Raw genomic sequence first — 138,022 nt, forward strand, 5'->3', positions numbered from 1 at the left:
TGGGACAAGCGGGTTCAGCAAGCAGGCCAGCAGATGGGCTCTGCTAAGAGAAACAGTAAAGCCCCGAAAATGCAGGGTATTCTATTCTGTTAGAAGAGCAGCTAAGCTGGACGAGGGTGACAATGTCACATGACCCCCCAGCTGGGGCCATGACTGGAGCAGCCCACAGCTTCTGGCATGAATAATGAGGGTCCAATCTGCCATTCTCAGTGTGCAGAACCACTTGCAACGATTCATGGGGGGCTGTAGAAAGGGCTTTGGGATACATCTTTATTTTCCTGAAACAGGTCTGACACTACAGACTTAATAGAGTGTGCTTTGTGACAATATTCAATATATTATAACTTAAATTGTAAATAATTATTTAAATAATCAATTAAATTGTTCTTAAAATCTTAAACAAAATCATAGTGGCAAAATAAAAGTACAGCAATGCTATGCACATCTTAACCACAGACAGGCTGTAAATCCCTAGTGCTTCATTGTGTCCTCAGCATAATCCAAAAGGATAATTAATCACTTAAGCCTCTGCAAGCTTCGGAAGGTGTTTCAGTTTATTTTCCCCAAAGGGCCGAAGCTGCCACAGCTATGTAACGGTGTCAGCAGGGGTCATTTTCCGGCTGTTTGGGAGACTTCTCCTTCCATCCGAACATCACTGTTCGTGTCTCTGTAGTGATGAGACAAAGGGTTAAGTTATAAACGCAAACGGAGCGCTGACAGCAGCACCCACAGAGAGCCCGGCCCGGCTGGGAAGCACCTCGGCGCTCGGGTCCATACGAAGCACATCGCGTCCTGATAAACGCAGCACAACTTGACGTAAATTAAATCATAACTCGAGTGAAAAAGGGGGAGCAAAGTGGCAGGTGTAGCAGGCCTGCCGGCGGAGTAAGAGCTGCGCGTTAATCTGTCCTTGTAGGTATGTCACAAAAAATTTCAAAGTTGTTGGATTTTTACAAAAATAGCACCAGAAGAAAGACCTTTCCAATGATACCAAGAACTTTTCTGTGATGAATGGCAAGAAAGTTATAGGATATTTTGTAACGCCAATTAAGGCTTATTAACGTCCACTTAGTAACAGGTAAAACAATGGAGAACCATACTTGACTTTGTGACCCGTTTATGGTGTTCAGAAAAATGAGCATAACTTATCAGATTTTAATAAACTAGGTATCATTAGAAAGCTTATTCCTTGCCTAACAGTCTCAGATACACTGAAAATAAAACAAATAATTATTTAATTTATTCGTCTGTCAATTAATACTCACCGGAGAATGTATGTAGTGAATAATACAAAGAATGTCTTTTCAAAGAGTCCGCAGCATCAAATTAAAAAGTACTTTGTGTTATCATTATAATCCATTCAATAATAATAGATTTGAAAAGCATTGTCCATAGTAAAGTATCAAAAGGTACAGGTAAATATGCAGTATGTGCCCGTAAAGAACTGTCGGATCTCCGGGAGTTGAAGAAAAGAAGTCTTTGAGATGCTGCCTTGCTATGCCAGCCCGTGCTGGTTGTGGAGGATTACGTTCTCTTCATGTTAAAGGTAACTGAAAAGACAATATGCAACTATTTCTAGCCTTTCCAAGCCATTCAAAATTATCAATCTGTGTTACAAAAGCAAGCGATGGGTATCTACTCCATTTTATTACAAGAATATATATTCATAAACACATATAACCTCATTTAAAAGCCTTCACATCATTTTAAAGCTGTAAATTCCATGCTGAAAATCATGCTATTTTCGGCTCTTGCTGCACTGTTCACCACAAAACATGGCCGGCTCTCGCGGCGGATCCAAAAAAGTGAACTGCTGATCGATACATTTTGCTCAAAATACGCCTAAATACAATAAACTAACTAAGAAATATAATTATCATAGTTAGAAGAATAATTCTGCTTACCTTTATTGTCCCAACGAAGGTTTTAACGAGTGAAATTTTCGGTAAGATCGGGAGGAAAGTCAGATTACCGTGTTTTGAATGGAAATCCCCGGATGAAGGTGTGTTTTACGTTATCAGAACGAAAAAGGCAAAAACTATTGGGATACCCTGGTGCTCTGGGGAATGGCGACCAAATTGAAAACAAGGCTGCCTGCCAAAGCCCCTGTGGCGCAGAACTGGTGATAGTGACATACCTAGTCCTTGGGGGCCGTTTTAATGAGGATGTAGAGAAGCAGCCCTCTTCGGCGTGTTTAGCGCTACAGCTCCGAGATTCGGGAGGATGCGAGCGGCAGCCGGAGCGTTTACCGTGAAATCAGACACATGAAGGGGGCTGCCCGCTCAGCAGCTCCGGCGCGCCGCGGCGGCCGCGGGCGGGACTGACCGACGGGCGCGCGTGCCCCCCCACGGTATGCAGAAGCGCGGCCCCCAGCTCGCGGCGCGACAAACAGCCCCCCTGTGATCAATTTTTAATGCCGCGGCTGTTACCTTTGAGAGGCGTCCAGGCTTCGCAGCGGCGGTAGCTGCTGGTGCTGATTAGCGCTGACTCCTCACAAAACAAAGTGTTGAGCTTCGTGTAGTTGAAGCACTCCGGCCCAGCCCGCTTTACGAGCGGCACGAGAATGTCACGCAACCCCCATCTCCACCCCAATCCGGGTCTTGCAGGTGTTCTGGGTAGCCTGTCGAGCTGTAACCGGTTTGATGTTGCGTTGTGTAAATTCACTGCACCGCAACTCAATGCTCCCAATCGGGCTGGTTTTATTCTGTGGAAAAGATGAATACTTCAAAAACACAGCACCGTTTGGTTCGCTTACGCGGGCATTTCCAAACTGAGAAAAACGTAAAGCAATAACAATTGTAAATCAATTACAATATAAATATGTACCTGTGAAAAAGATGAATACTTCAAAAACACAGCACTGTTTGGTTCTGGAAATACAAAAACACTCGCTTTATCGCACCTCACAAAACTTTGTTCATACATAAACTCATCCAGGTACATATACTTTAATAACAAAATTGTCGGTAAAAGTAAATAATTTTCTAAAAAGAGAGAGACAATTATAAGCACGACCTACAGCTCACGCGGGCATTTCCAAACTGTGGAAAGCGTCACGTGCGTCAATCTCTTAAAGGCAACCGCCAAATCAATTTTAAAGTTACAGAACACAAAACCAAAACGCACACACACCCATAGCTGACACAGTGTGTTGGGGAAAGCGCCGAAGCTTTGACCCCTGCAATACCTATGTGGAGAAAGCGTACTGGCTTCTCACTCCACACTTTGCACTTCTAGGACTCAGGAATAATAATAATAATAATGAGACAGCACACTTCTAATCTTTTACTTGCGCAAGGGTGCCCACTCACTTAGATGCAACAGACAATATCTGCGCCTCAGTTCAGTGTCACACAGGGCAGTCCCTTGGCTTCTTTATTTATACAGGAGGGGAGTGGTTACAATGGGGAGTATCCTAAAGCTATACTGCTGTTTGTGCTTCTTGCGAAGGGGTTAAAACACAGGACCTTGCATTCCTCAGAGTGGGCCCCCTCGATGTATCGACAGAGTCTATTTCCACTCCCAGGGTGATTGTTCCTTTTTCACAATCTTACAGAGTTACAGAAGATGTCCTGTTCTAACAGGTCTCTACGTCAAAGTTGATAAACTATTTGCCTACATTCACACAATTAATATGATAAGAAATTTACATTTTCATTCTAACAGTCCCTCCTGTTTATCATGTTAATTAAGAGACAGTGACTTCTGCAAAAGGAGCAACTCGAGCTTCGGGAGCAGTCCACGCCTTTGAGGGTTTCGGACTGTCCGTCATAGTGAGTTACGCTTCCTCCCAATCGTCATCCTTTTCTTCTTCTTCCATGTTCTGAGTGAGGGACAATAACATATGCTCTCGCACTCGAAATGCCGAGTTGAGTGCAGAATTAATCAACATCCTGAGACATGGTATTACAGTGATGAAACAACAGAAAAATAAAATGAAAAATAGCAGCAACGGTACACATATCTTCATCAAAATCGACCACCAGGCCCCGGAAGTGAGCCAAGACATCCAGGAGAACCCTTGGTCTCGGACCTCTCCGGCCATCACCACCTGGAGGTCTTTTAGCTTCTGTAAAGCAGTAGTCATGTTGGAAGAATGCACATTATCAGGGATATATGTACAACAAGTTTGGTTTAGGAGGACGCACACTCCTCCTTGTGCAGCTGTCAGGAGATCTAGCGCCATCCTATTCTGAATTACCATTTGTCGGGTTGCATCCAGTTCTGCATTCTGTTGCTGATCTATTGTTATAGAGGCATTCATGAATAATCCCAGGCGGTAGGTGAGGGTCTCTACGCGGAGTAGGAGTTTACCTACCCCTAAACTTGGGAACAGGGAGAGAAGAACTTTCTGCCCAGTCGACCACAATTTCTGATCGCTTGGTACGTCAGTGCCCCAGATACTATCGTGTGGTTTTACATTGTTATTGGTGTTACGCTTATATCTTTTAGCCTGCTGCTCGGTCTTTACAATGTAGGTGTGATCTGTAACAAATATGGGTGCGCAGACACCGCACCACCCAGGGGGCAGCACAAAATAAGCATGACTTCCACATAACCAGGCTATTCCATCCACCCACCAGGTGCCATTGGTGGGGCCCCATGCTAGGCAGGGGGATCCTGCTGGTGCAGACACATACGTTTTTTTTTACAATTTGTCGTGTCGCCTAGCCATTGGCTACCGTTTTCCTGTTTGAAACAGATGGAATGTTGTTTTCCAGGGCCCCCTGCCATATATACACTAAAAGGCCCACTCTGCATCCTTTTCATGATGTCAGGCCAGAATCTGTGTATGCATGACCCATTAACATACCCTGGCTCGTCAAGCCCTAGGCTCGTCCTGTCTTGCTTTACTATGGTAACATTGGCTCCATTAACCTCGGCTCGACCGGCCGGAAGGGAGAAGGCAAAAGAGATATCTGACCGCCACCCGCTCCCCCCGATTGCTGCCGCACACCTGGATTGTGACTCATTCATTCTCGTGCCGTGTAGGGTCGGGCCCTCACTATGGTGTGGCATAACAGAACAAACATAACAGTTAGACAGATTTCTCTCCTTAACAGCATCATACACATATCGGTACCAGTAATTCCGTAGAAATGGATGCTCGTCATCCCCTTTCATTCGAGTGAGGTGGACTCCATCCGGGTTCCATCTCTTTACCTCCTTGACTTCTCCGTCATCGACAAACTGCAGTATTAGTATCACCATTAGGAAAAAGAGCCCTCCAAACAGTCCCTTAGCCCACCATGGGCACCCTGTCAGAGCCATCCTAAAGGAGTGCAGTTCAGCTGATTTCTTCACCGGGTTGAGACAACGAAAACCTATTGTACTTCGTGCCTTTGTAGCGGACTTCCACTGCTACTCCGCGGGTGAGGCGTCTGGCAAGGGCTTTATGAGCTTACAGTGACTTTTGTGGATCCAGGAGGGTCTCTCTGCGATCTTTAATGCAGTAGGCGTTGTGAGGAGTACTTGGTATGGTCCGTCCCACCGGGGCGTAGTCCAATTTTTCCGCTGCAGGGTTTTGACCAGCACCCAATCTCCAGGTTTCACAGAATCCTGTAACACAGACACAGATGCTTCTGGCAGGTTATTAGGGTGTTGAGCGTTCTGTTTAGCTATCAGCTGGCTCATCCAGTCTGCGAGCGTGTTTTCTTGCTCCACCTTCCCTACATCAGTGGTTTCCCCTAGCAACGGGAAGGGTCTCCCGTATACTATTTCAAACGGGGTCAACCCTTCGGCAGTAGGCGTAACACGCATCCATAATTTCACTACGGATAGGCAATCGGGCCATGTCCTGCCTGTTTCCTCCATTGTTTTCCTTAGTCTGTTTTTTATCGTTCCGTTCGTTCGCTCCACTAGCCCTGCGCTCTGCGGGTGGTATGCGCAGTGATTCTTCAATGTGAATCCTAACGCTTGTGAGCATAGGTCCAGTACCTTATTCACAAAGTGTGACCCATTATCTGATCGTATTAATTCAGGGATGCCGTACGTTGGGAAATACTGCCCTACCAGGCATTTGGCAACTGTAACGGCATCACAATGTTTCACGGGGTATATTTCTACCCACTTTGAAAACGTGTCTATCACTACGAGACAGTATTTTACTCCTTGTGACCACGTTAATTCTATAAAATCCATATGTACAGCTTGGAATGGATGTTTCGGAGTGGGGAACTGGCCTCGCTTGGGTCTCATGTTCCCTTGTGCATTATGTTTACAGCAAATCATGCACGCTCTGCAATAGTTTTTTGCAAAATCAGAAAAATTTATTGTGTAAAAGTGTTGTTGTATTATATGTACCATCCCTCCTGTTGAGACATGGGTTTTCCCATGGCTCACTAAAGCTGCCGTTTTATACAGACTTCGCGGAAGGACTGGCTTTCCGTCTACTTCATACACATTATCTTTTTCCTGTGCTCCCCTGCTAGTCCATCTCTGTTTTTCTGCCTTTGGGGCATTCTGCTGCGCGTCTCGTAGTACATTAGTTTCTATGAGGAAGAGCCCATCGCTCTCTTCGAGCGGTGCGCTTTGGGCTGCTTTCTTAGCCGTTTGATCAGCGAAAGCATTCCCTTTCGCTTCCTCAGTTTCATTGGTCTGATGCGCTTTGCATTTGCAGAGTGCTAGTAGTTTTGGTTTCTGCACGACTTCTAACAGTCTTAGTAGTAATGCCGAATGAGTTAATGTGGTCCCTTGGGACGTCTTAAATCCTCTCGTTTTCCAGACTGCTGCGTGGTGATGTACTGCTGCGAATACATACTGACTGTCTGTATATATTGTAATCTCTTTTCCTTCATATATTTCACAAGCTCTGATAACAGCGTACAATTCTGCCGCTTGTGCTGAACAGGTAGGTGGCAGTGCTTTTGCTTCTATCACCTCTTGTCTAGTCACCACTGCATATCCTACTCTGTTCTTCCCATACTGATCTTTAGAGGCGGATCCATCTACAAATAAAATCGTAGTTTCCGCTATGGGCGTCTGTGAGATGTCAGCTCGTGGTTTTGTTTGCTCTTCTATTTTAGTTCCGCATGAGTGTGCTTCCCCTTCTATTTCAGAAGGTAGAAGGGTGCTAGGATTTAGCGGTCCGCATCTCTCTAAGGTTACATTAGGTTGTGAGAGCAGTAGTGAAACTAAGGTTAAATGTCTTGTGTGAGTCAAGAAGGGTAGTGGCGTCTGGAGCAATATCAGTGACACGGCATGTGGCACTTTCAGGGTCAAAGGGTGACATAGCACCAGTTCTGCAGATATTTTCACTGCTTCAGCGGCCGCTGCACATGCCTGCAGACAGCCTGGGAATCCAGCTGCTACTGCGTCTAATTTTTTAGAATAGAACGCCAGTGGTCGGTGCTTTGCTCCAAAAGGTTGTGTGAGTACAGCCTTCATATACCCCTCTTGAGCATCGACACATAAGGTGAAAGGTAGCTCATAATTAGGTAAAGCTAAAACCACATCTGTTTGCAACATGCTTTTTAGCTTCAGGAATGCCCCATCCCCCTCGGGGGTCCAGCTTATCTGATCTTTTAGTGTCATCTCCTTCCCGTATATTAACTCCTGCAGAGGTCGTGTCAGGGCAGCGTAATCTGGCAACCATTCTCTGCAGTAATTACACAGTCCGAGGAAGGACATCATTTGCTGCTTTGTTCTTGGTTTAGGTGCATCCTTGATGGCTTGTTTACGAGTCTCTAAAAGTGCCTTCCCTTCTCCAGTGAGATAATGGCCTAGATAGATTACCTTTTCCTGGCAATATTGTAGCTTCTCCTTCGAAGCCTTGTGTCCCGTTTTGTACAAATGCTGGAGTACAGCCAAGGTCGTCTGCCGACAATGTTCCTCAGTATCGGCTGCGACTAGGATATCGTCCACATACAACAATACTTGGCTGTGTTCCAGCACTGGGCACGTTTGCATAGAGAAGCGGAGGGCCATTGTATACACATGTGGGCTTTCAGAAAAGCCTTGTGGTAATCTAGTGTAAATATATTTTTTCCCTTTGTAGGTGAACCCGAATAAATGTTGCGAGTCTTCATGTAGCGGCACTGAGAAAAAGGCATTGCTCAAATCTATCACTGAGAACCACTTCTTATCTCCTGTGAGGGAGTTAAGCAGTAAATGTGGATTGGGCACATCTGGTGCCGCATGCTGAACTATGTTATTTATTGGCCTTAAATCTTGCACCATCCTCCACCTCCCCGTTTGACCTTTCTGCACTGGGAATATGGGGGTGTTGCAAGTAGCCTCAGGTGCCTCTCTCAAGATTCCTGACCTCAACATGTCCTGTATCACCGGTGCTATTCCGGCTTCGGCTTCGGGTTTTAATGGATATTGTCTCACTATCGGTTCTTGTTGTGTTCGTATTTTTACCTTATATGGTGGGAAGTCTTTTACTAGCCCTACATCAGTGGGGGAGGAAGACCACAGCCCTTCAGGTATTACTGACAGCTCTGGGCTTTCAACCGTAGCTATCAATCAGGCTGAGTCGTCCATGTGTGTGACAGTGGTCACCGGCACTCGCCATCCCAAAGGAAATCTCCATATATTTTGGGTTTTGTTATAACTCCACTCTGTCCCTGGCTGCGTCGTATATTTAAGTTTTGGGTGTGATGCGCAGCTCACAAACTGTCCCAAATCTTCCCATTTGTGCGTGTTTCCCTTAGATAGAGAAATGTGTGCTGTCTTCTAGAAACAATTTCCATTGCCTATTAGTTAGGGTGACGGATGCTGCTGCTAGCCCATTTACTGTGTCCACATACAGATATGGGACCGTAATGCAATTATCAGTTTGTGCATGAAACATGGCGTCATATGCTGGGTCTGGCCCTGGTACTGTTTTGTACCTCATTGTGACGTGCAGCGCATCACTTAGCATATATTGCGTTTGTGGTGCTTTCTGCTGTTGTCTTGTTTTTCTCAACATTTCTCTAGTTTGGTTCGTGTCTCCTAAGTCTAGGGACCAGTAATAGGTTGGGGTGTTATGTCCTTGTAACACATAAACATCCTCCTCTATTATGGCCTTCATTCCATTTGCTGTTGGAACTACGCTTATCCCTAGCGCTTGCATTATATCTCTCCCCATCAGATTTACGGGGCAAGCTGGGCTTATGAGCACTTGTGCTTCGCATTCCTTTCTGGTCTGGACATCTGTTATCAGCAGGGGGTTGGTAAGTTTATGGCTATCTGTTTGGCCTCCTGCTGTTTTCATATTCACTGTAGCCATTGAGAAGGTAGTTTTAGGAGGTGCTGTTGTCAGCACCGTCCTGCAGGCTCCAGTGTCACACAAACACTCATAAGTTTCCCCGTTTATAGACAATTGTCTGCTTGGTAATTCACACCATTGTTTTGACACTAACAGTTGTTGCACTTCTAGCAGGTCTACTTCCTCTTCTTCCTCTATTCGCACTGTTTTAACTCTACAGCGCCTCAGAGTCACGGGGGAACATTCCTCTGTTTCAGTGTTTGAAATAGAGTCCCCCGTGACTGGGAGTCATTGGGGTGGCTCACCAGAGGTGGACCTTCTATCGGGATTGATTGTGGGGTCCCTATTTTGTTTTAGTCTGCAATCCCTTGCCATGTGTCCTATCTTCCCACAATTCCAGCAGTCTATTACTCCTGGTTGGCCCCTCCCAAAACCTCCCCTGCCTCTTCCTCTGTTTCTTCCCCTGAAACCACCTCGACCTCTTCCTTGGGCCTGTGCATATGCTACGATCTGGTCTTCCTGACTATAAAATGATGCGTCAGGTTTTGTTTTCTGAGCTTTCTGAGCATGTTGTGCATATTCTACGGCTTGCTGCACAGTTCCTGTATTTTGGTGGACCCAGTATTTATCTATGTAGCGCTTCAGTTCGGGCCTTAAGCCGTTTAGGAATGCCCTCTTTAGCTGCTGCTGATATACTCCATTTTCGTCGTCCCCAGGAGGGATTCCTGAATTTGTTTTAAACAGAGGTCGTAACCTATCTAGGAAATCCTCTGCTTCTTCACTTTCTTTCTGTTTACACTGTGCTATTTTCCCATAATCAGCTCGTCTTGTGAATACAGCATCTAACCTTTGTCTCAGCTGATATAATGCTTGCTGCAAAGCCTGAGAATCGTGGGGTAGAGGTTGATCATCTCCTCCGTGGCCTGTGAAATCACCAGCCACGCGGCCCCACTTATGGTTTAGGACTTGTCTGAAACAGCGGAACAGCTCTCTTCCATTTAAATGGAAACTGATTTGTAATTCTGTCATTGCTGTCCAGAACTCAGGTACACCATCCTCTACGGGAGGAATGCCTTTTAGGGCCGCAGCTCTATCTTCTGCGGTCCATGGGCGATAGACTAAGATTGTGGCTGGTGGATGTCCAGCTCCATCTATAAGGGCTATCCTTAAATTTGCCACTTCTACCATTAGTGCAAGGAAGTCTATTTCATCATCTGACTCATCCCTATTATCCTCCCTGTGCCATCTAGTCTTTTGGTTCGCAGGATTCAATCGTGGTTGCAACTGTGGATCTGCTGCTCTGGTTTCATACCGTCTCGATTTTGCCCCTCCCGCACCCTGGGCCAGGGCTTGCGGGGGTTCTGGTTCATTATGATACGGTGGGGGCGGTTGAGGTGCTAGCTGCATACCCACTGCCGGTATGTGTGGGGGAGCTGTGGGCTGCGTTTCCTCATCTAGGTTAACGAGTGCCGCCTGTATCTTTTCTTTCTTGCTTTCTTGTTTATTTTTCCGGACTATGTCCCGGAGTCTGCTTTGTTCTAACCATGCTTCAGACAGCGTATATTCTCGTTTTTTCTGTATTTTATCCTTTCCATTACAGCACCCAGACATCATTTCTAACTTTAATTCTGTCTGTAATTTTAGGACGTCTTCTGTTTTTAGGTTCCCTGAGAACCCATGCTTTTTACGCCATTTCTGATTGCTCACTACTCCTGCTCCCTCCTTATATCTTTCCATAAATTTCTCATCTCCCGTAAATTGTACTTTGCTCTGACTCTGTCCCATTTTTCTCTACAAAAAAACAACAACCCCTAGGTGCAAGTCCCTGGCATGAGACCTCAGGAGGACACTGACACGGCCTTCTACTGTCTCCTATGGAGACAGCGGTATCAGTTTTCAGGGATGAAACCCGTCCTTTCTCCCTTGGTCACCAGTATGTTGTTGCACCCAGGCCAGACGTGCAGACCTTCTACTAGTCTCTTAATACACGTCTGTTCTCATTCACGCTGCAGCGTCGTGCTTCTCACCTGATCCTTCGCGAAGTGCTTCTAGTTCTTGTCCGGAGGCCCGTCAGACGTCGGCCCAGCCGTCGGGAACGGTCCTAACCACCGGCCTGCAGGCGAATTCACGTCGCAGGTCTTTCACTCACTCTCTAGAGCGAGACTGTCGACAGCTTTCGGTGTTGTTCAGCGGCGGACTGGTCGGCGTCTTTCGGGTTCCTCTCGGATCCGGCTCGAAGGACCAACTTATATGTTGGGGAAAGCGCCGAAGCTTTGACCCCTGCAATACCTATGTGGAGAAAGCGTACTGGCTTCTCACTCCACACTTTGCACTTCTAGGACTCAGGAATAATAATAATAATGAGACAGCACACTTCTAATCTTTTACTTGCGCAAGGGTGCCCACTCACTTAGATGCAACAGACAATATCTGCGCCTCAGTTCAGTGTCACACAGGGCAGTCCCTTGGCTTCTTTATTTATACAGGAGGGGAGTGGTTACAATGGGGAGTATCCTAAAGCTATACTGCTGTTTGTGCTTCTTGCGAAGGGGTTAAAACACAGGACCTTGCATTCCTCAGAGTGGGCCCCCTCGATGTATCGACAGAGTCTATTTCCACTCCCAGGGTGATTGTTCCTTTTTCACAATCTTACAGAGTTACAGAAGATGTCCTGTTCTAACAGGTCTCTACGTCAAAGTTGATAAACTATTTGCCTACATTCACACAATTAATATGATAAGAAATTTACATTTTCATTCTAACACAGTGGCAAGTGGAAATTTATTAACCACGTTACAGAGCCCGGATTCGGGCCAGAATGGAGGCACTGGGACTGAACCTGATACGTGCTGGTGTTACGCCCTCTGCCAGGTGGCGGTGCATTTACGGCTGTGTCCGGGGGAACCAATTACAATTGCAAAACCAATTGTAATTGCAATTCTTACATTCGGCCAGGAGATGGCAGCAAGAAAATAGAAAAAAAAATTCCCACGGTTATTAAGATAATTCACAACGTAAATTTATTGTGTATCTGTGTGTGTTTCACTACACTTTGGGGACAATTTTATCAAATGTGATCTATGCAAACCCACACACACAGTGCCCAGTTACAGCGCGCACACACACCCATACACAAACACACACACTGTATTAATGAGAGAGAACTACCTGTATCTACCATTGCCAAAAACTGCTGCCCCCCTGATGGTGATTGGTAATGTGAGCGCTTTGGAAGTAATGGGCACCCTTCCTTGCATCTGTAAGGTGTTTTTATGGCTAACCTTACTAGAAGTTCGTTTATGTTGTTGGTCAGCTCTTGGGTGGTTGAACTGATTATGATAGCGTTTGACGTCCTGCCAATCCCATTCAATCAGTGTTCCCACTCTCACTAACTCTTGCACAGTTTTAACAGTGCCTCTCAGTAGGCTTGTCAGATGGGGATTACAATTACACAGAATAGCATGTACCACATCCTTCTCTGTCATGTCATTCTTCCATCGCAGACACAGTGCCCTGTACTGGAAAGCAAAGTTCCGTAACTTTGCTTTGCATTTTCCAAATGGTCTCTTGGGGCCCTTGTTTTCTCTCATGGATTCTTCTCTCTGCTTCTGCTTCATAATCTTCGGAAAGAAAAGATCTTAGGAAAGCATCCTTAAATTGACTCCATGTTCCAATGGCTCTTCTCTCTCCCAACCACCAATCTTTAGCAGTAACTGACAGAACAGATGACATTGTAGCTAGTACTTCCACATCACTCATTGGTCTAACAGCTAAAAATTCTTCACACCTCTCAATATATGCCACTGGATCTTCATCTGATTCCTGGCCAAAATGTGGAGACTCAATCTTAATGGGCATTTTAAAATGATGTCCTTGGCAGCCAGATGGATGGGAATGACAAAAAGACGGGGAAACCTGGACAGGTGTAGAAGATGGCGGAACACGTGTCTGTATTAAAGCCTTCAATTGTCCATCTCTCCTCTGTAAACAATCCATAATTGACTGACCTAGCTCTTACATCTGTAAGTCCACAAGTTGTTTTACTCTACCTCCGTACTCAATCTGTACTCAGATCTTTCTTCCATTGCCTTTGCCTTGTCCTCCACTCCATACCTGGCAAGCGTCTAGAGGAGTTCGAAAAGTGCTGAAGTCAGAGTTGATTTTCTCCACCAACGATTCCACTACCTGCAACCAGGTTAACATCTCCTGCAACTGCTCTGGAGAAAAAGGGGCAAGAGGTGCTTTTCCCTTAGGAGGCAGTTGAGCATGCTCCCCTGATCCCTCACCCTCTTCTTCAGACACATAAAGATTACTTAAAGATTGGATAATATCCTGCAAAGGTTCTTGTCGAGTCACAAATGGACCAGCTGTGAAGTCTGGGTCATGGAACTCATCCCGTGTCTCTAACACAGATAAATGTAAGGTAATCCATGCAGGGAGCAGAAATATAAAGTATAGATATTTTATGGGTTCCACTGAAATAAAGGTAGCTGATTACGAGAAAGATCGCGGTGTGTATGTTGATGCTTCCATGTCCCACTCTCGCCAGTGTGGGGAAGCAATAAAGGCCAATAGGATGTTGGGTTATATATCTAGGTGTGTGGAGATTAAGTCAAGGGAGGTGATGTTACATTTATATAATTCCTTGGTAAGACCCCACCTAGAATATTGTGTGCAGGTTTGGTCACCATACCTTAAGAAGGACATTGCTGCCTTAGAAATGGTGCAATGGAGGGCTACGAGAATGATTCCTAATCTTAGAGGAATGTCTTATGAGGAGAGGTTAGCTGAGCTGAATCTGTTCAGCCTCGAGCAAAGGAGACTAAGGGGGGACATGATCCAGGTCTATAAGATTCTAACGGGTCTGGATGCTGTTCAGCCAAATGGCTACTTAGTTTAAATACTAGAACTCGTGGCCATAGGTGGAAATTAGCAGGAGATCATTTTAAACTGAATTTCAGAAAACACTTCTTTACACAGCATGTAGCTAGAGTATGGAATAGTCTTCCTGCTAATGTAGTGCAAGCTAAAACCCTGGGTTCCTTTAAATCAGAGCTAGATAAGAGTTTAACAACTCTCGAGCTATTAGTTAAGTTCTCCCCAAACGAGCTTGATGGGCCGAATGGCCTCCTCTCTTTTGTAAATTTCTTATGTTCTTTCTTATGTTCTACTTCAGGGCTGCTGCTAGTCATGGCAACACCACTACTAATGCAAGATACAATGAATTGTTAAACCCTGGTCCCTGTTCAGGCACCACTTATGTAACACTGCTGATTCCTGCCTCAGAACCAACCTATTACACACTATACGTAGGGAGGGACATTTCAGGGTGGCATAACAGTGCCCTGCTACACACACACACACACACACACACAAACACAGACACACACAGCCCCCGGTTAGAGCTCACACAAACAGGTGGGTGTTACCTACCTCCTACCTATCAAAAGGTAGCTAATTAAAACATCCAATGCAGTTTGTACAGATTATATAATTGCAGTTACTGAATAGTGTGAGACCTGCGATGGACTGACATCCCACCCAGGCTGAGCCCTGCCTTCTGCCCTCTGCTGCCTGGGACAGACTGCAGGGTTCCCGACACCCTGTAGCGGAAAAGCAGCAATGGAGGGTGGAGACACTGAGTGACTGCAGTCTGCCTGTCATCTTATGAGTTTGTATAAATTTTTCATTTCAAAACATTTTAGTTTTTTTTTTTCCCCTCATTGCAAAACTTTAGCTTGACCACGAGATGGCAGCAAGAAAATAGAAAAATAATATTTCCAAGGTTATTACGATAATTCACATGGTAAATTTATTGTGTATGTGTTTGCCTTGTGCCATGTTAAATGATATTACTTAATGTGTGTTTGATTAGTTCCCTATACAGCACTGTCCTGAGCCTGGCGTCTAGCTTTCCTTCTCTGTATTCTCTCTTCCTCTTCATTAACGGTCCTGAGCGTTATACTGCAAAGTGGGTTTGCTCAAAATACTTACGAATTTTCCATGCTGTCGATCATAGCTCAGTTCTGCATAGAGTATATTACCTCGGTCATTTACACTGCACATCTAGCCTGCTCAGAGTGGGTTCTATTAGTTAAGTTCTCCCCAAACGAGCTTGATGGGCCGAATGGCCTCCTCTCATTTGTAAATTTCTTATATAACCTTTCTATAAACTTTTGACCTGGTATGTTCTACAGGCAGGAACACCAAGGTACCCGATGACAGCAACTGTCCAACGACTCCAACACAAAAGTAGATTTCATGCACATTACTGTGCCTCAAATGATTCAATTTCAGTAAAAAAAAAATAAAAAATGTTCATGTTTTGCAAACCTGTAAACGGCCTGAGGACACAAACCTATGTGAAGTAGTCAAGTGATGCGAGGCGAGGTAGGGGGGTTTAATAAAAAATTAAAAAAAGGCCCAAGATTAACAAAATTTTATTACAATAAAATTTTACAACCATTCAGAAATAATTCACAAGCCATTTCAAGCCTGTAACGAGCAAAGCTAAATGAGGTGAGTATGTGTTTCAAGGTTACAGCACGGAGAACGGTGTTCAGCAGCCCAAACCAGGTTGGGGACACGGAATCGCTATTTCTGGGGAACCGCGCTCACGTTTACCTGGATAACGGCCGGGCCGACGCCTTCAGAAACATCACGAATTACTTACTACACTTTATCTCTTTAAAAAAAAAAAGAGGAAAAAAAACAACAATGGAAAAAAAACACGGGGAAGCGATTCATATATAAAAACTGACTGTGCTTGTTGAAATAAAAACCAGTAAGCAAAACGAGACCTGATGCGTGATTCCATGTTTCTATCCCGATGAAGTGGACTGATGAACAAGTCGTTACTGTCTGGCAATTAAAAAACACAAGCCTAGGGGATTGGGAAAGAAAAAAAAAAAGTTGGAGGTCTCCAAACCTAAGTCTCAGTATCGCCCTCCCTGAGACATTACAGGGGGGTGCATGGTCATAGGTGGTCTTGGTGGTCCTCCCTGATAAGGGGGGACCATCGGGGGGCCCTGTCCATATGGGGGCATCCCACCTGGCATATAACCCGGTAGTCCTTGTGGTGGAGCCCCATACTGACCTGCAACAAAGAGGGCGAAATGTCACATAGCATCATTCCGGCCTGGCACTGACTATAAAAAGCAGGGGGCAGAGAGAAGGATGGCGATGACGTACCGTGGATTGGGGGCCTCATTCCGGGCTGCTGCGGGGGCATCATGGCCCCCATCGGCGGGGCTGCCATGTGTGCCGGGCCCGGCCTAGGGATGTTACGTTGGTACCTAGGCAGCTGGGCCCGCATCTCCTCCTACCGGGGACAGAACCAAAAACAGACAGATGCTGAGATACTAGCAGGATCGCAAAGTGAAATACTGGAAGACTGGAGGGATTGGGGGGGGGGGGGGGGGCGGTGAATGAAACATCAGGATTATTCACTAGGCAACTGACATTACAGGTACATTACTTACGGTTAAAGCGTAAAATGTAAGGCGAATAAGGCCGTGTGAAACTTACCAGTGAGATATCCTCATCAGGGTGGATCAACTTACTGGTTGCACTCGTGGTAGTGAGGGTGGCAGGCTTACTTGTCACAGTGGCTGGCGGCTTGGACACTGTGCTACCAGCATTAGCGGCCGAGGGGCTGGACTGCGAGTACGCCGGGAAGGTGGCTTTCGGCGGGTCGGCGGACGCCGCGACTGCGCCCGTGCCCAGGGGCTTGAAGTCTGTGCCGACCGGGGCCGACGCCGCCTGCTGCGCCTGAGAAGGGGGAGGGGCACAGGATGAGCCAGCCAATGGACTTTCAGGCACCCGAATGCCGCTCCTGAGAAGGACGGCGCCCTTGCACTGCCACAGTGACGCACACTAATCTGTATATCTGGGGCTACTCTGTACGGGCGAATTTTGAAGGTGGTTTGAGTCACTCCCTACAGGATAACAGTGTGAAAACGACAAGGGAAAAGTACGCAGATGCACCAGGTGATATAGACGCCACATAACGGCTTCTGTTTACGGCACTGTGTTTCCTACGGGAAAACCTGCTACGCGACAGAATGGCGACATTTGCGCATCACAGGCTCGTGCCACTAGGGGAGCTCTTGCTCGGTTCACAAAACTGAGCTTCCCGCCTTCTTAGGCTGTGCAGGGGAGACGCTGTCTTAGCAGGTGCTGACAGACAGTAGCTGGAACGCGAGACCCTTCGTGCAGCGCGAACAGTCTCAGCCCGACCGACTGGCGCGTGCCGACCACACGCAACGGGGGCGAGGGATCCATATCATCCCCAAAGGCTTCGTGACTCATATGCCAAGAAACTATCCTGACGCCAAGTGGGCAACCAGCACCTCTGTCTGAACAACAAAACTATCAAACATGTTCAGACACTGTCACACAAAACAGACATAATCTGCACCCCAGGCAACCGAGTCAACGCGAGTGCGAGGGCACGTTCAGGGAGCACAAGCTCATATTACATACCTGTACTTGTCCTGCACTGGGGAACAGCGGCTTTGTGACAGCAGGTGGGGCCGTTGTTGTCGTGACTACAGGCCCAGCAGGCCTACTGAGCATGCCCTGAGCTGTGACAGGGGGCCCGGGGGCCATATGGCGATTCGCTGCCCTGTGGTCCATGGGAGGCGGCATACCTGAGTGGGGAGAAGAGGCCACATGAAGAGAGAGAACTACAAACATGGAGATCTAACAGGCTGAGTGAGAACAGGCAGGACTCACCTGGCGGCATGCCTGGCATCATCGTGGGCATCCCAGGTCCATGGTGCATCAGGCCACCCATATGCATCATCCTTAAGATTCAGAAAGACCAAACTATTTAATACACCAGCAGGAAAAAGGCACGCAGCCTGTGCATACCACAGCAGAAGACCTACCCGGGGGGCATGCCTGGCATTACAGGGGGCATTCCTGGCATCATGGGCGGCACGCCTGGCATCAGGGGGGGCATAGCTGCACAGAAAGCAGGGCAAGAGGGTTATTTAGCCATTTTTACAGGCACATATAGGAAGAATGAAGCGATAGATGATGCCGTACCCGTGTAACCCCCGGGGTGCATGCCCGGGGCGCCGTGGACAGGGGACACCCCCGGCTGGGTCATTGGCGGTATGTAGCTGGGTTGGGGCTGTGTGACGGGCGTCTGGAATGAGGGCCCAGGCTCGTCATCCTCATAATCGTCCGAGTCGTCCTGGTTGTTCTGTTTCTTCTTCTGACTCTCCGCTGCAAAACAGGGCACAGCATCCTTTTAAAAGGAGAGCTCCAACACGGACGGCAGGGGGTCACCGTCCAGCCCCTGATCTGGAGTCAGCCCTGTCAGGGGACACTTGTGGAATCGCAGGTACCTTGAGTTTTTTGTTCCAGCACACGCCTTCGCTCATCCATATCCTTCTCTGGAATTCCTTCCATGCCATAGATCTCCAGTTCGATGTCAGTCCTCCCCGGTATTGCATTAGGGACCCCGTCTATGGTTTCCTTATGGACCTGTGTACCGGCACACATGATCAGTCTCACAATATCAGCAGGAAAAACAACAAGCCACAACGCGGAGTTACCGTACCTGCATACAGTGGATGGCTAAACCAGGTCCCGTATATAGCTTCTTGTGGCATATGTGACATTTGAAATGCTTTGCCTTTTGGTGTTGGATAAGAATCTTCTCATCGTCGAAATCCCGGTTGCAGTACCTTATTGTTCCAAATTAAGGTCAAAAATATGCGCGTATAAAATCATACTGTATACTTACACGCCACGTGACTGCGATGATCGCTTTAACTATAACCTGATATAGTAAGACGGGCTGCTGAAATGCACCTAGTGCTCCGAACATACAGCGCCTATAATTTGTAGGACGAAATTGCGTGATACACCGGAAACATTAGATCTTTCGTTTCATATAAACATCTTACTCAAAACGGTTGACGGTAAACACGAAAACTACATGTACCACAGTTTAAAAAAATGCGTGAAGACTATAGTTAACGCCTAGTTAAGACAATTAATCAGCTAGCTCATCGCTATCTCATACAATGGAAGGAATCGTGTACTCCATTTGCTGAACGACTTATAAATGCATAGGGTACAAGTACACAAGAAGCTGTCGAAATTCCCTTTAAATTTTAGTACCCCTAAACAAATACCTATGCAATTTAGCCACCTCGCTGTCCGCATAAGGCGCCTATCTGGCCTAACAAACAGTATCTACTAAACATAGTACAGCAATGCGAGCTATACCCAGCTTCTATACAAAGGATACCAGCACCACGGCTTCATCTGCTTCTTCTTTTTGCGTCCCATGCTTTTTAATTATCGCTCTTTAAGAGAGGAGAAACAGGAAGATATAAATATAAAAACGAGTCGACCACTGCAGAAGATGGCGTATAGTTAACTGGAAGCTAATAACACAACGGATGCCGGGCTTACCCACAATGCACTCCGCGCAAGAGGGCGTCACGCATGTGCAGAACCAAAGGCGATTTTTTTTTTTCCTTAAATGTGTTTCTCATATGACAAATACATTTAAGACAACTATACACAAGCACGTGTGTGTTGAGAATAATAATAATAATAATAATAATAATAATAATAATAATAAATAATAATAATAATATAAATCAAGTTAAATACCTACATCGCATGTAAAACTAGTGACGAGTTTCCTACGCTGTTTATAAGTACTAGAACATGTTATCATAATTATTATTAAAATACTGTGTGCTCTACTGAGTCTGTTCTGGATCCATTGAACGCCTTGCACTATGATTTGAAAGTCTGTAAATTATCAGGAATCAATGTAAGATAAGGTGTGTTGAACACGGATGTTTTAAGAGACGGACCACAGCGGGCACAGATGATCATACGTCGCCAGTTAACGTCTCTGAAGAGTAACTACAATACAGTAATAATTTATTCACTGACATAAAAATGTTTACTTCGCAGACGTCTTCTTTTCAAGACTCAATTGACGTGGAAGAAAAGGAAACGGATTTTGACAATGAAGAAATATCACAACAAATAAACTGTTATTATGCCGTCTATTTTTATGAAACCACAAGGTATCGACAATTTTTATTTTACTATACGATAACGGAACCACTTGCATTAATTGCAGCTGAATATAAACATGTTTGACAAGTTAGAAATATTATGAATGATTCATTCAAAGAGGTGCTATTGTCACTAATGACGGAAATATTACTCATCCATCGGTGTCGATACGGTCTTTGGTTATTAGCTGGAAATGTAAACTTTCTGTTCAGCAATTGCATCCGTGCGATGTGGCTTTTAAAAAGTAGCTCTCAAATCTGCTCTTTTGATCCGGGCGTTTCGTTCGAATTGAATACGAAGTTACTGGAGTATGGGAACGTTTTACTAGCAAATGACCCATATAATTAAATTTACGTGAAATGTGCCGTTTAGATCGGAGTCGGCAGAGGAGAACGAGACTAAGAGCCACCGAAGGACAGAGTCTACGGCGAGCCAGGATGACGGCAGGTAGAGATCGATGATCGCAGTTATCGGTCCATTATGTGCATTACGACAATCACTAGTAATCATACTGTGCACGAGCGTCACTAGAGATTTATGAAAAGGGGGCAAAGCCTTTACTATGGGGTCTTATCATAATGAAGACGAACGAGAACACGCTATTGAAACTAATAAGTGTACATTTATTGGGGGGGGGGGGGGTTGCCCTGTTCCCCACACTGTCAAAAACAATCATTTGTCACAGGGGTTGTACCCCTCATGGGTCTGGTAATTGTAACTTAGGTATAGATAAATTAGATAAATGTACCTTTTAAGGTACAGAAATGGACTCAGGAATATTTTTGTACCATTGGGGGGACATTAGTGTTGTTTGTACCTTGGGGAACAAAATTGTACTAGGGCTCAACACTTTTGCTGACAGTACAATGCACGAGCAAAAATGTTGTAATATATTATCGGTGTAAGTTCCGAGATTATGACTATTATTTATGTATGCCCCGTTTGACTTGCTGAATTTGCCCTTGTTCATGCACCCGCCCCTCCCCCGCCGGCTCCGGCCACCCCAGTCTCTCCCTTGTGGATACCAGTTTGCCTTCAGAAGCTGAGCCTGAGCTACGCAGCTATATCTCCAGGCGGCTGAGCAAGGGCGCCCTCCTCGGAGGCATGGGCAACATCGCCACGGTGGAACTCAGGTGACGTCATAACACCTGATGCAGTGTCGCTTTAGCTCGGAATATCATCTCTGAGAGCCCTGCTCAGACAGCAGTAGAGCAGTTCTCTCTGAGACTTGAGCAGGCGGGTTTTGTACAAAGGGTGTTTTTTCTGTGGGGCGGGTTTCAGTGTGCCGGAGGAGGCGGTGGGCTGTTACTGCTGCCTACTGGAGAAAGGCGAGGGGCAGGACGGCGACGGCTACGTGGTCTGCTTGCTGGGGGGGTGCGAGAGGGGCCTTAATTTATATCCTTTCTCAGAGTGACAGCTTTGGACGTACGAAACAGAACCGATGGTCAGTAGGTCTATAGCAGCTTGTACATTGAAATCGCAGACGGCTGTAGGCGGAACGTTGATGGTAAACTGAGGTTCTGCTGGTACTTCCTGTGACCTTAACTGAGTGCACATTCAGACTGGAGCTGGACAAGTATGTGCAAGGGCTACAAAGCTGCCTGTGCCCTGAGGTAGGTGCTCCGGTGTCCCGGAAGGTCAAAACACAGTGGTCTACCATGGAGATCTTGTCTCCTTTTTAAAGATTGATGCACCACAGCCTTGTGAACAATGTCATTCTCCACACCCTAAAAAAAATGATAGTAACCCTACACTGATAGCATACACAGTGTCTCAGAGCTGTACAGCTGTGCCATCATAAGGGATTCGTGTCACCAGATCTCACGTCAATTTCCCAGCTGCAGAATCTGGAGACGGAGATCAGGCCCTACCTAAGCCGCTGGTACGAAGAGTCCGTCATGCACATTTACAGGGTGGTGCAGCTGATGCAGGGGGACGTGGCCTATCTGCTCCATGCCGTGAGTGACCTTTGACCTCGTCGGCCCGCATGCAGCACGTAGAGCCAATCAGGAAGCGGCAGACTGGCCTCCACATTCTATGACATTACATGGTTAATTTCCTGTTGCCCGCCTTTCTGTCATCTGTTGTTAATCTGCTAAATGAACAGTAGTCTGCTGTCACTTGTCACATATCAAGTGAGTACCCAGGCAGGCTGTCACTGTCCCTGCGATCGTGAGGGGAGCTGCTGTCAGACAGCGCGCACGTCCCACTAGGTGCAGTGTGGCGCATAACAGGCCTGGCCTGGGTCTCTCAATGTTGAAGGCACTGAGTCACACAAACGTGGATGTCATCGGCGCGGACGAGAGAACCAAGGCGGACATCACCAGGTGAGCGGAGATGCCGCCGTCTCTCACACACACGTTTCGATCCATATCTTTGTGGGGACTTGTCCATTCATTTCTATGGGCAAAACCCTAATCCCAGCTATGACGACCTTAACCATAAGCAACCAAACAAAATAAAAGACTTTCGACAATTTAAGTTTTCAATCGCAGATATGAAATTGAGGTTATACTTGTGAGGAAGGAAAAATGTCCCCACAAGGTAAAAAGTTACAAAAACAAACACGGGGAAATACGGTCCCCACAATGTAATAATTACAAACACACACACACACAGGGTTCATGTTCCAATTTTTTAAAGGCCCCTGTTGTGCCCCATGAATAGCAGTGTCCGCATACAACTATGAGACAGCAGGGGGAGCCAGAGACCTATAAATGTGTTTACGAGTCCATGTGAAATTATAGGGGTAGGAAAGCTTCAGTATCCCCCCCCCCAACCCAACCCCCACTGCAGGTTCATCAAGGCGGCCAGTCTGCAGGGCCTGGCCCCAGAAGAGGCCAGCACAGCCTCCCTCTGCAAGTCCGCCCCGGGGGACCTGCAGTCCAACCTGCTGGTAGACTGCTCCCGCACCCCCCTGCTTTTCACCAACGCAGGTGAGCCCGCCCCCCCCCCCCGATCGCTGCTCACGTCGCCAGCCCGCGTCTCTAAGCACCCGTCTGACCAGCCACTCATTTCCTCCGCAGTCAGCAACCGCTTCTGCGACGACTGGATCCAGGCGTTCCTGAATGCGGCGGAGCGTAGCAACCCCTTCCTGCTGAGACAGATCCTGGAGAACTTCAAGCTGAAGGTGCGTGTCGGCCGGCCGGCCGCCCGCAGCCTCACTGGGTAGACTGGTGCGGCGGGTACAGCTGCACGTTCACGTGCCGGAGAAGGAGTCTCATGTTGCGTCAGAAGCCTCAATTCATTATTCAGAGTCAATTCATAATTCATTTGAATAGATGGCATCACGTGGTTGGAAACCAACCTGCAAGACTCCCAGCTAAACATATCTAAGCAGTGAACATATCTAAGGAGATTTTACACGTTTGCCGTGAGCCCACAGCCTGAGAGTTCGATACCCCCCTCCCTCCACGCCCCTGCTTGATGCACTGTCGCCACCTGCAGGCCATCCAGGACATGAACAACCTGAAGCGATTCATCCGTCAGGCTGAGATGAGCCACTACGCCCTGTTCCGCTGCTGCCTGTTCCTGCAGGCCTGCGGCAACGGGGACGTGCTGCTGCGCAACGCACGTGCCGAGCACAGCGGCCTGCCCGAGGCCTGCGACATCATCCGCGTGCTGGAGGAGTTCCTGAGCGAGCAGGCACAGGGCGCCCCCTACTGAGCGGCCAGGGGAAGCACGTTTTATGGGCACATCCCAGCACCAGGGAACTGCTGCAATCTCCTCAATATCTCAGTAAAATATGTATTATATTTATTTGTGTATTTAAAGTCGTCAAAGAGATTGCCGTGTGTGTAATCTAAATTAATCTGACACTGACAAGATGGTGACTCTCACTACTGCATGTAACCGTGTTCCGCAGCAGAAAGACAGGCAGCCCAGGTGTCTCTTGCTCTTGGTAAAAACGCTTCTGCACAGACAGGTTGGCCCAGTCCACCAGAAACTGGAACATTCTGTCGCTAAGCGCCAGTTTTCACAACGTTCCATTTTACTGCAGTTTGCTAAATCGCATATAGAGACTGATCACGTGGTGCTGGGCATTAGTTCCTCAGGGGAGCATCATTCTGATTTTTATTATTAACTTTCTTAGTTTTGTGTGCAAAATAAATGTGACAACACAACCTTTCATATGTAAAATATCTGTATTGTAGCAAATCGTCCCTCAATATGAAATCTATAGACAAAGTTATATTGTACTTGAAACACACATCTAATGTGATCCCTGTGGCAGGGATTCCTTGGCTTGCTTGTATTCAGTTTTGATTTATCTTTGTATGTAAATGTCACACACGCCCTGTACAGATTTGTGTCACGCTGTGCAGATTTGGCTGTGAAATGCTTGTTCTTTATTTACAGGAAATCCCGTGCACTACAGTTTTCTTTCTGAAGGAATAATGAAGCTGTTGTATATTATAGTAGCAGGAACCATATAAAAACCTACAGTTTCGCGATTACTGAAAGGTTCACGTTTACAGCATTTATTTTGGCATGATTTGTTTTCCCTGTGGTGATTTAATTCACACGTGGCTCTCCTCCGCCAGCGAGAAATGTTTAGACGTGAAGTCCTGTGACAAGTTCCCGAAGGCGGGGGGGAGCAGAGCCCCCAGCGTGACGGACGAGCCTCAAATTGAGGGAATTCCCCAGCCCCCGCTGTGCCCTCTGCACCTCCTCTGCTTCCTGTTAGTTTCTGTCGCCTTGTCAGTCATGAAGGAACAGTAATAAAAACAAACCATCCGTCTCTGGTCTTGTTACATTCTTCAAACCAATACAATTATTTTAAATGTGTCACTGTACACCATGGAGAGGATATATGCAAAGTCCCAGAGAACTGCAACCCTAGCGCTCAAAAAGAAAGATAATATGTCTTGCAGCATAAGAAACACACCCAAATAAAGTAGTTAAAAATAAAAATATTACAGCCAATAACTAATATTTCAGATCATCAACATAGATCAGTAAAGGTTTTATGGGGTATTAAATGGTGCTGATTCCCCTGTAATTCAGCCCCATAATTATTTGGACACATTAAGTAAAACCTTGAAGGTTATACTCTGATAGAACTGAAGCACTGGATTATTCTCATTCAGGGTCTGAGCTGATCTGCTATTCCCCCAGTCCTCCCCACCCTTGTCTGACCACAGTGTCCCCTTCCTGCCAGTCAGGAATCTGAATATCTTCTTCTGTCCCCAACCACCTGATCGTACAGAAAGGTGTCATGTGGTGACCTTTCCTCGTCACAGATGTCATCTGCAACAAAAGCCATATCCAGTAGGTACAGGTCAGTCTTCCAAGGATGTAGGGTTTTTAAATTGCCTGCCATTGGCTCATGGGAGTTTTAGTTACACAAATATGTCCCGATGGCAGAATGAAAAGTGAAAAATAACCAATCAGATTGTAGAGGAGGAGGGCCCAACCAATTAGATATCTTGGTCCCGCCGCCTTTACAGTCTGACTGGTTATCTCTCTGAACCAATCCTTTTCCATTCTGTCCTCAGAACCTTTTTGTGTAAGTAAAACTCCCATGAGGCTGATATTGTTTACAGCCAAAAGCAGTTTACAAGCAGTTTTATCTGCTTCCAAGCAGGTTAAGTTGTCTGCTAACATACACTTTGCAGTTGTATCTGTTCGTCATTTTTCTAGGAGTGGGAAGAACGTCACATGAGTGTCATGTACAGGAGAGTATGTTTTCTCTACATCTTACCAAGGCTCTGTGCAGACATGGTCCACAGCAGAGGTTTTGGGACGTCGTAAATGCCCTCTGTGGATTGTAGGCATCGTAAAGTTGGTACAAAAAGAGAAAAACAAAATAAGAGGAAAAGGTCAGTGTATAAGCTGGCCTGAGGGTAGCGACTGCATTTTTGTTATCGTCTCAAAAAGAAACCAGCAGTCTGTTCAGGCCACGGTTATTATCGTTATCGAAAAGTATAAGAACACATGTTCATAGAAACAAGATAGAAAAACAAGAAATTACAACTAAATGCAAACTAAATATTGCCTCCAACCTTAACTGAAATAAAATACAAATACTTTCCATTACTGTTTTAAATGTAAAGTAATGATTTGTTTCTTTAGTTACCATTAATAATGCCAGGAACCCAATTCCTTCGCTGTATCTGCCTGTTTTCATCTACATACCAGTCAAAAGTTTCTGCACACACTGAGATTTTCTACATTTGCATGTACCTCACTTCACATTTACTAAAAATACACTCAATATTCTTTGCTGACAAATAAATTTACAGTATGTTCACCATTTGAGTACCTTTATTAGCAAGAAAATGTCATTTTGTTGATTAATCATAAGAAAATAAGAAATTTACAAACGAGAGGAGGCCATTCGGCCCATCAAGCTCGTTTGGGAAGAACTTAACTAATAGCTCAGACTTGTTAAAATCTTATCTAGCTCTGATTTAAAGGAACCCAGGGTTTTAGCTTCCGCTACACTAGCAGGAAGACTATTCCATACTCTAACTACACGCTGTGTAAAGAAGTGCTTCCTCAAATTCGTTTTAAAATGTTCTCCCGCTAATTTCCACCTATGGCCACGAGTTCTAACCTTTGACTTGTAGTGTAGGATTGTCTAAAGATCAGACACTTTAAACAGCCATACAAGAAATAAAAAAAAAACTGGAACTGAAGTATATAAAAATAAATAGAAATACATATTTTTAATTAATAAAACCGCACTGAAAACTAATTAAACTAAAACTCCACTCAGCAGCCCCCTGCTGTGAAAGCTGCTCCTGTCTGAACGGGGAGCCAGCCTGCATGTTGTCAGAAGTCCCACCTGACCAGAAGTTGTTCACCTTCCTGTAAGATACTGGGACGTCATAGATGGCTTCTGCCTCCTCGTCCTCCCTGGCGGTGACAGCATTGCCCTTTGTGTCTGCAGAGAAACCACACGCCAGCTCGGTGAGCTCGTACAAATACAAGTCGAGGAAAAAGTACACAAGGAGGTTTATCAGGATGTACCCGTTCACTGTCTTTTGAAAACATATTTTTTACATTTTAGTACATTTCAGTAGTCCTAGGTAACTAGGGTGATATTAACATTAGTGACACATGGATGATTATAGGAGTCTGACCAACAGAGTCTAGCTAGTAAGAGAAGTTTTGGTAGCAGTGTAGTAAGCGAAAAGTAAAAACAGAGGTGGAGTTGCACTCTGGCAAGGTGCAATTTGGACATGAGGAGGCGGAGCTGGTCTCTATATTTACACCCTCTTAATGTTTAAACCCTGCGGCAAGCATTTAGACACTCCTGCCCTGTGACACAATGTGGAGAATTAAGGAGAGATCGCACGAGAGAGCCCCCGGCAGAGAGTGGAGGTCATAAGCATATACCTGCTCTGTGTAACGGCGTGTCGTAGTTGCTTTCTACTGCCTCTTCATAGTCCGGCTTACAGTAAGTGCTTTCGTAGACACCTGAAGATGAAGATAGCCCTGTAAATGCCCAGCATGTACCAAGTACCACACACTTTGGAGAGACTCTGCAGCCAGCCCTGGACTGTCCTCTGTATTTTTCCAGATGTGCTTGCAAACTACTGTCATTCATGTCGTGAAATGATTAAACCTGCCAGGATTTTTCTCCACCTAAAAACAGGTCCAATTTTGCCCAGCATCACTGCTGCGATCTACACACACAGAATCTGTAAAAGGCTCAAGCATCTTCTAATTCTGCTGTCGACCAGCTTAATTTCTCAGTATTAGCAGGATTTGCAAAGTAGTATGTTAATTAAAGAAAGATTTATCCACCTGTTTATCATTAACATTAGTGACACATGGATGACTATAGGAGTCTGACCAATCAGGACACAGCAAGACCTCAGCACTTAAGCGAAATCCAGAGGCTTTATATTGAAACAGTAGTTTACAAATCCTGTCCTACCTCAAAGTGTCCTCTCTGACCTGGACCATACGGTCACCCAAACATAATGCAAATAAACCTTAAACATGCATCAAAACGGCACATCACTACAGGCAAAGTTCTTGATTTTTAATTAGTAATGTCCCTATGAAAATTCATTATAATATCAGGCTATTCATGGATTGCTTCTTATACACATCTTACCTCTAACAGAGTCTTACACCCTTCTTACACCCAGAAGTAAGAGAAGTTTTGGTAGCAGTACAGTAAGCGAGAAAGGAGGTCATAAGCATATACCTGCTCTGCGTAACGGCGTGTCGTAGTTGCTTTCTACTGCCTCTTCATAGTCCGGCTTACAGTAAGTGCTTTCGTAGACACCTGAAGATGAAGATAGCCCTGTAAATGCCCAGCCTGTACCAAGTACCACACACTTTGGAGAGATTCTGCAGCCAGCCCTGGACTGTCCTCTGTATTTTTCCAGATGTGCTTGCAAACTACTGTCATTCATGTCGTGAAATGATTAAACCTGCCAGGATTTTTCTCCACCTAAAAACAGGTCCAATTTCGCCAAGCATCACTGCTGCCATCTACACACACAGAATCTGTAAAAGGCTCAAGCATCTTCTAATTCTGCTGTCGACCAGCTTAATTTCTCAGTATTTAGCTGAAATCTATGTCATACTCTGCTTACTTGTCCCCGGTGCTACAGTTTCATAATAAGAATTGTTTCGGTCACATGATCGTCCTCCTTCCTCTTGGCCACAGAATTCCAGCTTGTTGTTATGGTACATCACTTCTGATTCTGGGGGCAACATGTGGAGTTAGAAGGACAAATAATTTTTTTTATAAAATTAGTGTACAGTTCTCCCCCGGATAGAGTTGAAAGTATAACTAATTAAGAAAACGGATGTGTTCTTCGTACCCAGTGTGTGTCTTTTGCTGGTTCCCGTCGAGTCCCAATGTCCAAAAGTGGAGTGACTGTCCATTAGCTGTCCTGTACTGTGACGAGAGTTTGTAGTAGCGCTCCGGGGGGGCCGTTTTACCTCTCCCCCTCCCCACCTAAGGAGCAACACTATATGGTAACAGGTTCTTACAGCATTACATACACCACTTACAGCATTACATACACCACTTACAGCATTACATACACCACTTACAGCATTACATACACCACTTACAGCATTTTGACACTGATTAAGCCAAGTCATCAGCTTAACAAATCGCTGGGTTGGCAGAGAGCTAAAAATTTCATATCACATTTTTAATGTGTTTTGTCCAAGCAAATGGGTTTTATCCAGTTCAAAAAGCAGTCAGCCTATTCCAGGAGCAATTGGGGTTAAGAGCCTTGCTCAAGGGCCCAACAGTGAAATCACTCTACTAACTATGGGATTTGAACCAGCGACTTTCTGATCATAAGCACGGCCTCCTAACCCGCCGAGCCACTTATTTCATAAGCTACTAAATTAGCAAATCTTTAAATTTACAGCTTATAAAGCAGAGCACCAGGTAGAAACATATGACTGGAAAGCTGCCCACGAATGGGACTCAAACCTATAACCTCACTCCAAAGAGATGGTGAAAGCAAGGCTGGGTTACCGGGCGAAAGCTGGGTCTGGGGAGCAATAGGGTGAAAGCTGTATGGCCCTCCACAGACGGTCCATCCAGCACTGCCTCAAGTACGCCGAGTCGGCCGCCTGCATCCGGGGAACAAGCACTGGTCACACCTGGTCACCCAGCCACACGAGGGCTGCTCTGAGCAAACGACCTCGCCTTTTCTTCAGAGCAACTCACAGTACAGTGACAGCAGAACCTTCAACTTCATTATGGCCAATAGGCATCCAAACAACACAATCGTTCGTCAGAAACCACTGAAACGTGACCACAGACGTACAGGAAATTCTACATAACGCCCGTCGACCTTCACTTGGCCGTATATGAGCCCCTGTGCTCCTTCAAACAATTACTACAGTCAAACGGCTCTACTCCCAGTTCCTTGTGGGGTATTAGAAAAAAGCAACAGTACGAAACAAAGAATATCATTCATTAGTGGAAGAGAAAATATTTCAAGGATGGTCCACATCCTCAAAGCACATCACAGTCTGTGTTAGTCAGCGTCAGTGCGCGGCTGAGGGGGGTCTCACCAGCAGTTTCTTCTTCCCGTTTTTCAAGCTGATTTCAAAAACATAATGCTTGTTATCATTCCTGTCTATCTCACGCACAGATTTCACCTGAGGTCAACAAAAATATGACTTTCAGCATAAACATCAGGGCATGTCTACAAGGCCTATAGGAAGATAGCCTATACTTTCATACATATTTTTAAATATTAATATATTAACATGAAATACACAGTCATAAAGTCAGCTCCCAATAATAGAGCCTTGAATTTCATATAGTAGATTTGGAGAAAAAAACATTTCAAAGGGTGACTCACTCCACACAAGTCATACCGGCCCTTGAGATGTGTCTAAAAAGACAGAGGAAATAGTTGAGAATCAGACACTGAGTAGAATTTTACATTCAGATCTTCTATTCAAAGTCAACAGTGCTGCAGGTATTTTAGAGACAGGCGGTTTTCAGTTCACTTAGTGAATTTATGAGACTGCTTTGGCTTTTGCTGGAACCCTGTCTTGTATAAATGACTGTAACGCCTTTGCATCCCAGTTATGAGAAACAAATCTACTGAAGGAAGTATCCGCACTAGGGATGGGGCCGGTGCCACACACATCTCGACGCATTGCCGGCGATCCCACACGTTACATATGAAACGACTGTTAATATGATACGATATGATTCACCCCTATTGTAAGGCCGTGCGAATCGATGCGAATTGATTTGACACAATTTAATTCAGTGCCACATGATGCGACGCAAAAGAATGTGATGTTATGCAAGTCAACATGGGGCAGATCATTTGACAGCGGTAGAGAACTGGAGATGAGACAGAAACAGTTTCGAGAGGGACAAACGATCTAAATATACAGTAAAACTGTCAATTAATTATTGGGCACATTTTAAATAATAAAGGGTCTCTACTAATAATTACATGGTAATGAATCAGATGTTACCGATGCAAATATGTTCGAAAAGACGCGTCCTGTGTTCATCCCAATTGTGTCCAATGCACACTTATTTAATTGCGGCAATCATATCGTGAACTTGTATGCACCGATGTGAATCTGTGAGTCTTATCATCCCTAATCTGGACAATCTGACACATTCAGACTCCAATAGAACTACTTACGGAATACTCATTCTTCTTCGTATAGAAGCTGAGACACGTGCTCTCCAGGCGAAACAAGTATGTAACCCACTTCAGCTTCTAAAGACAAGGAAAAACTTTTGCATTAGGGTTACAAGGAGGTTGGTCAGCAACAGTTAGCTCACATTTGTAGCACAGTAGGGTCAGGGTCCAGTCGGCTTTTTGGGGGCTTTCTGGACAGATGCAGGTGACTAAGGAGCAGGAAGAGTGGAATGGGGAACGTCCAGCACAAACTGGAATCTGACTTTGGCCAGAGTCCCATAACTAATCCCTGAGGACAGGAAAGCACTTGGTCCCTGAGACAGCAGGACAATTTCAACTTTCAGATGTTTTAAAGAAAAACTGACATGAGGAGGACCCCCCCCCCCGCAAATTTTTTAAGTGAAAGATTTTTTTGTAACACTTTACTTGCGGGGGCACAAATAAGGTAGCAAACTGCCCTTACTTAATGTACATAAATTAACCACAAACTACGTGTTAGGTACTGGTCCCATGTTCATTCATCATTAATTAATCATTCATAACACTTCATAAATTTCATGCATCAACTGTATTTGTTCATGATTTGTACTTCAACAGTAACCGAGTTAAGTTACTTGTGTCCCCTCAAGTGTCACCAGATATTTTTTTTTTATTAACAAAAAAAGACTCACCATCTTATCCCTTCTCTTCCTCAAAAAGCCCTCAAACAGCAGCTCGTGATCCCCAGTCGACATTTCCAGATCGGCCTCCCCCAACTGTCCGCACTGGATGCCGGCTGTCCGCACTGGATGCCGGCGTGCCCCCCATCCCCGTTTTGAGGTGTGACACTTCTCCTTTCTCGCTGACGACGCCTCCAAACAGTCACTGTTCAGCCTTATCCAGAAGTCTCACTTCCTACATCCAGCACCTTCAATCATCTGCATCATTCCTTCCAGATAACTTGCTCTCACCTACAATCACGTTCGTGTGCCACGGAGAGCAGGACACACACAAAGTCTGGAAGGAATTAAGAGACTAATTCCGGGCTCAAAGTTTCTAAGACCACAGTACACAAGAAGAAGGTGAAGCAGGAGATATGGGCAATAACTAATAACCAGGCAGGTAAAGGGCAGAAGGAACTATCTAATGCCAGAGATGACCGTCAACTTATCCGGCAGCGTCTCATAAATCAGAGGATGACCTGAAGTGACCTCCAAAAATAAAGAAGCAGGACTGAAGACCAATAAAGCCCTTCACTAATGAGAAGCCAGGAAGAGCCAGGCTGGAATTCACAAAAAAAATGTGTTTTACATAGGTGTATACCCATAGATTGGGTGATGAGTGAAACTGAAATTTTTTCTATTTTTCCAGAGCTGGGGGTGTGTGCGTGTATATATATCCCATTTGAACAAATGCTAAATAAGTCGTACAAACTTAAGGGATAATATCAGGTGTATATATAGCAGAGCTGACAGCAACCATTAATTAAAATCTGTTTTGGGAACCGATGACTGCAGAACCGCCATGAACCCATGAGCTTAAGTTCTCAGTGAGGGAACGCTGTTCAGTCCAGGACATATTTCGTTCTGCGTTCCCACAGCCCAGACTGGCGGCATAAATCGGCAAATGATATTCGAGTGAGACTCATGGGCAGGTGTACAGAATGTGAGCCAAGACTCCCAAACCAAAGGAACACCTGGGCTATGCAATGACACACACCAGGGAAAGGTGCACTTAGGAGAGCAGCCAAAACTTGTGACAGGAGTGAAAATGTCACCGCGAAACAAACAAAAAAAAAAAAAGCACAGGATTCATGACAGCACACACTCATTTATTGTACTGCTGCAACAATACAAAGTGATAAAAAGGCCCAAAGACTGCGGGCACACAGTGTGTGGTGGCGACTGACATTAAACGCAGAAAAACACCAAAACGGAGGCTGGACATCAGCAAACATGGCGAACGTCCAGCGTTAGGGCTATGGGGGGGGTCACTCGCTCGAGGAACTGGGGCCGTGCTGGTAACACGGGTGACTGGTTCAGGCCCACAGCTCAGAGCAGTAGTATGATGATGCCAATACTGCCCCCCCCCATGTAGGGAGGGAGGAGTCACAGGCAAGCGGAAAAAGCAAATGTAACGACCACCTGATGTTAAAGCCAGACGGCTGGCCAGGAAAAATATATACATATTAATACCTGAAATGTCTTCATACAAGTCAAATAAATAAGGTTAAATTAAAACTGATAACAGGATGTTACTTCAAAATTTAAATTAAAAAAGCCAAAAGAAAATACATTCTGGATATGAAAAAGAAAAAAATACTGACAAGTGACTATGGCTTTGGTTAAACAGTTCCTCACGAGAGCCGCTCTTCAAAAATCAGCCACCGTCTGTCCTACTTCCAAATCATAGCGCCATTAATCTGTACACTTATATACACACTCGCATTCGGCTGACTAAGGTTAGACTTCCTGTGTGGGACACAGGAAGGACATGGGCACCTTACAGCGAACATCAAACGGACAAACGGCTCCATCACACCTCTCCCCCCCCCCCCCCCCCTCCGGAACGGGGGGTTGCCATGAAAATGCAGCCAGCGCCCAAGGGCAAAATTCAACTACTAGACCACAGCCGCAGGCAGGTATGTCCAATTCACATATATGTGTGTGTGTGTGTTATAGAGTTACGTATGCATGGTATTTAATTAAGTAAAAACATCATATGGCAGGATTGCGTCTGGGCGGTCATCGATGTTTAAGTAGAGCCTTGTAGACGGCGAATCCGAAGACGGCGAAAACGGTGGCACCCAGGCTGGCCCTCAGCCAGAAGGTGGAACTCTTCATCTCGGCTTGGGTCACATGCCTGCAGGGGAAAAGGTTAAAGGGGAAGTTACACCCGACTGTGGCACCACACCAATGAAGGGAGGGGCGGCGGCAGCCAGCATGTGAGGTCTGACAAGCATAACGAAGGGGCCGTGCATTTTAAGCAGCCTACCAACGTATTAGCAAACCGGAACCCAGGTTCTAGTATGTTAATCAACAGAATACACATCAAAAAAATATAATCAATAAAATATAACCAACGAAATATGATTACACTTCTTATTTTTGGTCTCTCTGGAAAGCTCTCCGAACTGTCCAGAGCATCAATTTTTAGTTTTACAAACTCACGTCAGGCATTTAACGGAAATATTTCCAAAGCATAACAACAGTAACACCTTCCTCAATGAAGACGCCCAACAATCCAAATAATGTTAGCTGTACTCGCGTTTGTATTGATTGCTGTAAGAGGAAATGACGTCTACCTTTGATGTGTAGATAAACATTAAGGAAATTATTATATTCAGATACATTTTTTCATTTTTAGAACAAGCATTAGGGAAACTAAAATAAGCATGACACATCAATATTACAAAATTGTTTTTTTTTAATAGAGAGATCACCTATACCCTCGTTGGATCTACCTATACCATCAAGCCCCCCCATTCTCTCTCGCTCATGGTTTTACCCTCATATAATGGCAGACGTGCCGAGGCTGGGGGGGGGGGGGAAATCTCATTCTGCAGTGGTGGAATCTGCCAAGGAAACTGATGGTTCTTTGATTTGCTTACAAGTTGCACACATACCAAAAACAGTGCATGTAATTCACCTTCACAAACAAATGGCTGAATCCCCTAAATCCGACTCTAATCCGACTCCTGACTTATGAAGCCCGGCTGCGAGACCGGCAGACCGAGCGTGTCAGGACATCCGAACCCCGCCACACCCGGGTCCGACACCAAGCTTCCCGCTGGCCAATGACATTCCCCACAACCAGCTGTTATCCATATGAGAGCATTCAGAAGAGACCAATTAAACACCGAAGAATCAGTTACTGATACAAGGCGACACGCAGGGGTTAGACAGCGCGCTGCACCCACCAGTCCCGCCCTCGCAGACCCCACCCACAGTTACCTGGACACAAAGGGGTCCACAGACGACTCCATGTAGATGGACTCCTCTACATGGACAACGGGGTGAACCTGCTGCGTGAGGCTGGACTCCTGATCAGCCAGCAGAAAGGCACCTAGCTCGTCCAGACAGGGTCTCAACCTTACACACGTGCGGGTACACGTGCACACACACACACACACACACACACACACACACACACACAGGGCGGTTCAGCAGCCACGCTCACCTGGGTGACCCACTCCAACCCAGCGAGCGACACACACCACACTGCAAGCTCAAGAAGTCTGCATCCGTGATTATCATCATTGATCATCATCATCATCATCATCATCATCATCATGGCAGAGACACACAATCTGAGCCAGGCACGGAAGACCGAACCTGGGAGGTTTCCCCACTTAAGGGGGAGAGCAGCATCCCAGATCGAACCCGAGTCCTTGGTTTAGCAGCATGCATTCCAAAATAGCGCTACCCCCCCTCCCAAAAAAGCATTTAAGTAGCTCAGACTTCGGGGTTAATGGATCCAGGGTCAGAGGAAGTCTTAAAACGGGACATTCCCTGGTTGGCCGCTGAATGTGCACCACGCTCACCAAAACCACAGCTTCAGTTTCACACCACCCACACTAGTTGTATACTGGTTTCGAAGTGACACAATCCCAGCTTTGTATTCCTGTAGATATCCCCTGTCTGTGACCCTCCCAAACCCTTGAGAAAATAAAAACCAGTATGCTAAAACCAATCAGTCAAAGTTTAACCGTGATATTAGCATTAGATCCAATCTCACAAACACTGCTCCCCCCCCCCCCAAAAAAAAAAAAAAAACTTTAAAAGCTTATCAAAAGCGCAATCCATCCGCAGCCCAACTTCTCGTCAAGCCACATTGCAAGGTCTGCCGACATTACAGCAGTAATTTAGACCCAAATGTAGAAGAACCACTTACACTTGAGGTTTTTTACTCAAAGAAAACTGTGGTTTTCAAAGCGGGAATGCACCATGCAGGCAGGGAAGGTACCGGAGAACAGAGGGGCGCTTAACGTGGGGAATGTTACTACAGGCATGGGGTTTAAAAATCAGCAGCACAATGTTAAAGGCAAAGGAGAGCGTAGAACCCTAATCAGCAGGAGGCAAAAACATGCATCAGTAAGAGAGACAAAGCCATCCAGAGATAAGAAAATGAAGACCTACAAGGGAAAGAAAAAAAAATGAAATGAGTACAGAATGAAAGAGCGCAGCAGACAGACAGACAAACTGTTCTTTGTTTGGCCTGTTTAGCTGTGTTAAGCAGAGGAGGGGCTTTTAAAAAACACACACACACACGGAGCGGAGCCCAGGAAGGGGAACGGCGATGTGGAAAGCCCCCAGTAATTCCCCCGGCCTGAAAAAAGGCCCCCTCCCACAGGTTGGTGCTTTAGACAGGCGAATCCACCCACACACACACACAGCTTAGCTGGAAGCACAGGAAACACAAACTAATGACACCTGCAAACAAACACCGACGTTTCATACCAAGGGGGGGCGGGTCAGCCAGACATCTAGGGGTGCACAAACATGTATGAGGTTTACAGTGATAAATGCGACCAACGTCACATATTGACACACTGCATATCCACTTCACCATACTTAGTCAAGATCATAATTACACCATAGCACCAGATATGCCTCTTTATAAAGAAGATGATTCACGTCAGTTCAAAATAAACATGCGAATAGCCGTCATTCCCGGAAAACGGAACGTTAAAATGGAAAAGACATCTGCAGTCACTGCGTCTCTCTAACGCCATCCAAACTTCACTGCAGTCACTGCGTCTCTCTAATACCATCCGAATTTCACTGTAGTCACTGCGTCTCTCTAATACCATCCGAACTTCACTGCAGTCACTGCGTCTCTCTAATACCATCCGAACTTCACTGCAGTCACATGTTCACCCTCCTGAGCCACAGTGATGCAGTGTTAAAGGGTTTGAGGAACTGACTTGACAGCAGCAGTTCTGCAAAAGGGCCAGCAAGGGGCAGAGAAGCAAATAGTTTGGACCAAAAATAATAATAATAATAATAATAATAATAATAATAATAATAAAAACTAAACAACGGGAACTGCAAGAAACGGGATAGAGGCAAGTGCATCTACATATTAAAAAAAAACCCTATATTCATAAATACCGGTCTTAGAATTTGCCAGCTTTTTTTGTCAATAATCCTTCCGAATGAGAAATTTACTCAAAGTCCCCTGGTGGATATGCAGTGCGAAGCTGTCAGGTGACACTGAGCAGGACATGTTAAGAGGTTAGGCATGTGTTAGACGGCCTTCTCGGGGCGTGAGGGCACCCAGAGGCAGAGAGAGAGTGGACCTGTTCGTCACTGCGCTGTAGAGTGTGCTCTTTACACGCTGCAGCATCTCTGAGCGCAGCAGCTTCTGACAGATGCAAAACGTGCACCTGTTACAGCTGCACATGCAGCTTAACTGGCCGTGGCTGCGGAGACACAGAGGAAGAGGTGGTCAGGGCTGCCTGCGGTGCGGTGCGGCACGGGCCGAAGACAGGGGTGACGAGACCCTCGCAGTGCGGACACACCCTGCCATAATCTACACATGGCTTTAACGGATCCCACAAAATTCAGTGATTACAGACCATAACTCTTATTATTTTCCTTTGTTATTAACCTCTAAAACAGCGGCTGCATGCTAGACAGAAAGGAAGTGATGTAATGAGCAGCAGGCTATACAAAGAGGAAGTGATGTAATGAGCAGCAGGAAACGCATCATTCGGTACAGCTGGCCTTGCGTCGGGCTCCAACGCGCTGCAGTTGCGGGGGTTGGGGAACCGTTTTGGGGGACGCTGGAGCCCTGCCGTGGGGGAGGGGGCTGACGGCGGAGGGCACACTCACGGGTACATGGCCTTGGTGGTGAGCTTGGTATAGATGTCGCGGCTGGGCGCTTCGGCCGTGTTGCAGGTGAAGCGCTGGGGGGCGGGCAGCTTGTGCTTCCTGCAGAAGTCCAGCGGAGACAGGCTGTACTGCTGCCGCACCTCCGGCAGGTCGGCCTTGGCCCCCACCAGCAGGCACGGCGTCCGGCTGTCCATGAAGTGATTCTGCGGGAGCGGAGGAGCCCTTATCATCTGGGAGTCCCGTGGACTAGGGTGGGAAACTCTACTCATACTATGTATTCATACTAAGGCGAAGAAACATATGACTGACACAAGTGAGGTCCATAAAGAATTTCTACAATACCGATTACATAACTGCACTATATGAATTCATTCGTGCATTACAGTACACAGGCAGACATAACTATATTTATAATGTATACATATAAATCACAGAATAGATCACCTCTGTCGTGCTGGAGAAAAGCAGCTGGTGAATGACTGAATGTAAATGTGATCTTAAGCGGGACGGGGGGGGGGCAGTTATGGCGGAGCAAGCGGCACCTTGTAGAGCCTCGCGCAGAACTCGAAGGAGCGGGGATTGCTGACGTCGTAGAGCAGGCACACGACATCACAGGAGAGGTCGGTCTCAGACAGGAAGTCGGTGTCCGGAAGGACCTCGTGCAGCTGAGATGAAGGGTGAAGGATGAAGGCGGGAGAGGGGTCAGGGGGGGTATTTGGGCACGTGTCTAGGAACACTATGTCCTTTGTGTGGGGGGGGGGGGGGGCAGGCAGAGCAACCCCCTTCACAAATGCATTTTAATAATTTAATGTGATTTAACATGAAATATGTACTATATAGATAAAAATATTGTGACACCTGGCCATTACACCTACAGGAACTTCTATGACATCACATTCTAAATCCATAGGCATCAGTATGGAGCTGGTCCATACAGCTATAACAGCTGCCACTCTTCTGTGAAGGCTTTCCACAAGATTTTGGAGTGTATCTGTGGGAATTTTTGCCCATTCATCCAGAAGAGCATTTGTGAGGTCAGGTACTGATGTTAGACGTGAAGGTCTGGCTTGTAATCTCAGTTCTAGTTCGTCGCAAAGATCTTTGATTGGGTTGAGGTCAGGGCTGTGTGTGGGCCAGTCAAGTTCTTCCACACCAAACTTACCCAACCATGTCTTTATGGACCTTGCTTTGTGCACTGGGGCACAGTCATGCTGGAACAGAAAAGGGCCTTCCCCAAACTGTTACCTCAAAGTTGGAAACATAGGATTGTCCAAAATGTCTTGGTATGCTGAAGCATTAAGAGTTCACTGGAACTAAGGAGCCCAGCCCAACCCCAGAAAAACAACCCCATACCATTATCCCTCCTCCACCAAACTTTACAGTTGGCACAATGCAGTCAGGCAGGTAACATTCTCCTGGCGTCCGACACACCAAGACTCGTCCATCAGACGTGTGTGCACGATTTATCACTCCGTAGAACATGTTTCCACTGCTCCAGAGTCCCGTACCTAAACGCTTCCACTGTGCAACATTATTATTTACAGCTGATCGTGGAATATCTAGCAGGGAAGAAATTTCACAAACTGACTTTTTGTAAAGGTGGCAAACTGTACTGTAGCTCTTCAGAACGACCCATTCTTTCACAAATGTGTGTAAACCTGATTGCAGGCCTAGGTGCTTGATTTTATACACCTGTGGCAATGAGTCAATGAAACACCTGAATTCGGTTATTGAGATATTGTCCCAATACTTTTGTCCATGTAATAAGACTGCGTATTGTTCTTTTAATATGGCACTGACTGAAAAGCCAATGCAACAGTTCTCTGTCTTAGATGCATGGATTTCATGAGTCACCAATCAGCTCCATGTCTTTCTGACATGACGTCATATGCACTATTGCCCAGTGGCACTTAATACCCCCAGGCTGGCCCTGCCAGGGAGGACGGCTCACACTCACCAGTAAATACTTCTCCTGGCCGTACACGTAAGCCGTGCTGATGGCATAGTACGATTTGTGCTCGTGCCTTATCATCTTCTGACGCTGAAAGACAATGCATTTAAATGTATATTAAACACTGGCTTCACTCCCCATAACTCTGAAACCCACGATACCCCCCCCCCCCAACCCCAGAGTTTGGTTATTTAAAGCTCCGATGCAAAGCCCCCCCATTCTGTGGTATTTTAAAACAGTTTCTCAGCTCGCAGGTAGGGGCACCTCGAAACTGCCTAGCCAGCGACGCGAGGTGTGTGGACCGGGCCGGGCCGCGATCAGGACGTGGTGGTGAGCTCTCACCATGAGGTTCCTGCCCAGAAAGCCCTGCAGGAAGCCGCTTTTGCCGCTGCCCCGGGCCCCAAACACGTTGCAGAGGAAGACGTTGCGTTGGGTCTGCTTCTTCTGCAGGTCGATGCGTTTGTTACGCGTGACTGTGGTTATGGGGGAGGGAGGGGGGGATGAGTTCTGAAGCTCTGGTATGAAGAGGCAACAGCGCACAGACGCCCACACACACACAAATGGAAATAAAAACAGAGAGAGGGAGGTAAACTCACTCACACACACACATCTTTGTGGGGACCAGCCATTCATTTCTATGGGGAAAAACCATAATCAACAATGACAACCTTAACCTCTACCCAACCCTAACTTTAACCATAAGTAATCAAACCACAGACTGGCATTTTTAGCTTTTAAAAAGTAGTCTCATTTGTGAGGTCCAAAATATGTCCTCACAGGGACCAAATGTCTTCACAATGTAACATATACATGACTCCCCACACAGACAGACACACAGCCCTCTATGTCACCTGTGAGGGCAGCAGCCTGGGACTCTTGCTCACAGAGGATCGGGTAACCAAGATAGCCCAGGTACTCCAGGCATCGCTGCACATCCAGGTAGGTGGTTAACCTGCCAGTGGTCAGAGATCAGGTGAATCACCTAAAAGCCACCTAAAGAGCACCCTCTTGAGTACAGACCGAATAAGGCCTCCGCACTCACGTCCACTGTGACAGGTATCCCTGGTAGGTGATCCAGCCCTGCTCGTTGGTGCACACTGTGTTGTTGACGTCGGGGCCCCAGGGCATGTAGGGGAAGACGGAGAACAGGTCCTTCAGCTCGTCGGGAGACAGGGCACAATCCCGGTCCTGGACGATAGCAGAGGCTTCAGAGTGGCTCGAACCGGGAGCCACCATTCAGAGGGAGGGGTTTCCCAGGAGTTGACCAGAAGAGTAACTCCATAAGACAGGCAACCTCTTACCTCCTAAGAACACGGCACCCAGCAAAAGAATTTTTTACACATAAACCAAAAAAAAAAAAAAAAAAAAAAACTGACTCAGACTCATTTAGCAAGTAAAGCAACCTGCTATCAAAAATGACCTGGAGGAGACTGAGTCCTGGCTGCACTGACGACAAGACACGCACGGCGCCCCCTGCAGGCGGAGCCCCGGGGCTCACCTTGTCATGCTTGTCAAACACACTCTGGAGGAACAGGTAAGCGTTGTGGTTCAGCTCCGTGGTGCAATCCGGGGGGATTTTCAACCTAGGAGCAGCGAAATGGCACCGTGAACCCGCGTATGAAGCGGAAAATCCAACCAGCTAACGGGAATTTCTCAAGATAGATCATACGGAGACCAAATACAGCATCTCATTTAAAATTACAGCATCTTCCTTGGAAATAATGCAGCAACTGTTTAAAAACGTGTTTTAAATGTATTTACCAAGAACATTAAATCACAGCCCAAAACAAAAACTTTTCTTAATTCACAAATCCAACACCTTAACAACTAGGCCCCCTGGTGGTGACACTCGTGTGATTTCCCACAAGCAAACCTCATCTGACGATCATTTATAGAGCATCTGAAATTCCAAAAATTCCCTCTTTTCTTGGGTTTCACTGTTTGTACACTGCTTCCATAACCATTCAGATACAACCAGCCACTTACAGTAGATAAGGAGGGTTTGTGGGAGACGACAACTAACCGGTGTGAGGGATGTACTCACGGTGGAAAGAGGTACTCCTGTGTGAGCTCGAGGTCATCATCATAACCGAACCTCCGCAGCACGGTCCACGTGGTCTCATGCCGGCCCCTCTGGATGAAGAGGGTGTGCAGAAAGTGGAAACCTACCAAGGAAGCAATTATGACTACATCATATGAGTACGGTCACCCATGTTGGCCACGCCCATATATGGAAAGCCACACCCACCAAAAAGTGGGCCACTCCCACATGTAAAAACCACACCTACTCCACAAACTGCACACACCCATAAATGGAAGCCATACAGCCCTGGCCACACAGCTTGAACAGGATGAACCATGAATTCCAGCAGGTCAGTTCTGGTCCTGGACAACTGAAGCTTATTCAAGTCTATATTAAGCACCTCAGGCTCCATTGCTGATAGTAAAGGCTTGTTTAGTTCAAACATGAAGCTGCCCAGTATGGAATGGAATGGAAAGGACCCCCCCCCCACCCTACACCCGAGTCTCCCCCCAGCTCACCCTTCAGCGTGAGTCCATTGTCTTGCACCCCGTCTGCCATGTTCCGCCTCACAACATTCTTCACATCCTCCAGAGCCTGAGGAGCTAGCGGGGTGTTGAAGCACGTTCGCTGCACAGACACAAGAACCGTCACGAGTGCCAGGTCACCAACACGTGGGAAATACTGCTATATATTCATTTGCATCCAAACACGAAGACTGCGGACGCCTGTGAGTGTAACACGTGTCAAGCGTGAGTGTCGAGCTCCTACCTGGAAGAAGTTGAGCTCGAGGTCACTGAGGAGGCCATCGTTGTCCATGTCGGACACTTTGAAGATGCGAGTCAGGGCTTTCACACATGCTGCCTTCATCTGAGGAAAAACAACAGCGCCTTCAGACCAGGTCAGCAGTAAAACGCCGCAGAACAGCAGAGTGCTGTAGGGCACCGATGTACCTCCTTCTCCTCCGGACAGTACAGGGGTCCTGTCGGGTGCAGGACTGCCTTCTGAGCATAGTAAAACAACTCGGAAATGTTCTTCAGGGTTTTCGCAGAACACTGAAAAATAAAAACCACATGCACACTGGTGCTTTAACAGTTCATTTCTGCAACAAAATCGACAGCAGGGATCTTATATTAGTTGGGTTTCTTAAAACTGGCTACAATAAATCTTACTTTTATACAACAAATCAACAACAGATCTTAAGATTTACCTGATCTTGTTTTAGAATGTCATTAACAGCAGAGTTAGAAACAAATGAAGGTTCAGTGTCTATCGTAAACGGTGGAGAGTAGAGGTCGACCGATATATAGGGCTGATATTTGGCTTTTTTTTAATGCATCAGCATCGGCCGATATCTGAGTGCTGTACGCCGTTTTACAGACAGGCACGTCTGCGGGCAGCCCAGTGTTATTGTTGCTGTGGAACACATGACCCATACTGCCTTGTGCAAGACCCCAGCCAGAAGAGTCCTGGGAGAAAACGGTAAGGCTTAAATTCTGATCTTTCAAAAGACCTATTTATTAAAATGGTTTGCTATGAAATGTTGCTTTAAAAGAAAACGTGAACACTTTTGAAAGAGAACGCGAATTACGCTGTCGGGAACTGGCGTAATGATAATGAGCCTTCAACCAACTGTAGCCTACAGGTAACATTAAGGATCATTGATTCTGACAGAGTTAGTTTTGTGCGCTTGTTGGTGGCTCACACACGGTTTTTTAATCGTTAAAAATCATTTTAATTAAACATAAAAATCAGAAATGAGGAGTTTGCTGCTATATTGTGCACTAAAAGATTCTGATGCTGCTATTTTTATTGTTTATAAGTTTTTGTTTACAAGTTGTATTGTGTTTTTGTTAAGTTTATATTTTAAATTTACACAAGTCAGTATTCAATAAATGCCAAGTTGAGAAATTCTGTGTATTGTTTGCTATTATTAGTGTTATATTTTACCATGCAAATAGAGGGGAAAACGTCCAATTATCGGCCAAATAAAAAATCTGCAGCATATATCGGCATCGGATATTGAAAATCCCATATCGGTCGACCTCCAGCGGAGAGCGACTGGGCTGGACAGGCTCTGGGCATCGGGCCTCACCTCCACACACGTCTCGATCTCGCTGTACTGATTCATGATGGGCAGGATGGTGTCCATGCTGCTGTGCTCCACCAGGTCCGACTTGTTCCCCACCAGGATTAGGGGCACCCTGTCCCACCACATCCCGGCCCAGACACACACAATCCCAATATAAACGAGCAGCAGACAGCCAGGCCCCTAAAGCACCTCACAGCTCGAGATCCGCACAGGTGCTCTGCTCACACTCACTAGAGGCGGGTCCACGACCCCTCACCACAACAGTACGATGTCAGGCAGGGGGGCCGTCTCCCCTCACCTACCTGCTATCTTTGTCTGTTCGGTCCGCAATGAGGGGAATCCAGTGACTGGTGACCTGCAGGACAAAACACAGAAAAACAAAAAAAAATATGCACAATCGTTACACTTTAAACTACTGACAAACCTAGGAAGCTGTACAACACCGATTGCATGAGACAAGTGCACAATTCCATGCTGCAAATGAATTATTAATCATTATTCATAAAGGCCCACCGGCTCACTTGGGACACCCTGGACTCACCCTCTCAATGGACTTCTTGTTATTGACAGCGTACACTATGCATATTACATTGGCCTGCAAAATGAGAACACATTCAACCATCTTGCAGTTCAATGGGAAAACACCAGTATATGTGATTTTATCCTATAAAAAAAACTCACCTTTGATATTTCCTGGAATAACTGTTCATCTGACTGTTCTGCTTCTATTCATGCAGGAGAGAGTGAAAGTAATATTAAAAGCCAATTCTACCAGCTTGATTCTCAGCCCCCTCTCTCTGGGGCTATCAGACGAGGCTCGCGTACCTGAATAGTCCACTATATGTGTAGGGACTCTCTCCGGGGTGACGTCAGCGGGAATCGTGATCTCTTCGGCTCGCGGAGGAACCTGCTCCACAGTCACAAAACGCGGCTATAATTAGACATTTTAAAAGCCATCAAAACAGCTGTCAAGGCCAGAAACGCTAGGAAACACAGGGGAATGAATCCTAATTCCATAATTACATAAACTTAAACAGTCCATGTTTCTACTAGTCAAGCATTGCCGGTTAATAATTGAAGCCAGCTATAACGGTAATACTGTGCAGCTGGAAGACATGCAAGAGGATGCGGTACCTCATCAGGAAACTCCTCGCTGACCAGGGACATGATCAAAGATGTCTTGCCCACTTTGGCTGTGAAGAACAGTGTGTACTTGAATACAATGCGTAACGTGATTACCAGATCGTTTAAATTTTGCTGTGTAGTTCTCGCAGATTTTAAGGTTTAAATAGAGCCTGCGTCTAGATTTAAGCACTTCTAAATAACTGTTCTGTACAACTGCTAAACGTTTGATAACATTGCAACCATGGATATTGCATTTCCACGCTAAGCAATTAATGGACCTCAAATATATTGCTAGTGAACTATTTAGGACACCAGATTCTCACCATCTTAAAGACTAAAATAGTATTAATAGACAAGTGCCAGAAAGGCAAAACACGGAACAGACAATTTAGCCCTGAGCCCAGGGACACGAAACCGGGCCCAGACGGGTGCAATGTGTGCGACAGAGGCAAAGGACGCTAAGATGACAGAATCACGGCCACTCTAAGTGTGATTTACAGCACCACGCTATTACAGGGAGAAGCAATACCGACGTCAAAAATTAACAACAGAAAATGGCTGAAGAACTTCTCATTTATAAAACACTATAGCAAATCAAAGACAGCGTTTTATTACTACTCCAAAATATGCAGTACATAAATGATATACAAATATATGAATCCCACCCAGTAGTTTAACTACGAATATACTGCAATATATATTGCTTCACTAAGCTGTTGTAAAAGAGAAAACAATTTACAAATGCACAATGGACTAACGCAATGTCAGTATTGCTTTACTGTGCAGTTACAATGCCTTTCCTAAATGCAGTAATGCAGAAACCATCTATTCTCATACTGCATGACACCTGATTAACTATAAGTACTTACGTTCCCCCACTAGTAATATCCGGACGTCCTTCCTCATTATGTCAGCGGTTATGTATTAAAGGATTTGTAAAATATCGTGAAATCTTGGCACATTAAAGGTGATCCGCGCCGTTCATTGGGTCTGTCACACTGACCCCCGTTCTATCAGGCCCTGCGCTATTCACTTCCAAGCGCTTATGAAGGGATCGCCCTGTAGGACAAAACGGACATGGTCTCCTCCGTTCTTCTCTATTCCTTAAATTGCTTTCTTTCACAGAATGCACACATAAAATCACTTGCGATACATGCATCTGACGGTTTCTGACTAAATTCTCCCTTGCAGCACGTATAACTGCCAAAGCATGTTAATTTTTACGACATTCTCGTTTCAGTCTAAGAAACCCCCGCCTCCCCTTGCTGACCTTCGACATACCGGCATCTACGGCTCCCTCGGAAGGACAAACTTGTGAAACCGCAGCATGGGAAACGCGAATTGTCAAAAAAAAAAACACAGTTGACGTAAAATATTTGGAATCCATTATTTAAATATCAAGTGCAGAATTAAAGGTGTATTTCTATAAATGTATGAATGTATCAATTCATTTCTAAGAATGTATTTCTATGAGAGGGGATAACATGGTAGACCTTGTTTACACAAACATTCAGCATGCATACAAGGCTGCACACGTCCCCCACCTCGGACAATCAGACCACATCTCCATACTGAGCCTACAGGCCCATCAACAAGCAGATCAGACCAGCACTGAGAGAGGTGAGAACGTGGCCACAGGGGGCCACATCTGCCCTTCAGGACTGTTTCAACTGCACAGACTGGGATATGTTCAGAGAAGCTGCCACCTACGAACACAAACTGGACTCAACCTCAGTTACCAGCTACACCAGCAAGTGCATTGAGGATGTCACTGTCTCCAAGACTGTCTTCATCCGTGCAAACCACTGCATTGAGGATGTCACTGTCTCCAAGACTGTCTTCATCCGTGCAAACCACTGCATTGAGGATGTCACTGTCTCCAAGACTGTCTTCATCCGTGCAAACCACTGCATTGAGGATGTCACTGTCTCCAAGACTGTCTTCATCCGTGCAAACCACAAACCCTGGTTCTCTGCAAAGCTACACACACTCAGGGAGGCTTGTCTCGGACCATCAAAGAGGCAAAGCGGGTGCATGCAGAGAGGATCATCACACTTCACAAGTTCAAAGGACACATGGCGCATGTGGCAGGGCATTCAGACCATCACAGGCTACAAGCCAACGCGTGTGGCGTGCGGCAGTGAGTCCTCCGTGCCAGATGAACTGAATGACTTTGCACGTTTTGAGGCAGAGAACATGGAACCAGCAAGGAAGATGACTCCCTCCCCCAAAGATCAGGTACTTCAGCTTTTTACAGCGGATGTCAGGATGACCCTCTGCAGAGTGAACCCGCGAACGGCTGCAGGGCCTGACAACAGCTTGCAGACATCTTCAATGCATCACTGCGCTCAGCCGCGGTACCAGCTTGCCTCAAAACCACCGAAATCATCCCGGTGCCAAAGAAGTTTGCAGATGACACAACAGTAGTAGGTCTCATCACCAATAACGATGAGTCTGCGTACAGAAAGGAGGTAAAACACCTGGTGGACTGGTGAGAAAATAACAACCTATCTCTTAATATTCAGAAGACTAAAGAGATGGTTGTTAACTTCAGGAAGAGTCTGGCGAGCCCACACCCCCACTGCACATCAACGATTCCACTGTCGAAATAGTCCGCAGTGTGAAGGTCCTGGGTGTGCACATGGCAGACGACCTTTCCTGGAACCCGAACACCACCATCGCAGAGAGAGCCCAACAACGTCTTCACTTCATTCGAAAGCTGAAGAAGGCCAGCCTCCCTCCTCCCATCCTCACGTCATTCTACCAGGGGACCATCGAGAGTGTCCTCTGCTGCTACGTCACTGCCTGGTATGGAAACTGCACCGCCGCTGAAAAGACGTCCCTGCAGTGGACAGTGAGGACAGCAGAGAGCGTCATCGGGGTCCCTCTCCCTGCCATCTCCCACCTGTACCAAAAGCACATCATCCGTCGTGCGAACAGCACAGTGAAGGACACTTTCCACCCCTCACATGCACTGTTCTCTCTTCTGCCGTCTGGTAGACGGTTCCGCAGCATCAGAACTGTAACTGCCAGACACTGCAGGAGCTTCTTTCCTCAAGCAGTCAGAGCTCTCAACGCACTGCCACCAAAGGAACGTTAAACCCACAACACAAACATTACAAACTAGACTTTCATACACTGCCAAATTTGCACATGTAATAACTGGCACGTCTTTGTCTTGTCAAAAATATCCTGCCATACTTGAATCTGGTATTTAAAAACTACCTGCACACTTAACTCGAATAACTGCACATGACCACTTTGTACTGTCTCTGTCAAGTTTACTGTACATAGATAGATAGAACTAGTTTCTGTTCTTAAAAATTTACTTAGATTTATTTATGTGAAATTTCTGTTTTAAATTTTTTATCTTTATAGTGTACCATGGGGGACCAGTGTGAAACGACCCTGTATACTGTGTATATTGTTGTATTGACAATAAACCAAATCTTAATCTTAATTTATCATATGATAACTGTCTGTTCCTTTATTAGCAGTGTATTTTCCAAACAGGTTGGCTCAGTAGATAATAATGTTGTTTCACACTTAAAATGCAGAGCTGTCAAATGCCACCAGCACTCAGTACAGGGTTGCCAGCTCTCCCGCATCTGGCCTGATACTCACGCTTTCAGACTCTCACACTCACACAAGAAGTCTTACTGCAAATCTATATTATTCCATTATAAACATAAAACTGGCTGCATCAAAACCATTGGGGTAGTTTGCAAATTCAACAGACTATCTACAAGGTAATAAAACTGCTACATACATGTGAATTCGTGTGCATGTGTGTGCAGACATGTTTAGAATTAAAAATCTCACTCCAGGAAGCTGATCGAAGTTTGCAACCCTGCATCCATCCATTTTCCAAACCTGCTTATCCAGCACCGGACACAAGACACCCTAAATGGGATCCCAGTCCATCACAAACCATCCCACGTACGTTTCTTTACATTCTTTCCAATTATTCTCATAAAAATTATCAAAATCCCAAAAACTGATCTCTCAATAATTGATTTTTACGTACGAATGTGAGAACGTAAAATTTCAAAGAAACAAAAGAGTATACGGGTCTAAACATGGATTAGATACAGTTCAGTCACAGTTCATAGTTCTCTGCCAGATGAGCTTTGATGTGGTCAAAAAACCGTATCCCTCCGCCATCTGCTAAGACTCCTCACTTCTTTGTTCTGACTACTAGAACAGTATCCCTACTCCCTTCTGGTATATCTAGGTCTTCATAATTAATTGCCAAAACATAACATACACTCACCTAAAGGATTATTAGGAACACCATACTAATACGGTGTTTGACCCCCTTTCGCCTTCAGAACTGCCTTAATTCTACGTGGCATTGATTCAACAAGGTGCTGAAAGCATTCTTTAGAAATGTTGGCCCATATTGATAGGATAGCATCTTGCAGTTGATGGAGATTTGTGGGATGCACATCCAGGGCACGAAGCTCCCGTTCCACCACATCCCAAAGATGCTCTATTGGGTTGAGATCTGGTGACTGTGGGGGCCATTTTAGTACAGTGAACTCATTGTCATGTTCAAGAAACCAATTTGAAATGATTCGAGCTTTGTGACATGGTGCATTATCCTGCTGGAAGTAGCCATCAGAGGATGGGTACATGGTGGTCATAAAGGGATGGACATGGTCAGAAACAATGCTCAGGTAGGCCGTGGCATTTAAACGATGCCCTATTGGCACTAAGGGGCCTAAAGTGTGCCAAGAAAACATCCCCCACACCATTACACCACCACCACCAGCCTGCACAGTGGTAACAAGGCATGATGGATCCATGTTCTCATTCTGTTTACGCCAAATTCTGACTCTACCATTTGAATGTCTCAACAGAAATCGAGACTCATCAGACCAGGCAACATTTTTACAGTCTTCAACTGTCCAATTTTGGTGAGCTTGTGCAGATTGTAGCCTCTTTTTCCTATTTGTAGTGGAGATGAGTGGTACCCGGTGGGGTCTTCTGCTGTTGTAGCCCATCCGCCTTAAGGTTGTGCGTGTTGTGGCTTCACAAATGCTTTGCTGCATACCTCGGTTGTAACGAGTGGTTATTTCAGTCAAAGTTGCTCTTCTATAAGCTTGAATCAGTCGGCCCATTCTCCTCTGACCTCTAGCATCAACAAGGCATTTTCGCCCACAGGACTGCTGCATACTGGATGTTTTTCCCTTTGCACACCATTCTTTGTAAACCCTAGAAATGGTTGTGCGTGAAAATCCCAGTAATTGAGCAGATTGTGAAATACTCAGACCGGCCCGTCTGGCACCAACAACCATGCCACACTCAAAATTGCTTAAATCACCTTTCTTTCCCATTCTGACATTCAGTTTGGAGTTCAGGAGATTGTCTTGACCAGGACCACACCTCTAAATGCATTGAAGCAACTGCCATGTGATTGGTTGATTAGATAATTGCATTAATGAGAAATTGAACAGGTGTTCCTAATAATCCTTTAGGTGAGTGTATTTGGAAAGCATTAACTTAAGTAGAAAAACATTTATCAGTGTATAAAATTCCCATATAACAAAATTTATTTGACAACAATAATGGTTACAACACATACATAAAGTCATAAAGGCAGTCAAATGCAGCGTGTTATTAAATGATCCATTTCAAAACGAATGGCAATCAGAAACGAGCATCCCGTTTAAGGATGACTGAAGGCGAGTACATCTGTCCAGTAGGCAGAATCCAGGTCAGGATGGCCGCTGGCAGAATGTTTGAACCTGAGTGTTTGGACCGAAAGCTGCCGGTCGTTATTCTCCCCCTGCTGGACAGTGCTGTGACTGACCGGAAACGCTCTTGAAAGGGGACGTCAGTCATCTCCTCCGTCGCAGGTTGGCTTCAGCTGCAAGAACAGAGCTCAGCATACCAGACGTATTCTTTAGGAGTCATAGGCTGTGTGTGTGTGTGTGTGGGTTTGAATAGATCACATTTGGGGACCAAAATGTCCCCAAAGTATGGTAAAACCTGAAACTTCCCTACTTTTGGGGACATTTTTCAGGTCCTCATTTGGATAACCTCAATTTCATGAAAATCTGTGAATGCAATCAAAAAAGTAAAAATGTTTTTCTTGTATTTTGTTTGTTTACTTATGGTTAAGGTTAGCGATGGGTAGAGGTTAAGGCTGTCGTGATTGAGATTAGGGTTTTTCCCAAAGAAATGAATGGAAGGTCCCCATTTAGTTAGGCATGCCAACATGTATGTGTGTATGTGTGTGTATGTGTGTGTGTGTGTGGGGGTTTGCATAGATCACATTTGAGGACCAAATTGTCCCCAAAGTGTAGTAAAACCTGAAATTTCCCTACTTTTGGGAACATCTTTTGAGGTCCCCATCTGGATAACCTCAGTTTTATTAAAATCTGTGAAAGCAATCAAAAAAGTAAAAATGCCAAAAGTCTTGTATTTTGGTTGGTTACTTATGGTTAAAGATAGGGATGGGTAGAGGTTAAGGCTGTCGTGATTGGGATTAGGGTTTTTCCCATATAAATGAATGGACGGTCCCCACTTAGATAGGAAGACCAACTTATGGCGCTTTTAAGGCGCTTTTCCTCTGCACCAGGTACTGTACTTTTGGTACATCAAGGTGTTGATTTTCCACTGCCATAAAAACTGGTACCAGCGCTGAATGACATCACAACGTGAGATGGGGTATTTTGTACTGAATTTTAAAAATGGCTGTAGTATATTATAGGGCTGGGCAATGTGGGATATTAAACCCAAACATCACGTGTTACGCACATGCAATTCTTACATCATAAGTTCCGCGATCGTCAGCTGGGATGACATCTGGCTTCTTCATACTGTCCGGTCCAATTCACAAACATTCTAGCATATGTTTAAAAAAATCAGTTTAAAGTTTACTGCCACTGCTTTCACATGAGCTCTGTGTGAGCCAATCATAATCATTTTCATCCTCCCTAAATGATTCCTAGATGGCTTTGTGAGAAATGCATTTATTTTGAAATCCTTTTTTGTTTTATAAATATCCCAATATTTGTTGCAACAAAATCACATTGAGATATTTATTTTTTCCCCAATATCATGCAGCCATAGTATATTATAGCAAATACTTTTTTTAATTTCTTGTCATGCCATCTACATATCATTAAAGCTTGAGTCCACACATCCATTATTACTACTGTTTGTTTACTTATCAGTTTTCTTTGAGTTCGTAACTACGCTTTTTCCGTATAGCAGATGTATTTTGTGATTGCAAGGAAGGTTATTTGCATGACTAATCAACAATAAACACATTTCCAAGTCCCACCCCAGAGTACTGAAAGAGTATTCCCTTCTGCTTTGGTACTTTTGGTACTGGTACTCGTCCAGAAATCAATGGAAAAGAGAAAGTATCAAATTTTTAGTAACAAAAGTACGGTACCTTGTGCAGTAGAAAAGCAACCTTACACTCGATTATTTAGGCGACACTTTATCCAAGCAATGTACAGTTGAGAAAACAAGGTTAAGTCAGTCCCTGCAGCATTTGAGCTTAAGGGCTTTGCTCAAAGGGCCAACAGTGAAATACCTCTGGTGACCGTGTAACAATGCATTATCTAATAACTTGACAATGTAACAAACTGAATGATGATGATGATAATAATAGGCTAATATTTCAGTATAAAATTATAATGTAGTCTATAAATTTGTAACATGTGATAGAGTTAATACATAATGCGGCACTATTACATAATGCGTTGTTACAGACCCTGAGATTTGAACCAGCAACCATCTGATCACAGGCACAGAGCCCTAACCTACAGAGCCACACACCAGCCTGAGAGGGGTTCTTACTCGCGTAATCCTGCGGCAGCATGGGCTTGGAGATGATGACCTTCAGCGCCTCTAGCCACTCGCCCTGCTCCCGCTCCCGCTCGCACATGAACACGAACTGCCGGTCCGGCGTTTCCATGGTCACCCCAAACTTCCACCGGTTCCCCCGGGTTCCCCTGGGTGCTATTTTTGCTGCTGAGTAACCAAGGGTCTCGGGGCCTATGAACACAGCCCCCAGCTCCACTGCATCCTTCATGACACAGAGACATACCCCAGAATAACGTTAAGACCATTTTTAATCTTTCAGTTGAACTTTCAGTTTGCGAGAACTACAATTGCCACAAGTAGCAACTTTGTGGATCTTTTCAAGAAACCCAAAGTACTTTAAAACAGTGTTTGCCAACCCGGTCCTTGGGGATTCCCAGACAGTCCATATTTTCGCTCCCTCCCAACTCCCTACCGGCAGGAAACTGGGAAGGAGCAAAAATGTGGAATGGCTGGAGGTCCCCCAGGACCGGATTGGGAAACACTGCTGTACCGGAATTAAAACATGGAAACAGAACCTGATTGAGGTAAAAATTTACATCTAAAGCATTAATCTTCATCTAAGCAAAATCTTTAATCAATGTCTTTGATCTCACCAGCTTTGTTTTAAAATAGAGCAGCTTTCTCTCCTGTCCATCCAGGATGAACCACCGTTTCCTGAAGGTTTCTCGTTGCTGCCCAAGAAAGCAGGTGAAACATTTGAAGTTTGCCCTCAAACACATGCTGTCACCAGAGCTCTCCATTAAGTAAACCACTAATTATATCAGAAGCTACCAGCCGTGAAGCCGAGAGCAGGTACCACGGTTTCAAGCACATGGTCATACAAGGACGCCATTAAGATGACGTGCTGAGGGCCGCTTACCATGGGACCCGTCTTTTCCATGTATCCTTCTTTCAAGTAATTCCTAGTTATCCTGGGACTTAACTGAGGAATTAGGGCGAAGAAACGGAAGAAATCGATAAGGAAAAAAGTGCAGGGATCAAGAGCAAACGCATAACAGATAGAGACAGAACTGCTCATTATACTGAAGTGTATTTCTACTCTCAAAATTCCGTGAACTGCTCATTATACTGAAGTGTATTTCTGCTTGATTAAGGCAGCATTGAAAAGTTTTTTTAAAAAAAGAACGTCATGCTTGCACTCCGAGATCCATGCTAGGACAGGAAGTCTATATAGAGAATTATTTTTAAAGAGAAAAGTCTGTGACACCACAGGAGTTTTCACATTAGCGCGCAGCTATTTTTGCATTGCCGATATCATATATAAAACACTCTTAGTGAATCTACGATTTTAGCCGATAGGCTCTGGCCCTGGGCTCTTGACGTCACTCTAGAAGACCAGGAATCGTCTCTCACCTCACTGTCGTTGGCCATGGGGAATGCTGTCTTCAGGTAGGCAAATCGGGCAGCTCGAATGGCATTAAACCAATTTACGATCTCCTATAGGAAAGAAGCATTTATCTGGTACGCTTTCCATCTCAAGTGTCATACTTCTGAAGATGACTGAAAACAGAACCCATCCATGTTGACAGGACAGCATAGACATACCCATTCCACAACAACTTAAGTGTATTTCTTACCTAGTCCCCTTGCATCGGGACACCAAACATGGGAAACACTTCTACTACAAATCCGTAATTAGAGGAGTCTCTGTACATTTCCGCTCACCTGGCCGCTGTCGTGGTACACAAACAGGTTTTGAGACCGCTGCGCATCCTGGAACATGATCTGGAGTCCGTTCTGGTGTCCGATCTTCTCAGGTTGAAAGGTAGCATTCAGGCTTTTAATTGAAATTATTGCCCTGGGTAGCTAATGGAGAGAATCAGCTGGAAAAGCAGTTCTGCATCTCCATGCGCACACATCTGGCTGGAGTGATACTCACATCATCTTTGGTGTAGTACTTCAGGGTAAAGTCAGAGTCAGAAAGTGTGAACTTTCTTTTCAAGAACTGTCCATTGTCCTTGGCTTTCTTCCACAGTCTGCCTTCATAGAACCCTACAGCAACATAGATCAGTGGAAGATGAGTCTGTTTTAATGATATATGAAGAACCTGGTCTCATTAACTCGTTCAGGCAAAGAAGAGAGTATGGAGATACAAACCAGGTATTAGAAACTCCAGTTTTTAAGACCTATAAACAGATGATTTTAAATTCTGACAATTAGAAAGTAAGATAAAAACACTATGAGAGCCTGTATTCCTCCATGTTCCTTTGATAAGGTCTTGAATTGAAGATTCGGCAAAGTGTTCCAGAGGAGAGACAAACCACAGCGCCTGAGGCCGAAGGAGCCCCCCAGCTTACCTGAGGAGTAGATTTCTTGGCGGTGGCGGTTGTCCCCGGTGAATTCCTGCCTCTCGTACTTGGCTTTTATCCACTGATCCCTCAAAACGCTGGAATGAATTGAAAGACAGCGACTTAGCCTTTTCGTTTCCACCTTCCCTAAGTGGCACATCTGACAGTACATTCACTGCTTCACAACACCGGGTTTATGTTTGCTTGACTGTGGAAGCACCACCCTGAACGAGAGCACGTCAGCCGACGCCAACGATGCACAGAAAATACCTGCTATGTGTCCTTTGCTTGCTCATCAATGACAGTTTCTGTCGAGCTACACAAAAGCTAAATTTAAAATTATGCAGTCATGCTTCCTTCCTCTGAATTTGCAAAAATGCTGGATAATCGTTTTGCAGCTTCTCCAAACAAATCTGCCAATATATACTATAAATTCAATTCAATTCAATTTTATTTATATAGCACTTTTAACAACAGTCATTGTCACAAAGCACTTTACATTTAACCGGCCCGAACCCCCACCAAGCACTGAGGCAGGAAGAAACCTTGAGAGGAACCTAGACTCAGAAGGGGACCCCATCCTCCTCTGGGCGACCGGGGAACATGAAATTGTATTGACATTGACATTAATTCCAGTCCATATAATCCCAGTTGGTTTCATGTAATTATCTCCAAGGAGTCCAGGTGAGGGTTCAGACGGTGTAATTTCAGCTGGGGATCACTGGGCTCTTTATCAGCAACATACTAATCCTGAGTAAGGCCTCCCTTTGCAATCAAGATGCTGGAAACATTCCTTTGAGATTCTGGTCCATGATGTCATGATTGCATCACGCAATTTCTGCAAATTTGTCAGCTGCACATCCATAATATAGGATACAGATCCAGTGACTGGGAAGGCCACCAAAGTCAAGCTGGGCAATATAATAATAATAAATAATAATAATAATAACAGCAACAACAACACTTCATCAACCTCCGTGGGGAAATTCCCTTTTCGCCTACCCCATCTTGCTCTCCATCACACAGACACACATGTAGGTGAGAGTAGGCTTGACAGCGAAGGGCAGCCACCGGCAGTGGTGCCCACGGAGCCGGGGGTTAGGGGCCGGGCTCCAAGGCCCACAGATGTGACTATTGTGCTGAGTCGGGGCTCAAACCGGCGACCTTCTGATCACAGGCCCACAGGCTTAACCACCCTCAACACTTATTTTTCACTAGGTTTATCCACGATATCTTCTTTTTTAAAAGATTCCCAGTGTCTGATGGGCTTTCTTCACTGACACCGAAGTTTCCTCCGAGCATCAAGAGTCATAGTCACAGAGTCACCTGAACTTTCCACCTCTGCTGAATAAGTTTAACTCTACATAAAAGGGTTGCTGGCAAGCCCTTGGATGACACACCAAACCTAAACATGTATCTGCATAAAATGGATAAAACCACAAGTACATTTTCTGCTTGATCTCCGTTACTCAAAATGTGTTACTTCGGAAAATAATTAACATACAAAACACACAGGTATCTTCATTAGGCAAAGAAATACACATCCAGTACATTCATTTCTGCTTCAATCGGAGCGGGACAGGATGCAAAAGAGAACGAGATTGCCAAAAACGACCCCTGTTTGAAACGGTGCTCTTAGGTGGTACCTACGCACTGTCTTTCTGCTGAGGACGGTAGTAGAACGGTGGCACATCTCTCTCATAGAATATCTTGGCCGCCTCGTTCCCATTGGTCTTCATGAACTACAAACACGTAGAAATCAACACCAGTGCCGTTTAATGCCTTCATTGGATATGCACATCCTAACAAAACGTGTCTCATCTGGGAGCTTTCGGCGCAGGACATTTACTTAATTTTGCACGTTGTGCAGCGGCGCATATCGAAGAGCTTGCAGGAAGCGAATTCTGGGGTTAAACAAACTTCCACCCAAACAGAGGATGTTAAAAATAAAACAAAAGCACAGAGAGAAATAGCACTAAACTGCAGGGTGTCGACAAAACAGTTTTAAACATGTGCTCAGGATCACACAAACCACACGCAGCAGGTGGAAACTGCGTCCAAATAGCGGCACCCACACAGCACGACGTGACCTGCGTGCAGCATAATGTACCTTCACCATTTCATCATCCCAGAAATCCAGTCGAATGGACTTGACGCGGTTCATGCTGGTCAGGCTTCGGTGGAAGCCAGAACAGTCCAGACACACAAAGACGCCCAGACTACAAGATGCCCAGTCTGGATCTTTTGTGAACAGGAAAATAATATTTAGCACCAGGAATGTAAAATGTGCTTCACAGGCTAAGCAGAATGTACAAAATATCCCCTGAACAGTCCAAACTGTGTAACTATAGCCTTTTTAACATTAAACAATGGGTATAATTTGTCTCACTGTCACATCGTTCGATTTGTCTTAGCGTCTCTTTAATGAACATCTTATTAGCATAAGACCCCGTACGGCCATAATACCCAGTAACTCAGAACCGTGGCTGATCCATCAGCCAGTCAGATTCTGAAGCACTGACTTGTTCTTGCCAGTGAAACTGTTCACTGAATTTTGAGTTATGAGTGCATCAATGAACAGGAAAAAATAGAAAACCAACTGAAATATTGAGAAACAGCACTTTATGGAAAATGTTGTAGCCTGTATTTCTGATACAGAGGCAGGTAAATATAACCAACCCATTTTTTTTTTTTAAATCAAAACTGTCCTGTGTTACCTGAACACACCTTCTGGACGTGAGTATTTAAAATAGCAGCAATGATAACGGTAATCATCTATTAAATAAAAAAACAAGCACACAATTTATTACAAATAAACTGCCATTCTTTGGGTGGTCAGTTTCCCTGCGCCCTCATATCGTCGTAAGCACTGTACTCACCTGGGGCTCCGCAGTCGGCACATGTGTTGTTACCAGGCAGTTGGACCAAATCCATAAGAATTTTCTTGTTTCGGTCTTGAATTGACATACTTCGTGTTGTTAACAAATTTTAAATACAGGTTCCGAAGCATTTAAAAAGATCCGATCAGCGCCTGTTTTATCTACATGCCAACAGTCAGATCAGTTCCTGTCGCTGGATTCTTACTTCTCCCAGTGACCCTGACAAACTGGGCGTGCGATGGCTGCTGTGCTGGGAGTTTCTTGCGAAGGGGTGCTATAATGAACCTTCGTTTCAGTTCGTTAGGCGATTTTGCAAGAGAGGGAAACGAGAAAGTAACTTAGCCTGCAGTAAGCTGCTCCGGCCACTGAACCGGCCGCTGACTTCGGGCACTTTGCTCGCAGTCAGAAAATCCATAACGACATAAAACAGCACAGACTGACAATCTTCTTTTCAAATAAGTAAAACCGCTGATTTATTGTTTTAATTCGGAGGACACGTATCACGGCTGCTCCGTATAGACATTTAAAATCGTTTATCCCCCGTAGATTACTACCGGTTAGTCGCACTAACCTGAATTCACCGTTGCTGATGACTGAGACCTGGTGCCACCTGCACGGTAGCTGAGGTGCATGTATTGTTTCCTATTCTTTTTTGTGAGAACACGGCGTGTAACATGCACAACTGCAGTAACTATCGCAAGATGTTTGCGCAAATGCTTGAGAGCGATTGAATGAAACCGCATCCCGCAAACTCTTGCATATTATTCTATTTTAGATTGCATTTGTCAGAGGCTTCTAGAGGGCGAGGCACCTGCAATATATACAACTGAAGCGTCGCCGTGGCCAAACTTAACAGTGGGTCCTCGCTTAAAATAAAGCAACAAGTCTAACCGCATCTCTCTCCTCCCCCAACTTTTACACACTAGATATATATGTAGTACTTCTACCGTCATTTAGCATACTGCAAAGCAATGCATAGTTGCTCAGTCTGCCATATTACATCATTCACAGCTATCTGCCCTAACTGCAAGATTAGCACAACCTAAAAAATACTTAGGTCAGGGTAGACAAATATGGGCTGCAGGACCCACACACAGGCAAATTTATTTTGATGAAATGTAGTAACAATTAACAATTGCCGTATTTTAGTGTAATGACTGGCCAACAGACTATCGCCCAAACCGAGGCGGCCCCGCGCGCGGTATGAATCGTAAGCATCACCGAAGCTCCTTTCGGATGCATCCCGAGAAAATTTCATCATTAAATTGTATTAAAAAAAAAAAAAAAAAAACCCACTGGTGCTTACCTGAACTTGGCCGCTAGAGGCCACTGGTACCTGATTACTGACGGTTACATATCCCCCAGCATTCTTCTCTCCTCCAGGTAGCCAAAATTGAATTTTGACAAAATACTAAGCGGAGATTTAAGTATCAAAAGCTAGAACCAACGTGTGTCCCTGGGTAAACATTATTCATTATCATTGCTCTCATAGAAAACAAACTCCAATCGCTGATGTCTGTAAAAAACGAAAAAAAAATATTTTATTTTAAATAGAAAAACATTTTCTATGACTCTTATCACAAAATTCACAAGTTTTAACAAGCTGGTTGTACAACGTTGGTTCATGAATTCCAGACTTCCGCCCTCTTCTTTCTGTGAGTCGTCACACTGTGTGCAAATAGTCTTTTCCAAAGCAGGAAGAAGCAGTCAGCTTGCTTAACAAAAAAAAATAAAAAATCAGGAGCAAGTTCAGCAAATTTCATATGCCCTACTTTTCCCCAAACCGATCTACCATAGTCTTATATATGTGCACAGCTACAGCAAATTAAAGCGAGTTGTGGACAAAAAAAAGCAACTTCTGTAATTTTATCCATTTGTGATGCAAATCAACAAGAACCAAAAAAATCAGATTAAAATGGGAAATATCCCCCTTTGGTCTGAAAACAAATATGCCTTTTTTAAAACATACTTCATAAATGCATGATTCTGGCAGATGCAGCCTTAAAAAAAAAAAAAAAAAAAAAAGAAAAAAAAAGTCTTCCTCCTGACAATTTCTGTGGTGAGCAGGAATTTCACAATTCCACAATACACATACCATATATACTATACAAGTTCAAATAAAGTCCGGCGGATTAATCTGGAGGATTTCCAAAACGGGGAGCGGCTTCACACTCTCTTCCTCTTCAAACGCGGGACAGAGAGGACAGCAGGTCAGATGTTCGCTGAATGGTGTGGATGTGACGGACCGAAGAGACGCAGGGGGTTAGGGGGACTCAGCGCTCGACACTTTAAAGGCCAAGTCATGCCCCTAACTCAGCAATAGTAGTAAGTACACAAAAACACATAACACATCGCCATGGGACAAAACCAAAAGAAAACTGTAAACATTTGCATGAGTAATACATGTTCCTGCATGCAGCAGAACACTGACCGAGGTTCTGTTTCCTGTTTAGTGTACGCAGTATATATATATATACCCTGTAAATCACAGTGGATAGACCACCATCCTTGCATATAGCTCAGTAACAGGCCCAGTCCTGCATCACAGAGTTTGTCCTCTAGGGCTGCTGTGCTTGGCTGGGCTTTACTGATCCGACATTGCTGAGAAGTTGGAACGCGGGGTTGGCCTGTCGGTGGCCTCCATAAAGGGCTGTTTCAGAACGGCACCAAAGTGAAGAGGAAAGAGTTTTCATGTTTCCAGAATGCATCAGACTACCCATAAAGGGTAATGTCTGAATTTGTTTCGAATCAAAATATATTAATAGTCTTCCCAAAAAAAGGTATATATATAAAACAGGACAAGTGCTAAAATATGATGGACTGTCATGGTTAACATGAGGTCAGACTTTGAGCTGGACACCCCCCCCCACAATGCTCAAGCTCAAGGTGCAGTAATGATGACTGTTGCCATAGCAACAGTTGAAAGGCAGGACCAAAAAAAAAAAAGATGTGTTGGCGTGTTGGTTAGTGTATGGGCACCGAAACCACTAGACTCCTGTTCATTCAGACTCGTCCCACATGCGTCCATCTGAGTGCCTGCTCGGAATGTAGGCTGCACCTCTCCGTCTTTAAGACTCCCGCTGACTCCGGCCAATCCCTCCACATGGCCCACCGCTGCCCATAACAGCCTGGTAGGGCCGCTTAGAGTTTCTGCCGCTTGGCGAGTTTGGAGTCGTCCGCGCCAGGCGAGCGGCCGCCGTTCTCCGCGGGCAGCGCAGCGGCCTCCTCCTCCTTGGAGTCCGGCGGCTCCTCCCCCTCCGCAGGACCCCTGGCCCTCGAGCCACACTCTGGCTGCATCTCCTGCAGCTGCACCATGGCCTTGTCTATGGTCACCACGCTGATCAGGTTGAAGTCGTGCATGCTGACCAGGTGCAGCAGGAAGTTGCGACAGAGGTTCTTCTCCACGATGTAGGAGCCGCACTTCTCCACGAAGAGCAGGCAGGCCTGGTTCATCTGATTGTCGGCTATGAAACTGCAGGGACACGCCAAACAGCACCGTCAGTCGCAGGGTCACGCGACACGGTCTGTACAGGCAACCCACCAAAACCACCAAGAACACATCAAGACTGCCAATTATAAAACACTGAGTTAGTCATTAAACCCTTCTAAGGACTATTTTGGAATATCAAACGGTTTTCTAAAAATAAGTAGCAAATTAGTCACCTACCCATGCTTCATCACGTGTAAATTCCAAAGCTTCATCACCTCCTTCTCACCCTCGTTGACGTCTGTAAACTCATCTATTTGCTGTGGGCGAGGATACGACAACCTTACTTTAAAGAAGCCTCCCCACAATCCCGTGAGACACCTCTGAGGCAGCAGTAGAGGTTACGTTCTCCGGGTAGCCAACACCAGAACGACGCGGCTGACAGATGACGTGAGCCGAGATCATCACCACCATCGACATGGCGAAATGGCACGATCAGGAGCAGGCCTGGCCTGTGCAGGGCCGCCGCAGCGCCAGCAGGGGGCATCTCGGACTCACCGTGATGGTCTTCTCTCGCAGCCACTCGGGGTCACGCTCGTCCTCGCTGTCCACCTCCATCTCCTGGGGCCGAAGAGGCATGCAGCTGTCGCTGTGGAAGTACAGCCGGTTGTGGCCGCTGATGTAGGTGCGCTGCTGTTCCAGCTCTCCGTCCTCCGACTCCAGGAACTCAGACAGGCTGGGCTTAGTGCGTTTTGGCCTTGGGGGGGAGACGGGACCCCACAGATTAGACTCCTATAGTTTACATTCACTATGCTGGGGCATTAACCTAGACAAACCATTTTTCACCAGCCATTCATGCAGAAATAAAGTCAACTCAAGCCAAATCTCTGCTTAAAGGGGCAGTTCACCCGAAAACTGAAAAGAGATGTGAGGTAAAGGTAGCTGATTATGAGAAAGATCTCGGTATGTTGATGCTTCCATGTCTATGTCCGGTCTTAGAAGAATGTCTTATGAGGAGAGGTTAGCTGAGCTGAATTGGTTCAGCCGAGCAAAGGAGACTAAGGGGGGACATGATCCAGGTATGTAAGATTCTTACAGGTCTGGATGCTGTTCAGCCAAATAGTTACTTTAATATTAGTTCAAATACAAGAACTCGTGGCCAGAGGTGGAAATTAGCAGTAGAACATTTTTAACTGGATGTGAGAAAGCACTTCTTTACACAGTGTGTAGTTAGAGTATGGAATAGTCCTCCTGCTAGCCTAACCATCTAGGCTGTTCTGCTTGGAGTTGCCTACTTTTGGAGATACCGACCTTAGAAATGTCGGGCTTCCCTCGATTGGAATGGGACCGACAGCAATCTCTCTTAAATAACTGGGTCATGATTTCTGTTAAGATAATCCACAGACTTTGGTAGAAGAAAATAGTTCCTACATTCAACTGGTCACTACAAACTCCACACGCCAATCGTATCTCTGCGCCGAAGATAGCTCCAGGGTGATCGTATCTTCAGCGCAGTTACACTACAACCCCTCTAAAACATACCTTTTTTCACTTTTCTGTGGACTGCACCTTTAAGGACATAGCTGCCAGCTCCCTAACGCACATCTCTAATGTTGAACTCCACGGACACCACTAGGGGGTGTGGTAGAAAAATTATAAATCAAGGAGGCCCACCTGCACACCAGCACGTGCGTCACCGGCGTTCGCTTGACGGGTCCGTTGCGGCTGAAGGCGAAGCCGGGCTGGCTGTGGATGTCCTGAGGGTTACCCACGTAGGAGCCGTCATAGCACTCGTTTATGGACACGTCTATCCGGGCTCCTTTGGGGTGAGGCTGCGGGGGGGGGGGGGGACAGGGCCATCAGTGACACTCGAATTGGGACAGCGACCTTCCAAACTCTGCCCCCAAGGAGCCAGGTTTAAAGTGGTCAACCACAGACTCGGGGTAGACCGCAGGGATGGGCGATACCACTGATTTTCTTTCCAATCTGATTCAATCCGATACCAAGGTTAGCATTGCCCATACTGATTCTGATACTGAAACTAAGTGCCGGCCAAACCACTGGCTGTCAAAACGGGGGGTGCCGGCAGGTCCACTGTTCCATTCCCCTAGTCACTAGTGTTGGAACCCCTGATAAGTTTTCCCCTTCCTCTCCCTTTATGGGCTGTCCTGCCTGGTGGTAGTTCATGTCCTGCTCCCTATAAAAACATTTAAATGTACAGCCCAGAGATGTGCCCGCCAAGCAAAATTAATGTCACCGCTAATGGATGAAGACTTCACGACACTTGCAGACAATGAGGACAAGATTCCGGAATTTTCACCACAGACCATAACCACACCTCCTGGCATCTGAACTCTCAAAGCCCCTCACCTCAGTAAAATCTGGTTCCTATTGCATTAGATCACCCATCCACACACAGCCCAGATGGACGCCCCCCCAAAGAGGCAGGCACAGCCCTCAGCCAGTCCCCCCAGGCTGAAGCCCCAAAGAGGCTCACTCACCACATAGTTGAAGATGAAGCGGCTGTGAGACAATTTGAGGTGCTTGAGGAGGCTGTAGAGCTTGCGGCAGTTCAACGTGCACCAAGGGCAGTGCAGGTCGTCCCGGGCCTCTGTTTGCTGCCTGGTGTTGTTGTTGTACAGGAACTGAAGAGGGACATTTTAAAAATAAAGAAAAAAGCCAAAGGCACAAGTGAGAAAGACCTACGTAGGAGTCTATTGTGCCACCAACACAAGATGTCATCATCACGCAGAAAACCACAGAGTGGAAAGTCATAACTGAAATAACATTACAGCATGACATTACAAAATAAAAAGAAGTGTAAGATGGTCATACCCGTGGAAAGTTTAACGATGTAAAGTCTGCCGGTTACATGGGATTCAAACACAAGCATCGCAGTCACCAAATGGCAGAGTCACCAAATGGCAGAGTCACCAAATGGCAGAGTCACCAAATGGCAGAGTCACCAAATGGCAGAGTCACCAAATGGCAGAGTCACCAAATGCTCCTCACCTGATAAAAAATGCGAAGCTTCTGTCGAGGTTCAAGTATAATCTGCTCTTTTTTTGTCTGGACATCTGTGCCAACAGAATCTTTAACAGCTGTAAGAAAGCAGAGCGAAAAAGGACTTCAGCAAACCATGTGACCCTCCCTCGATTTCAGACGTCCCACATGCCGATTACCGGCGAGGCCGCTGGAGCACAGGGCTGCAGACGCCGTTCACGGCCGTCTCGTGCCATCGGGAGACCTTAGGGACAAGTGACTAACGCTCAAGCCAAAGAGAGGTTCCAGATGCTAAGATCAGGATCAGACCTCAGGAGGAGCCCTGCTTAGTACTCGAGTGAGTGAGGACAGATGTATAAACGTGTAGTGTAAATGCAAGCTGTTCTGACTGGAGAACGTTTTATTTAATGGAACTCCGCTGTATGCACAGTATAGGACATGGCGTTACTTTAAGCACAGTACCGCGGGATCACCAACCACATCTTTGCGATTATATCAGGAAATGTGACAGATTCTCAAAAAAAACCCAAAAACACACAGCACTCTAAATCCCGTGATTGAGGGGTGCTTTTTGTTCCCTGCGCTCTATCCAGCAGACCACGTTCTATCTCGCCTGAAGCCACTATACTCTGAAGAGCAGTGTGGGGCGGCTGTTGCTCACGCAAGCTGTTATGCGGCCAGTAAAGGTCATTACATCAGAGCTGGCAGGCCAGCTGCTCACGCTGATGCTCACCCACACGAGGCCGGAGCGCAGGCGGATCTGACGCACGCACACCGCACGCGTACACATGGACGCGGCAACCCGCAGCTGACCTGTGACGAGGTTGGCGTTGGGCCACAGCGCTACGCGCGACCACCTCTTTCCCCGGCAGAGGGCGTGTTAAGGAGCCGCCCGCTCCTCCCCTCACCTACTGCCTGAGCAGGTCTGAGCGGGCCGGGCCGGCTCTCTGGAAGCACCGAGTCTGAGTTGCGTGTGGCCAGCGGCTTGGCCACGGGCGCCGTGGAGCGGTCGCTGATGTCGTCCGTCCAGCGCAAGGTGAACTGCAGTGTAGGTCCCTGAGAGAAGGTCTCAAACGGAGGAAGCCACTACACACACACACACACACACACACACAGATTCGCGTATCAGATTATCTGATAACATCAATCAGAATCACAGGCAATGTCCGAGTCCTCAACACAAACACAATGTGGCAGCTTAATATGCTGGCACACGTACCTTCCCATCCTGGATGGTCTCCCACGTTGCCCTCTTCTTGCTGACGGGACAGTCCTCCATCTCCTGCATGGACACCTCATACTCTCCGTCCAGCAGCTGCAGACGTCTACGAACAAGAGTTCACACCAGGAACACAGCTTGTAAACAAACATTATCATTAAGAGGGTAAAGGTTGTATCACAAAATCAATTTACACAGCTCTAAAAAACATTCAACGTTGATCTCAATCTAACAATTGTCCTTTACAGTGATAGATGATTGCTGAGCAAAGGCACAACGGTCACCTGTTCTTGTCAAAGACCGTCATCTGAGCAACAAAAGTGGTTTCCTCATCTACTCTGTGGGAGGAGCTCCTCTTTTTCCTGCATGGAAGCTCTTCGTTGACATCTGGAAATAATTGGGGAGAATGAGGCGTTTTCCCACAATACAGAGAACTATCTTCAAAAAAAAAAGCACAAAAGTACATAGAGAAATTTAAGAAGCCCAAGTTACCATCAGCAAATCACAAAAGCGTGGGAATGGGGCCTTAAATCTTACCAATATTCTCCATCTCGCCATTGGCTAGACCATTCAGCTCCCCCCTTCCAGGCCGCGACACCCGGAACAGCAGGGAGTAGGACTTCACCATGTGGCTGTTGCTGGGCTCAAACTCGTTGCTGGACACCACCAGCGAGGGGTAGTTGCCCAACTTTGATTGGCTGGTGTCGGGGTTCAAAGGCACCTGCTTCTTACCCGTAGGCACTTGCTTGACTGGGCAACTTACATCCTGGGAACATGAATAAGCAACATGTAAGCAAGTCCAGTACATGTGACAAGTGCATAGAACTGAAACCACAGAAGGAAGGTCACTACAACAGGCCTGCAATAGATAAACATCCTTTACCCTGTACATCAGAGGGCCATCATCAGCAAAATCTACAGCGAAGGGCAACACGGGAAAGTTACAACTGAGCAGCTATATTCAGCTTTGGTGTTAAAGACGCAGCTCCTCCCGTTTTCTGCTACAGAACTCCACACACCAAACGTATCAGTGTGCAGAAGCGAGCGCCGCGGGGCTCGTGCTCTTATCTTCTGCGTGATAATACTGGCACATGGAGTTTGGTAGGAGAAAATAGTTCCAACATTAAACTGCTCACTACAAAGTCTGTGGATTATCTTGAGTAACCAGGTCATGATTTCAGGTCAGAGACATCGCTGTTGTATTATTTTGGTATTTTAACCACCAGTGAAAGAATGACATTCACTCCCATTACATTCAAGAGAAGCCAGATTTCTACGCCCGATATCTCCAAAACTAAGCAACTCCCAGCAGAGCAGCCTAAACGGATAGAAGGCACTAAAGTCCTTCTAACACATCTCTCTTTTCAGTTTTGGGGTGAACCGCCCCTTTAATAACAGCAGGCAATAAGACTCACCTTCCGCTTTTTGTGGCAGACTTTGACCAGAAGCACTTCCAGGGAGACAGAGTTTTGCTCGTTTTCCGAGTTCTGCGATGGCTTTTCTGCGGGAGCCGAAGGGGAAGAGGTGTTACGGCACAACAAAGCGAAGGACTCCCGGCGTACAGCTGCCTCCACGCACCACCTAACAAAGCACTGAAACATACCGACTTTATGGAAGAATCCGGTGAAGGTCAGTTGCAGGTGAGATGCAAAGCTGCGGGGGGGATTCACACAGGAGTATTAAAAGAGCGCCAGCAAGACAGTAAAGCCGAAGAGGAAGACGACGCCCGAGCCGCACCTGTGTGACTCCTGCTCTCCTCTCATCTTCTCCACCTTGAATAGCATGTCATCCACTTTGAAAGACTTCCTGAATGCACAGAAACGGCTTCAGTAACCATGGAGTGTGTATGAATGTGGGGGGGGGGGGGGGGTATTTATTAAGCTGGATACTTTCACCAGTATGGCCAGTTTAAGGCTCCCTCCCCAGGAAAGCTATGGATACATGAAGACTGTGGGCTTTGTTCCCAGAAAAGGCTGCTTTTAGGATGTGTCTTGTACCTGCTGACCAAACTGCACACATTGAACCTACTCTGGCCACTTCGTTCGCCTATGAGTTTTTAGCAACACAGCAGGCAGTCGAAGTATTTTCTCAGGAAATCATCTGATTCATGTACCTGATTACACATAACCACACCGTGGAGCAGGTGTCCAAAAGCTCATTCAGAAAGCCAATGCACAAGAGCTATTTATCTGCAGACACATAACCCCCGACTGTGAATCTGACACATGAACTGCCTTTTACAAAGAGACCACCGCCTTCCATTAAGTCAGATTTTTGCTGTTCTGTGAAAATGGTAAGGTGCCGTGACCAGTTCAGCTTCAATCACACATTTTTTTTTTAGCAAAATACCAATGCACTACTCTGTTATATTATTTGAAACGCAGCTAGCTATCAAAAGTCCATTCCCATTCATTTTGCAAGACGACTCAGTACCAATAATAATAATAATAATAATAATAATAATAACAACAACAGTTTCTTTTTACCTTTTGGCGTTCGTTCTAGAGTTCCGGTGGGACATATATGTAAGAGTTCTGTGCAAAAATATAGGCTAGTGGAAAAAGTAATGGAAACGGTTAACGTAAATGACCAAAAATCATGAAAAATACATTAACTGAGCAAACAACGCAGCAAAATCCACACATATCTTTCTAGATATCACTGCTTACCGCAATAAGATTTCTGGTTCGAAGAAATCTGTAGATTTGTGTTGGTTCTGTGAAAAGTAAAGTTAACGGTCACAATACTGCAATTCAGAAGGATCTCATTCTGCTTGAAGTTTAAAATGATCAAATAGTAATGCCTATAGTCAGGTTCGTTGTGTTTTGTGAATCGCTTTTCAAAGGACAAAAAGTTCATCGCAAAAAGCAGAAATTACTGAGATACATAGCAAAACGTATTTTAAAGGTATTTAAATGCCCTTAATAATATGAGTAAACAGACATCGGGGTTTCCAGAAAAAAAATAATCCGGCAACAAGTTTAGTTCACACAATCGGCGACCTGCGTCATTAGATGTCTGACGTCTGACATTCGATCCTTAGGAATTACAGCATCTCAAAATACTCAAATTGATTAAACTACTGGAAATAGTGCAACTAATTCAAATAACGTTGATAATAAAATTATACAACTGTGAATGATACAATTCACCAGACTTCCCTATTCAGCTCATCGCCCAGAAATCTAAAATGCGTGTTTTTTCCCCCCACATAAAATGAGCAACGCACTTCGTTTTTTTTAATTACATACTTCACAAGAACATTAAAACTGACAGCGCGGCTCTGAACGGTAGGAAGCTAAGTGGCTCAATTCTTAAACCATTTCAACAATTTCTCTAGACCTAATACCAAGGCTTTTAGTTCGCCACGCTAAAAATACACTGACAAACACAACCTGATGTAATCTGGATCAAGTTAATCATCGTGTGAAACAATACTGTTACATTGTTTTAGCTATTTATTACTTATTCCCTCCTTACCCATCTAGCAACCTGCTACCAAAAGTTTATGAATGTATAGGATATAAGGCACATGTTACACAAATAAAAGGAAACAATATATAAAGGCAAACTCACTTTCAAAGGCCTGTAAGAAGAGCTCGTGGTCGGCTTGAATCAGTTCCATCTTGGGCTTCTTTACTGCGGACATCACAACAGCGGAGGACGAATACACGCCGCCGTTGGCTTTCCCACCAGCACCACAACCCACACCGGTACCCGAACCGGAACCGTGCTTCTGAGGAGCCATGCGACAAACCACAATAGGCTGCAACTGTATCTCAAAATGAAATGTAACGCACACGTCCTTTTCCAGAGCAAAGGACACGGATATCTACCTAACCGCTTTTCTTAGTCCCCAAAACATTAACCAGGCAACTCGACGGCTATCTAAACAGCTAGCTGGAAAAGAACATCCGACTTTTAGATGAGCATATAAAACAGAGCCAACTGGCTATAGCTAAACGGGCTTCAGATACGACTGACTTCCTCGCTGGTTTATATAAGAAAATGTATGAAAAGGAAACGCATCTACTCTCCGTTTCGAAGCAAAAAAAAAAAACTAACTAGCTACACGAGTCCCGTAGCTAGCTAGCTAGGTAGCTATACTGATGGCTGTGTAGCTAGTGCCTGGGGAAAAGCCATGAAAGAATCATTACATGCGGTTTTAAATGATGAAATTCAGGTACTGTTTCTAGGGATTCTTCAAAATATTTAAATCTCTGAGACTTTTTTCTTGACATTTAAAAGAAATATAATATCTAGATATTTATCAAGATTAAAATAAATATATTGAAATCACTGTTTCCCCCGAATACAGACAAAACTCCCGTTTAACTCTCCTCGCTAGCGAGTTACAATCGAACATGATTTGCACGAAAACACCGGCCCATCTGTAGAATGCAATCGAATAGCAGTCGCTGGTTTGAACTGCTGAGCACCGCCATTGGTCTAATGCAGCGTCAATCAAATTAGAGCCGTAAACGCCATGTTTGGTAGAGAACAAAATTTGCCGCTCGCGCTCCTTTCGCCTTTGAAACTATTTTGCGGGAAATCGCAATGTACTGATGCCAAGACGAATTATGGGCTATGTAGTTCCTAAACTCCGATTTGTTGGGGGGCGGGGGGTTATTGGGGTGCAGTTTATTAAATCAGTTGTGTTTTCGTCAGGTAAAAAGAACGTTTTCATAATAAAAACGTGTTACATTTAATAGCCTGTGACAAAACGAAACAAAAAAATAAAAGTCCAACATGTTTGACTATGTTTCGATAAAACGTAAAATTAATATAAAAATATTTTATTTATTTTATAAAGCTGCTTTGTAAAGAAAATTCTATATATTAGCTATATATTTTTATACATCCGAGTATGCAAAAATGCTTCCATTCATCCATCTTTCAACCAATTATTCAGTATAGTTGAAAAACTATTACAATACTATTATATGTAATTTGACTTTTTCTCTTGAGGATTAAAATGATTAGGCTATATAAGCCTAGCGTATTTTAAAGAATTTCAGGCTTAGGCCTACCCCCTCCAGTAATATTTTAATTTAAAAGCGTGCAGCATGAAGATGCACCTTTACAAGCCTCTATATAAGAATATATACGAAATGGAAAAGTGTGGAATTGTTGATTTTGAAATTAGACTGAGAACCGAGTGGGAGATCGAAAGCGCCTCAGGCGACACGTTCCATTCCGGAGTCCGCATCCGGACATCAGTTCGGAGATTGTAAAAGGAAGCGAAACCAAAGAATAACAATCGACTAAAAATACTTTAAATAAAGCGAGCTGTCAGAACTTCACTGTTGAATACTTGGTGCTACATCGTAAAAAGGCAGCATATAACCACATATATAGTGACATTCATAGCGCTATGACTTTATAAATTTAAAAGATGTTGAAACATTATAAGTAATAATTAATAATTTATTATGGGTATGGGCTATAGGCCTATATGCTTGCGTGAATGCAAAACAGACTGCTATGCGCTCTTTTTCTCCAATAGGTTCGTTGAATATCTTAATTGAAATCTCTATCGCAAGATGGCAAATGTTCTCCATCATATGGCTGAGCTTCAGCTTTAATTTATTTCTGATACTTCGTCTGTCTTGTGAAAACGTATCTTCTCATTCGTGCGAGTAAAACACTCTTCTTTCAACCTTTGACTGTGTCAGCGGTGTTTCATGATGTTTCTGCTCCACGTGTCATTACGTTCTGACACATTTGGGTGCTCATTCAGTTTCAACACAGATATTTTATGGGTTCCACTGAAATAAAGGTAGCTAATTATGAGAAAGACCTCGGTGTTTATGTTGATGCTTCCATGTCCTACTCTCGCCAGTGTGGGGAAGCAATAAAAACGGCCAATAGGATGTTGGCAGGGGCGGATTAACACACAGGCTAGATATGGCTTAAGCCTAGGGCCCCCACGTGTGCCAGCCTGCAAGGGGGCCCCCATTGGCGCGGAGGCAGGCGGGGTTGGAGGGCCCATAGACTACTGTAGCCTAGGGGCCTCTGTACACCTTAATCCGCCCCTGGATGTTGGGTTACATCTCTAGGTGTGTGGAGTTTAAGTCAAGGGAGGTGATGCTACGATTATACAATTCCTTGGTAAGACCCCACCTATTGTGTGCAGGTTTGGTCACCTTACCTTAAAAAGGACATTGCTGCCTTGGAAAGGGTGTAACGTAGGGCAACAAGAATGATTCCTGGTCTTAGAGGAATGTCTTATGAAGAGAGGTTAGTTGAGCTGAATCTGTTTAGCCTCGAGCAAAGGAGACTAAGGGGGAATCCAGGTATATAAGATTCTAACGGGTCTGGATGCCGTTCAGCCAAATGGCTACTTTAATATTAGTTTAAATACTAGAACTCGTGGCCATAAGTGGAAATTAGCGGGAGAACATTTTAAAATGGATTTGAGAAAGCACTTCTTTACACATCGTGTAGTTATAGTATGGAATAGTCTTCCTGTTAGTGTAGTGCAAACTAAAACCCTGTGTTCCTTTAAATCAGAGCTAGATGTGATTTTAACAACTCTGAGCTATTAGTTAAGTTCTCCCCAAACGAGGATGAGCTGAATGGCCTCTTCTCGTTTGTAAATTTCTTATGTTCTTATGTAACAAAACTCAATTCAAGTGCAACAAAACATTTGGACACTTGAAGGGTACATTGAGACATTCTGAAGCAAATCACCCTTTTCTTTAATTTACATTAATCCACACAAATAATGTTTATTTGGGTTATAAAGTGTCATCTCACCAACAAATTAGCAGCACCTTAATGATCCCTAGAAGTGTATGTGATGGTCATCAAGAATTGATTAATTGTCATGTCCCAGTTCATGATGAAATGTGTCCTCTGCATTTACCCATACGTGACATAGCAACGGGCAGATATTATTTAGCACCTGGGTAGCAGTGTGGGTGCATGTATGTGGGGGAGGGGCATCATTGGTGCCTTCGTGGTGGCGGATTTCAACCAGCAACCTTTTGCTCACAAGTGTGCTGCCCTAATCATTAAGCCATCACTACCCCAAGACAGTCTGAAAAATAATCATCTACAGCATCCACTGGACAAAGTTCACCATGGGACCTACATGCACATACAGTAGATATTATGTAGCTTCGCCATGCTATTGAACACGGCCTTCATGGTTTTTAATATGTTTCAAATGGTCAGACCTGTTCATTGTCACATGCTATACCCACAACAGACGTGAGCGGGATTACCATGGCTCTGTCAATCACTCCCTGATTTAACCCAATCAGAAATCAAAACCAAAGTGGGTTAATCCCTTTGGTGACTGATACTACACAATAATCCAACACAGCAAGTGTTCTAAAGCTTCTAGAAAGTTTTAAATACAGACAAACCATAATAAATAAGATATGGAAACTCTGCAATGAGCTTTTATGTCAGTAATTAAATCTGAGAATGCTGGTGTTTTGCCTGTGTGGTCAGAACAAGTTAAGCATCAATATATGGGAATGCATCACTCCATCTCCTATGAGTATTCATTTGCAGCATCTTAAGTCATGCTGTCACAATACTTATTTCATTTGAATGAACAATTACCAATTGAATTACCAATTATTACCAATTGATCAATGACCAGTGCACAGTATGAACAGCTTTGCAGTTAGCCTAAAACAATTTCTTATATAATGATTAATAATTGCTACAATTATTTATACAATTATACATTTGTATACAATTATTTAAAAATACTCTTTTCTCAATTAACAGTGGAAGATGTATGCAAGTAATTCATAGAACTAGTGAGGATGCTGCTTAAAAACACAACAGCATATCATCAATATTTTATTTTTTGAATTGAAATTTTCTTAGTCTTATTATATGAAATATTTATATTATGGAGCTGAAAACTAAGAATTTCGCATTTACACAGAATTTTGCATGAGAAAAATGACGTAAAATGACATTTTAAATATTGATTGTATATAATATCAAACAGCTAGGTTACTATAGACTTACCACACTCCTGTTTGTTGACTTCCAAGTGGAGGTATTGAATTTTCCAGCGCTAAATGTATTTCATATTTCTGTGCTGTGTGTTCGTTTTGTCATTCATTTACAAACAGCAGTCGCCTACATCCATGCAATATGTAAATTTCACTATACATTTTATTGACATTATTAACAAGCCCAGGCATGTCTTTAGCGTGTCTCTTATTATTCTATCCTGGAACAAAAATCTTCATCCGTAGATCTGCACCTAGGCATGAAAACAAGATTTGAATGTATGTGTTATATTAAAATATTGAATGTGATGCACTTTTTGTAGTTGCCTGCATAGTAGTTTTGCAATCATAAAAACTATGATAGTTACAGATTAAGCTGATAGCTGATGTTACATTACGCCTTTTCTAGCGCTCTAGTATACATAATTGCCTGAATGTTCTGCTTTAATTTAAGTAAAAATGTAATAGAGCCTATAGTTTACTTGGATTGAGTTCAATACACGGAATAGTTACCGCGTTAACTGAAAACGTTATTTTTTTAAGAAGCCGAAATGGCTGGTGTCAGCATTTCTCTGTGGGTGGCGTTTCGCAGATCATACAAGCGCTACCACCTGCGAAACTTTAGCGGACGACGCTAGAATAAAATTTCTGCACCTAAACACACGCAAGTGAAAAGTCTGATTCTGAGGATTCTTTTGTTTTCACCCGCTTGGTTGTAATGTAAATGTCAAGCTATGCTGGTATGATTTCACATTAATCATTATCGCGTTTATGTGAATTAACCTGAATTAACTTGCATGCCTAAAGCATTATACCTATCTGAAGTAAATATCATAGCGGTTACATATGCGCAAGTTATTTTTAAAATCGGTGTCAATGACTTCCACGTGCTGCAAGCTGCCCTGGATAGGCCTACTTGTTGTGCCTATCACATTACTACAGGGAAAAGAAGAGACACTATTAAGTAACAAGATCAGTTACTTGATTGGTTATTTTATTTTTAAAAATGCCCTTTCACCCTTTATATGTATTCATATATAAAAAGAATAATTCTTTGAATTGCAACAGAAATATTTGATACGAAATGTCAGTTAATCAAAACCAGCGGCAAATTTGTTGTTAGGCGCGGTGGCCAAGTGGTAAGGCGTCGGTCTCGTAAACCGAAGATCGCGGGTTCGAACCCCGTCCGTGCCTTATTGGGAAAAAATAGCGTTAGATGTCTTTTTAAATCAGGCAAATACATGTCACAATAGCCCATTCAAAGCAGCGGCGGATGTATTTTGGCTACTCAGAATGTATCTTAATATTTTTGCATGCAGTTTCATGGAAAAATATCTCGCACCTAATTACAAATTATTAGTTTCACTGTATTTACAACAGTGTTGGGTGACAGTTGAAATAAGTAAAATATTTACGGCTTAATCAAAGGAATTAAATACCATGCATACTTTTTATGCATTATGCAAAAAATACATTGTTTGCTACTTCGCCACAAGGAGTCGCTTAAAACGAAAAGCAGGTTGTATCAAGTTGCGAATTAGTATTCTAACAATGAATTTTTAAATTCTAAATAATTCACTCTTCACACGTTAGGAAGAAGCATAATGTGACAGTAAGGTTCAAACAATGACATTTTACATTTTAACAACTTGACACTTATACAGGCATAGGTTATTTTACTGGATCTTTGCTACCGCCGATTAATACGATTTATTGTTATTGTAATATCATGCTGTTGTTCTAATGGTGAACTTTTATGCCTATAATAACCTTTAAATTGTCAATTGAAGAATATTATACCGAAAGACAATCATTTACCATTTGTAAAACACGTGCAGTACTATAGCTATTGCGTAGAAATAAATTAGGAAATGGTGCAGCACCACTGTTTTCCAACTGGTGGCAACACGAATCTATTCAATAATTACTTACAAAGACGGAAAAGTCTGGAGAGGCACCGACAAAGTAATCAGTTTGCTACCTAGAATTCCTTGTTTGGGAGGGAAGAGTTTGCTTGCGCCAGAAAGAGTCAACGACTTGCACTCAGTCTGACTGGTCAGTTATGACAAGCACGTTCGCAGACACGAAGCGGATCTGTAAGGATAACGTCACTCACACATGCGGATGCATGAAGGGGACGGAGAACTTTCCATGATTTTGTCGTCTGAGAGAGAAACAGGTATTTTTGCGGCTATGATGGAATTAACATTTTTTTCCGTCTCGGTGGACAATAGGCTACAAACATCATTTTCTCTGAACATGTTGCACCTTCTTTAAAAGGATCGTATTGCCAAACTCGACGTCCGCGTGAGATCACGAATGACCGAAAGGCTGGACCGAGCCGTAACATATAGTGAACTTAGCTTCGGTACCCGTCTCATCCTCGTCGTACGCAATCCTTTATTGCACAGACCGCCTAATGTATGAGAGGAAACTGCAGCGAAAGGTGTCAGTGTGAAGGTAAAAAAATGGAGAGTGTGATCGTTTCTGTAACAGAAAAAAGCCGTTATACGATAATCCACATAGGAAAGAAATGCAAATTAGGCTATTACTTTTGGTGCTTTTGCACGAAACATGCGAAAGAGTTTCAGATAATGCACGACATACAGTATGTCATTCCGTCGGTAGCCTCAATACTTTCTGTTAGAAGATTTTTTTTTTCCTTAGGGTAACTATATATGGGAAAGGGCTTCGTAGAGTGATAACTGAAATAGCTTTTAAAGATGACTTTCTAACGAGATTCGGCTCCGTCCGTCACATCTTATATTGATCGGGACTCTACATCCATTCATTTGACCCACGTAAGGTGGCTGCCATTCAAAAGAAGCCTTTTGGGAATGTGTCTGAGGTTGGGTCTTTGCGGGCAAGGTGAGTGCTGTGTGTTCTCTCAACTGGCCTACAAAGTCCCAGTTTTTGACTCATGTGACCATCGACGGCGTGTCTTTAAGAGAACTGATCAAGTTTTATGTCTCCGAGAAACATACAACCTGCGTAACAGCGTTACGCGTTATATCTATAATCGCTCTCCGACTCTTTTCTCTTTAATAAATTTGGATTTTCGTTCTAGAGTATAAAAATATATTCGATACTCCAGTGCATCATAAAATACCAGCCAAACCTAACCATTTAAAACCATTCCAAGTAACCATTGTTTCGCAGGTGATTTATAAATTACGAATTAATGTTCTGAAAGCAGACGTTTCAAATATGTGTCAGGAGACCAATAGGTAGAAATACAAATAAAGCAGACGCCGTATTGTACTGTCAATGTAGCTGCCTGCTATGATGAAAGACTAATTCTATACTGTAGTTAATTTAGGGTAATACATTGCTATACGTAACTTCAGGCACCCGGAAAACTACCTCTTTTGTAGTAGCCTAACTCACAGAAGCAGCGGGAAAAACAAGAAGCCCAAACCAGTCGTGCTCCTGTTCATTAAAAAAATACTTCGTAGACCTAATGTCAATGTATGCGAATTCTCGGTTTTTATATGTTAATGACATTATGTCTGTCGCTCATGTAACTTCATTTTTTCATTCCTATTTTGAGCAACGCAGTAGGCTATTACATGAAACTGTGATATTTATCATTTAAAAAAAAAAAATTCGCTACCTCTTAAATAAATTCCTTCAAGATCAGCCTCAATTGCTGATTACAAACAGATTGGTATACATTTCTTCGTCAAAATAAGTTTTACTAATGAAAGTAATTAAGTTAATAGTCATTTGTAAAATCATTAAAACACATGTTTAATTTGAGTTTGAAGTGTCAAATTAAGATTTAATCGGTCATTTAACAGCATGCATCATAACGCTAAACACGATTTACTAAAGACTTAAACGCATAAATTTATAGCTTAACATATATAGTTTTTACAAATAACATTTAGTTTACTGATAATTATTTTAGTAATTGTCGATGGCATTGTTTTATTAGTGAAATTTAAAAGGAAACGATAACGTATATCATGACATTGATGATTATATTTAATTTGTTAAATTAGGACCCACAACTACATTAAATATCTAATTATTTTAACAATATATTTAAACATTATTCATGCATTTTATTATTTATGCATTATTTATGCTAAAATGCTTTATTACAAAAATCTGTTTAATAAAGCTGCTTCCTTAATACCTTTTCTTCATCAGTATTTATGAAGGAAAACGACAGAACATTATTGTGCAAATGCCAAACATTAAATTAGTGGTTAATGTGGTCACTCTCTTTAAAATATTAACTCACGTTATAATGTTACATATAAGGAGGGCCCTAAAATAAATAAATGCTTAGAGCTATAATTATCTGGCAAACTTTTTGATATTTCTTACATATTAAATTATTTAGAAAGTGTATTTAATTTACAATTGTTCATATCTTCAAATAGCTTATTATCTTCTTACAAGAACTTTTCTAAAATTGCACTAAAATTCTTCAGCCACCTCAAAACTTTTTAAACCTGGAACAGAAAAAGTAAAACCCAAACACTTTAATGGGTTTTTAAATATAAACAGCAGGAAAATTAATTTTAAAAACATATATAACATTTTAAAACAAAAAAATAATATTACCAACTGTATATTATTATTAATATTATTATTATTATTATTAATATCAGAATAAGATACAGTTTTCCTAACCTAAAGACTAGGGCTGAATTTCCCAAAAGCGTTAACACTAAGTCCTATGTTAGTCCTATGTTAAAAGGCTTCAGGAAAGTCACCCTAGATCATTAAGAAGTAGCACAGGATGAGCACAATGAACTAAGGAATTCTGGGAAATTCACATAGCAAGCTGATTAAATATGAGATACTATGGCACATGTGACCGCCTGCCAGGGATCTCCCAGTGGGTCTGGACCGCGTCTCACAAACAGCACTGTCCCTCTGATCTCTCTAACCGAGCAGCTCTGCACCCTCGTTTGTCAGCCAGGCTTTGCAGAGAAGCCAGATGTGGCGCCGCACTGGGGATCGCCAAGGCCTGCGGGAGTGTGTGAAGGTAAACAGCGCCGGATGGCGATCCCCCCCTCTGAACAGCAAGGGCACCCACCAGAAGGAGTTAATTGTCGCTACTAAATTATTGGCATTATTTAAGGCTGCAGTTTGAGTTTGTTCACCTATTTGCTTCACATGCTCACTGCAGAACAAATCGCCTGGCGGAGTGGGTTGAACTCGCTCACCCTTTTCATACTTCTGCGCAAATCCCAATGCAAGTCCTATTTTTTTTTATATGTGCAATTTATAAACCCTGGCGTGCCGGTTTTGAAGAGAAAGAAAGCTGTTCCTCTCTTTTTTTTCCCCCACTTTAAGTTCACAGCTGTTGGATGGCTGACAGCTCGACCTGGTAACTTCCAGTCCTTGGAAACTGGGAACTCCCCCCCCCCTCACAATTCCCCAACTGCCCCCTGACCTACTGACTCTAGAGTCACTAATGGCCCCGGGAATGAAGGGGCTGTGGAATAACAGGTTGGGGGGGGAGGGGGGGGGGGGGGTAGGGGAAGAGAACCCAAGAGGCAGCAAGAAAAATGAGGGACTTTTGGGGGCAGCTGTGTTTCATGGAACCAGTCATAATGCCCCTAAAAATCCTTATTACTCTTGCAATGTTCAACCATCTTCCGAGGAAAACCCCAAACCCCCCCCCCCCACCGGGGGACTCGCCTGACCCCGCTTGCCGTCGCCACGTTAGCACACCAGCACATGCTCATGTGCACCGTTTACATCAATTTACAAGGCAAATCACATGACTGCACAGCAAAGCAGACCTTATATGGATTCCTGTATTTCCAATTAATTTTACGGTGGCCTGCGATTTAAATAATGTGGTTTAAAATGTGTTTTTAGATGTTTCAACTTCAAATGTGCTATGAAATAATTTTCTTTTATGCGCCGACAATTAAATTGCCATTTTTCTCTATTTCTGTTGAATGTTGATTTGAATTTAATGAATTTAAATCTCAAAAAGGGAGCCATCAAGTATACAGGACAATGATCATCTACCATCTGCTGACTGTGAGGGGGAACTGAGCTGGTTTTGGGTGGGGGGAGCCAGCCAGAAAATATTTTATATATGTATATATGTATATATTCATTCAAATGTTACTCACCAACGAAGGAGTGTACTCATGATTACACATCAAATGTCGTAGTATTTCAGATACATCTCTAAATCCAGCGAAAACATTCAAATGTGAAAATCTAATATTCCCAAATACTCTCAAATTTCTTTATTTTTTAGTCTGACTTGTCAGTGCGACTTCCGGAATAATGAAGTCTCGTGGAAATTCCAGTGGAATCCCCAGTGAGTCATGTGGGGAATTTCTCTGTTTCCTAAAAGACTCATATGACCCATTGCTGGAGCTGGGAGAGAGCAGAGGCCCTGCTTGGGGCTTTGGGAAGATGCGGAGAATGACCTGTCAGAACTTGCGGAACTATGAACTGCCCAGCAGTTCCTCTGACTAGCTTTAGCTCGTTACCGTTTCTTGTGCCAGGATGGTAGTACACCTCTCGCCAATATTTGTAATCTCTTCGCTGCTATTGGTCCTGGCCAGAGAAAACCTTGCTGCACGCCACAAACATATTAGCATGACAGCAACGGCTACTATTTAAAAAAAAAACATGCGCACAAACACACGTTTGTCTCAGTTCTTCTCACACCTGTACGTGCAAGTAAAAACCTGCAGTTAAAAAAAGGCACATAAGCCATTGGCAGTGGAGTCCTCGATGCCCGTTGGATGCAGTGCCCAGTGCCAGTGAGCAGGCATGGCAGCCATTTACCTGCAAACAGGTGGAGGTGTACCAGGCTAATAGGCAGGAACGGGCAGCCAAGGGAAGCCAGAGGCTGGGCCACACCCAGTGGGAGAGTCAGCGCCCCCTTGGGGCCTCATTGCACTCCTGCCGCTCGCGGCACCCGTGAGGGTGTCAGTCAAACACAGAAGTTAAGTACGGCTACATCACAACCTGGATAAACAGGAAACATAGCATGTTCTGCCAAATGAGAATGCAGTACTTCCACAACCACTGGTTGGACCCCATGCTATTTAAAACTGATTTATGACACATTTGGTCTTAATAAAAGATGGATAGTCTTAGTTATTCCTGTAACAATGTCATCAATCAACTGTTCCTATTAACACAAAAGGATATTTAATAGAAGCGACATGCTTGCTTTGCTACTCGTTACCATTAGAATCACTTTTAATACAGCTGGATGCCTGTAAATTGGCAGGCATAACATTTCTCGCGGGGGGAGGGTGGGGACACTCTGCGTCATCAGGCCGTTGCATTTGCATTTATAGCTGACAGTCATCGGCGGAGCAGCAGCCCGGTTCGGGCAAACGGACTCCTCTTCTGTCCTGAAACGTTACCTGGCACTTAGTGTTTTAACAGCAGGCAACAATTTAGGTAGCTTTTGCACTGACGGATCATTGTGGTGTTTTTGGCCGCACCCCGGTCAGCCTCGGTTTCACGCCATGTGCGTCCTCTACTCCGGCCCAAAAGAAAAAGAACAATGAGCAACAGGAGGTGCTTTTTTGAACGCTCGGCTTTATGGCGCGTTCGGCCGCCTTTTCCCGCGGGCTTTCGCGAAGACGTCCCGCCGTTTCTCCCTCAGCTGTCTCCAAGGTGTCACTGTAGCGGCATCCAAATTAGAACATGGATTCTAATGAACTTAGAAATTCACTTGAAAGGCAGCACAAGAACAGGGTTTGTGCTTGCCTTCTCAGTCTCTTCATAAACCGATGCTTACAAAGGCTCACAAGCACCGATAGTTAAAGCGCGGCTGAAACTGGGCTGTCTGCTAAACACAAAATTGAAAAATATGTTCATGCGAACAAAAAATATTTTCTTTGTCCCCCAAAGCAGGCGGAAATAAAAGCCCAGAATAAACAGAACCATGTCTGCCTCACACATGAGTGCTTTAAAAACAAACTTGATTAAGTAAATCTGAAACATTTTCAGTTCAGGCTAAACAACTTAAGTGACCTATTGGTGAGACAGGCACGTTGAGAGCATTTTAAAACTTTCGGTCTTAAACTGACCTAAGCAAAGAGAATCTTGGTGGACCCATGACTTTCTTCCTCTGGCTTTCGGATGGAGGTGTTGATTAATTTTTGGCAAAGCAGATTGCCGACTGCAACCAATTATTACTCAGCAAGACACTCTAGCCTTAAGTAACCCACAGAAACAATAACTATATTTACATGAATAGACCAAATTGCCCAAAAATTCCTCTGCTGTTTCAGCTCAGCCCATCTGAATCACAGGCAATTAGAAAACAGAACCCCAGTCGATATTGTAATACTGATGATTTAAGAAACCAATTTAATGTTGGACTGCCCAAATTTGCATGGGTGTCAATGATGCAATCCTTCCTGGCTGTAATCATTATCAGCTTTAACATTGTACTACTTCTGCAAGTCCAGGTAGATACAAACACTTGCTGTCATGGCAAAAAACTACCTCATATACTAAGTATCATTTTAAATTTACATTTAATATAGATAACACATACACTGTAACATGGACTAATGTGGAGCATTTGAGTTTTAACACACCTGCAAACAGATCCTCTATTTCTCGTATAAGACTTTGCAATCGACTTTTCTACATTTATGAGACAACCCTTTGAAATTGGTCTTTAACTAGTGCAAGTGTTCCCTAGGAAAAGAGAACGGCAAAGTAAACTTAGCTCAAATGCATTTGCTGACAGCAAGATTCTGGCACCTGAGATAGACGACTTCGTAAAATACGGACATGACATCTATGAGCATCTGCGTTAAAAACACCCTGAGAGCAAATTGCCCTGATGCAAAGGTACGTTAAAGTTTTAACCGATGCTTGAGCCATGATAACATTACTGTAGCTTTGAGCAAAAAACCTCTAAGGATATAAATCAATGCCGATTGCTATGCATAGTTGTCTATTTTTACATGGGTATTTTCACATTATTCTTCGTTTTTTTAAAATGTTTTTTCTGCTTTTTAGTTTTGTACAGCACGTTGTGACTTTTTTTTCTGTGAATGGAGCTTAATGAATAAATGTTACTACTGTTTGCTAAGGTGCAAAAACAAGACCTCGGTCAACAGGGCCTGATCTCTCAAAGGGGAGACGACCTCAGCCCTGACCAGAGGTGGAAATTTCAGGTCCAGAAAGTACAAATCCAGACCGTGATTTAGTTTCAACCAACCAGTTGAGCATAAAGAGTCACAGTCACAGAGTACGCCACTGGTTGGTTGAAACAAAATCCTGGTCTGGATTCGTACTTTCTGGACCTGAAATTTCCACCTCTGGCCCTGACACTGGACTCCTGATGTTCCCTGCAGCACGCAAAGCGCGTTATGTTTTAGGAGAACAGAAAAGCTCACAATTGAGCGTCCCTTAGGGGCAACAAGCTGGCTTGGTGGTGCTTGAGCGTTGGCTGCGTTTGCTCTGGTAGTCGCTAATCACGACCCAACTCCCACCACACCCCTCACTGGCTAACTGCCCACCCTACTTGCCCAACAAGCACATTCATGTAGGGCCTCAGCGCTACTGAGCCCATTGCCCAATGACCAATATAAATGCCGGAGTTTGTCACCAGTGTGTCATCATTGAAATAAAAATGTGAAACGCTTCTGAATGCTCAACAAGTGCCTAAGGGTGTCAGGGTTCAAGTGGAGGATAATAGGTCAAGGAGTGTGTGTCACAGCTGACTAGAAAAAAGTTCAGAGCAAGACAGGCTCGGGGGTCGGTGGTTTTCCAGAAAGTCCCAAGGATTCCGGTGGACTCATAAAACCAGGACGCTAAGCGATAGGCGCCTGCCTTTGCTCCTTAACATATAGACACAGAAAGTGGAATAACGATCTCCAGTGCCAGTCATTTTAATAAATGCTAATGCTTTGCTTTAACTGCACCTTCATAATGCATTTATAATGCATTCATAGAACATTCAATGCACCTTCATAATGCATTTGCAGAACATAGGGCAGTGGTGGCTTAATGGTTAGGGACATGCACTGGTTTGAATCCCTGAAGTACCACTGAGGTACCCTGAGCAAGGTGCCACCCCCAAGCACTGCTCCCCGGGCGCTGAATTAGCTGCCCCCTGCTATGTCACATATGGGTTACATGCAGGGGACACATTTTGTTGTTGTGCACTTTGTGCTGTGGTGTGTCAACAATGACAACTAATCACTTTCAGCTTTAACATAATATTATATATTATAATCATATAATCATACAATGTTTGTTATTAATGGCAAATTTCTGGATTTATACAGATATATGATTTATATGATTCTACATGAATACACTTCAGGTAGCCCCAAATAAGATTTAAGCAGAGATTAGTTTTCATCATTTATCTGAAAACAAAGTTCCAAAATAAACTTAAGACCATTGTAATGACCGGCCTGCCCTCCTGCTATTATCCAACTCCAGAATCTTCCAAACGGTTGAGTATTTTAATGTAACAGCCTGTCACGCACAGTACGATTCACACATTTCGAGACGCTTGCCAGGAAATGCAAGCTAGTCCACAGATTCAGGTTAAGTGCCCTGATCAAAAGTACAACTGCAGACCTCTCGTGGCATCTAATCATACAAAATGTTCGTCAGCAGCCCGGCTTGAAAGCGGACATATTCCTCACTGTAAGGGCTTAAGTGTCTATGTGCAGTATTGTTATAGACAGTATTCACACACACAGGGCGCACAGAACTCCGCACCGTCTGCAGAGTCAGCCGGAAAGCCTGTCGGAACACAACTCACTGCTGAGTCACTCAAACGAAACAGCGAAGCACTCGTCTTGTTTGCAGTTTCTGCACTTTATGTATATATGCTGCTCCGTGGTGCCAGGCAACGTTATTTTGTGCTACTGTATGCTGTGGATTGTATTTGGATGGTTTGACAATAAAGACCCACTGGACTTGAGGTGCAGACTGCAAAAGAACAGGATGGAAAAGTGACTGGTAAGTGTTACACGGATTGGCTCGGCCCAGCGAGAGATAAATCAGGTATGGGAGACTCCAGTGATCAAACTGACTCAAGGATTACACATTTTGGGGGGGGGGGGATGACAGAAGACTCCATTCACTGGCATAAGGGAGATGCTGGGCCTCTGACATGCCTGTTGAAAATCTTCTTGACATTAATGCGAGCTCTGGGCATTTGATGACTGTGTGCCCCTTATGTGCCACTCCCTAAGCATTACAGTTTTATAATCTTCATTGGTTCCAATAAGAGGGAACAGACTTTAATGGTTTTAATGAGCGTTTTGTTGGGGACGTGAAAAGCCCCACAAGTGCTGCACTTGTGGGGGCGGTGATTCCGAATACAGACATTTAGCCCAAAGGGCGTCAGCTCAAATCCCGGGAGGAGTTCTCCTGTTGTACCCTTAATAACCTGACCTACTCCTATAAAACACCACGCTGTATAAATGCACAAAAAAAACTGCTTTAGGTTGAAGTTCTGGCTCAGCACCTAAACTGCGAACTGTGCCCAAGTATGTATGTGCACACGCTGCGATTATATGTGATGTGAATAACCAATAAAGCTTCCCGCTTCAAGGGTGAGTCCAAACGGCCTCAGTGTCTGGTTCTGTGCCCTCCGATCCGCAGTCAGTTCAAACCAGAATATCAGGATGGGCAGGTGTGTAATGAAAAGCTGAATAATGAACAAAGAGGGTGACTCATCATGCTGTGTTCCCGCATGAGTATTTGCATGCTCACTGTATGTAACTCGCACATCAATACTCAGGTATTACTACTTTATGTGGCACATCTACACTCTATGCATGAGGCTCTGAGTACCTCATTGACATGGATACTTAGGTATACTCATGGTCTGTTGTGGATAAATACTTGGAAATACTCACACAATGTTTATCTGTACTTGAATATTTAGCTATTCTCACTATTCACCATTTTTGCAAGAATATTCTCACTATTCAAAAGTATTTGTGCTCAAGAATTTAGGAATATACATTAACTTCTGTCTGTGAGTACTTATGGACATCAAACTCCAAGACAAGTAAATCAATTAGTCACACCGCCAATGTGATCATTTTAATGTATAAATTAAGGGATCCTTCAGCTATAATCCCTTTCAACAAGCTTTTTGGAAACTGTAATAGGCTGATAAACATCTGTCTGACTTTTGGCCTGACACATTTCATGAAATTTTGCAACCGTTTTGCAAGCTTTTTGACACAAGTACCTACTGCCCATCCCTGTAACAGCTATCATGACTGCAAGGCATGAGCTGGACAAGCTAGTGACTCAGGGTCAGCCAAGGTCGCACAGCCCACACTGCTCAACACATTGCACGCATTGCTTAACGCTGAACTGATTTTAGCTCGGCCTCCCAGTCGAGCTGGACAAGCACTGTTGCTCAGCAACAATGGAACTGCCCTCTGATTGGACAGTTGAAGCAGGCAAAAGCAGAACCCTATTAACTAAGCGACTGTTTCTCTCTGAAGTCTTCTCAAAACGCCTGTCACTGGATAGCACGTGGGGGATTATAAATGCTTGAAAAGTTCTAGAAAGTAGTTGTTACAGTGGCACATTTCATTGACAATTTGGGATTACGTGCACATAATTACAACAAGCAGCCATCTATTAGGATCCCACTGCACCCACAAAATGTGTTTTGGCAGGTAGAGTCGGGCAGGGATCACTGACAAGCATGTTTCTGTGAGTCATCGCAGGGAGGGAGAGCGAAGCGCTTCGCGCCCAGACCGAGAGGAGTTCCCTCTTCAGCACAGAGACTTATGTGGCCTAACTCACAGCACCCCCACTTCTGCCTCTTTGCACAGGAGCAGACTCGGGTGACAAGGCAGTAAGGCTGAGGCAGCATTGCAGTCTGTTTGCCACTGCTGCAGTTCACAGATGCAGGAACGAACTGCTGCGCCGATACGCCTGAGGAAGCTCGCCAGCCAAATATCCACCTGTATAAACAGGTCAGTCTTGCTCAAAACATTATGTAAATCTGTGGATGAAAGCAGCCGACAGGACAATGAGTGGCACCGATTAAACGTAAACTTACGGAGATTATTATAAATATGAATAAAGCTTTTACCCACAACCATGTTTTTAACCAAAGATTGCTGGTGACATATAGGATTATTACTTCGATAATCCTAAAATGAAGACTAAAAGCACTTGGTACTATTATTATGTTATTATATTATATGTTGCTATTATATTATCATGTTAGTTCAGAATGCCAGCAGCTGCTAAGAAACTTCCAAGCACCATCTATGACTAACAGCCCAAATAAACAGACGCATCCACTGGCCGCGATGAGAGATTATCCGAGCGTGTTTACCGACGTTGGGAAGTTAGGCGTTGGAGGTATCCCACAGGTAAACAAGGCTGGACATGATTGCGTTTGCAGCAGGCCTTCGTGTCTGGGGCGGGGGGGGGGGGGGCTCTAGTTCTGCACACTGCAGGGTGTCAGGATGGTGAACACGTGGGTTGTCTCATCCCTGGAAGGACGGGTGTGTTGGAATAACCGCAGCGCTGTGAATGTGCTTAGGGTGTGGTTTGTGCGTTTATGACTCACACGGTGGCTGTAAGGCAAATGCCATAACTGAAGAGAGGAAGCATGTGGCGTGCAGAGGATGTACTGCACAGGCCTTCCGAGGGCTAAAGGTCTGCTGTAGGGACACTTTACAGAGAAAAGGAGCATCCTGAAGGCGTACTTTGTGGCTTAGCTTCTCATTCGATCCCGATTCGGAGTCACACCGGCAGCACGCAAACACCCCCCCCCGGTCCGCGTCATTCACACATCTGTGTATAAGGACCTCCCCCTCCAGAAAGGCCTGACATATGTGAGTGGCATCACATCTAGGGAAAGACAAGCAGAGCCCATCTTTCCTGCTGCCACTACAGGGTAGGGACAAGGAGAGGGAGGGGGATCGAGCGAGAGAGCCACAGCAAAACTGGGACAGTGGAGTTTTCCTGCTCTCATTCGGGACAGAAAGAGGTCACCTGCACCTACGAGCTCTACGGCGCGGCCTCCGCTCTCACCCATCCTCAGTCCTGTGTGCTAGATTCCTGCAGAAGCGTACGAACGTGAAAATCAAACGTAAACCTAAATCCTTTATTTAAAACCAGCAATTATTACGAATGACTGAATTTTATTAGTTACATTCAAAAAACCTAATTGAGCTAGTAAATAAACCCTTAAATGCTAGAATCTCACATGAAACCATTAATATAAACATAACCTAAAAAAAAACATTAATTTTGAAATTTAACATGCTATGTTAGATGTTATTAAATCAAAAACAGAATAGCAGGACACCCAACAAAGGTGGAGGTTTATGGGTAACTTTGGTGTTCCTTATCTCCCACAGCACTTAACTTTAATAGCCTTGAACTCATGCTGAATTGCAGATGTTGTCCAGCCCTTGGATGGACCACAGATGACATGCTTAAGCTTTGGGGAAGACAAGACCTTGGCGGGAACCGGCTTAGACCTAAATGGCCAAGGGCCAATCCCATAATTAATGAAGTATATCTTGGAGTGGTACCAGGTGACATGGATTTATTGGAAAGGCACACATGGACAATCACCCATGCATGGCTCCCCTTGATCTCCCACGAGAACAGGGGTGGGGAACCTGATCCATGCAGGACCACTGGGGTGCGGGTTTTTGGGATGACCTCTCCATCAGCCAATAATCAAGCAGTGGCTCTCAGCTGCAGTCTGAGAGCCACTAGCTGTTTGAGAGGTCATCCCAAAAACCTGCACTGGTCTCCCACGAATTAGGCTCCCCACCCCTGTCCTAGTGGTCCTTACTAAGTGCTATGAGGTTCAACCAAGCCAGCTCCTCAAAATCCAGCTCCTTCTTTGAGGGTTTCCACCCAGAGTGGATCAACTTTGCATCAGAATCTTGTAAGCCTTTAAATTCTCTTTGTGCACCTGCTCCCTCAAACCCAAACAGCGTGTAAGTCGAACATCCATATTCTCAAAAAGGATACCAGAAGGATAATTGCCTTAAGAATTAGGGACCTACTTACCGGGCAAGGCTGGGTTGCACTCCACATTGTTCCCACGGAGGACATCCACCTTGCCAAGCTGGAAAGCATTCCCACCTTCCATCAGTTTTCTGGGGCTCTCATGGCCAAAAGTTATCCATCTCTTTTGTAGCAATAGTAGTCCTTCTCTTTGGGATATAGGCAAGATACACCCGGTGACTGTAGTGCTCTTTGGGATCATCTGGGGACATAAACTTATTCCAGACACAGGACCTAGACCTAACGGGAAAAGGGAGTTGCAAAGTCTTGAGTCTCCTGGACAGCTTCTCTAGGCTTTCGGGGTCAGCCGCGTCATAAGCTTTCACACCATTTCAACTACGTAAGGCTCATTTTGGCTGCCCACTGAGGAGGGACACCTCTGGAACCTCCACATTACACCTTCAGACAAGATCTTCTAGTAAACTGACATGGGATTCATAGGCTACCAGTTACAAAGGCCTCCAGCTGTGGTCACCAGCCCTGTTCCCGGAAATCTACCCCTTTCACAGCTTAATGTAACACACCTGGTATAGATAAGTACTGAAGCCAATATGTTAAAGCTAATACTAGTCTTTGATACTGACATGCACCTGAAGGACCTGATTATGTGTATCAGGTGTGTTTAATTAGGGTTGCACCTAAGTTCTTCAGGATGGTAGATCTCAAGGAGCAGGGTTGATGATCATTGGGCTACAGTAGCTCTCTTCTTCATGGTTAAAGTATTCAGCCACAATGAGGGGTCAGTCTTCGTCCCGTGCAGACGGTACCGAAGACCCCAGTACAATTCCAGCAGGATCCCACGTGCAGCCGGCACACTGATCTTATGGAATGTGTGCACAAGCCAAGGGGAACCTTTGATGCCTAGTTGAGGAGCTTCATGGTACCGACTTTCCAGGTTGAGATAACTGTCAAGTTAAACAAGGAATGAGCTCAGAGGAAGGCCGTCGTAAAAGTTTATAGAACGTAAGGTATGGCAAAGGCTATCACCTGCACCCTCGTCTCTCCAGACTTCAAGATCTTATCATGGTTGGATATTGGTTCTCTGTGACTGAACTGTACAAAAGAAATGTGTGCGTCATTAATTTTGACATACAGTACAAATGAATGACATAAAAAAAAACATTAAAATACGTAGCAGCCTCTTTGATACTGCAAATACTGTATGGCAGGCCTGCGCAAGAATACTGTACGGCAGGCCTGCGCGACAACTTTGGCTAACAACTTCTGCCAAGTAACTAAATCATAAGAAAAATATCGACCGGGTAGCAGTTTATAAGATTGCCGCACTTGCTCTGCAGTACAGAATAAAGGCTCTGCAAACCGTGGGATTAGACAGCTGTGATAAAGGCTCACATAATTTATTTTAAAAGGTGCATTCCTGGTACATGCGTCGGAGGCCCCTGGCGAGGGAGGCGGCCTGCTTATCGCGCGCGGAGCAATGCTGGGAATGAGGACACGGGGATTCGCACAGCGATCAAAGGCAGGGGGTGGGGGGTTACGGTTCTGCCTAACGCGAAATACATCGTCTGTCAAAAACCTGTTGAGACACTACAGTGCCACCCGGTGGCTCCCTATTGATATTGCAGGCCAGGATGCGATGGAAAAAATTACTTTTTTTAAATACAATAGCACTAAATATCACACAAAATTTAAGATATAATCTCTGAAACATTCAAAAAGAAACAGATTTGTCTAGCTATCGAACATGAGATCCCAAACTTCTTAGCCCACGACCCCCAATAACGGTGCAAGAGACGCTCCCCTTGGTAAATGTGACCGGGGGTAAATTTTACTGATCGGGGGGGGGATGGTCAATAAACAATGTGGAAATCATCTCGCGACCTCCCACCACTTCTCCCACTTTGCGAACTGCTGTTTTACAACACAGTTTTCAATGAACAATGTAAGCAATACTTCTATGAACTGAATCCAGTCAAAATATCTAAGTAGGTCTCTAGGATCCCAAATCCTGGGAGGAGCGCTGGCCTGCCAGTCTGCCCCGCTTGGACCGGCCTCGGTGTTGCAGTGAGAAGAGCGCCCGTGCCTCGCTTCATGCTCGGCTAACCGGCCCAATACGTCTCGGCCCTTTTTAGCACTCGGATTTCCAAACCCAAGAACAGTGACTCTTTATAACTCTTCATACTGTACATAATAGCCAAATTGTACATCTGCTGTCACACAATGGAGCTAGAAAAGCAGCCCCATAATCCAGAGATGCAGGTTTGACTCTCCACACAGCCACTAAGAACCTGAAGTTTGCGTTTTCCCAGTGAGTTTTACATAGCTTTGCTCCTACAGTCCAAAAACGTCAGATTAGATCAGAGCTTCTGAACCCAGTCCTCAGGGACCCTGAGACATTCCACGTTTTCACTACAACACACCAGGACCAATTAATTGGTGTTCTTGATTGAATTAATGAATGTTACATATATATGGCGCTTTTCAAGACACCCAAAGCGCTTTACAGAACCAATGGGGAGTCGCCTGAAGCACCACCACTGTGTCCCCCCCACCTGGGTGATGCGACGGCAGCCATTTTGCCCCAGTATGCTCACCACACAGTAGCTAAGGTGGTGAGGGGGCAGGAGAGGATTCACCAGTTAGATTCAGAGGATGATGAGGAGGCCAGATTTGAAAGGGCCACAGTGGGCAATTTAACCTGTTTGGTGGATGTATGTTGGGAGGAAGCAAAAATGTGGACTGTCTGGGGTCCCTGAGGGCTGGGTTGAGAAACACAGGATTAAATTAACCGGGTTCTCGCAATTCAAATGATGCGATTGTGAGTGCATGTCTGGTTATGGCTTTCACAGCTGTTCACGTTGGATATTAGAGGTATTAAAGGCAGTTCTATTACACATATTTCTAAATCATGAATCGGCTCAGAGGCGTAAAAAAAAAAATCAATCATAAGCGTAAATCTTGCCCGAGTATCTAGGAAATGGCTGCATCAATGTCCGTAATCAGCTATAAATCAATGGAGTCCATGTCGCCCCACCAAACTCTAACATTTGAGAAACTGCCACCACAAAGTGTTTAAGGTCAAGAGCATTTAGGGATGTAGGTTCAATCAAACCCCAGTTCTGGGTATTTAGAACTTCTGCATTAACTCAGAAATAGTTTGGGTAAAGCGGTTGACTGGTTACAATGGGAAACGTCAGATTTCCCTTTAAGAACAATGGCCGTTCACCTTCAGTGATGGGAGAAGTCAGTTCAGCCCTGAGATCAGTGCCCAATATGAAGATCCCTGGAGTAAAGGGCATGGCCGAAGAACTACTGCAGCCCACCAAAACAGAATCAAAGCGTTGACCGAACAATACCAAACAGATCTGAATTGTTCGTGATATTGTATTTTCTGCGACTCTTTAAGGATGTGAAAGCCAGTCAAGGAGCAGCAAAACAGGAAGAGGGTTCGGTGCCTCAACTTTATTGCTGAAAAGACATTAAAGCCTGAACTTTCACTTATAGCACAAATGACGAGATTAAAATCTTATTTAGTCAATATTGTGTGAGAACATAGTACATTGTACTTGCATTGTGGTTATTTTCAATGTAAAAGAAGGTGGATAGACTCACAACAATGAACTTGCCATTACAGTCCGGAGGACCGCTGTCCGTGTACCAGCAGTCAACACCAACAGCCCAGAACAGCCCAGTTATACTGGTCAGGGTGGCAGGGGCCTGGAGCCTATCCCAGGCAGCATAAGATACACCCTGGGTGGGGTGCCAGTCCACACAGAGTTATACACATTAGTCTACAAGGCTTTGGACTCTGAAGGAAACCTGTTCTACACATGGAGAACATGAAAACTCCATATACAGAGCAGAGGTGGGATTCAAACCCACAACCTTACAGGCGCGCAGCTCTGGTGGCACCCTCTCCTCAACAGCTAACACAATTAAATAGTCCCATTGAACACAAGGGCAAGGTTGTGAACACAATCTCTTCAGATGTCATAGGATAAGACCCCAACTGGTGTTCTTGTTTTGTAAAATGTTTTTAAAACATTTTTTTTTTTTTAAAAAGTCCAAAAGTCCAAACACTGATTACACTGCTTAGTATAAAGCAAAGCAAAAATGATTTCAGAGACGTAAAAAAGCAGGAATACAACCCCTGCATTAGGGCGGTCCACGGCACTATGGAAAATTTTGAATTTCATTAAAACCCACCTCCACAAGTTTAAATATGTTCTATCAGATGTAGTAAAGATATGATGTAAATATGGAGCAAATTGAACTACATTTAGAGGTCGCTCAAGGTCCCACAAGTTTGTTGTGGACTCAGATTAAGACAATTTGCCAAAATTCCAGGGTAAAATCAAATGAAAAAATTAGCATCTCTTTAATCGCAAGTACTGTCATTAAATGGGAAGATGAAGGCGCAAAATTTCTTGGCTAAGGACCCAAGAGAATGGAATGACGACCCTTCGTACCAGGAACTTCAAACAGCAGCGTCAAAAATGAAGGTCGTGAATGATTGTGCAGAGAGAGCCATTGCATTGATGCAGCAATACAATTCATCCCTGACCAAGAACGAGGAGCAGAAGCAGTATCTCCTACGTTTGGTTGAAAGACACAGAAAGAAATATCCAACCTGCGCCAAGTCTACCCTTCTGAAAACGGAGTCGGGACAGCAACAGTGCGACACTGATGATAAAGAACATTAGAACGTTATGGGACAATATACAACAGTAAGAGTCCAGACAACCTGAATCCAAGATAGTAACAGCTAATTTGACATGTTTCTTCTGTTCTTTTTCACTCATGGAAATTCTAATTCTGTTTACTGCATGTTTTCCTTGTTTTATTGCATACAATTACACAATACAATATAGCTGTTGCAGTGTTGCATTACTACCAGCTTGAGCGACCTCTAAATAATGACCAATCATAATAAAATTTGGCAGACACATTTGTAATAAGGGGAAGAATAAAATTAGGGTTGTGGAGGGAAAGCTGTGTGAAGTTGTTAATTTTGGACCACCCTACCCTGCATGTCTCTGGAATACTTCTCCAAATCAGACAAAGCTTATGTGGCTCCTTGTGAGCTGTATTTCAGGATAACTTGAGTACTTTGTGCTTCTTAAACACACAAGGCGACTCACTGAATTTGTTTTGCTGGAAAAACAATGTTTCAGGAGATGCCATTTAAATTATCAAGAAATCTTCACGTGACATAATACAGTAACAGGTGACTATGGAAAATCACAATTCAAGAAATGTCTCTTTATTTGCATTGAAAGTTCCTCTTTCTTTTTGTAAATAATACTTGGCAAGCATCATTCATACTTCTGGATCCAAATCATATATTACAGAAATGGAGATACAGTATGTACTCACTTTATCCTGGAATCAAACCATCAGTATTTTTCTGCTACCAATGAGAGATATAATCAAGTACAGCTGAGATCAGGTGACACGAATCAATGTCACAAAGTAATCAAGCAAAATCTGTAAACAAAACATACACTATTTGGACAAAAGTACTGGGACACCTAGCCATTACACCTACAGGAACTTTTATGACATTACATTCTAAATCCATAGGCATCAGCATGGAGCTGGTCCCCCTTTGCAGCTATAACAGCTGCCACTCTTCTGTGAAGGCTTTCCACAAGATTTTGGATTTGGTCTGTGGGAATTTTTGCCCATTCATCCAGAAGAGCATTTGTGACGTCAGGCACTGATGTTGGACGTGAAGGTCTGGCTTGTAATCTCAGTTCTAGTGAGGCAGGTAACATTCTCCTGGCGTCCGCCAGACCCAGACAGAGAAGCGAGATTCGTCACGCCACAGAATACATTTCCACAGCTCCCGAGTCCAGTGGCAGTGTGCTTTACGGCACTCCATCCAATGCTTGGCATGGTGCTTGGTGATGTGAGGCTTGCATACAGCTGCTCGGTCATGGAAGCCCATTCCATGAAGCTCCCGGTGCAGTTCTTGTGCTGAGGTTAATGCCAGAGGAGGTTTGGAACTCCGCAGTTATTGAGTCAACAGAGCGTTGGTGACTTTTACTCACTATGCGGCTCAGCACTCGGCGACCCCGAGCTGTTACTTTACATGGTCTACCACTTCGTGGCTGAGTTTCTGTTGTTCCTAAACGCTTCCACTTTGTAATATTATTTACAGCTGACCATGGAATATCTAGCAGGGAAGAAAATTCTCGAACTGACTTCTTGTAAAGGTGGCATCTTATGACAGTACCTATGTCATAGTACCTATTACAGGTGCTTGATTTTATACACCAGTGGCAAAGGGTCTGAATGAAACACCTGTATTATTAAGATATTGCCCCAATACTTTTGTCCATATAGTATATATTGTTATTTCAGATACAGAAGGCGCTTCACTCTCAATAATAAAGGAAAACTGGGAGAGGGATTTGGGTATAGACATAACCGATGATCAATGGACTAATCTTCAATTATCTGTGCCAAACATGGTCTTATTCAATTTAAGATTGTACAATGACTCTACATGGCAAAGGTCCAAGGTCTCCAAAATTGTCCCTGGGCTTTGGTCCTATTTGTGACAGATGCAAGCAAGCCCCTTCCAGTCTTTATCACACGTTTTGGTCATGCCCAAGTCCAACAGCATTCTGGTTCTCTGTACTCGAATCATTCTTAAAATTCACTCGATAAACAATTGAACCCTGTCCCCAATTGGGACCTTCTGGTGTAACATCACAGAATCTGGCTCTATAAAAACCGCAGTTAAATAGCACGGCCTACTCCTTTCTCTTGGCAAGGTGTCTCATTCTCCTAAATTGGAAGAAAGACCCTCCCCCCTTTGGTAGGTGGATCTGTGACATTTCATCTTTTCTTAAGATCAAAAAGATGATACACTGAATGGATGTTTGGGAGGTTTGATGACAGTCCTTCACATCATATGTGGAAAGGTCGGTACGACCTCTTACCCCTGGATAATGGATATTGGGTGGTAAATATTTAGTTACCTTGTGTACTTGCACTGTTTTCTTTCTTTTCGTTGTTTTTTTTTTTGCCATTTTCTGTTGTCGTCTTCCCCCATGTAGTCTTTGTTGTGTCATTTCCTTGACGGACTTGTACAGTTGTAAAACTTAAACATGCATTGGCAAAAAAAAACCATATCTTAATTTTCTTTAACTTTCTTAATACTGTGACCACTTTTTTATCATATTGGTTTGTAATAGAGTCAGAACTTAAATATCTAAACAACTCGACCAGAATCCTAATTGGCCTTGCTTGAGTAATAGAAAAGGGAACAGTAGGTTATGTGGTTAAATGGTATAGTGTTTAAGAAACCGCTCCTATAGTAACGTGGTTCAACATTCAGTCATTGCATTCGGCATGGAAAACATTATTTATTTATTATTTGAGGCACATTTCCAGAAAGTAGCGTAATATTATCCCTGGACTTTAGAGATAAAAATGTGAACATTCAGTCTGAGGGAGCTGAATGAGTATATTACTCAAGTCTCAACAACCATAATTAAATTCCCAGTTCAGGCACTGTGCGAAATTCACCGGCACTTTAGATACACACCTGAAATACATAAATTACCAACAGGGTTTTTCTCCCCTCCACTTACTGCCACCCCGTGGTCATTAAAAATATTGCAGATGCCTTCATTGATAGAAGATGTTACCTATTTTCAACTGGATTACTGAAATGGTTAAATTCAAGACATTTGATGCACGCCTTGTTGCAGAGAAACATTGGCAAGAATAATCAATCAACCTATCAATGTACACACACACAGTCCATGTATTTAGATATTTCTCACTTGTGCTGGCAGCGTGCAGAACCTACTTGCTGTGAAGCTAGTAACATAAAAATATCAATAAAATATCAGAAAAATGCGAATATTAACATGGCTTGGACCCCTGGAACATACACGGCAGAGCACACTACAAACTGCCCCGGGCTCTTCCTGGGGCCGGGGGGGTGGGGGGTGGGGGGCTACGTTTTGAATGATCTCCCTTCCGCGAAACCCAGGCAATGAGCCCACAAGCAGCCATCATCACTGCATAGCGTGGGCTCCGCAGTCTAACACCAAGCATGAGCATCATCTCTCAGAACAAGAAATGGAAGGTGGGCACAGGTGCAGACTCAGCACTTACTGACGGCTGCCACGTCTTATTCTCAGGGGACACGGCCTCTTCTTTTTATTTCTGACAGACATATTTACGTAACATGCTCAACATATTTCCCAACAGACCTTTGTTTTTGTTATCATGACAGTGTTAACTGGGTAAGTTCTATAAATAAGATCAGCACACCGAGAATCAGATCTGACATTGCCATACAGGAAATTGTCTTTTAGGGCGAACTTAAACTCAATCTCAAACAGCAAAGTTTAAAGGGATGTTGCTGTGCGCGGGCTGAGATGAAAACAACACAGTCACATTCAAATGCTCACGGTTTGGCTTTATATATCATTTATTTGATGGTTACCACCAGCAATAACAAGGGCCTTTGTTTTTCAGCTCCAGAAAACATCTTCGTACAAAGACACGGGGGTCAGTAGGGCAAACAAATATAACGAAACTAAAACACACAAACTGTCACGTAGCAGACAGGAAACGAGAAAGACTGCAGCGCACGGAACGAAAATCACAGCTGACAGACACTGTACCTACAGGCAGATTAACACATGAGCATGTACACACACACACACACACACACACACACACACACACACACACACACACACACACACACACACACACAGTTCATAACGCCTACATAATTAACCCAATCCACCCAACCAGAGGTAGGTAGTTCAAATCCAGAGAGTAATAGTCCAGACCAAGATTTTTTTTCAACCAACCAGTTGAATATGACAAGTCACAGTCACAATGTACTCAACTGGTACAGACAAAATCTTGGTCTGGACTTTGACTCTCTGGACCTGAACTATCCACCACTGCACCCCCCCCCCCTTCTTCCATAGAACCCCCTCTACCTATCTCCCAAACTCTGCATCTGTAGACTAAGAGACGTGAAACTGGCGAGTAAATCTGTGACCTCATCCACCTGTGGGGAAGAACGGCAGATGTGTTTTTAGTGAGTGGAATCGTTATCCCGGACAGATGCCTGAGTGAGCGTGATATGTATGTAATTACACACGTTAGCTACGGCTCGCTTGTGCATTACCTGCGCTTTGGTCCGTGTGTGCTGCAGCTGTGTGGAGATGCGATCCAGTCTCTCTCGGTCCTCACTCTGTCCAATCGCGTTCAAATATTCTCTCAGCATCTGGATAATCTGCAGAGGGAGGGAGAATCAATGGTAAAAGGAGTGCAGAGAAACACTGGACTACTACAACATGTGAAACGGAGCGCGTTCAGCAATTACACACCGCTTATCTCAGCCGAGGGCACGGGACACTCACGCGGTGCCCCTACATGCACGCTTAATCTTGGACGGTTCTGTGGAAATACTACCTGGGTCACCTCGCTTCTCAGGGTGTCTATGTTGTGCGAGTTTCCTTCCTGTAGTATGTTCAGTTTTGACCGGGCTAAGTGCAGAGGGGTCCTTCCGGCACGGTCCAGGGCGTCAACACGAGCACCTGGGGGGGGGGGGAGAAGGCACCATAACATTTCATTTTATGAAAAAACGTAGACAATATAAATAAGTACAATCAAATCAGAGTTGTACAATATAACGGTTAACATCGGTATCAGCTGATGTTCCTGAAATAAAAGGACACTGATATCAGTCCAGTGTGTCAATCTTGGCCGATATTGCCAGCCGATATTTAAACTTTAAGAATATCCAAAGGCAGCAGCACCAGAGCTATTAGCACATCTATTACAATTATGGAGATGCTCGCTTTAGACAATCAGCCATTTTCAGTAGCGGAGGACAATGGAGTCATTCATCACATAGAAGATCTGAGACATGTTCTTAATTCACTATTAAAGATGTAACGTCATTCCGCACTGGCAGAATAGAGGGACAGAGAAACACGAACTGTTCATTTTCCCAACCTAACTGCCACGGACATGAAATATCCCTTCTCAAGACCCAGATAAACAGAATCAAACAAAAGTTTATTCATATGTTAAGGTTTTAAAGACTTAAATTTCACTTCCTGGCCTTTCGCTGCCTAATGCTAATTTACATTTTACAAGTTTACGTCCGAACATAAAATATAATAAATAACAGAGTCGCGTGATTTGCATAATAAAAATCAAAGAACATATTCTCTGTTATATATGCACCCACATAATAGGTCACATGGTACCTGGCACTATGAGTAAGATACACTTAAGCATATCTGCAACGGCATATACTAGCTGTTCATATAAAAACTGAGAAGATGCACACAGTAGATAGCAGGATAGTGTCCTCTCACCTCCTCTCAGCAGAGTAGTGATGACGGGCACGTGGTTTGTACAGGCAGCTGCAGACAAACAGAGGACAACATGGATTTTAACATACTGTGTCCAAACAACTCTTTTCGCACAAGCCGAAAAACAAAACAACAATAATGATAATACAGGTGAACACTACTGCCTGTAATGGCCGTCATTCGAGCTAAAACGGAAACGTCAGATCGTCCCCTCCCTTACCCAAATGGAGGGGTGTGTTTCCAAGACCGTCCCGCTGGTTGGGATCGGCACCACAACTCAGGAGTAGCTGCACTATGGGTAAGAGAGAACAACAGTCGTCATCACGTTCGCTGGGACAGTCTTCCTCCACCCCGTTACGCCCACCCCAAGACTCACCGATGCGCTCATTGCCGTTACAAGAAGAAAAATGCAGGGCGGTCCTGCCCTTGTCATCTGCAGCACATGGGTCAACCTCCTCTTCGAGCAGGCGTCGTACTTTAATGATATGACAGAGAGAATGGGTTGCCACCCATTCCTTATAATACGTATAATACGGCTGCCATCCGTCCCTTATAATACGTATAATAATCCCGTATAATACAGGGCGATCCCATATAATAAGGGACGGGTGGCAGCCGTATTATACGTATTATAAGAGACGGGCGGCAACCCTACTAGTAGGCCTGTTATTAGCGTCTTAAAATGTTATTCATCACTGATAACTCCCCTACCCCCCAAGCCTTACATAAAAAGCACACATTGATGACTGTCTTCATACCTGTATCTATGTCGTTCCCATTGGCAGCCTCTCTGAGTCTCCTCACAGCTAGAAAGATGAAAAACAAAAGTAAGAAACTCACTTCCACCATCATTTGTCAGTGGAGCGTTATGAGAGCCGTGGCTTCATCGTTACTTCGTTAAAAATAGTGTGAATTGCTGTAACAGGCATACATTTGCGTTACTAAACAGCACTCCGCCGAGGTATGCAGTTCTTATTTGCCAAACAAGTCATTTGTCTAAAATACAGAGAAAACGCATACTGATTGCGAAGAGGTTGCATCGATCATACTGCAGGGTGGAGCAGTTATGTGCATTCACTGGTGCACGTTTCTTAAAGACCAATGGATAACTTGCATCGTAAACTTTCAGTACCGTGGAGGTCCTTGCCGATGGGCCCGACGCTGCAGCGAGCTCGGCGCCTGCTTCTGCTCGGCGTCACCTTTCCCAGCCTACTCGTACCATCAGGCCCAGCGGCGGCTCGATTAGGCTCCCACAGCAGATGCAGGTATCGTAGCTCTTGATCGGCAGGTTGTCCGCCGCGACCCAGCCTCATCGCCTGTGCTCCAAACCCGCTTATCCCGAAATGGACTGCAGCCCCGTCTCCTCTATCCTCGTCTATCTGTCTACCTGCCTCAATTTCCGAGTCTGCAGGCGCTCTAGTGTCAACTGTGTACTCGCCCTCCGAGCTGGACCTTTCATCGTCCGAAGCAGTAGCGACGATGGGACTCCACCTCTCCATTTCCCCTCCACTTTGTCGGATGAGCTTTTTTCTAAGTAAACGCTTACGTATAAAGTTCACTACCGCACGATATTTACAAATTTGCACACGCCCAACTCATTTGCAAGCATATTTTTCTCGCGCAAGCACGAGGCTACATCTCGTTAAACACATTGAAACACTTGCTATTGTATCAATTTGCCAAAATGATTCTACGGAGTATCTCGAAATAGCGATTTAATAATCTTCAGTATCGTCCCGTGTTGAGAGCCAAAATGGCGTAAGTTTCATATTTTCCAGTTGTGCCTGCGCAGAATATTTTCCCATTGTTCCTACTATGGTCGTCGAATGAATTCGACCAATCAAATTGCAGCTTGCATTTTGGGCCGACCAATTAGAGTTTAAGGACCAAGACACCGCGGTTCCGTAAAATTCACGCCAAGAAATTGATTTTTTTGAAAATATGGTGTATTTAAATAAATTTGCATCAAACAGGAAGTTTAATCAATTGCCGTTTTTATCATCTCGTTTTTCTTGAACCAGATAACGAAAGTATTTAAGTTACACCTTTAAAAACGGTGTAACCTATTTCACTGAAAATTGTTGTTGAAAATTTGTTCATATATATGTATTTTAAACATAGGCACAAAGTAACACCTAAATGAGTCTCTGGTGAAAAACGAGTCTAAGATGATAAATGATGACAGTATAAAAATAAATATAGTATATTCTGTATGGTTCCACATTGAAAAAAAACTTGTATATATTTATATAGACACACATACCGAAATATATGTATAAAACAGTACATATACTTAAACGGAAAAATAAGAAAATTATATTTCAAAAACATACATGAAGAATAGACGTTAAATTCTTAGCAAAAACAAAAAACCGATACATTTGGCATTTTAAGATAGCCAGAGGTAGGAGGAGCTTGGGTTACACTGAAAGAAAGAAAATAATTTTGGTTCCATATAATCAAAGGTCAAAGTTAGTTCATCCCTGAAGTTACAAAAGGCTCAGCCTCAGATAGGTACTCAGGGAGGGAATTCTCTTCTTGAGACGTCCTGGATTCATCATCGTCAGCCATCACCCCTTCTTCCTGCGAAGGCTGCCACTGCTTACTCTTGCCCACGATGCCCTGCTTCTTCAGGTAACCCAGGCGACAGAAGAGGGGTGGCTCAGTGTAGGTCAGAGAGAAAAGGAAACAGGATTCTGTAGACAATCAGGGAAAAAAAAAATGATTATTTTTTTAAAAGTAGCTGTTGTGTTAGTGTTGTACATGAATACTTTTTTGTTAAGATTACATCTTTATCAGTGTGTTCAGTATACCTGCATAAAAAGCCCTGAGGTCAGTCTGAAGGCAGTGCTCCAGAAAACGGCGCAGTGGCTGGCTATGAGATATAGGCCCATCCCACTCTGTCAGGAAGTCTTCAATAATGTGGTGGATAGCCTTCGGCCGGGGCAGTGGCCATCCGACTGGGCGGTATTTCATATCTTGTTCTATGAGGATCATACCATTGACAGGGCTTAATGGTTAGGGAAGCACACTTGTAATTGAAAGATTGCTGGTTCGAATCCCCGCCCATATGGGTTAAATGCAGAGGACACATTTCGTCGTTGTGCACTGTGTGCTGTGTCAACAATGACCACTGATCATTAAATTCTAATTCTAAAATTCAGAAATGGAAAGTTCAGGTCCAAAAAGTACAACTCCAGTCCACAGTTTTGTTTCAACCAACCAGTTGAACGCTCTGTGACTGAGAGTCTTTATGCTCAACTGGTTGGTTGAAACAAAACCTTAGTCTGGATTTGTACTTTCTGGACCTGAACTTTACACCTTTCTCTTTAATGGATTACTCTTGAGTAACTTCCCCAACACTGACCACTGATTGCATTGATCTTTCTATGTATGGTACCAAGCTCATGTAACCACCTGAAATCCGCATATTTTGCATCTTGTGTTTACAAGTAATCATGAAATTTAATAAGGCTCAACACAACTAAATCATAGGTCTTTCCGTGGGTAATGAAACATTTCTTGTCTGACAGATATGAAGCCGTAACGTTTCTCTGACAGATCTCAATGGGAAGCAGAGTATCAACATGGCTGCTCACCCGTAGGAAGCCTGCTGTAATAGTACAGGACTGGGTGCAGGAAGTTCGATTTCCAAGCCCGAGTCCACTCAGACTCTGCCCGGCCCGGTCCGAGTGTGTCAGTGCGGTTCAGCCCGTACTGCATAATCAGAACCAGCAGGCCCTGCTCTGTGACCTGGTGACCCGAAAGGTTGGTGAGTTGTGCCAGGGCTTGGATGGGGAACTCTTCCAGGTATTCACAGTAAGAGCTTAAGGGAGGAACATAAACAGAATGAAGTTTGTTTAAATACAAACCACCAACACAGAGGCTTAGCCCACTGAGCCACACTCTGCCCCATGACAGTAATTTTATTATAAAAAAGTAAAATCTGACAACAGGTGTTGTCCACATGCAGGCAGGGGATGGTCAGGTTCTTCCTCACCCTCGCAGGAGAATAACGTCGGCCAACATCCCAAACATCTGGTACGGCCCAGAGGCCTCGTTAACCCTCTTTAGCAGCCAGGACAGCAGCTGTGTGGTCTGCAGCTTGGTAGCGGGCCAGGTCTTGCCATGGTATCGGTGTTCCAGGACCCGGTGGACGGAGCGTACTGAGCCACAAAGCAGACCAGAGAGAGGACAGGGTTTCAGAATCGCGGCAATGTGCCACCTTATGCCAGATAAACACGATTCTGAAATGTTGGGCATCACCACCCAGGGCTAACAGACAACACTGTGATGAAGCATGCTGCGCGTAACCAGGTAATAACATGGCCGGCGGGGAGGCGGATTACTCATGTAGCGGAAGCCGTGGATGAAGCCTCCTGCGGATGTGCGGTAGTCTCTGGAATGGGCCGCGGCCCCCAGCACGAACAGGCCGGGGGTCCTCTTCCCCTCGTACCACGCAGTGACCCCCGGAAAGCGCCCCCTAGCCATGCTACTGCACGGCGGCCGGGCAGAGCTGTAGGGGAACACAATGACAATGCCGCGGCTCTCATAGGTACCGCATATATCTTAGCATATAAGAATTCACACTAAACATGGGCATTACAGGCAATCCACAGGTTATGAACAAGATTAATTCCTAAAGTCTGTCTTTAAGTTGAATTTGGAGGAACAATAATAACAGTACATAATGATGATAATTATAAAGTACACAATAATGATAGAATAATAATAATAGTAATTACATGCGGCACTGTACTGTACCTCAAGTCAATGAACCGCTGAAGCTGCGAAGTTTTCACGAGCATCACAAATACGTTCATTTTTGTGAACCATTGCATTTAACACAATTTTTTTTTATATAATAGGCCTTATTACAGTGCGTTCGTAAGTACGAGTTGTCCGTAAGATTCTTAATCTGGGGACTTTCTGCATTTCAATTAACCAAATGATGTGAAAAAAGAAACAGACCAGGTGTGAACTATTCATAATGCAACCACTAATTCTGGTCAGAGGTTAGGCAGGAGGGAAATTACCCAGGAGGGGATTTTAATCCATCACGGGGTAGAGACTCACTCGGTGCACGTCTTGGGACTACAGGGGAAATGCAAAGGGCCCAGAGATCCAACACAGTACAGAGGGACCGTGTGCGTGCGTGTGTGTGTGCGTGTGTATGTGTGCGTGTGTGTGTGCCTGCACTATTAGTTAAGTTCTCCCCAAGCAAGCTCGATGGGCCGAATGGCCTCCTCTCGTTTGTATAGTTCTTATGTTCTTATGTTCTTGACTTACTGAGCCACAGTCCCGCCCCAGGAGCAGCCTATATGACGTTTTATCAGACATTCCCTTAACATTACAATATTTTATGTGATATTGTAACAAGGAATTTGCATACAGCAAAATACACCTTATCAGATTATCATGTCTTTTCCATACCTATCAAAGATAGAGAAGTTGAAGCGGAACCCCAAGCAGCGAATCACACGGTCGTACGGTTGCCGGAGTGAAAAGTTGTCATTGTGGTAACCAGGCAGGGTTGCCGCGGTAATGCCTGAACTCCCATTGCCATTGTTTTCTTGAAGCAAATCAGCCAAGGTCAGGTAGAGCTGGCCACGCCCCTTCCTGTCTTTCCGGTCGCCCTTTTTCTCTTTGCCTGAGGCCTTCTTTTCAGGACTGTACTTGACAATGGCGATTTCTTCAAGCCCACCTTCCACCAGGCCATCCAGTGACTTCAGCTGGTAAGTGTCCAGTAACTCATTATTGACCGCTCTGAGTGGGAATAAAGGGGATTTCATGTGTTTTTCGCAAGACGAAGAAACTACGGCATGAAATATGAACCAACAAAAAGAAATACTACTAAAATCAATTAATAAAATGCGTGAGCACCTGAGGTCTCCAACATAGTGTGTCTGCCAGGCCAAGCGAACTGGATTTGGGCTGTAGAGGTGGATGCGACTGGCCCTACCCAGAATGCTCTGCGCTGTTTCAAAGGCGGAATTCCCTTTGCCCAAGATCAATACTGCCTGGTCTTGGTATTCCTCTGGATCGACAGGTATGGACTCATAACCCTCAACCAGCTCGGAGCCAAAGAACTTCACCTCTTCAGGCACCCACAGGCCTGTGGCAACCAGCAGGACCCTGACAGGCAGGAAAGAACGTCCATATAACGAACAGATAGGGCAGACAGTCACGGTAGGGTTTGGGCACAAGGCAAGGTTGGCAGTCCATCACAGAGCACACACACACTCACAGGGCAATTTAGAGGCCGATATGCACTGCCACCCGTTTTTGGAAAGTGAGAGGAAGCGGTGCACCTTGGGAAAAGCCAAGAACAGGCAAACCCTGCACACTCAGAGTGGGGGACAAGAATCAATCCCACAATTCTTTAGGTGTAGTACAGTGCCAAAATAAAGCCAGAAAAAATAAGGGGGGGGGGGGCAGTAAGGACAATTCCGAGTGTCCTAAAAATATTTGGATCAGTCTGGGTGGGGTGGGGGGGGGGGGCAAAGCCTCTTGTGGCAGCATTTAAGTTGGTAATATGTATGGAGACTAATGGGTAAACAGAAGATACCTGCATGAATATTCCAGGCCGTGCTGGTCTATTAGCGTATAGCTCCGCCCTCCATGGTCACCGTCTTCAGAGGCCCAGATTTTTCCAATGTCCACTCCGTACTGGACCTTAAGGTCCAGCTCCTTGGCAAACAAGGAAAGGTAGCGGGGAAGGTCGTCAGCGTCCGGGTACAGCTGCGTGCTGACTCGCTGGAACAGCAGGTCCGGCTTGTGGCTCAGCAGCGAGTTCCAGTCATGCCGGAGGTTGAACTCGCGGTTCTGTCTCCCCGTGTAGATCTTGTTAATGCTGATGAGCTTCCGGTGTCTGGGGTATCTGCCAAACAGTAAGATGAGCAGAGACAGATCGTGGATGCAGAGGTTCTCGCAGATGTTCTCGTTTTAATTAAAAATGGTGAATAGGGACGAGCAACTAGGGATCCTTTATACATTGCAATCATTCTATCGCCATTTAACAAACCCTGGGCGCTGAATTAGCTGCCCCCTGCTATGTCACAGTGTCACATATGGTTTAAATGCAGAGGACACATTTCGTTGTTGTGCAGTGTGCTGTGGTGTGTAAACAATGATCACTGATCACCAAATTCTAATTCTAACAAGATGCTAAACCATGTGGCAAGAAACTCACATGTTGAAAAAACTCCCAGGGCCAGAATTCCTCTCTAGAATGATGTAATCCCGTTGGCTGTGTGATAGGAAGTAGCCAATCTGCAGACCTGCAGGTCCGGCCCCCAGCACGCAGTAGTCATGGCGACAGGTGCTGTTGGAGCTGGGATGCTCACCACGGAGACAGTGGCCCAAGGCAAGCAGGAGGGTGAGGGCAGGAAGGGAAGAGGGAAGCATGAGCACTAGGAAAACGGACATAAAAAATCATTTGAAAAGAATACGAATAACAGAATGAAAAATAGTAACTGTCTAAACTTAAGAATACAGTTAAAACGCATATTTTCTTTAAAGAGAGTAAATAAAGAAGGGCTAACGCTTATGTTATTATTACTATAAAAATGACTCGGAATATAACTATACGACGTAAAATTGTTTTGATCACATGCGATGCAGGAAAAAAGAAACAGTAGGCCCGGCTTGTTTTATATCCTCGTGCTGGATTTCCGAGACATGCTCTTCTTAAGAACTCGCATTCCGGCAAACCTGCTGTCGCGTCCATACATCGGCTCGTAGCTCGCTGCACAAGCCTGGTAACACCGAGAGGGGTTAGACATCAACATGGAGTGTCTTACCTCTTGGTGCACGGACCGCTTCACCTTAGCATCGAGCAAAAGGCATCTGCGCCAACTTCAGCATGTAGTCGGACAGCGGCTCGCTACGCGGATGCGAACATTTTTCCAGCAGCATTCCAGTCTTCCAGGAGTTACTGCCGTCGCCTTCGGCCAATGAGGATACAGAGATGGATAAAGGGGCGTGGTCAAATAAAGCCCCCCCCCCCCCCCGGAAAAAAACTTACCTACTTCCACTAGTGATGGGATTTATGGCTCTTTGAGGGGATCCGGATCTTGGCGATCCGTTCCTTTCAAAGAGCCGTTCAAAAGAACGGCTCTTTTGGCTCTTTTTAAATATTTAGTCAGTTTTAAGAAGCCAGCTTGGGGGCATCTCAGTTTATCCTGGAAATAATCACTGGGAGGAATGATGAGGTGAGATTTGTAGTCAAATAATTAAAACTCAGATATCACACACCAATATCTGAGTTTGAATTATTCTGAAATATTGATTATTACCTCATTTGTCATGTGTGTACTATATTCCATATGGTTGCACAACATCCCTCTGCTTAGACAGTGACATCACTATTTTGGATTTACCTTTAGTACAAAGTGTGTGTATGTGTAAAGCTACGTTGACTTATGTTACTCATACAATACCTACTCACAAATAAACATCAAAAACAAAGCCGGCTGCAATGAATGAAGGATGCGTGCACAACTATCATCATGCTGTTAGGCAGTAGCACCCCTGCGCTGGGTGCGCCCCTCCCCCTATAACTGTTCTGTCTCGCGGAGGAGCTAATTTGTGTGCATCTGTGTGAAACACGCATAGGAAAAAAAGAACGACAGAAAGAACGGCTCCCCTCCAGCCGCGACTCGACTCCCATCGTTCATGTTTATGAGCCGTTCAAAAGAATCGGTTCGTTCGCGAACGTCACAACTCTAACTTCCACTGCGTTTTAAACGCCATTAAGAAACTGATTTTATCGAAACATTCTAAACGAAACTATTGAAAATTAACAACTTTACGTGGATTTCAGTCAGCCAACTGTCAACGAATGAATGAATAGTGCGAGACTTCCTTGAACTCATCGTTATTCATGGTACATAGCTGTAGAATAAAATTCGAGTTTTACCACTTACCAGCTCTCTATCGATGTGTTGTAGCTATCCTGTATTGTAATTTCCAAATGCACCTATAATCACTGCTTTTCGGCAAAATTTAAATGATGCGTGAATATACAAACGATTAGGGCAGGTGTTTCTCACCTCCGTGAGGACTGGTGGGGGGGGCTAAATTCAAACACCAGAATGAACAGGGAAAAAACCCAAAGCATTGTTTGCATTACCATATTTTTATTTATACATTTTAATACCACAAACAGCACAGCAACTTCATAAAGAGACTCATTCTTTTTTTCCAGTACAACAAAGGGTGGGGGTGCAGTTAAAGAGAACAAAGGGGGGGGGGGGGAAGACTATACAGCAGCTTTAGGGTATGAACTGGCAATGACCACCAGCTCCTCTGTGGTGACAACAAAATGACATTTTCCTGCATATTGTTCAGGCATTTTGAAAGACACCAGACTGTCACTAAAGAGGAGCCATAATAATGGGTTTCATGGCCCGCCCTCTCGCCTTGCAGCCTCCAGCGACAGCGAGACTCTTCCTCTACTTGACTCTGTAGAGCACCTTCCTCTGGAGGCGATGCTGAAGCTCGCCTCTCCTCATCATCAGCTGCAGGACCTTGTAGATAGCCTGCTCCGGGTACTTCTGCAGAGCGAGAAGACAGCGATCCGTCAAGACGCACCCAAGGAGCATCCGTAGGCAGTTATTGCCTTTTTGTGGTGGTGGTGGTGGTGGTGGGGGGGGGCAACTTTACAGTCAAAAGATTAAGTAACCAGTAAGACGTCAAAAGAATCCATGTCCTACAGAGGCGGCTCGGCGTGAGGCTAATCCCCAACACTGAGCCATCAGGACACACCGTGGTACTAGGGACGCACCTGCTTGGTGAAATCCTGGATGATACTGTGCTCGGACACCTGCGAGCCGATGGCGAAGCGGCGCTTCAGCTGCTTCTCGATGCGCGAGATCATCTCCTGGTCCTCCTGTGTCGTGAAGCCCTCAACACCTACAACGCAGTTGAGAACTATTAGTCTGAGGGCCAGTAACACACACACACACACACACACACACAGACACACGGACTCTCACACACCTGAGAGGCTGCCTGACAGAGCAGCATCCAGTGTTGACACCTGGAACAGACGCAGGGCCTCGTCTACCTCTTCTTCCCCAGCTACAGCCTGCAGCTTCATCTTCGCCAGCGACTCTGCGATCCTTACGACGGCCTCCAGCTGCCTGCGTGGGAGACAGGGGGAGCAAACATGTAGCTGTCCCAGGTAACGCAACCAGAGTAACACAACCAGAGTAACAAACCAAGAAGCTCACAAGCCTGCATTACAATCTTCCATCAAATTAGTACTGTGTAATTCACATTTTGCCATGAACGGCAGGCCTGCTTTAGTGATAATTATTAAAATAATATATAACTTCTAGTCTAATACAAGTAAATATCAATCACTCGTAGAAATTGTAGGTTGTTTACAACCAGTTAACACTTAAGGTACCCCAGTTTAAATGGACTATCTTCGTTCACTGACATTTAACCTAGACTACCTTAAATCCGACAAGTTATCTGGCTCAGCCGGAAATACTGTTTTGTGATACAGCCCTCAGGTTGTGAATATTGACCGTATATAGCAACATCACCCAGTCCCAGAGCACATGCCATGGTGCCCGAATATAACCAGTACCCACGGGCAGCGAGCGCTACCCACCTGACGGTGATGGGAATGGATGCCCGTCTGTCGCTCTCTCGCTCGTGCTCCCTCGCGCCGCTCCTCATCACCACGTACCTGTTCTTCAGCTTCTCAGCGGCCGCCACAGACAGGCGGGGGCCGCATTTCCTGCAACGCCAGGAGTCACACAGAATGGCAGTAAACGGCCAGTCCTTAGCGCTCTTAAAAACTGTAACTGTCCCTTTAAGAACAAAATGGCTGCCCCTCACTGAACACTGTTACTTGTTCAGAACAGGACTTACACTCTGGCATACGCGATGTACTTCTTCAGCGTGGCCAGTGAGATCTCCCCCTCCATGCCCTCCGTCTGGGTCTGAGCGCTCAAGTGAACATTCATCACGTGACGGGCCAGGTTCTGATGAGAAGAGGGGGGGGTGTTATAACACAACTGGCCACCAGAGGGAGCAGGTGAACCTCTGCCAACAGCCACTGACCATGTCCCTCTGCTGGTCATGCTGGTCCTTGACGATGAAGATCATGTCGAAACGGGACAGGATGGTGGGCATGAAGTCGATGTTGTCCTCCCCCTTGGTGTCGTCCCAGCGGCCGAAGACCGAGTTGGCAGCCGCTAGGACTGAGCAGCGCGAGTTCAGAGTGGTGGTGATGCCAGCCTGTGGTGGTTAGGGGCCATTTCAGCATCAACCACTTCAAACAAAACACATGTGCAGATATTCCAATCAATACGGTAAAGATGCTGTTACCTTGGCAATGGAGATGGTCTGTTGCTCCATGGCTTCATGGATTGCAACTCTATCATCCTCCCTCATCTGAAACACGCAGGATGTTACAGAACTGGTGATGCAAGTTGCACATCACCTGACCCCCCCCCCCCTCCCCTCCACAACTCCCTGGCTCCCTCACCTTGTCGAACTCATCGATGCAGACCACGCCCCCGTCAGCCAGCACCATGGCCCCGCCCTCCATGATGAAGCCACGGGAGCTGGGGTCTCTGAGCACAGAGGCGGTGAGCCCTGCAGCACTGCTGCCTTTGCCAGAAGTGTAGACCTGAGTGTGGGGGGGGGGGGGACGGGGGGGGGGGGGACAGGGGATTAACGGTAGGACGATCCAGGACAATAACACCACCACACCTTTCAGTATCAGCGACAGGCAGACTCACCCCAATGGGGGAGCACCTCTCCACGAACTTCAGCAGCTGGGACTTGGCTGTCCCTGGGTCCCCGAGCATCAACAAGTTGATGTCCCCCCTCCGGGTCAGGCCATCTGGCAGCCTGACAGAACACAGAGCGGGAGGTTAGGCCCCCCCCTGCTTCATGTGGCAACTCCTGCCCCCGCTGAGATCAGACGCGGTACGGCACATGGCGCGGCTGCCGGGGGGCTTCCCCCGGCGACGACGTCACCGAAACGCACCTCTTCCTGGAGCCGCCGAACAGCAGGCACGCGATGGCCTTCTTCAGGTCGTCGCTGCCGTAGATGGACGGAGCCAGGGACCGAGCCAGCGCCTGGTACACTGAGGGTGAGGCGGCCAGCGTCCGCAGCTGCTCCTCCTCCTCCGGGGTCACGGACCCCGAGCCACCCCGGCCTGGGGGCATCAGGGGCAAGCAACGTTTTTTAGTATAAGTAATAAAACAGGAAGTACAAAGAAAACATAAAATTGCCTATTAAAAGTACAAATTACGTACAGTGCCAGTCAAAAGTCTGGATACACCTGCATTCAATGTCTCAATTTCAGCAACGTTATTCACAGTACAGAAAAAGGTCTTCAGCAATGAAGTGATACATAGTGAGACGTGTGCAACATCTCAAAATATTCTCAAATTTTAGACACTATAAAAAAAAACTTCTTGACTTCGATGACAGTATTGACTCTTGGCATTGTTTCACACGGCAATTTGACTAACTCATCTGACACCTTTATCCAAAGCGGCTTACAGTAGAGAAGAAAAAAAAAACGTGCTCCCTGGGATTAGAACCCATGACCTTGGCATTATTAGCACAATACTCTATTTGCTAAGGTACAGGAACTAATCACCTGAAATGCTTCTCCAACAGTCCTGAAGGACTGTCCACAAGTTCTGGGTACAAGTTCGCTACCCTGCTCTTCCATTCAACTCATCCCAAACCAGCTCTGTAGGGTTTAGGTCAGGGAATTGTGGGGGCAGGTCATCACAGCACTCCATATCTGCTTGTCCACAAGATAATACTACATAACCTCGGTGTGTGCTTGGGGTCGATATCATGTTGAAAAACAAATGATCTTCAGCAGAAATGCCCAGACTTATGACTGGTACTGCATACGCACAGCGGTGAGTACCCAGCGGGCACCAGCACGCCCTTTCCGCCATACCTGCTCCTTCAGTGTCCACCTGGATGCCCACGACACGCAAGTAGGATGAGCGGATGCCAACGCCGGCGGCTCTGTCCCGGCCGCGCCGCTGGGTCTTGGCCGGAGCCCCTTTCTTGATGGAGTAGATGCCCATAACGGTCACCCTGTTTCCAGGCACCACACGGTCACACAGGTACCTGAAGGAAAACAGGACAGTAGAGTCAGGGTCAGACGCCCCACCGGGATTTCCAGTACTACAGATCATCATTCTGAAACATCAGTCCAGCCTGTCATTATAAGTCTGATTTAAGTTAGGTTTTTATTTTTTCATATATATGGATATATATACACACATTACGTACTAATGTTCTCAACACGGGCAAACTAGGTTCTTGGTATTAACAGTTTACAAGTAACTTGGCAATAAACCAGTTAAAAAAAAAAAGGGAAACTATTCAATGCTCATTTTTATTTTGTTAGTTTCAGGTGTAATATTTCAAATTTTTGTTTAGTTTTGTCTTTATTTCAGTTTACAAATTTTGTTATAGGTTTTAGTTTTCGTTAACGGTAATAAGCCTGTCCAGCAGGGGGCAGAGGAGGCCCACCTGTCGCAGTAGAGCTGCAGGTGTCGGGGCATTTCCCCGTGAGGCACGGCGTCGGGCGACTCCTGCAGCCGCAGCATCTGGAAGTCGATGCACACGCAGCGGTCTGGGAGGATGAAATAGGGGTCCACGGGGCACTTCACCCTGCCGGCCTGCTCGCTGTGGGGCCGAGAGACAGACGAGGAGGCTGTCAGCACCTCGCGGGTCACGCACCGGGCCCCCGCACAGGGAACGGGACTCACGCGTTGCACTTGCGAGGCAGGGCATAGCCCTGGAGCCCCGGCGGCAGAGGGATGTTGCTGATGACCGAGCGACACCCCCGGCACTGCAGGCACACCTTGGTGGCCTTGGCTCGCACCGCCGTGGTGGAGATTACGATCCCTGGGACCTTGACCAGCCTGGACACCTGATCCGACTGGGAAAACAGGAATGACATTTTAAAAAAATTATTATTTCCTCAAACACTCTTTGAATTTGCCTTCTTGACACAGGGAATCAGAATCAGAAATTATATCCAAGAGAGAAATGTTACCTGCCCTAAATAAAATGTACAAAGAAATCTATAGTGGGACTGAATTTCAAAATCTTCAATGCAGATCAGTTGTCCCTGTAGTCCTTTCCTTACTTATGCAATATTATTATTACTCAGTTACAAGGCTCCCATCTCACCTTGAGGTTTCGGATGGAGGCTGCGTGGGCATCGCTCTTCAGCATGACCTGGATGTCCTGTACCTGCTCTTCTCCGACGGGCCGCGGCCTGGTGACCTCGTCTGCCACGTCCTGCGCCGCCTCCTCAAGCTGTCGACGTGAGCTCGGAGTCAATGGCGAACAACCGAAACATTTCCGCAAACAGGCCCGTAACTAGTGACTAGCCGCATCTTACCAGGGGGAGGTTTTCTGAAGGGAGCTTGTAGAGACAGTCGGACAACTCCTCGTCGAAGCTGGCCAAGTCCTCCATTTCCACCTCCACCCAATATTCTCCCAACGTGTAATGCCGTTTGAGTTCATCTCTAAAAATGGATTTCCAAAACTAATATTAAAGACGGAAGCGTTTTAGCACAGCTGTCGCATCCATTAAAAATAAATGGCGTCTTACTTAGAGAATGATTGCTCTTCCAACATTAAGAGTCATATGTAACAGACTGTAATAAGACTTAGTTTCTCAAAGATTTGTGGTAGCGCAAATCAACGTGACAAAGAACACAAGACACGCAACGACCTCCAAATGAGAATAAAGTCTATCAAAGTCAGTCAATTCAAATTACAGTAAGCATTAATGAGAACAACACTTCTTACCGGTATTTATAGGTGAACCCCGTTCGATCAGTGCCGACTCGAAACTGTCTTAGAAACTCCTTGAATCTTTTTTTAATTTGGCTTCTCTTTACTCCGTCGTCTGCCGGTCCTTCTGGACCGCCAAAGCTGTCACTAAAGAATACTCCTGGGTCATCAAAACCAGACATCCTGCACCACTTTCACCTATTTACTATCAAATAGTTAAATAATCAATAAACTTTGTCGTTACTGTTATGTCGACTACCGAAGCGCAAGCCTGTCTGTAGTCACAATTGATACAAAAAAGCTTCGCAGGACTACTGTTATTTCAACAAGTCGTCCTCTGGATTACGAACTTTATGTTTACTAACACACGTAATAACTACCCGTCGTATAAGAATATATAAAATTAATATAAACATACACAAACTCTCCGGATAAACTCAGACAATGACTTTCCCGCAACTTCCTCGCAGAAAATTTCGCGGCAAACTTCACGTCTGCTTCCTCCGTAGGCCCATCCCACCCATAGACCTGCTTTAGTGATTGACTAAACGGATCCCAGCTTAGTGATGATTGGCTGGCTGCATTTCGCGGGCGCCAGATTAAACGCCCACTGAACTCTGGGGGGGTTGTGCTTAAGGAATATTGGTGGCGGGAAAGTAACTAAGAGGACTGCTAAGGTCCTGGAAGTACCCTAAATTATTAAGAAATACATCGTTCACGTATTTATATATTTAACCTGAAAGATACATAGTACCTTCACAGGTACGAAGCTTTATATGTGACCACATAAGATTTCTATTATGTAATAGTAAAATTGAAATGACTAATTCATTAAACATTTTAAAATAAATGCACGAATCTTTGTATTGTATAAAATTAAGTGTCCGGTATCGCCTATAGTGTCTCCAATATTGCATTAGAGCAGTGTTTCTCAACCCAGTCCTCAGAGAACGCCAGCCAGTCCACGTTTTTGCTCCCAGCCAATCAGGAACACCGAATAGCTGGTACAGGTGAGCTGGAAGGAAGCAAAAACGTGGACTGGCTGGGGTTCGCTGAGGACTGGGTTGAGAAACACTGCATTAGAGGAACAATGACCAATATAAACTCATACATTGATTCACTGAAAAATTTTAGCACTTTTTTTGGCAGGTCAGGTAGCACAATTAGTATCACTGATACTTTAAGAATTTTTGGATAAGGAGTTTTCACAACGGATGGATGGTGCACTACAAAAGTTAATATTTGGATTGCGGCTTCACAATGGGAGGTTTCACTCTATGCGCGTGGAGTTAGCATGTTCTCATACTGCGCAGGATTCTTCCTGCACCCAAAGACATGAAATTAGGATAATTCACTTCTCTAAATTTCCCTTTGTGTGTATTTTCTCCCGATATCCAGGGGGAAAAGAGTTTTAATGTTTACATTTTGGTTTGACAGCAAGAGGAAGTTAGTAAGCAATTAAAGTCATGACTATTGTTATGTTGTTTCTTAAAGAAGAAACTGAGTAACATGTAGAAGAGACAGGAGTATAAGTATACTGTCCTCTACAGCAGTGTTTCTCTACCCAGTCCTCAGGAACTTCCAGAGAGTCTACATTTTGTAGGAGGAAGCAAAAACATGGATTGTCTGGGTGCCCCCCGAGAACCTGCTTGAGAAGCACTGCTGTAGAGGCCTAAGATGATCCTTGCTCGTGGAGAGGAGCATAGGCTCCCTGAGACAGACTGCTATCCCTTCCAGGCTGCACCCCAGCTTCATCTCCCGGGCAGCCTTTCCGGGACAGGCTGAGATGTTGAAATAAAGAAGCATTCAATTTTGGCTTTGGACAGCTAGAATGCTAGCCATTACTCTAAACCAGGGGTCTCCAACTCCGGTCCTGGAGAGCTACTATCCAGTAGGTTTTCTATGCTACCTGGCTTCTGATGAACCACACCAGGTAAATACCAGGAGCAGGTGTGGCTCATCAGAAGCCAGGTAGCATAGAAAACCTGCTGGATAGTAGCTCTCCAGGACCGGAGTTGGAGACCCCTGCTCTAAACAATAAGGGCATGAAAATTGATTAAAAATATCTAGTACTACAGAGACAGACAGATCATTTATCACCTCAGGGAAATTCATGTTAGGTCAATTTAGTATTTCTGCTTGACAGAGGAGGTGTGACTGTTTCACAATAAAAATCAGCAAGTTAATGCAGTAACTCCCCCCTCCAGCTTTGTTGTGAATGTTAATACTGACCCATATCGCACGGAATGACACACATGAAGTCCAATAAACAGAGGAGCTTTACAATTTTAATAAACTGCGTTACAATGATTACACATCTTCATTTACCAGTGGGAAAATCAAGACAGACTGAGACTGATCGATTCACTGCTACGTAACAGTCAGTCACTTGTCTATGTAGGTAACAGTCCTTATGTAGTTTCTGTCAACCACCCCTCTTCCTGCAGTTCCTGTACCACCTCTGTCTTTAAGGCACCACTCCATGCTTCCTCCCAACCTGTATGAAGCCACTGACGCAGCGGTCGATATCCGCGTCCGAGTGAGCGGCCGAGATCTGTACCCGGATGCGGGCCTTGCCCTTGGGTACCACCGGGTAAGAGAACCCGATCACGTACACTCCTACGGAGAGAGCAGACATATGCTCTTCACGTAATTACAGGGAACCCGATCACATAGACTCCTTCGGGGAGAAGAGGAAAATGCCGTTCACATATTTAGAGAGAACGCAATAACAGTCTGTAGATCAAACACCGTGACCAAGTCAATACAGAGACTGCAAATTTAATGAAAGTCAGAGCAGCCTGGAGACTAAAAACAGGTAAAAGCAGACATCTCAATGTACAATGAACAATGGAGATCGGCAATCGTACTGAATGTGCGGCATTATATAACAAACACAGACTGAAGGAGCTATTCACCCAATCTGCTCTGTGTATGAATTACTCTGATAATCCCTGTCTATTCTCACTTGGGGCACATAAGCTACAATCTTGCGGAGCAGTCCACTAAGGGCTGTGTGCCGAGGGGTGTCCAGCAGACTCACCCAGTTTCAGCATGTCCTCAGCCATCACAGTGGCTAGCCGTGCATCCCCCAGCATCACTGGGCAGATGGGATGGTTTGCGCCTGAGATAGTGAAGCCAGCCTTAGTCATCGATTCTCTGAACCTATGGAAAATATATTATGTTAAAAGAAGTCACAATAATTCAAGCTTATTTAAAGATTATTGCACATTTAACTTTGGGTAAAGTATTATAAAAATTTTAATGCATATAGTTTCACTAAGTTTATTACCTACATATTATTGCCCCCCCCCTGCATTTACCTCTTGGTCTTGGCCGCCATACTCTGTGCAATCTCATTGGACTGGAGCAGAAGCTCAATGGCACGGGCAGAGCAGCCCACCACCGGAGGGGGGAGGGAGTTGGAGAAGAGGTACGGGCGCGAACGCTGCCGCAGGAGGTCGATCAAGGTTTTGGGACCCACCGTGTAACCCCCTGAGCAAGAGAGAGTATATAATGTATATTATACATATACAACAACATATATAACATATAATGATGTAATATATCACAAAACACCCATATAAAGGGGTGACTGTTGTGAAAGGCACTATATAAAAATAAATTGAATAGAATATACAGATTCAGTGGATGATGTGACATGGAAGAGTATAAAAACATAACTGCATCTAAACATGATTCATGCAGCTTTAAGAAAACTCAAGACCACTGGACACACAGTACTGTGCAAAAGTCTTAGGCAGGCAAAGAAAACGATGTTTAAATGATCTTCATGTTGGTGTAAAACTATGATGCCTGTCAAAGTGTGTCAGCTTAGCCATTGCAAAACCTCTGCTAAAGTCACCCCAGTACATACAGCAACCCTCATATACACCCATGAATGTTTTGACTTGACCATTAGCATAGCATGCATGACTAATACACACCTCATTGACTTTTTTTAAACTAATTAATTACTTGAGCTGGTGGTGAAATTTAACAAATACATGGAATGGCTGAGGTGTTCATCTAGCCGTCCTGCAAGATATCAATAACTTTTTGGAGAACAGAAGATATTCTTGTTAGTTTTTATTGTTACTGTTTGCATATGTTCTCATGTTACATTGTGTTTTTTTCCCCAGCAAATATAGACTTATTACCCAGATAAAAAGCTTTAAACATTTTCCTTGACTTCCTTGCATACTACTGCGTATCGTAAAAACTGCTGACCATGCAAACAGTATTTGCACAGTTGCAAGATCCTGACTCTTACCAGCTGCACCCCCCAGGGCCTTGCCCAGGGTGGAGTTGACGATGTGCACCCTGTCCATCACTCCCAGCAGCTCATCTGTGCCCCTGCAGGGCAGCAATGAGGAAGTAACTCACGAGGGCAAGTGCACATCAGCTACGCCTGCTTGGAGGTGTGGCCGAGAGCCGCCAGCATGCGGGGACAGCGCCCCCTGCAGCATTCAAGTGTCAAACGCAAAAGACGACTCACTCACCGGCCTCTAGGACCCATAAAGCCAGTGGCATGGCACTCGTCGATAAAAACCATCGCTCCGTATCGCTCGGCGAGGTCACAGATCCCAACCAGGGGCGCAATGTCGCCGTCCATCGAAAAGACGCCATCGGTCACGACGAGCCGCAACCTGGAGGACTAACGAGCAGCGGCGAAAAGTGGCCATTTAAGGACGCAAGTGAATTTTAACTACTCTTATTCCACTGTTATTTAGACATGTCACCGTGTCTTCTGTTTCACCTGCGACTCCTTCAGCTTCTCCTCCAGGTCATTGAGATCCATGTGCCGATAGCGGAACCTCCGAGCTCGGCACAGCCGGATCCCGTCGATGATGGAGGCGTGGTTCAGCTCGTCGGACAAAACCGCATCGTCGGGCCCCAGGAGGACCTGAGAGAGAGCAGCAGAGACAAACACAAAACGTAACATACAGAATCACAGAGCACCATATAAAGGGGGTGGAGCCATAGACAGGAGGACAGAGCTGGGTGCCAGTTACCTCAAAGAGGCCCGCGTTGGCGTCGAAACAGCTGGCATACAGGATGGCATCCTCCCGCTCATGGAACTGGGCGATTTTCTGCTCCAGCTGCTTGTGAAGGTCCTGAGGGTTGAGAGAAGATCTGACACATTCTCTGCAAGTCTGGGGTCATACTTCAAGGCTTCAGCCCCCACTTCCATCACTTCGAGGTGATGGAGGGACCCATATATGCCATGGAGTGGCACTCTTGATAAAAACCATTCCTCTGTATCACTCAGCAGGCAAAGCGAGTCCCACGCAGTGTGTGTCGAAACCACATATAGCTGCTAGCATAGACGCGTGACGATATTTTGAGGTGCTTAAAGTCAGAACGACCAATAGACTTTACTTTAGTTCTTTTGTATGGTCGGAAGCTATCACCAGCTAAAAATAATATGAAAAGCATTTTCGGTGCTGGTTCGGACAATTGCGAGATAATTAACATAACGCTATGTTTGTCTGACAAAAACTACATAGCGATAGGCAGACAGTCCTACTTACCACCAACAACCAGAGGGGTGCCTCAGCACCCCTATGTCCAGCGCTATTTGTTGTTAGACAATATCTCCTGGACTTACCTGCGTACCACAGATAAACCTCACGGAGCTGAGCCCGGCACCATACTTCTTCAAGGCTTCAACTCCAGCATCGATCACCTCGGGGTGACTGGAGAGACCCAAGTAGTTGTTCGCACAGAAGTTCAGTATGTCTGAAAGCGCAAATGGAGGGAAGCGGGGGGACGGATTTATTGGTGTTTCTGTAATAGTAATTTATGTTTAGCCATATATGGCATTTATATATTTATACCCTCTACTTGAGTGTGTATCTTTATATTTGCTCTACGGGAAATCACAGAAGAAGACATGTGAATCGAGTCATAATCGTGACTATTCATGGACAGCTGCTGATTAACGAAGAGGAAGGAAGCAGGATCGGTCAGAACGAAACAAAGCAAAAGTGAGTGAAAGTTCCCAAGCATGAATAGCACTGAATGCACAAAAGACAGCTGCACAGAAAACCTGATCACAACTAGTGTCCTACCGCCACGACTCCCATCCACATTGATACGCGGTCCTTGTTTGGATGTGATCACTCTCTCGCCTTTCCACGTCCCTGCAACTCGGATCGACTCAAGTTCGCTTTCCAACACCAACTTTGCTTCGGCAAGAGCGGCGTATTTCCTATTTGAGTTTAGCAAGGGGCTTAAAATACCCCTTACCTGGTAGTTTACTTTAAAAACGGTCGTTCGGAACAGCATGGCGACAGACAGTCAAACTCTGTTCGCTGCGGAGGCGTTACCAAATAGCGACGATGTGACCAGTGCGCCAATAGCGTGCGTGGGCGTGACAATGAAACCAATCATGTCCACCGAAGACAAAAATGTCAGCGGTTCCGACCAATCATAAATTAATATATCGGCGACACCCCTTTTTAAATGCCACTTAACCCAATATTTAACTTTACTGTTACTTTTGGTCATATGCCTTTCTAAGCCTGCTTCAGTTGTACATTAACTGTTATGCAGTGTCTCTCTCAATGACTCTTACTGAAGACTGAAAGTAAAAAAGTCGTTATGACTTTCAGCACCGAGCTCAAAATTTTTTTTATGCGTTATGTAACAACCAATGCTTATCTCGTCTATCATTCACGTGTGACTGTATCAGTACGCAATTTTAAACTTTTTTAAGCATTAGCTTAATAATATATTAGACATATAAAAGATATTACATTCCGTTTTATTGATGAGCTCCCTTGAAGATCTCATGAATAAGACGGATAATCGATATCATGTACATAATGTGCATCGTTGCGGTAGGGATACAGCCGAATTACTCAGAACAGATGTTTCTAAACTTGACTTCAGTAATATAAGAAAGGGTTACCAGAAAAATTCTGTAAATTCATTATATCTAAAGTTTATTTTTTTGTTTTAATAAAACACTTCAATATAACAAACACAACTGAGCAATAATTAACACAATAATTAACACACTAACTCTTTATAAGGCAAATACAGACTGTTGATTCAACTTTTTCAAGCACTAAAATATATATTACCCTTAAAATATAACTCATTTAGCTTAATTATATCAGTTCTATTTTATTTTTCACTCACTTATATTGTAGTAACAGCAATAAATTATTTCATTGTAATGTTTCATTGGTTAAAGGAAAACGAAGGACGTGCACCTGTGAGGGTAGTATTGTAACAACCAATCGAGGGAACATAATTTTTCATGCAACGTGCTGCCATCCAGTGGTAACGTTTGGAGTATGCCATTTTTAGTGAAAAAAATCCGACTCAAATTGCATTATTCATGTGTTGTCGCAAGATGGCATCACGCCTAACGAAAACCTACTATCCCACATGCGAATAATCTTTTTCTTTGTGCCATTACTAAATGTACATTTTTGACCTTTTGTCTAAAGTCATCCTGTTCATATTTAACTTAATCAGTTTTCAGAACTGTCTGGGAAATAATCTTGACCTTTTATGAATGCAAGGTTATGGAGAACCATGACTGTAATCAGGATGAGGTTCGAGACATGACTCTAAGAAAGTATGGTGCTCATTTAACCATAATAACTTGTTTTCCTCTCTGATAAAAGGTGCCTGTCATGGAACTCTCAGGATCCTGTGTCAGTATCACGACGCCCGTCTTTCTGGTGCCAAACATTTTTGCCAGTTCGTCTCTAACCGCTCCAAGCTGCTCAAAGCATGAAGTCATGTGACTGCGGGGGGGGCGGATCCGGCACCGGGGCCCCGAGGGACGGGAGGCGTTCGGCAGCCTTTGCTCTTTCCTCCAGAAACCTGTCGAACTCTGAAAGCCAAGAAGACGGCAGCAGCTTAAAAACGTGTGAGAGATGTGGGTGAGACACGCAGCGCATAATGACGGTGGAATTACAGGCTACGGAGACACTGACGCCACCCACTTAGTTTCATGGCAGAAAATGATTAAAACTGCCGAAAAACAACAACTCACCCTCGCTGGTCACGCCCTCGCCCTCAGTCAACTCTCCCTCCTGAGGGACAAATGGGTATATTATCAGCATCAGCTTATGGCTACGATTCACCAAATTTACATAACACGACCCACCAGCATCCCTTAAAGGTACAGAAGTGGGCAGCACTGGTAGAAAGGCCCGGAACGGCAAATAATCCACATAAACACATAAACAGAGGGAGGAACTGAATGTTGAGAAACAGATGTTCGTGCACAATGCATGTCAATCGTAGGCTAATGAAATGAGTCTAACAGGTTAAAATTTCAGCAGCTAGATCCCTAAGGCCTCAGCCTATTTTCCTGTTTCCTTGGCAACAGTAAAAAAATAAAAGGACAGTGTCATAAGTCATAAGTGCAACTATTCAGAAGCAAATAACAAAAGTTCAACTTAAACTACAGAGGGAAGCCTCACCATATCAGCATCTAGCCATTTCTCAATATCCTCCATTGCGTCTGTCTGACTCACTGGAATCTGGGGGGGGGGGGGGGGGGCAGAGGCACCATTATTTTTCCTTCTACAGTTAATCACAGTGCTACTGCAAAACCCCAGCATTGTTATTTATTATTTACCAGGTAATTAGCCCTGGTTTGCTACTGCAAAATTCTGCAAATCTGCATGCACACAATTACAAAGCAGATCAGACCCTATTCATGCTTTATTTCCCGTATCTTTGAGCACTACCCACCATTCCCTTTGCCACCATCCAATCAAAATTAGGGGAGGAGCCAAGGATGACGGATTCCACGTTGACGTCCTTGTGGCAGACAGACAGACAGACAGACAGTTTATTAACATTCTGCCTGGATTCATATGACACATTACACTAAAAGAGAAGTACAGACCAACACACAGATAGACACTCCATATAAATCATAAGATGGTGCATGAATCAACATACACGGGCATAACACCAGAATCTGTTTGTATAATTTGACTGGCATAATAATTGTTAATAATTCCTACTCTTAGCCTAATGTAATCTGCCATTCAGTTTCCGCTCACTATATTATTATGTTATATTAATAAGACAATCATCTTTTGGGCTACAAACCTCTCCATTGTTCTGCAGTCTGGTCTCTGGAGCCTCAGTCAGTGACTTCTCTACCCCCGTGATGTCACGCTTCTCACTGCAACATACGCAAACCTGTAAGCCTAAGTGGCTGTGAGCTCCTGGGCTACTGTCTGTGGTGGTTGGGGTGAGTCCCTTCCGCAACATGTCCCATTAGGTCACCAGCTGCCTAGGAATTTGACATGACCGCCTCTAACTGTCGTCACTAATTTAGCAGGATGACTTCATTGTACAGTTCAAAGTTCAATCATTACTGTACTGCAGTGTTTCCCAAACTGGTCCTGGGGGACCCACAGATGGTCCATGTTTTCGCTGCCTTCCAGCTCCCTGTCACTGTCCACATTTCTGGAGCTGGTAGGCAGCAAAAACATGGGCTGTCTGCGGGTCCCTGAGAACTGGATTGGGAAACACTGTTCAACTGGCAACATCACCTGTCCACAACACCTCCTACCTGAGCTGAGAATTATTACTGCCCTGAGCAGATATGGAAAGGTCATCTTCTCTGGTATCTTTCAGAGGGTGGAACAAAGAGAAACACATTAATATACATGTCTGGAGCATGCATGCAGGCTGACATCAGCAGAAGATCACCACTTACTCAGGCCAGCCATTAGACTGGGGAGCGTGCTCACAGTAGATTGGCTGGCGGGCTGGTGGGCGGGAGCAGTAGGGACAGCTGATTGGCTGAAAGCGCAGGGGGTGGTACTGAGCTCAAAAAGATTGCCGTAGGTAGTATCAGAGGCCTGGGAATGAAATGGAAAAAAAGTGTGGAATGAAGACATTTATACATACTGTGAAAAAAGGAAATGACGACAATGCAGCTTCACCTGCTCTGCAGTACTCTGTCCGTCGCAGTGTTTCATAAACCTGACAGGAGGCAAAACGCACAGGAGAGGGTGCATGTTACACATGTGCTGTATTTTCAAGGCTCTTGGCCACATGCTAAGTCCAGAGGAGATAAAAACGCAGCGAGCACCGGCTGTAGGAGACGAAGGTGGCGTTGAGCTCGTCGTTGGCCTTCAGGAGCTCCTCCATCAGGCTCTCCTCGCTGACCACTGGGATGAGCTGCACCACCCGGTCCTGCATGCCCTTACACACGGAGTACAGCTGCTACTGGCAGACAGGGAGAGCAGAGCAGGCAGGATGGTTTGTGCCAGCCGGGGGCACGGGAGCCCCCCCCCCCAGAGAGCTGACAGAACCGGCGGTGTCGGACCTGAAGCAGCTCCGTGTCTGCTGGGCGGGCCCGATCTGGCTCCAGCTGGCTCATCAGCGCCGACATCAGCATCAGGTTTCCTCGGCCCGTGTCCAGCTCAGCTCTCAGCTTCTCCACCTGAGATTCAGAATCTACATTCGTAACGCATCTCAGTCATGTGTACACTGGTGGTTCTAGACCATTTCAACCGGGGGGGGTCCAGACTGGGGCCAGTTGTTCTGTTAGGGGGTCCGGACCCATTTGAACTTAATGTCCTCCATGTATCACTGACACTAGACTGCCAGCATTAAGAAGCAAAAGACCATTTTGAAAACCAGAGTTATTTATGGAATGCTTTGCAGTTACATTTTACAGATTTTACCAATATTTAACACTAATTTCTTGTTCACACTCTCTTGTTTCCCACAAGCTTGATATTTTTTTCTGTCGTTAACTTCACGTTTCACCAACTGAAGTGACTCGACCACCCGACGTACCCGCATTAAGAGTCTGTTACGAAAACATGCTTACGATTGTTTCGCCTGCGCACAAAATTTTAGCCCACATATAAAAATGTAAAGGTAGCTGTAAATGATACTAACAACAATAATAATAACAACAACAATAACAATAATAACAATAATAATAACAATTATAACAACAACAACAACAATAATAATATTAATACGTTATCAGACCCAAGTAGCATATGTATTTAGGGGGGGCATGCATGTTGGCAGGGGGGCACTGGTCTCCCCTGACTCCCCCCCCCCCCCCCCCAATCCAAGAACTGCCCCTGCATGTGTGGTGGCTGAGATGTCTGATGACTTTCATTATTGATGGACAATCATTATCTTTCTAGCATTTTGTTTTTCAAGTATATCACAGGGTTCACCACGTAGAAAAGTTCACCGATAGATATGAAAATAAAAATGCCCCAGAAAGAAAGGAAACAGAATATCTAGTTCTGCTCTAGGTCTACAATAACTACACCTCTCGCCGGATGAGGTCACATGTTTAGGTAATAAGGAAAGAGTTACCTCACTGTTCAGGGGTGAGACCGCATCCTGGACTGACACAGGGGCAGAGGGGGTGTCGAAGGCCACAGCGGGCGGGGAGATGAGAGCCGAGCTGCACGGGAGACTCTGAGGGCGGGCGAGTGAGACAGGTCGGCATGGGGTTACGAGGGAGGGGGCGTGTGAAGCTGCATCAGCCATGGGGGGGGGGGGCGGCAGCTACCCGTCTCGGGGTGTGGATCAGGGAGAGGCCGTCCAGCTCCGTGCTGGGGAACTCCACGCCTCTCCTCCTCAGGTCCTCGTACACGGAGACGACGCCCGTCAGAGAGGGCGAGCTGCGGAAGGCGTCAGCCCACGCCTAAACGGCACACATGCATCAAACCGCTCGCAGGGACACCAGCCAGCAAAACCGGTACAGAGGAGATACAGAGGATCGGGCTGCCGCGTGTAACACAAACAGCGCCCACATTTGTTTCGACGCACACGGGGGAGGGGCATTATGCTATTGAACCATCACACAAACACAAAAATACACAACATAGTGTCCTAAAGTGTAAATGCGTCACAGGCTCTGCACACCTGTATGAGGCTCAGCACCCTTTCCTGTACCGCCATGGGTGGGTTGTTCCGGGGCAAAATGGCTCGCACCAGGACGCCATCCACAAACTCCCGCGTGGACACCAGCACGTGAAACCTGTGGCCGCAGTTCTTCACACATGTCTCCAGCACCTGACGGACAGGTTTCAGTTAAACACCAACCGTATGTGTTGATTTTCACAGGCCAATGCTGCACGAACTGGCCACAGTTCCGGTCATCTGACAGAATCTGGCAACCCTGATTCCTCTGCTATTGCTATACCGTGGGCATTTACTGAGTCTGCCAGGGTTCTTAGCAATGCTAAGCACTGTCCACGGGCTTGAGGTGTAAAGCACAGCCACAAACATGATGTCAGTCAGTTGTGATTAAAGCTGAGTCAAAACTGCTGACTGAAAAATACCGCAATGGAAGAGAGAGGATGAAATGGCAAGAAAGAAAAATGAGATAAAACCGGAAGGACTCACTGTGAGCGCCAGCATGACCTCTGTAAAATTCTTGTTTCCCACAATCCTCTTCTTTATTGCTCTGACTGCATCTTTTGGACTAAAAATCACCAATTGATTATTAAAAACCAAAGTTACTGGGAAGACTAAATAGATGAGGAAAAACTTGCTTAAGGAAAATAATCATTTGTTAATCCACAAATCCCCCAAGGCCTAATACAGGACTGTATTGGTTAAATTATTGAGATAATTAGACCAAATAATTAGGTATAATTGAAATTTTCATGAATGCTAATGACTTATTGCTAATAATCTAATGGTTAAAAACCAGAACTGCTCAACAAGCCCACAAGTCAGTATAGACCCTAGTTATTTGTTAATACACAAGTGCATTAGATGGTAAAATGCCCTGCTGATTTGGATAAAGGCAACTTCTGTTTAAAGCAAAAAGAAATCACTTACCCGTCCTCCGTGTCATTGATGATGTCACAGATTTCCATGTTCAAGCCCCAGTCCTCTGACAGGAGAGCAGCACTTGTGGCATGTTCTAGAAAAACCAACACTTGTCAAGTGAGGTCAGGCAGTCTTTATTGTCATACCATCCATATACAGGTACACAGGCAATGAAATAACATTCCCCCAGGAATAGTGCGTATTGTGAGTTAGCTTTGGACTGCAGTAGCCCCACAGCTAATCCTAAGAAGCATAAGGTGTAAATATACACACAAAGGGCTATTCATAGATGCCCATCAGAGGTGGAAATTAGAAAGAGGTGGGAATTAGAAAGTAAAAAATCCAGACCAAGATTTTGTTCCAACCAACCAGTTGAGTATTCTGTGACTGTGACTATTAATACTCAACTAGTTGGTTGGAACAAAATCTTGGTCTGGATTTTTACTTTCTGTACCGGAAATTTCCACCTCTGATTGGCACCTATGAATAGCCCTTTGTGTGTATATTTACACCTTATACTTCTTAGGATTAGCTGTGGGGCTACTGCAGTCCAAAGCTAACTCACAATACGCAATATTCCTGGGGGAATGTTATTTCATGCCTCTGTGAACCTGTATATGGATGGTATGACTACTTTCTGGACCTGAACTTTCCATCTCTATACCCACCAACTCAAAACCAGTTTAAATACAAGACCACAATAAGAGCCGAACGTTAATGAGTTTTTCATACTTTAGCATCAGTCCCATTAGATATGGCATTGCACCTCTGCTTCTTTAATAAATCTGCCTTCGTTAGGACATAATTCGTCAGCCCGTTTGTAGCTTCCTCACTTTGTAGTAACTGCAGACGATAATAATAAAAGAAAGCGATCAAATTATATGCAAATTATATGCTTGCTTCTTATCACATTAAATGGTAATGCGCGTTATAATCAGTCTGTCTGAATGATCGCTTATGTCCTACAACTAATTTTTGCTCAATGTACACCAAGCTGGAATACAAAAATTGACGTGATAAAACTTCTAGGTCCGTTAATTTATTGCCTTTTCTCATAATGAATAAGCAAATCTCTGTGTAGAAGAAATCCATGACGAAAAAAAGTCATCTGAGTCGACTAAACTCGTTAAGTATTCATAGCTTATAAGAAAGACCTATTATTTCTAAATAGCATTAACGTTATAAAACGAGGTCAGGCTTTTGTGAGAAAGTTTCCTTAAACCACGCCCACTCCGTAATTTCTATACATCATTTGCTAAAACAGACGTCAAGTCATCTAATCCAGCCAATTGGACGACGAATTCATTCAGTGCGTCACCACCCACGAATGAGTTCTGTACACATTCAATATTCACTACCTGTAGCCAGCCGGCTTTGTTACTAAATTCAACCCCGAAAACTTACATAATTGATTTTTCATCGAATCTCACATAAACTCAGCAGTCAATATTTATATACAATAATTAGTACTGGAATAGAAGATAATATTATGAGATCAATACACAGTAAGCAGAAATCGCAATGCAATCAGTCTAACGCAGCGTTATTCTGCTGATGTTACCTATTCGCTGTCCCACTGGAGTAGCAAATGGACTCCCTATCAAGAAATCCATCTTCTTGTGACTGTCTCCCCTGTTCTTGTCCTTCTTTTATAAAGTTCCTGCAGGTTCAGCCGCGGACGCGCGCACTCGGCGAGCAGCGAACGCGCAGCCGCGTGAAAAGTAGGGACGGGGACAGGGTGGAGAATGACGTTACGTCAGAAATAATCATTGGAAATAAATGCCCACAAAGCCGATTCGACAAAACAAACAATACAGGAAAACGAATCTGGTATCCTGGAAGTTCTCACACAATTGAAGCTGTTCTGCGAAGGAATGCCTGGATTTTGGGGTTAATTACCGCAAACATTACAAACACAATCAATTCACAATGTGTTTAACAGACTAATTCCAGGAGTTCAAATGCAGACCTCTTCAGTATGTACGTTTTGCACATGACGCCTCCACCCTCGCTAAAATAATGAAAAGGACTGTACTTGAGTCATTAAACACACAAAAAAATGCCAATTTCACACAATTCAAAGTAAGAACAATCTGCACAACCTTTAATTGCCAGTATGTTCTTTAAAAAGCAAATTAATCATTTGAAACAGTGTTGCATTTCATGGAAAAACTTTGCAGCTGACAAAGTTATTTTGATTACTGCTGTACAATATAAATAATTAGAAACATGAGACATTGTTACCTCGGAAAGTGTGTTAGTGTGTTCGACTAGAGAAACATTGGTATTGGCAACTTTGAAAAAGACCTCTGAGACAAATTCCAGTGATGTCAAGCAACAAGAATTCTGCTGCAATCAACTGCAAACTTTCAAAGGAAAGTTTAGCCTGATAACTAAACTCATCAGAGAGTTTCTGAGCGAAACACTGAGAAATAGAAGACAGGTGAGATATTTCATATGTACAAGTTTGTCAAAATGTTTATTTTTGCATCTCTAGCGCCCTCTCCCTGCTGCTTTCCCCTTCCCGGGTCCTTTCCCTCCTTTAACTTTCTTCCTCACTCCGCTCGACTGTTCCGTGTCGTCCCCCTCTCCCTCCCCTCCTCTGGGTCGCTTCCGCTGCTCCCCTTGTTCTTTCATTTCCTGGGGGAGAAAAACAGGACATGGGGATTGTCAGATACGTGCCAAGGAAGCTCTGATATGAGGAAGTCAAATGGGGGGAGAAAAAAAAAAACAATCGAGATTAGATGAAAGAGGGAGACCCATTGGAACATGCAGACTATCCACTGTTCTGAAATGAGAATGTTTACACATGCAAATGAGTGTAACTATTTGGGACCTACCATTCTAGCAAAGCGCTGCGCCTCACTCACTCGCTCCATCAGCATCATCACTTCCTCTTCCTGTGTGGGGAAGGCGGGCAGTTTCTTCCCTATCAGGCTTTCGATTCGCTGGAACAGCTCGACGTCATACCTGTGGAGTAGGAAACGCTCTCCGAGTAACTCATGCTGTTAGCGACCATTGCGGGGGTGTAAGCAAGACTGGAAACCAGTGGCGGATGGTGATTAATAAAATGAGGGAAGCATAGTGTGGACATAGTGTGTTTATTTTTGTATTTTAGTCAATCAGCTACTTTCAGCTCTCTTTTCTCCTTGTAAGAAATTATCAATTATCCTGTTATACCAGCATTGCTCCTTCTCAAGCGATTTGACCATTTTGAACATACACACAGCTTAATTAGCAAGCTAACTATAAAATTAGTCTACTAGAAAAAAATAAATAAATCACTGAACGTTCACTGAAAATTAAACAAACGAACTTGGAAATGACTTGCTGAATGTTAACTTAATTTACAATATTTATAGATGTCAATGGCGAAAGATGACATGTGAACCGATAATCTGTCACTCTGGGTTGCAACATAATGCTTCTGTGCCCCTGCATGCGACAGAATTAATGAATATTGCGAGTATCCCACCGCATGTAAAACCGGTAAGTCAGTTGTTAGCATTAATGCTATTGGCTCTTCATCCTGTCATGTGAAGAAGCCTGGAATGCAGGCAGGACTAAAACATCTGACTGCAAGTCTATCTGTCCAAATAACGCTGCCTAAGCAGTAACTATGTATGAAGCTTTCAGATGCCCAGTGAAGCACGGCTTATGGGCGGGCTGCATAATCATATCATGGAAGCATATTAACCAATAAACTTTTGTCTATTGACCAAGTATACAAAGCATACAAGAATCTTCAATAGACATCAAGTGATGTGATGGAAAGCAATTGACACTGACTAATTAAATATGTCTGGCAATTTTATGGGGGACACCAAGCTTCCCATGTAGTTCTAGAGCAATTGTTTGTGGTGGAAACAACTGGAGAAAACACCAGGTGATGGAAGGGTGAAGAGCCAAGGACGGCCTGCAGGGGGCGACAGAAGCACTTCGAAACAGGGAGGCAGAAACATGTGAGTGAAGGTTGGCACTTACTGTGTGACAAAAGTGATGGAGTTGCCAGAACGGCCTGCCCTCGCCGTGCGGCCTACTCTGTGGATATAATCCTGTAGAGCGTGTTAAACATTAAATGGGGTAAAAAAAATAAGTGGTCAAGTAAAATACACTGGAGTGCAGCATTTGCAGGTAGACATGTAGACATGATGTGCACAGGCGTACTGATGACTCCGACCGAGGGCACAGGGACAGCGGGCAGGGAGGGGCGGCCAGGCACCTTGGAGTGGGTGGGGATGTCGTAGTTGATGACACAGTCGACGTGTGGAATGTCGAGGCCCCTGGACGCCACGTCTGTGGCCAGCAGGACGGAGCGAGACTTGGACTTGAACTTGTTCAGGGCTCCGAGACGCTTGTTCTGAAAGACGATCACAGTCTCAATGTCATAAGCAGTTGTTTAATATGTAGTGATGGAGCAGGGCGTTTTACACAGGGGGGACACTGCACTGTCTGCCTCCATCTCATTCACCTGGCTCATCTGTCCATGCAGGGGAATGGCGGTGATGCCCAGGTTTCGCAGCATGAGCGCCACCCGCTGGGCATTATTGCAGGTGCTGCAGAAGATCATGAAGGAGTTTCCCGCCAGCTCGTTTAGAATGGAGACCAGATAACAGTCCTGGTTACAAAAGGAGAGAGAGATATATTGGGGCCTGTGCAGCCAAATATATAAGCAAAGGGATGAGGAGGACATTACAGACAGGGGCTGAGACACTAGGAGGGATGTCAAAAAACAAAATAAGCGCAAGATCCAAGTCAACTGGAGGAACAGAGGCTGAGGGTGTAATCTGGCATATGGCATTGAGCTTGGAGGCCAACGTAAGGAACAAGGGACAGAGAGAGAGAAGAACCCATGCACTGGTTCACCTTGTACTTGGATGGTATGAAGATGTAATACTGTTGCAGCTTGTCCACTGTGGTGTACTTGGTCGACACAGCACACTTCACTGGGTCCTTCAGGGCTGCTCTCTGTAACTTCTGAACCTACAGTAACGAATATTAAGCCATATTTAAGGACAATCCTGAGATCAAAGAGTGACAGAGATCAAGGGAGAAAGACCTTTGAGGGGCTGTAGAACGGAATAGGTACCTTCTTAGTCATTGTGGCGGAGAAGAGGAACGTGCGTCGCTCCCTGGGAATCACCTTCAGGATCTTATCTACCTGAGAGAGCAGAAGGGGGCGAGAAGGCCGTGTGTTTATTCTGCGGGGGTTCGCACCTCCCCACATGAATCTTATCGGGGTGTGCAGTGGGCAGATATCCAGGGCAGACCTCCGTCTCAAAGTCCATGTTGAGGATCCTGTCTGCCTCGTCCATCACCAGGAACTTCAAGGCCCGCAGCGTGAAGCCTTTCGTGTTCTCCAGGTGGTCTATCAGCCTGCCAGGAGTGGCTAAACGATCCAGGATAAACGGATTTAGGAATGATCACAACACTGGCTAGAGAAAACGCCATCCATTGCTTGTGAAAGGGCACTTGTGACAACGCATGCTGTAATAATGCCACATTATGTGATAACTCGACAGAATGTAACAAATTGAATGATAACAACAATGATGATGATGATTACAGGGTAATGTCACAATATAAAATCATACAGTAAAATCCCGTTATAGTGGACTCGCTTATAACGGAATATCTTCTATAATAGACGATGTCCGCTGGTCCCGGCTGTGCGCCTTTAAGAACATGCAGAAAAAGCATCGGATATAGCGGACTTGCATATGACGGAATTTCGATTATAACGGACAAACAATTTGGTCCCCAGGGCCGCTTTTAGCTGTAGTTTTGTTCGGCTATAACGGACATACAGGCTCCGCCTACAAGGCGCGTGGCGGGCTGGTGATATCCAGCGCAGATACGTAGTCGGGATTATTAATAGTCACGCATCTGGTCAGGTAAAGTTGGATTACTACATGTACAGTATAATAATCTATACCACAAGTGTGTCTGCTGAGGTGTGGCATGAGTAAATGGCGTCCTGTAGTTGTGTTCTGGCCATACAGCAACTCTGGATTGGATGTAATGGACTGTTTTGCCAGGTCCCTTGAAGTCCGTTATAACGGGATTTAAATGTAATGTAGTTTATAAACTCGTTACATTTCATCGTCATTACATAATGTGTTGTTACGGCACTGCTGGGCATTTTAGTGAACCTACTGATGATGCCCAGCGTAACCAGCGGAACACAAGCCTGACAAACATCTAAGGACTACATTTATACATCTGCAGAGAGCGCAGGACAACCTAGACAGTGTGGAATTTACACATATTTATTTATTCAGTAGTTTTATCTAAAAAATTGCAGATTGCAAAGTAGCAATTCAGATTTATTACCCCAATTAAACAGAGCCCTTCCGGGGACCTGAACTAGCAACCTTTGGGTTACAAACCTACTTCCTTTAGTATTATACCTGCTCTTGCACACATTTTAAAACTGAATTTCCGCGCCAGTTATTAGGTGAGGTTACAGAATTCAGAAGTGCATTACTCTATAAAGAGAGGCTGTCTGACTCACCAATGACAATGTGAGGTTTCTTGGCCAATGAGATCGACTGGGACATCATATCAATTCCGCCAACAATGACAGCTAAAGCAGGGACAAAAGCAGAGCCTGTTAACGTGTGGTGACACCGGACCCCCCGCCCCGGCTTCTCCATCCCCTCCAGCACGGAGCTGTGCTTTTCACAGACGCCCAGAGCCACACACCGGTCTTGACGCCGATGCTGGATCCCAAGGCCTCGAACTGCTCGCCGATCTGGAAGGCCAGCTCCCTGGTGGGCGTCAGGATCAGGGAGTGGAGCCTCTGGGCTGAGGAGAGGAGCGACTGCAGGATGGGCAGGGCAAAGGCCCCCGTCTTCCCCGAGCCGGTCTCAGCCAAGCCGATGACATCACGTCCTATAAACATAGGGCAGGGACAGCGCACACTAAGTAGTCTAACAGCTGTTATCATTGTTATTTTTTTACTTTTATTGTTACATTATTTGTTCTTGCTCAGTCACAACAATCCCAAGCATCTAATCATTTACCCACTTATCCAGCTAGATGCTTTACCGAACTCATCGAGGTTTAGATGCTCAAGTTCAGAGTTTTATTTGTCACATACAGAATCATACACTGTACTACTATGCAGTGGAAAACAAAGGTAGATAATGTTCCTCAGTTTCATCAAGACTTAATATGTTCCATGTCCTTTCAACCGGACGTATGATGGCCTTTAACTACCCCACCTGCCTCCAGTCTCCACACACTCACCTTCAAGGGCTACAGGTATGGCCTCCACCTGGATCTTTGTGGGATGTTTCCATCCGAGCTGTTCACAGGCTTCACACAGCACATCTGTCACCCCCTAAGAATCACATTAAGGGGTCGTCAACAAAGCAAAGGGCGGCATCTGGCAGAGCCATTGCGGAAGGCACACTCAGGAAAGTGGATGATAGCTTTCTAAATCCGATCCCTTTTGAGGCTTAAACACTGCGCGTCACAACTAAACCACAAATATAAAGTATACCTTCTAAAGAGGTATGTCGTCTCTAAGCTGAAATGCCAGCACGTTATATAAACGTAAAAACAAGTCGCTGGACGTCGGGTCATGTCGTGTTTACAAGCTAGCAGGCTAGCTGACAAAACTGCAGGAGCAACTAATTTTTAACGAAAAAAAAGACAATATGAACGTTACAGTCATGCGCCTAAGTTTGGAATGTTCCCGTGTGTAGTTAGTGATGCTATCGAGTACAACAGTAGGTTTATATTCTAGTTCTATAAATCCATAATGTCGCAAATTCTCACAAGATCTTTGAAGGTCTTTGGAGTGTCCTTTTCATCTTCACCACCAAACGCAGCTTCAGTCTCATTCAGTGCCGTTGCCTCTGGCTCCACATTATTATCGCTCTCCTTTCCATCCGCCATGCCTGCGACCCTCAACGTGTTCGTCGCGCATGCACCTCGCATGCGTGTAACTGCTGTGACGTCATGAATCTTTTTCGGCGCTTGGGTGCTTCGCATTCAGTCAAGAAGCTCCACACTGCCATCTATTGCGTGGAGCGTGAAGTGAAATGGTCTTACAATCCTGTTACACTTTTCATCACAGTGATTTTCCTTTCTGAGAGAAATTTATAATAAAAACGCACATTTTCGCGTAAAAAAATAACAAAACCATTTTAAATGTCATTAAAGGCTTTAATTATATCACTGAATAATCGATGAATTCCCATTAATTAAGATTATGCTGCATACAGCAGCGGAAATATAATTTACAGATGAAAATACATACATTATAAACATATAACAAACATCACAAATGTGATTTTTCCATTTCTCACGGTGTTGGCTGTTTCTTACTGTGTAATTCATCTATCCATTTCCCATGAGTGCATATCCAACACAGGGTGACAGCTGCATGGATCCAATCGCAGGAAGCAGCGGTTCTGAGGTGGGGGACACTCCGGACAGGATGTCAGCCCATCAAATTGCCCTCATTCACACACAAGCTACCACTCCAGCAATTTATAGACAGCAGTCCACCTTAAGCCACTCATGTTTGTATTGTGGGAGGAAAAGGAGAATCTGGAGAAAACTCATGCAAACAGAGAGCAAAACCCACAACTCAGTGGGCAGGAAACCACAGTCTTACCAAGAGAGCTACATAAATAATAACATTCTCTTGTTACATAACAAGAAAAATACTGGGTTAGAGTTTGTATGATGTGTAATAAATGGGGCAGTTTTGGCCAAGCTAAACTGCAAGGTGAAGCCCCCAGATTTTGTCTTCTATGCCGTTCTCTCACCATGGGAGCCTGAACCTAAAGCGAATGCAGCCATGTGAGACTTCAGCTCAGTGTCGGCCATCGGGCTTGACTGACATGTCGAGGACCCTCACGCCGGCTTTCAGTGTCATCTTTGTGAAATTCTGATCCCAAGGACAGTGTGTTTGGTATATCTGATCCACGGTATGAATCTATATCATTGCTTTTCAGTTGTGATACTGCAGAATTCCCCGTCCCTCTGCTCCTTTCGGCTCCCCACCCCAAAACGCTGAGAGTGACAGTAACGGCAGCCAAACAGAATGGACACAGCAGATGTTGATTTCCATGTACTTTATTGTTGCTAAACTAAGGAATAATGAAGCCATCTACTATAAACTAAAACAGAGAGAGACAACAAAAACACATTAGCAAGAAAACAAAATGCAGATTTTATTTTCTAAATTGCGATCAATGATAGGTGTATAACTTTGGGTTGAGCTTTGGGGGGGTTGAGGTCTCCGCCCATTTAACAGGGTCCAGGGGTTGTATTGGCTGGTCTTCATTATTGTTTACATCTATAGTTGTACCCTTTAACAACCATGATGGTGGCATTTTCATGCGACAAGCTAGATTCTACTATTCCATACTTCTCTCTCTCTCTCTCTCTCTCTTTCTCGTTCTCTCTCCTCTCTATCTCTCTCTTCTGTCTCCCTCTTAAGTGAATGATTAGTATAGAGTTGAGGGTTTCTGATTTAAATAAGATGGGCACATGATGGATATTAGCTTCCAATCCAAACATATGGTTTTGTTCTAACAACCTGAAACAGTTGCTGAGATCGGTGTCACATGAAGGTTAAATCTTTGGGGGCATTCAGATCGTTGGTCCTCTTTAAATTCAGCACCAAAAAAATTGCTTCCTGAAAAAGACAGTGACAATCCTGACAAGCTCTTATCCCGGAGACAACAGGCCGGCCATGTTGCTGACTAGTAGGGGATTGGTCCGTAGTAAGCCGTGTAAGCGGCCACGATTCCAGCAGTCTCCGCCATGTGCTCACACGCCATGTTCACCTCACAGACCTCTCTCAAGCTGTCCCGGAAGAAAAGAGAGGGAAGAGCAAGGGAGGAACAGGCAGCAAGTGGAAGAGGGCAGAGAGGAAGACCGAAGTTAGAGGAGCCTATGAACTGCATATGAAACCACACCTACTCCTCTGTAAAAATAGATTGTTCGCATTTGAATTTTACGAATGTATGCAGAATAAGGCACTGCATTGCCATGTTAGCCTAGTGCTTAATGCATGGCAAGTGAGGCTTTCTGTGTGCTGTGCTACAGCGGGGGGTGGGGGGTGGGGGGGGGGGGGGTCAGAAAGCTGAGGGCACCTCTCTAGCTGGGTCAGGGTCAGGGCTGTGGGGGCTGTCCCAGCCCTCTTCTGCCTCATCAGGTTGGAGGCCAGGTCTCTCTTCACAAATATATCTGTAACACATACACACATATTTATGCAAACATGTGCAACACACATAAGCGCAGGCATATATACATAAAACATATTTAGACAAACAGGCGTGCATGCACAGAAAATGCATCACTGTCTTTTGCACTTTGAAATCTGCACAGCGAACATGCACATGCATAACATGCAGCATGCATGCATGATTATATACATATGCAGGCTCTATGTGAATGACATGTAAATTACAGATGTAAATACACATCGATGCACAGATAAAAAGCTACCGAGGACTGAGCATTGTGACCCCAACACATACACACACACACACACTCTCACACACACACACTCACACACTCACACACACACACACACACACACACACACGGTTGCATGCAGCAGCATGTGTGGGGCATGTTGTGAAGTCCTGTCTCCTAACCCGCATTGCTTGGAGAATCAGCGACGTTCCCTGATACAGTGTCTTTGGAGTCTGCAGGGAGGGGGGATTATTAACAAAAGAGAGAGTAGAGAATTGCAATATTGTCAACTGAGCAAAAAAATTGAATTTTATTAAATGAATTGCAGCACTGTTATTATTTTTTTTCTGTTATGGTCCTTATTGGGACCACATGTGAGGGAACTCAGCCACCAGTACAGGCAATTACACCCAGCATGCTGGTCCTTACCTCCTGTGGACAGACAGACCGACACCAAGGCAAACAGGACGAGTACAGCAAAGGTCTTCATCTTCTCTATCAGGTCGCTCAGCAGCTTCAGAAGCCTGGTCCCAGTCCTGATCCCAGCTTGCCCAGGGCATCCAGTTTATAACTTGACCCCCCCACACATGGCTTGAGAGTGTGATTGGAGGAGAATCG

General features: G+C 44.8%; 13 protein-coding genes, 2 long non-coding RNA genes and 1 other non-coding gene across 24 annotated transcripts in view; 2 read left to right on the top strand and 14 right to left on the bottom strand.

The window, feature by feature from the left end:
• Positions 1 to 256: 256 nt before the first annotated feature.
• Positions 257 to 11,952, bottom strand: LOC140581607 (uncharacterized). The gene is made up of 3 exons (XR_011984702.1): positions 2,827 to 11,952; positions 2,430 to 2,704; positions 257 to 667 (listed from the first exon to the last, which is right to left on the bottom strand). It is a non-coding gene; the product is annotated as an uncharacterized lncRNA (long non-coding RNA).
• Positions 11,953 to 15,617: 3,665 nt separating this feature from the next.
• On the bottom strand, positions 15,618 to 19,618 carry LOC111853170 (BUB3-interacting and GLEBS motif-containing protein ZNF207-like). The gene is made up of 10 exons (XM_023829805.2): positions 19,461 to 19,618; positions 18,765 to 18,891; positions 18,550 to 18,688; positions 18,245 to 18,427; positions 18,085 to 18,160; positions 17,930 to 18,000; positions 17,678 to 17,844; positions 16,721 to 16,963; positions 16,385 to 16,514; positions 15,618 to 16,289 (listed from the first exon to the last, which is right to left on the bottom strand). The coding sequence occupies exons 1-10, from the start codon at positions 19,499 to 19,501 to the stop codon at positions 16,129 to 16,131; spliced, it is 1,338 nt and encodes a 445-aa protein (XP_023685573.1). The 5' UTR covers positions 19,502 to 19,618; the 3' UTR covers positions 15,618 to 16,128.
• Positions 19,619 to 19,921: 303 nt separating this feature from the next.
• Positions 19,922 to 24,992, top strand: c22h17orf75 (chromosome 22 C17orf75 homolog). Its single transcript, XM_023829940.2, has 10 exons — positions 19,922 to 20,259; positions 20,624 to 20,698; positions 21,259 to 21,384; positions 21,533 to 21,646; positions 21,807 to 21,864; positions 22,090 to 22,209; positions 22,514 to 22,578; positions 23,048 to 23,187; positions 23,278 to 23,381; positions 23,699 to 24,992. Exons 1-10 carry the CDS (start codon positions 20,129 to 20,131, stop codon positions 23,915 to 23,917), a joined length of 1,152 nt encoding a protein of 383 aa, XP_023685708.2. The 5' UTR covers positions 19,922 to 20,128; the 3' UTR covers positions 23,918 to 24,992.
• LOC111853234 (uncharacterized) lies at positions 24,578 to 32,475 on the bottom strand. Of its 4 annotated transcripts, none has more exons than XM_072704809.1 (12): positions 32,034 to 32,468; positions 31,363 to 31,440; positions 30,553 to 30,585; positions 30,260 to 30,346; positions 29,715 to 29,812; positions 29,041 to 29,177; positions 28,801 to 28,920; positions 28,416 to 28,496; positions 27,596 to 27,676; positions 27,042 to 27,140; positions 25,956 to 26,012; positions 24,578 to 25,501 (listed from the first exon to the last, which is right to left on the bottom strand). In XM_072704809.1, the coding sequence occupies exons 1-12, from the start codon at positions 32,094 to 32,096 to the stop codon at positions 25,413 to 25,415; spliced, it is 1,023 nt and encodes a 340-aa protein (XP_072560910.1). In that variant the 5' UTR covers positions 32,097 to 32,468; the 3' UTR covers positions 24,578 to 25,412. The 4 variants fall into 4 exon arrangements, with proteins under 4 accessions (XP_072560910.1, XP_072560911.1, XP_072560912.1 ...); XM_072704810.1 differs by having other exon boundaries at positions 28,810 to 28,920; positions 32,034 to 32,466; XM_072704811.1 differs by lacking the exon at positions 27,596 to 27,676 and having other exon boundaries at positions 32,034 to 32,475.
• A 676-nt stretch (positions 32,476 to 33,151) lies between these two features.
• rhot1a (ras homolog family member T1a) lies at positions 33,152 to 46,666 on the bottom strand. 5 transcript variants are annotated; one of them, XM_023829908.2, is made up of 21 exons: positions 46,235 to 46,666; positions 45,375 to 45,433; positions 45,066 to 45,147; positions 44,922 to 44,965; positions 44,782 to 44,835; positions 44,543 to 44,595; positions 44,244 to 44,352; positions 43,102 to 43,203; positions 42,920 to 43,018; positions 42,670 to 42,778; positions 42,173 to 42,293; positions 41,627 to 41,711; positions 41,171 to 41,316; positions 40,980 to 41,080; positions 40,471 to 40,601; positions 40,135 to 40,218; positions 38,720 to 38,842; positions 38,178 to 38,380; positions 37,643 to 37,765; positions 35,295 to 35,432; positions 33,152 to 34,203 (listed from the first exon to the last, which is right to left on the bottom strand). In XM_023829908.2, the coding sequence occupies exons 1-21, from the start codon at positions 46,269 to 46,271 to the stop codon at positions 34,086 to 34,088; spliced, it is 2,121 nt and encodes a 706-aa protein (XP_023685676.2). In that variant the 5' UTR covers positions 46,272 to 46,666; the 3' UTR covers positions 33,152 to 34,085. The 5 variants fall into 5 exon arrangements, with proteins under 5 accessions (XP_023685676.2, XP_023685678.2, XP_023685680.2 ...); XM_023829910.2 differs by lacking the exon at positions 35,295 to 35,432; XM_023829911.2 differs by lacking the exon at positions 33,152 to 34,203 and having other exon boundaries at positions 35,326 to 36,475.
• Positions 46,667 to 46,786: 120 nt separating this feature from the next.
• Positions 46,787 to 59,652, bottom strand: adap2 (ArfGAP with dual PH domains 2). Of its 2 annotated transcripts, none has more exons than XM_023829898.2 (11): positions 58,378 to 59,652; positions 57,609 to 57,739; positions 57,149 to 57,240; positions 55,508 to 55,596; positions 55,090 to 55,202; positions 54,876 to 55,016; positions 54,564 to 54,647; positions 54,070 to 54,132; positions 53,804 to 53,881; positions 53,184 to 53,412; positions 46,787 to 48,207 (listed from the first exon to the last, which is right to left on the bottom strand). In XM_023829898.2, the coding sequence occupies exons 1-11, from the start codon at positions 58,463 to 58,465 to the stop codon at positions 48,164 to 48,166; spliced, it is 1,152 nt and encodes a 383-aa protein (XP_023685666.1). In that variant the 5' UTR covers positions 58,466 to 59,652; the 3' UTR covers positions 46,787 to 48,163. The 2 variants fall into 2 exon arrangements, with proteins under 2 accessions (XP_023685666.1, XP_072560909.1); XM_072704808.1 differs by lacking the exon at positions 46,787 to 48,207 and adding an exon at positions 50,898 to 51,237 and having other exon boundaries at positions 58,378 to 59,649.
• Positions 59,653 to 59,892: 240 nt separating this feature from the next.
• Positions 59,893 to 70,459, bottom strand: LOC111853208 (polycomb protein suz12-A-like). The gene is made up of 16 exons (XM_023829896.2): positions 69,603 to 70,459; positions 68,696 to 68,742; positions 68,513 to 68,577; positions 67,764 to 67,832; positions 67,630 to 67,679; positions 67,442 to 67,527; positions 66,564 to 66,792; positions 66,311 to 66,413; positions 66,027 to 66,132; positions 65,716 to 65,893; positions 64,817 to 64,905; positions 64,306 to 64,449; positions 63,479 to 63,636; positions 62,363 to 62,561; positions 62,045 to 62,124; positions 59,893 to 61,849 (listed from the first exon to the last, which is right to left on the bottom strand). Exons 1-16 carry the CDS (start codon positions 69,772 to 69,774, stop codon positions 61,519 to 61,521), a joined length of 2,106 nt encoding a protein of 701 aa, XP_023685664.1. The 5' UTR covers positions 69,775 to 70,459; the 3' UTR covers positions 59,893 to 61,518.
• Positions 70,460 to 74,146: 3,687 nt separating this feature from the next.
• LOC140581606 (uncharacterized) lies at positions 74,147 to 76,061 on the bottom strand. The gene is made up of 2 exons (XR_011984698.1): positions 75,941 to 76,061; positions 74,147 to 74,262 (listed from the first exon to the last, which is right to left on the bottom strand). It is a non-coding gene; the product is annotated as an uncharacterized lncRNA (long non-coding RNA).
• On the top strand, positions 75,131 to 75,202 carry trnat-cgu (transfer RNA threonine (anticodon CGU)). The gene has a single exon. It is a non-coding gene; the product is annotated as a tRNA-Thr (tRNA).
• Positions 76,062 to 97,406: 21,345 nt separating the features above from the next.
• Positions 97,407 to 101,161, bottom strand: ankrd54 (ankyrin repeat domain 54). Its single transcript, XM_023829816.2, has 8 exons — positions 100,472 to 101,161; positions 100,098 to 100,145; positions 99,716 to 99,814; positions 99,560 to 99,631; positions 99,343 to 99,390; positions 98,429 to 98,553; positions 98,142 to 98,249; positions 97,407 to 98,021 (listed from the first exon to the last, which is right to left on the bottom strand). The coding sequence occupies exons 1-8, from the start codon at positions 100,836 to 100,838 to the stop codon at positions 97,947 to 97,949; spliced, it is 942 nt and encodes a 313-aa protein (XP_023685584.1). The 5' UTR covers positions 100,839 to 101,161; the 3' UTR covers positions 97,407 to 97,946.
• A 155-nt stretch (positions 101,162 to 101,316) lies between these two features.
• On the bottom strand, positions 101,317 to 107,778 carry foxred2 (FAD-dependent oxidoreductase domain containing 2). The gene is made up of 11 exons (XM_072704991.1): positions 107,366 to 107,778; positions 107,142 to 107,285; positions 106,532 to 106,751; positions 105,908 to 106,219; positions 105,223 to 105,474; positions 104,773 to 105,105; positions 103,689 to 103,855; positions 103,340 to 103,505; positions 102,939 to 103,165; positions 102,153 to 102,323; positions 101,317 to 102,035 (listed from the first exon to the last, which is right to left on the bottom strand). The coding sequence occupies exons 3-11, from the start codon at positions 106,744 to 106,746 to the stop codon at positions 101,812 to 101,814; spliced, it is 2,067 nt and encodes a 688-aa protein (XP_072561092.1). The 5' UTR covers positions 106,747 to 106,751; positions 107,142 to 107,285; positions 107,366 to 107,778; the 3' UTR covers positions 101,317 to 101,811.
• A 681-nt stretch (positions 107,779 to 108,459) lies between these two features.
• On the bottom strand, positions 108,460 to 115,111 carry mcm5 (minichromosome maintenance complex component 5). The gene is made up of 16 exons (XM_072704978.1): positions 114,167 to 115,111; positions 113,754 to 113,880; positions 113,540 to 113,668; positions 113,113 to 113,285; positions 112,874 to 113,029; positions 112,290 to 112,465; positions 111,353 to 111,524; positions 111,102 to 111,213; positions 110,846 to 110,989; positions 110,686 to 110,751; positions 110,419 to 110,595; positions 110,227 to 110,339; positions 109,964 to 110,092; positions 109,342 to 109,484; positions 109,127 to 109,254; positions 108,460 to 108,896 (listed from the first exon to the last, which is right to left on the bottom strand). The coding sequence occupies exons 1-16, from the start codon at positions 114,331 to 114,333 to the stop codon at positions 108,795 to 108,797; spliced, it is 2,214 nt and encodes a 737-aa protein (XP_072561079.1). The 5' UTR covers positions 114,334 to 115,111; the 3' UTR covers positions 108,460 to 108,794.
• Positions 115,112 to 116,419: 1,308 nt separating this feature from the next.
• On the bottom strand, positions 116,420 to 120,507 carry gcat (glycine C-acetyltransferase). Its single transcript, XM_023829907.2, has 9 exons — positions 120,226 to 120,507; positions 119,763 to 119,893; positions 119,167 to 119,268; positions 118,911 to 119,057; positions 118,654 to 118,808; positions 118,425 to 118,507; positions 117,475 to 117,646; positions 117,195 to 117,316; positions 116,420 to 116,770 (listed from the first exon to the last, which is right to left on the bottom strand). Exons 1-9 carry the CDS (start codon positions 120,440 to 120,442, stop codon positions 116,619 to 116,621), a joined length of 1,281 nt encoding a protein of 426 aa, XP_023685675.1. The 5' UTR covers positions 120,443 to 120,507; the 3' UTR covers positions 116,420 to 116,618.
• A 577-nt stretch (positions 120,508 to 121,084) lies between these two features.
• Positions 121,085 to 128,714, bottom strand: LOC111853211 (target of Myb1 membrane trafficking protein-like). The gene is made up of 16 exons (XM_023829905.2): positions 128,523 to 128,714; positions 126,971 to 127,055; positions 126,530 to 126,608; positions 126,047 to 126,196; positions 125,691 to 125,825; positions 125,492 to 125,596; positions 124,473 to 124,589; positions 124,236 to 124,369; positions 124,087 to 124,126; positions 123,858 to 124,002; positions 123,711 to 123,768; positions 123,242 to 123,317; positions 122,876 to 122,944; positions 122,602 to 122,661; positions 122,169 to 122,208; positions 121,085 to 122,006 (listed from the first exon to the last, which is right to left on the bottom strand). The coding sequence occupies exons 1-16, from the start codon at positions 128,572 to 128,574 to the stop codon at positions 121,897 to 121,899; spliced, it is 1,455 nt and encodes a 484-aa protein (XP_023685673.1). The 5' UTR covers positions 128,575 to 128,714; the 3' UTR covers positions 121,085 to 121,896.
• Positions 128,715 to 129,037: 323 nt separating this feature from the next.
• On the bottom strand, positions 129,038 to 134,932 carry ddx47 (DEAD (Asp-Glu-Ala-Asp) box polypeptide 47). The gene is made up of 12 exons (XM_023829903.2): positions 134,747 to 134,932; positions 134,213 to 134,306; positions 133,667 to 133,855; positions 133,476 to 133,547; positions 132,232 to 132,350; positions 132,051 to 132,122; positions 131,828 to 131,944; positions 131,433 to 131,579; positions 131,184 to 131,321; positions 130,946 to 131,016; positions 129,802 to 129,931; positions 129,038 to 129,601 (listed from the first exon to the last, which is right to left on the bottom strand). The coding sequence occupies exons 1-12, from the start codon at positions 134,906 to 134,908 to the stop codon at positions 129,455 to 129,457; spliced, it is 1,458 nt and encodes a 485-aa protein (XP_023685671.1). The 5' UTR covers positions 134,909 to 134,932; the 3' UTR covers positions 129,038 to 129,454.
• Positions 134,933 to 136,038: 1,106 nt separating this feature from the next.
• bglap (bone gamma-carboxyglutamate (gla) protein) overlaps positions 136,039 to 138,022 on the bottom strand; it is a 2,916-nt gene continuing 932 nt past the window's right edge. The window contains exons 1-4 of the mRNA XM_023829971.2: positions 137,834 to 138,022; positions 137,587 to 137,637; positions 137,080 to 137,173; positions 136,039 to 136,789 (exon numbers count right to left, since the gene is read on the bottom strand). The exon at positions 137,834 to 138,022 is cut by the window's right edge and continues 932 nt beyond it. Coding sequence (XP_023685739.1) covers positions 136,687 to 136,789; positions 137,080 to 137,173; positions 137,587 to 137,637; positions 137,834 to 137,894 — 309 coding nt within the window. The 5' untranslated portion in view covers positions 137,895 to 138,022 and the 3' untranslated portion in view covers positions 136,039 to 136,686. The remainder of the gene's footprint in view (positions 136,790 to 137,079; positions 137,174 to 137,586; positions 137,638 to 137,833) is intronic.

Source organism: Paramormyrops kingsleyae, chromosome 22 (genome assembly GCF_048594095.1).
Source record: "Paramormyrops kingsleyae isolate MSU_618 chromosome 22, PKINGS_0.4, whole genome shotgun sequence".
Taxonomy (NCBI): domain Eukaryota; kingdom Metazoa; phylum Chordata; class Actinopteri; order Osteoglossiformes; family Mormyridae; genus Paramormyrops; species Paramormyrops kingsleyae.

Excerpts from the sequence above, each read along its gene's own strand:
- LOC111853170 (XM_023829805.2), bottom strand. The coding sequence starts at position 19,501 with ATGGGACGCAAAAAGAAGAAGCAGATGAAGCCGTGGTGCTG. Across the intron at positions 18,161-18,244 it reads GCACCCCGGGGGTTACACGG|CTATGCCCCCCCTGATGCCA; the intron begins GTACGGCATCAT and ends CTTTCTGTGCAG. Across the intron at positions 18,001-18,084 it reads ATGCCAGGCATGCCCCCCGG|GATGATGCATATGGGTGGCC; the intron begins GTAGGTCTTCTG and ends CTGAATCTTAAG.
- c22h17orf75 (XM_023829940.2), top strand. The coding sequence starts at position 20,129 with ATGTTTACTTCGCAGACGTCTTCTTTTCAAGACTCAATTGACGTGGAA. Across the intron at positions 21,647-21,806 it reads TGCGAGAGGGGCCTTAATTT|ATTCAGACTGGAGCTGGACA; the intron begins ATATCCTTTCTC and ends AACTGAGTGCAC. Across the intron at positions 23,382-23,698 it reads TGGAGAACTTCAAGCTGAAG|GCCATCCAGGACATGAACAA; the intron begins GTGCGTGTCGGC and ends CGCCACCTGCAG.
- LOC111853234 (XM_072704809.1), bottom strand. The coding sequence starts at position 32,096 with ATGTCGACTGGGGATCACGAGCTGCTGTTTGAGGGCTTTTTGAGGAAG. Across the intron at positions 31,441-32,033 it reads GGAAGAGAAGGGATAAGATG|AAGCTGAAGTGGGTTACATA; the intron begins GTGAGTCTTTTT and ends CCTTGTCTTTAG. Across the intron at positions 26,013-27,041 it reads GGTGAACAACTTCTGGTCAG|AGGGCATTTACGACGTCCCA; the intron begins GTGGGACTTCTG and ends TACAATCCACAG.
- rhot1a (XM_023829908.2), bottom strand. The coding sequence starts at position 46,271 with ATGAGGAAGGACGTCCGGATATTACTAGTGGGGGAAC. Across the intron at positions 45,434-46,234 it reads GATATTACTAGTGGGGGAAC|CCAAAGTGGGCAAGACATCT; the intron begins GTAAGTACTTAT and ends TGTTCTTCACAG. Across the intron at positions 40,219-40,470 it reads TTCTGGGCAGGAACCTCATG|CGTCAGAAGATGATAAGGCA; the intron begins GTGAGAGCTCAC and ends ATTGTCTTTCAG.
- adap2 (XM_023829898.2), bottom strand. The coding sequence starts at position 58,465 with ATGTCAATTCAAGACCGAAACAAGAAAATTCTTATGGATTTGGTCCAA. Across the intron at positions 53,882-54,069 it reads TGGAAAAGACGGGTCCCATG|CAACGAGAAACCTTCAGGAA; the intron begins GTAAGCGGCCCT and ends TTTCTTGGGCAG. Across the intron at positions 48,208-53,183 it reads GCTGCCGCAGGATTACGCGA|GGACGTCTTTTCAGCGGCGG; the intron begins GTAAGAACCCCT and ends TGTCCACTGCAG.
- LOC111853208 (XM_023829896.2), bottom strand. The coding sequence starts at position 69,774 with ATGGCTCCTCAGAAGCACGGTTCCGGTTCGGGTACCGGTGTGGGTTGT. Across the intron at positions 68,578-68,695 it reads GAACCAGAAATCTTATTGCG|CCTATATTTTTGCACAGAAC; the intron begins GTAAGCAGTGAT and ends TTTTTCCACTAG. Across the intron at positions 66,133-66,310 it reads ACGGTCTTTGACAAGAACAG|ACGTCTGCAGCTGCTGGACG; the intron begins GTGACCGTTGTG and ends TCTTGTTCGTAG.
- ankrd54 (XM_023829816.2), bottom strand. The coding sequence starts at position 100,838 with ATGGAGAGGTGGAGTCCCATCGTCGCTACTGCTTCGGACGATGAAAGG. Across the intron at positions 98,554-99,342 it reads CACTACTCTGCTGAGAGGAG|GTGCTCGTGTTGACGCCCTG; the intron begins GTGAGAGGACAC and ends CCCCCCCCCCAG. Across the intron at positions 98,022-98,141 it reads ACACACGGACCAAAGCGCAG|GTGGATGAGGTCACAGATTT; the intron begins GTAATGCACAAG and ends TCTTCCCCACAG.
- foxred2 (XM_072704991.1), bottom strand. The coding sequence starts at position 106,746 with ATGCTTCCCTCTTCCCTTCCTGCCCTCACCCTCCTGCTTGCCTTGGGC. Across the intron at positions 102,324-102,938 it reads TTACAGCAGGCTTCCTACGG|AACAAGATATGAAATACCGC; the intron begins GTGAGCAGCCAT and ends TGATCCTCATAG. Across the intron at positions 102,036-102,152 it reads CCTCAGGGCTTTTTATGCAG|AATCCTGTTTCCTTTTCTCT; the intron begins GTATACTGAACA and ends GATTGTCTACAG.
- mcm5 (XM_072704978.1), bottom strand. The coding sequence starts at position 114,333 with ATGTCTGGTTTTGATGACCCAGGAGTATTCTTTAGTGACAGCTTTGGC. Across the intron at positions 113,286-113,539 it reads CCTCCATCCGAAACCTCAAG|TCGGATCAGGTGTCCAGGCT; the intron begins GTGAGATGGGAG and ends CTGTTTTCCCAG. Across the intron at positions 113,030-113,112 it reads CTGCCTCGCAAGTGCAACGC|CGAGCAGGCCGGCAGGGTGA; the intron begins GTGAGTCCCGTT and ends TCGGCCCCACAG.
- gcat (XM_023829907.2), bottom strand. The coding sequence starts at position 120,442 with ATGCTGTTCCGAACGACCGTTTTTAAAGTAAACTACCAGGTAAGGGGT. Across the intron at positions 119,058-119,166 it reads CCAACGCGGGCCTCTTTGAG|GTCCTCCTGGGGCCCGACGA; the intron begins GTAACTGGCACC and ends GCTCTCTCTCAG. Across the intron at positions 118,508-118,653 it reads TTTATGGGTCCTAGAGGCCG|GGGCACAGATGAGCTGCTGG; the intron begins GTGAGTGAGTCG and ends GCTGCCCTGCAG.
- LOC111853211 (XM_023829905.2), bottom strand. The coding sequence starts at position 128,574 with ATGGATTTCTTGATAGGGAGTCCATTTGCTACTCCAGTGGGACAGCGA. Across the intron at positions 125,597-125,690 it reads TGATCCACACCCCGAGACGG|AGTCTCCCGTGCAGCTCGGC; the intron begins GTAGCTGCCGCC and ends GCCCGCCCTCAG. Across the intron at positions 122,007-122,168 it reads CGAGGGCGTGACCAGCGAGG|AGTTCGACAGGTTTCTGGAG; the intron begins GTGAGTTGTTGT and ends CTTGGCTTTCAG.
- ddx47 (XM_023829903.2), bottom strand. The coding sequence starts at position 134,908 with ATGCGAGGTGCATGCGCGACGAACACGTTGAGGGTCGCAGGCATGGCG. Across the intron at positions 131,580-131,827 it reads TCATACCATCCAAGTACAAG|GACTGTTATCTGGTCTCCAT; the intron begins GTGAACCAGTGC and ends TTTTGTAACCAG. Across the intron at positions 129,602-129,801 it reads CGCAGCGCTTTGCTAGAATG|GAAATGAAAGAACAAGGGGA; the intron begins GTAGGTCCCAAA and ends TTTCTCCCCCAG.